The 144,179-nt window shown below is 44.0% G+C and overlaps 3 protein-coding genes across 6 annotated transcripts; 2 read left to right on the forward strand and 1 right to left on the reverse strand.

The window, feature by feature from the left end:
* Positions 1-1,868: 1,868 nt before the first annotated feature.
* kank3 (KN motif and ankyrin repeat domains 3) lies at positions 1,869-88,790 on the forward strand. Of its 3 annotated transcripts, none has more exons than XM_078555810.1 (11): positions 1,875-2,053; positions 59,292-59,395; positions 60,636-62,579; positions 63,164-63,263; positions 68,274-68,528; positions 73,572-73,659; positions 76,024-76,243; positions 76,854-76,996; positions 79,851-80,051; positions 86,364-86,459; positions 88,528-88,790. In XM_078555810.1, the coding sequence occupies exons 2-11, from the start codon at positions 59,359-59,361 to the stop codon at positions 88,537-88,539; spliced, it is 3,096 nt and encodes a 1,031-aa protein (XP_078411936.1). In that variant the 5' UTR covers positions 1,875-2,053; positions 59,292-59,358; the 3' UTR covers positions 88,540-88,790. The 3 variants fall into 3 exon arrangements, with proteins under 3 accessions (XP_078411938.1, XP_078411936.1, XP_078411937.1); XM_078555811.1 differs by lacking the exon at positions 1,875-2,053 and adding an exon at positions 9,183-9,404; XM_078555812.1 differs by lacking the exon at positions 86,364-86,459 and having other exon boundaries at positions 1,869-2,053.
* A 6,356-nt stretch (positions 88,791-95,146) lies between these two features.
* Positions 95,147-103,485, reverse strand: LOC144688832 (small ribosomal subunit protein eS28). 2 transcript variants are annotated; one of them, XM_078555813.1, is made up of 4 exons: positions 103,249-103,485; positions 102,174-102,221; positions 101,189-101,314; positions 95,147-95,252 (listed from the first exon to the last, which is right to left on the reverse strand). In XM_078555813.1, exons 1-3 carry the CDS (start codon positions 103,285-103,287, stop codon positions 101,192-101,194), a joined length of 210 nt encoding a protein of 69 aa, XP_078411939.1. In that variant the 5' UTR covers positions 103,288-103,485; the 3' UTR covers positions 95,147-95,252; positions 101,189-101,191. The 2 variants fall into 2 exon arrangements, with proteins under 2 accessions (XP_078411939.1, XP_078411941.1); XM_078555815.1 differs by lacking the exon at positions 95,147-95,252 and having other exon boundaries at positions 101,186-101,314; positions 103,249-103,354.
* Positions 103,486-103,613: 128 nt separating this feature from the next.
* Positions 103,614-118,685, forward strand: ndufa7 (NADH:ubiquinone oxidoreductase subunit A7). The gene is made up of 4 exons (XM_078555816.1): positions 103,614-103,734; positions 111,793-111,842; positions 114,933-115,082; positions 118,382-118,685. The coding sequence occupies exons 1-4, from the start codon at positions 103,684-103,686 to the stop codon at positions 118,473-118,475; spliced, it is 345 nt and encodes a 114-aa protein (XP_078411942.1). The 5' UTR covers positions 103,614-103,683; the 3' UTR covers positions 118,476-118,685.
* Positions 118,686-144,179: the final 25,494 nt, after the last annotated feature.

Raw genomic sequence — 144,179 nt, forward strand, 5'->3', positions numbered from 1 at the left:
GGGATTCTTCTTTGAATACTGCTAAAGTGAGGCAGGTTACTTGAAGGTTATAGAGATTTTAACTCAAAAGGAGAAGTGTTCCCTTAATCCTTAATCCTCCAACAAAACAAGCAAACAAATTAATATTTTGAGAGCTACTGGGGCAGATCAATCATTGATGATGGCTGACAATACAAAGAGAAAGTATTAATACGGGGTCTTTATGGAGCTTATGAACCTGTTCCCTTATGTAACGTCAATTTATAAAGTGACTTAGTGAACGGAATTGTTATGGTGGGAATTGTTCTTAGTTTATCTATGGAAGGGGTAGATTTTATGCTGGGTGAGGATTTTGCAGGTTTGGAATTTTTTGCACCTCCGAGAGTTTTGGAGAGAGCCAGTTGAGGTGAGGGAAATAGAGATTTGGCAGGAGGAACATCCTGGACTTTTCCCCAGTTGCGGAGCAGCTAGAGCCGAAGTTCGTAAGGCTAGACAGGATGACGTGGAAAAACAACTACCCAGGACCAAGAAAAGTTAGTATCAGAAACGCAAGAATGTCAAAGGCTCCATGAGGAATTAGGCTTTGCTAATGGGAAACTGATCAGTGTAGAGAACCAATTATCACGCATGAAAACTGAGTTTGCTAATGAAAAAATGAGAACTGTTGAGAAATTCTTGGGATCTGTCTTGGTCGCATTTGCCAGTTATTGTGCAGTGTGGTGTGTTCGACCACAGTTTGTCTCTTTTTCACATGTACCTCATGTTAATTCTGAATGTTAGAGTATAAAATAGATATTGTAAATTGTTTTACTTTTCTGACTGTAAAGTTTATTTTGTTTGTTCAGAAGCTGCGGAACCTTGTGGTTTTATTCTCTTAGCAAGCGTCTTGGATGTCTAACTTTGTCTACTTTAAACAAGAAGTTACTGGATTGTACCAAACACTTGAGAGTTTGGTCCAGGGTCATGGCATATCCTAAGACTAAAAGGTGTATTCTAAAACACATGAACCGTGAACTATGTATTCACAACATTTAGAAAATGACATTGTTGTTTCTTGTGCTTATGACAACTCGTGCCATGTGGGAGCTGGTCTGTTTGTGTGACCTCATGTGAGTAGTGTGAATAAGGCTTCTGGCCTGTTCTCTCATAAGGTCTCGGTCATGGCATTGCAGTCAGCGACTTGCATTTTGGGCCAGTCCATGGACTTCCTGGAGGTGGTAATCTCTCAGATAGCAAATCTCACCATCCATCAAAGAACCAATGTCATCTACCATCAACAAGATTCACTGCAGGAACTCACCAAGGCTCCTTAAACAGCACCTTCCAAGCCCATGACCACTACCATCTCGAAGGACAAGGGCAGCAGACACATGGGAACATCACCACCTGGAAGTTCCCCTCCAAGTCACTCACCATTCTGGCTTGGAAATATATCACCGTTCCTTCACTGTCACTGGGTCAAAATCCTGGAACTCCCTCCCTAACAGTACTGTGGGTGTTCTTACACCACATGGACTGGGGTGGTTCAAGAAGGCAGCTCATCACCACCTTCTCAAGGGCAATTAGGTATGGGCAATAAATGCTGACCTAGCCAGCGAAGCCCACATCCATGAATACATTTTTTTAAATCTCACCACTGGCCAACCCATGGTTTACCAGCTCGCCTTTACAAAGATGGTGGTGAGGTCAGCAGCTGACTAGCAGCTCAAGGTGACCAGCAACGAGGCTTATTCTGCTCAAGTGACTTATCCACATCCAGTAGGGATGATGGGGGCATTCTGTCCGCCAGTTGGTCACTTGCAATGAACGGAATAAACGGGGCTTCCATAAAGTATGAAATAACAATTTATATTAACGGCGATGAGTTAAATCAGTACCCGACTGCAGAGCAATAAAGTCTCAGCCACATATTACAGGGATCAACAAACAGACGCATCCGGGCGTTGCAGTTCTCCTTGAGTTAAGAAAGGGACTCCTCCCTCTCTGGACATCTGCACTGAAGCTGCCACTTTTCCTCCGTCAGTCACACCAGCAGCTGCTGGAAGTTCAAGAACATTAAAGTCCGTGGTTTAAGGTAAGCTGAACACTGACTTCATTAGAACCAGTACGAATGGGAACAGGAGCTGTCTGATGTCTCTCTGTATTTCCAAGTTTGAGGGATGAGTGAGAGGGATTTCTAACCTTTACCGGGCATTTACGGGGCTGTCGCTGGGTCACCGGGACCTGGCTTCTCAGATATGACTGTATAAATCAAAGACCAATCAGCAGATCGGGTTGGGTGGCGAAGGATAGTGGAAAACTGTCCGAAACCCAGATCAGGAGGTGTCCGGGTTTTAAACCTACACTGAGTCCCAGAGAGGGAGAGGAGTGAAAAGGTCGAATGCTGAAACGGTGCACAGAGTCACAGTAATGGGCAAAGTTTCTCTTTAAACTGATACCATGGCTAGATATATAAAACTCCGGAAATGAAAAATGTGCAAAATCCCAGAAAAAAATGCAAAATAAATGAGATATAAATACAAGCGGTTGATGCGTGTTCAAGATAAAATTGTAAACTGCAGCCCTGGTGTGTGTGTCTGGTGAAGATAGTGTAAACTGCAGCCCTGGTGTGTGTGTCTGGTGAAGATAGTGTAAACTGCAGCCCTGGTGTGTGCGTCTGGTGAAGATATTGTAAACTGCAGCCCTGGTGTGTGTGTCTGGTGAAGATAGTGTAAACTGCAGCCCTGGTGTGTGTGTCTGGTGAAGATAGTGTAAACTGCAGCCCTGGTGTGTGCGTCTGGTGAAGATATTGTAAACTGCAGCCCTGGTGTGTGTGTCTGGTGAAGATAGTGTAAACTGCAGCCCTGGTGTGTGTGTCTGGTGAAGGTACTGTAAACTGCAGCCCTGGTGTGTGTGTGTGTCTGGTAAAGATAATGTAAACTGCAGCCCAGGTTTGTGAGCGCGCGTCCGGCGAAGGTAGTGTAAACTGCAGCCCTGGTGTGTGTGTCTAGTGAAGGTAGTGTAAACTGCAGCCCTGGTGTGTGTGTCTAGTGAAGGTAGTGTAAACTGCAGCCCTGGTGTGTGTGTCTAGTGAAGGTAGTGTAAACTGCAGCCCTGGTGTGTGTGTCTGGTGAAGGTACTGTAAACTGCAGCCCTGGTGTGTGTGTCTAGTGAAGGTAGTGTAAACTGCAGCCCTGGTGTGTGTGTCTGGTGAAGATAGTGTAAACTGCAGCCTTGGTGTGTACCTACCTGGATGTACATGACACACTACAAAAAAATAACTGGTTGCAGCTCTCCATGTTATGCAATTGGTGAATAAGCTTCCATTGTCACATTGGAACTGTTAATGTAGGGAAACTATTGGAAGCAATTCTGAGGGACAGAATTAATCTACACTTGGAGGCAGGGATTAATCAAGGACAGTCAGCATGGTTTTGTTAAGGGGAGGTCATGTCTGACCAATTTGAATGAATTTTTCGAAGAGGTGACCAGGTGTGTAGATGAAGGCAATGCATTTGATGTAGTCTACTTGGACTTCAGCAAGGCTTTTGATAAGCTCCTGCATGGGAGACTGATAACGAAGGTAAGAGCCCATGGGATCAAAGGCAATTTGACAAATTGGATTCAGAATTGGCTGAGTGGCAGGAAGCAGAGGGTGATGGTCGAAGGGTGTTTTTGTGACTCTATGCCTGTGTCCAGTGGGGTTCCACAGGGGTCGGTGTTGGGTCACTTGCTGTTTGTGGTATATATAAACGATTTAGACTTGAATGTAGGAGGGTTGATCAGTAAATTGGCGGATGACATGAAAATTGGTGGGGTGGTAAATAGTGAGGAGGATAGCCTTAGATTACAGGAGGATATAGATGGTCTGGTCAGATGGGCTGATCAGTGGCAAATGGAATTTAATCCGGATAGGTGTGAGGTGATGCACTTGGGCAGGACAAACAAGGCACGGGAATACACGATGAATGGTAGGACCCTGGGAAGCACCGAGGATCAGAGGGACCTTGGTGTGCATGTCCATTGGCCCCTTAAGGCAGCGGGACAGGTAGATAAGGTGGTTAAGAAGGCATATGGGATACTTGCCTTTATTAGCTGAGGCATAGAATATAAGAGCAGGGAGGTTATCCTGGAACTGTATAAAATGCTGGTTAGGCCACAGCTAAAGTATTGCATGCAGTTCTGGAATCCACATTATAGGAAGGATGTGATTGAGAGTGCAGAGGAGATTAACCAAGATGGTGCCTAGGCTGGAGAGTTTTAGTTATGAGGAGAGATTGGATAGACTGGGGTTATTTTCCTTGGAGCAGAGGAGATTGAGGGGGGACATGATTGAGGTGTATAAAATTATGAGGGGCATAGATAGGGTAGACAGGAAGGAACTTTTCCCCTTGGTGGAGGGATTAATAACTAGGGGGCATAGATTTAAGGTAAAGGGGAGGAGGTTTAGAGGAGATGTGACCAAGAATTTTTTCACCCAGATGGTGGTGGGAATCTGGAACTCACTGCCTGAAAGGGTGGTAGAGACAGAAACCCTCAATATTTAAGAAGTATTTGGATGTGCACTTGCGCTGCCATGGCATACAAGGCTGTGGGCCTAGTGCTGGAAAATGGGATTGGAATAGTTAGGTACTTGTTTGACCGGTACAGACTTGATGGGCCGAAGGGCCTTTTTCTGTGCTATAGACCTCTATGACTCTATGACAAAGTAAAGCCGATGTGCATGCAATAGCATTTACCATTCCACTTGATCTAACCACACCCAACATTTTCCCTGTGATTCCTCACTGCGTTCAAAGAACAATACTATGCAAAATAAGAGCACATGGTGTAGGGGATAACATATTTAGCATGGATGGAGGATTGGTTAGCAACAGGAAGCAGAAAGTAGGATAAATGGGTCTTTTTCAGGTTGGCAAGATGTGACGAGTGGAGTGCCACAGGGATCAGTGCTGGGGCCTCAACTATTTACAATTTATATGAATGACTTGGGTGATGGGACTGAATGTTTGCTAAATTTGCTGATGATACAAAGATAGATAGGAAAGTAAGTTGTGTAGAGGACATAAGGAATCTGCAAAGGGATATAAATAGGCTAAGTGAGTGGGCTAAAAATTGACAAATCAAGTATAATGTAGGAAAATGTGAAATTCACTTTGACAGGAAGAATGGAAAAACAGCATATTATTTAAATGGAGAGAGATTGCAGAATCCTGAGGTATAGAGGAAGCTGGATGTCATGAATCAGGAAAAGTGGTATGTAGGTACAGCAAGTGATTTATTGCAAGGGGAATGGAATATAAAAATAGAGCTGTTTTGCTACAGTTGTATAGGGCGTTGGTGAGACCACATCTGGAGTACTGTGTACAGTTTTGGTCTCCTTATTGAAGAAAGGATATAAATGGATTAGAAGCAATCAGGGAAGGTTCACTTGACTGATACCTGGGATGGGGGTTTATGTTACAAAGAAAGAGTGGACAGGCTGGGCCTGTCTCCATTGGAGTTTAGAAGAATGAGAGATGATTTTATTGAAACAAATGAGATCCTGAAGAGACTTGACAGGGCAGATACTGAAAGGATGTTTCCCCTTATGGGAGAGACTAGAACTGGGGGACACAGTTTAAAAATAAGGGGTCTCCTATTTAAGATGGAGACGAGAAGAAATTTTTTCTCTCAGAGCATTGTGAGACTTTGGAACTCTCTTCCCAGAGAGCAGTGGAGGCAGGGTCAATGAATATTTTTAAGGCAGAGGTAGATAGATTCTTGACTAATAGGGGGTCAAAGGTTATTAGGGGTAGGTGGAATGTGGAGTTGAGGACACAATCAGATGAGCCACGATCTTATTGAATGGCAGAGCAGGCTTGAGAGGCCGAATGGCCTACTCCTGCTCTGAATTCTTATGTTTGTAAGATTCTTAACATAATTTCTTACAAATTCATTCCTTCCCTGGGCCACAACATTGTGAAGTTCCTCCCTCTAACTTTCCCCCTACAATCTACAGGCTTGGAAAACCTATGGGTGCCATTAATTAGTCACTACTTCATCTTGTGTTCCTGTCTTTTTTTGGCCTGGGTATGGTGCTGCAGACTTTGAATGTGGTGGGACAGAGGGCAAAGTGGAGCAAGAAGCAACAGTTAGTGCACTGTAGCCCCTCACTGAAGTTTGTGAATACAAAAAAGCAATAGTGAGGTTTGAGGAGAAGCACAACAGACCTACACATACAGCAAAGGGGGTGACCCCTGGGCCCGATGCACAATGCAACAGCACAAAATGGGCTTGTGTGGAATGAATAGAGCAACTTATTAAAAACAAACATTAAACAGTGAGGGAGAATGTGCAGGGGGAGCCAATCACAGTCTGAATTCGTCCGGTTGTGAAGCTGGAGCTTGTTGAGTGAAACTCCCAAGTGAACAGTTCTTGTTCCTCTGCTGTGTACCCTGAGCCTTTCATTGAGTGGGTCACTGTACGTAGAGGGTCAGAGGTAGCTTCTGGCCTCTACATCTGTTCCATACAAAAGAAAGTAGAGTTGAAGTCAGTGAATGGTTTTAGTTCCCACTTTTTTTAACATTTGACCTCAGTGTCCCATTCAACCCTGAGATGAGCTTCACAGAATGATAGGGGACAGCAGGAAGCCTTTCGGCCCCTCATGCCCATGCTGGATCTTTGGGAAAGAGTTGGCCAGTTAGTCCTACACCCCTGTTTTTGCCCCATAGCCCTGCAATTTTTTCCCCTATCCAATTGCCTTTTGAATATTACTATTGAATCTGCTTCACCTTCCTTTCAAATTGTGCATTCCAGAACATAACAACTCGCTGTGTAAAACGTGGCTGTACCCTCTGGCTCAGTCTGACTCACCTGCCAGTGGAAACAATACCTCATAATTTTGAATACCTCTATTAAATCTCCCCTTAACCTTCATGGCCCTAAGGAGCACAACACCAGCTTCTCTTGTCTCTCTATATCTGAAGTCCCATATCCTTGGTATTAATCTAGTTAAACTAGCTTCACAAAGACTGCTTACCTCCGTCATGACCATTTTACCCACAGCTCTAACATAGTGCCTCCTTCCTCCGCTGAAACTATTATGACCCGATTTCCACAAGTTCCTTGACAGCCTCCTCCTTTTATAAGTGTGATTTTAGTCAGGACTCCATTGCCCAAGTTCCCTCAGTGCTGTCCTTAGTGACATTACATTACATCTCCATCATCCACAGATCCAAACCCTCCATGGCCTTGCCCACCCTATCTCTGTGAACCCCTCCACCGGATGTCCCACCAGTCCTCTGACTCTGCCTTTTGTATATCCCACCCCACACACATTACCTCACCATTGGAGGTGGAGCCTTCAGCTGTTCTCGGGAACTCGCTAAGCTTTCAGTCATCTCCCATCATGTCTGCTTATTTAGACCTGTTTATCCATTTTTCTCTTAGGGATGTTTTCTATGTTAAAGGCACTATATAAATGTATGTAATTATTTAATAGAGAATATTTGAGCTTTCTTGTGAAACTGGTAGGGTGTAACTTAATTTTCAGCTGGAACAAATTAAGTCATTGGTTTGTTAAATACATTTCCACATGGGCAGTACAGCCCCTTTAAACGAGCACATTGTCCCTTTAAGAGCGCGCACTGTCACTTTAAGAATTACAAGACATTGTCTTGTAATGTGACATTGTCTCCCCCAGGCTGAAAGGAGTGAAGAAACATTAGCAAATGTCAGGAGAAAGATAGGGGAGTCTTGCCCGAGGAGATACAGGAGCGGTTAATATGCACTACAGCCTCACTCACAATGAGCTGGTGTCGAAATATCACTTTGACAGTTTCCAGGTAGGGAGGGGTGTAAGATTGAATGTTGGATGAATTGCTGAGAGAGTCTGCTTTATTCCCTTGTTTTTATCTATTTGTTGCCCTCCCAGCCCACTCCTAATGGGCCTGGATTGGGGTAGAGGTGAGTGGGTGCAGGTGGCTCAGTGTGCCTGGCCTGTGCCTGTTCTATAAAGTGGGTTTGCAGGAGGTTGGAAGAGCAAGAGGCGGGGTAACTGTCAGTCTCCATGCCAACATCTGCCCCGACAGCTCCACTCAGTGCTGCAGCCAGCTCGCGGAGTGAGGGGAAGCTGAGGTCCACTGTAGTTGTGACTGAATTTCAGGTCCCAGGCTGTTGCATGGCGCACTGACACAATACACTAGTGGGATACACACAGGTCTCCTATTTTATCAGTGCACAGGGGAAATGGTGGCTCTTTCTGCTCTCCGTTACAGGCATACACAACATGACAGCATTCATGTACATGTTAGAAAGAACAATTTTCCTTCCTGCTTCTATCAGGGGAGAGACTGTCGGACACCACACCCTTTGGCTGCACACTTGCAGCCCTCTTGGCAGGACAATGTGTTCATAACAACTGCTGAGACTCTGCCAGTATTTTACTCCGTTGGTCTTCTTAGCTTTTAGAGTGAAAAATAGTGACTTCCACAACTGGGAGTCTGGGCGAGCTACTGATTTTTAATCAATGCAAATAAAATTCAATCCGTGGGTTGGGCCTGTCCTCCAGACCCCGGCTCAACCCTGTTCTTCAGTCCCTAGCTCAGCCCTAGTCCCTCAGTCTCCATCTCGGCTCTGTCCCCCAGCCTGAGGCCCTGTCCCTCAATCCCTAGCTCAGCCCTGTGCTCAGCCCCAGGGCCTGTCCCTCAGTCCACAGCCCAGCCTTGCCCCTCAGTCCCTGTCCCTCAGTCTCCAGCTCAGCTCTGACCCCAGTCTCAGGTCCTCTCCCTCAAACTCAAGCTCTGTCCCTCAGTCCCCAGCTCAGCTCCACCCTTCAGTCTCCAGCTCAGCTCTGAACCTTAATCCTAGGCCCTGTCCCTGAGGCCATGACTTGGCCCCTGACTGTCGCTCATTCCCAGGCTCTGTCCCTCAGTCCCTAGCTTGGCCCTGCCCCTGTATACTTTTCCGGTCCCTGGTTCCAGCAGGATGTAAAATTTTATTGTGGTCACTGCAGCACAAGCCAGAAAGAAAAATATTTCAGGTACTACACTTGATGAAGCAAGGTTGATACTGGATCAGAGTGTCATTAGCCTCTGACACTGCTTGAGTTTTAACGGGATGCTGATTTATTTGACTGATGGGGGAAAGAGATGTTTGCCGTGCTCTTGTCACATAGAGGCATCTGAATATAACAAGTGTGTCATCAGAAAAACCAAGGAAAGCTTTGCTAACCATTTTTCCTGTGGTCAGTGCTTCATCAAAGGGTGATTTCCAGTAATGCCCTATCCTGTATTCATGCCAAGCCTTGGTTTTACCTAAGCTACCCTGAGAGAGTGGGACTTTGGATAACTGGTGAAAGCAGCATTGGACAAAAGGACAAAACTAGTGCTTCACTTGTTTGGTTAGCTGAGACCTGTTGCTGTGCCTTGCTCACACAGGGAGAGAATGCTGGAAACGCACAGCAGGTCAGTAACAAGAGGTGTTAAAAAGTTGTGAGGGGTCGATGCTGACACTCAAGTCCTGTTTGCGTTGCCTAGTTAGAGCATTCCTTCTGCATGATGGATCCTATGGTGCCTGGCCTTACCTTGTGTTTGAATGCTTCCTTGAGAAATTTGTCCCTAATGTGGTTTTCTGCTGCTTTTTTTGTTGTTGGGAATGTTGTGGGCGATGCACTGCAGCTGTTACAAGATGTAACATTTGGGAATGTGAACTTTAATCTGAGGCTAACAAGGCAGCAACAATGGGGCAATTAGAGAGGATGCCAGATTTTTAACAGTAGAGGTTCCCAGAGTGGCAGAGAATCAATAGTTGCCTTCATCCAGCCCACAGTAGTGACTTGTGAGAGTGACACAAATGGAGAACTTTGTGTAGACGGCCAGGCTGTAGCCAGAGACAGCACAGCAGCTCGAAGAATGGAGCGGTTGTAAACTATTGTGAACTGACTGCTGTATTGCCCGTTGGATGAAATAGCTATCAGTCGCTGGGATCTCTAATTGCCGCACGTTTCAACTTATTTTCCAGCTGTGGCAATTAAATGATCACAATAGTGATTCAAAAATTCTGATGGGGATCAAGCTTTGTACTGGATATGGAAAGATCTCCTCTTTTAAAAGCTGTTACAGATTTACGGGGAAAAGGAAGAAAGTAATTCAGAGTAGGAAGGACTCGGGTATAATTGTTGAGCTGGGTAAGGCTGAGATTGTGTGAGAGTGTGCGTGTGTTTGAAAGTCCCATGTATGGAGTTCACTGCCTATCCACTCGTCAAACTTCTTGTCTCCTTTTTCTGCCGGTGTCCATGCTACAATGCATATACTTGGTAAAGGTTCTGTGGCAGGATCTGTTAGTGGAATATTTCCTAGGGCAGAACTTTATGCCTCATGGGTGGGCACGCGCCCAACCCGATTGGGCGTAAAATAGTGGGCAAGGACCTCATGCGAGCATCCCAAACGTCATCTTGCACACGATCTTCAGGATGGCGCGGGTGTTAGAGCCACGCCCGCTATCAATTAAGAGGCCACCTAAGGCCGTTAAAAGCAATTGAACCGGATTTTACATTGCCTGTGCGATTTGCCGGGCGACGAGTGCGTAAATGGCAGCCCATATTTGGCAAAACCTCGTCCAAGGGCAGGATAAAAAGGGTCAGCAGCATTGCCAGTGTGAGTAGTGAGGAGTTTAGGAGATAGTTTGCTGCTGGTTGCATATTTGAACTTGACAACTTCATCTCAGTTCTGAGCTTCATTCTGAGCATTTCTCGGCTTCATTTCAGGACTCATTGGTGTCTCCAAGGCCCCAGAGGATTCAGACCGTGTGGACCCTTCCAGGTGTCAGACAGCCTTCTGTTACCCTGGTAATGGGGATTGTGGTCTCTGCTGGTGGCACCTCCTCTGAGGAGGAAGAGAGGGGCAGAAGGGAGAGGAGGCCAGGTGTCCAAATGCAGCTTCCGGCAGGCGGGGGGGGGACCTGTGGGAGGAGAGGCGCAGGCACAAGGGGCGCAGGGACAGCAGTTAGTCCAAGGCTGAAGGGGCTGCAGGAGACGCCACTATCCCACTGCCAGGATTTACAGGCAGCGATGCAGCTACCTCAATGTGTCTGAGGTGCAATGCCGAAGGAGGCTCTGCCTCCCCAGGGAGACGGTGATATCCATTTGTCACATGATTGGGCCCGAGGTCACTTCCGACTGTGTTGGTGGAAACCCCATGCCAATGGCTCAGAAGGTCACAGTGGCCCTCAACTTCTATGCCTCCAGCTCTTTCCGGGGGTCAGTGGGAGATCTGTGTGGAGTGTCCCAAACAGCTGTCCACAATTGTGTCAAACTGGTGACAGAAGCTCTGTTGAGGCAGGTGATGACATTTATTTATTTCCATATGGGCAAGGCCAGCCAGGCTGAGCGAGCCAGAGGCTTTGCAGTGATTGCTGGGTTCCCCCACATCCAGAGCGCAATCGACTGCACACATGTGGCCATCAAGGCGCCAGTGGGTCAGCCGGGTGCCTTGGTCAACAGGAAAGGATTCCACTCAATGGGCAACCAGATAATTTGTGATCACAGGATACAAATTCTGCAAGTCTGTGCAAGGAACCCTGGCAGCTCCCATGATGCTTATACCCTCAGACACTCCCAGGTGCCGAGGCTATTCAGTGCTCCAGCCCGGCTGTGTGGATGGCTGCTGGGTGACAAGGGCTATCCTCGGTGAGGAGCTTGGTGAGGAGCTCAGTGAGGAGCTCGGTGAGGAGCATGGTGAGGAGAATGCTGAAGACGTGAAGGTAGACCTCTGTATCCTTCAGGGAGGCAGGGACACCTTGATCCAACGCTCCTTCAGCTAGGCTGTCAAAGATCTGCTTCCACCTCATGCCAGGGCTGCTGCCTCCATTCAGGATGCCTGAAATGACCCATTCATTTGAACCCAAAGTCCACTCAGTGCCTGTGCAATAAAGTTTAGAGACAGTCACGTCCAGCATTACACACTGGCGTACCTGCACCAAATAATTAAAAAGGTGAAGCATACTCAGGCCATTACGACAAAAACAAAATTTCTCATTTTAACAATCCAAAAAAAGTTACATAACGCTCTCTGGCCTTCACCCTCAGACCAGTAAACATAAACAAAACATTACACAGCAGAAGTCCAGCCCCTCTTGTGCTCATGGTGCCTTAAATTTGCATTTGCGAGTGCTATGCCTTGGTGCCCCCCCACCCCCCCTCACCAGGAGTGATGTTGGAGACAGCCTGCTGATTCTGCTGTCTTATTAGCCTTGATGACCTTGGGGGTCATCCTCTGGCCAGTGGGGCCTGTGCTGGCCCCGCCTGGGAGGGAGCGGCCAGTGCCACAGCTGGCACCTCCCTAATCATCACAGCCTCATCAGCTGCCACAGTCACTGGCAGAGGGGTGGAGGAGCTGCTGCCATCATCCAGTGCGCTCTGAGAGGAGCCCACAGAGACAACAAGCAGCACAAGCGCCAACGTGAGTTCGTTGTGGACCTCCCTGTACACCATTGATGGATGGGCACCTAGCTGGGATACTGGGTGCCTCATCCACCTCCCACACTGGCACTGACTACCTGAGGTCATTGCCTGTGTGAGGGCTTGCAGGTCCGAGTGCATCCCCAGGAACCCCTGATTCTGTCCCTGGAGCTGCCTCTCCATGAGAGTCGCCACTCTCTCAATGGAGGAGGCAGTTTGCTCGACCATGAGGGTCACTGCAGTGCTTATGGTCTGCATGGACTCCTCCCCAACAGAGACATGGCACGTGTACCCTCATGGATCTCCGCCAGATCCTCCCACACATCCCACTGGTCATCCAGTATTTGCTACATAGTGGACGATTCCGGAGCTCATCATCTGCCTTCGACTAAGCAACGTCCTGGTCTCCAGCAGTCCTCTGATTGCTGGCACACTCTGTCTCTGCCTGCTCCTCAAGTGAGTATGAAGTGCCCTCACCACTGTGCTCTGACATTCTAGCTGAGGAGCTAATGCCCACCGAGGTGCTGGTATCTGCGATGGTGTCTGCTTCAGAGAGCGAGTGTGACACAAGTGCATGTGAAGCCTGGTGGTCCTCTGGTGTCAGGGGTGGCTCTTCGGGATCCTGCAATTGATTGCGTGTTGGTGAATCTAAGGGAGAACAATGACATGCCATTAGTTTAAGTCATCACACTGTCACTCACTGTGCATGCCAGGCACCCTGGTGAGTCAATGGAGATCTGCAGCATGGTGCCATCATCTTTCAATGATCAATGGGGACTCCAATTTTGAGGCTCCCATCAATGATGAGACTACACAAGAATGTTTGCACCATCTGAAACTCTCACCTCTGTGTACTGCACTCTTACCTTCGTCTGACACCCCAGCCTCTCTATGTTTGGTTGACCGAGGTGTGTGGCGCCTCTCCAGCTCCAAGGCATCCTGCTCGAATCAGGTTAGGATTAGGAGGTTTGGGGGCCTCCGCCTGTCTATGACCTTTCAATGTTTTATGTCATCTTTTCCTGAAAGGACAGAGGAGCATTGATTAGTCCACTCTCTACCTGCATCGCCATTGCAGCCTGGCCGACTCCACCTGAGGAACACCTCGCAGGGCACATCAGAGTCATGGCCCTCGAGTCACATGGCACTCAGTCCAAGCAGCCAGGACTCACCCCCTTGGCCAGCTCCAGTATCATTGACAGTTGGCACTCAGACTCCCCTGAGCTCCATGGGGGGATGGCCAGACCTTAGCACTTCACCACACTGATCCATGCCAGCACGGTACTCACCCTTCCCGAGCACAGTAGGTCATTAAGCCTTTTGCAGCACTGCACCCATGTGCACCGCACAACGTCATGGCTGCTGACCTGCACTGCCACCTCCTCCCAAGCTCTTTTTGTTAGGTGCGGTGGTCTTCTCCTTCCATCTCTGGGGATGGGCGTGTCCCTCCTGGCAGCCACCTCCTCCAGGAGGACCGCGAGGCACTTGTCCGAAAACTGGGGAGGGGGAGCCCCCGAGTGCCCACTTGACCTGCCCTCCCGCCTGGTGTCTCCAGCCGCACTTGAGGCCATAACTTTAGTGTCCAGAATGCTGCAAATATGTTCTTCCCTCACAGCCTTGAAGGAGCTGCCTGTACCGTTTTTAAACTGGCCGCCAAGTTGCCATTGGACCCGACAGTTGACAGGCCCCCGCATCTCGCCTTGCCCTTCCCAACCATTGGAAAGATATGTTTCATGCTGGGCGGACCTTAATTGGCCAGACAGCATGAAATCGCAGTCAGGGCTGATTGCAGGCAGCTGCCATGGGTAAAATTCAGGCCCTAATTCCCTGGGAAAAGAGGACCACTTCTGAAAGAAGGAATAGCAATAGCTGGAACCAGAGGTGCGCAATATTGTAAGGCTGTTTGGTGTCTCACTAAGAGGTCTGGAGGCTTGTATGGTTGAACATAAACAGTTTATTGGTAACCCATAACTATGTACATCTCCAAGGTACAGCCCTGCATGGGTGCTGTCTCCATGCTGACTCCTTCCAGACTTTACTACACAATCCACCATCATGTGACTCTGCATCATACTGTGGGCAGTACTGTTCTCCAGTTCCACATTAACCCTTACTCTACTGAACACCCTAATACTACACCTCCTCCCAAGTGCTTACCCAAATATATTTACAATACAATCTTCTTTATATGCTACCCCTCCTCCTCATCTCAAGTCTCTAACTTTATAAATTCAGATGGTCTGAAGGCTTTATGATACTTCCAGATCTCATTCTGTCATGTTTTGAGGGATGGTAGTCTCAGTTGCATTGGGTTGACTTTGTCAGTTTGGCATTGAAATTGTAGTATTCTCTTTCCAACACTTGGGTGTCTCCGTTGAGTTGTGTTTCTCTTTATTGACAACCTGTCTGCTTTGTTTGGGCACCGTGGGTCTGTCCCATTCCTTCCAAAGAGAATGTTTACCCCGTTCAGTCTTAGAGTGGACTCGGATTTTGTTTTTCCATTGGGTCTGCCATGTTCTTCCTGGAAGTTTATGTCTCAAAAGTGGAACCTTTATTTCTACTTGTTTCACAATTTTAATGAAATATTTGGTTATTCTTTTATTTTCCAATCCCTTTTCAAGCTTATGAATCTTTTCATTCAGGTCAACAACTACTCTGCTGAACAAAAACAGAATTACCTGGAAAAACTCAGCAGGTCTGGCAGCATCGGCGGAGAAGAAAAGAGTTGATGTTTCGAGTCCTCATGGCCCTTCAGCAGAACAGTTCTGCTGAAGGTCATGAGGACTCAAAACGTCAACTCTTTTCTTCTCCGCTGATGCTGCCAGACCTGCTGAGTTTTTCCAGGTAATTCTGTTTTTGTTTTGGATTTCCAGCATCCGCAATAGTTTTTTGTTTTTACTACTCTGCTGAGTTCAGTTGTCTTTGTTTTGGAGTTATCTGCCTTTGAAGTCTGGATTTGCTTTTCCATACTGCACATCTCATCTTTCACATTCTTCTTCAAGTGTTCTACTTCCTGTGAGCAACACTAGTGTTCTCCTCATTTCATATTTTTCATCAGCAAACTCATCTTCCATCCGTGAAAGTTAGTTGGTTCTCTACACTGAACAGTTTTTCCTTAGCAGAGCCTAATTCCTCTGTGCTATCCTTCAAGTTCATGTTCTTTAATTTTACTTCTGCTAGTTGTTCCTGAGATGCATGCTCCCTTGAGAGAAATTCTACATTCCCTTGCAACTATTTAACTTTTTTTTGACATTCTAAGTTCTTGATTTTAATTTCAGCCATGTCATTTTTCATCAGCTCAATGGTCCTCAGCAGGTTTGAGGTATCCAGTGCTTTTCCTTCTAGTTCTTTGAACTTCAGCTTCGGATTTACATTTTCCAATCCTATTTCTTTCTTTTTTTTCTCCATCTGCCGCAGAGCTTTGTCCTTCATTTTGATTTCACTGTTGGCCAGGTCTGTCTCCAGCAAAGTCTTAACTTGTTTCAGTTCTGTAATTGTGCCACTCATGCCTTCATTATCTGCTCGCAGCTTGGAAAGTTTTGTGGCTTTTCCTTTCAATGCTTCCTCTTTTCCATTCAGCTGGTTCTTCAGCTCTTTGGTCTCCTTGTATTTCTTGGCTTCCCCCTGGAATACTGAATATTGCTGAGTCTTCACTGTCAACTGGCTCTTCAGTTTGTTCAGTGTGACATTATATTCATTTTGCTTCTTTTTGTAATTTTCCAGAGTAACAAACTTTGGCCTGAGGGAACCTTGTAGTGTGTGAAGATACTTCAACAAGTTTCCTTTTCTTTGCAAAACTCAGCTGCTTCATCTTGAGTTTTCTTGTAATTCAGAGTCATCTCAAGTTTGTTCTGCTGTTCAAGGCAGTCTTCATTTCTTCATGCTGCTAAAGTGTTGTGTACTCCTTTCGCATTTGATCTTAAGGGACAATTAGCTGTTCATTCAATTGTATTTCCTTGTTGACTTCTTGCAAACGCATGCTGCGCTTCAGTGCATTGCTTTGTCACTACTGATCGTTCCAATGCAGCTTTTTCTGAAGTAGTATTCAACATTTTTTTTAAACTCCTCATGTTTATCCAGGGGAATGTAGTGACTCTTCAAAGAGGCTTTCAGGGCAGTGACTTTTTTGTGTACCTTTTTTACTTGCTGTTGTGCCTGGCTGTACTTCTGGTTGAGTTCTTTCAACTCAACTTTGGTATGAACATTTCCTGTGGAACAGCTTCATTTTCTTTTTGCAGGTTTTGTTTCTTTTGGGTTACCTTAGATAGCTTTCCTTCATTCACAGCCAGCTACTTTCTCTGTACTGCCATCTGTTGCAGTTTGGGTAATGTCAGCATTTTCAAAAAGCTCTATTTTTAAGCCTTTCGACTGCTTCTCAGCCTCTTCTTCTACACCTAACTCTTTGGTTTATGCACTTCATTGCATTGGCATGGTCTGCAACCATGTTGTCACTTGCTTAGGTTTTGTGTCCCTCGCTCTGGGGTCTCCTGTCTCCCCGCATTGGCATCTCCTTGCCTCTTTGTTGCTTGGTGTTCCAGACCTGCTTTAAAGGTCTATGCTTTCCACAACTTGGAGTTTAAAAAATTTGTCAAAGGCTTTTAATATCTCACCAAATGTGTTTGAGGATTCATCTATACTTTATTTTAGGATTACTTCATCGGCAAATACACCAAACAAGTATAAAAATGTATTAACTTGTACTTTTTCTAAATTCTGACTGAAAATGATGTGCTCCTGTAATCTAAAAAATTTCATCTCCAAGACACCCAACTTTGGATCTGGTTTGGCCCTTGCCTTAGTTCACATACAAATTTTACAAATTAGGAGCAGCAGGCCACTCGGCCCCTCGAGCCTGCCCTGCCATTCAATAAGATCATAGGTGATCTGAATGCAACCTCAACCCCACATTCCTGCCTACCCCCAATAACCTTTCGCCCTCTTGTTAATCAAGAATCTATCTAGCTCTGACTTAAAAATATTCAAAGACTCTGCTTCCACCGCTTTTTCAGGAAGATAGTTGCAAAGACTCAACCATCTGAGAGAAAATATTTTTCCTCATCTCTGTCTTAAATGAGCGGCCCCTTATTTTTAAACAGTGACCCCCTAGTTCTAGATTTTCTCACAGGAGGAAACATCCTCTCCACATCCACCCTGTCAAGACCCCTCAGGATCTTAAAAGTTTCAATTAAGTCACCTCTTACTCTTCTAAATTCCAGTGAATACAATCTTAACCTGTCCAGCCTTTCCTCATAGGACAACCTGCCCATTCCTGGTATTAGTCTAGTAAACCTTCTCTGAACTGCTTCTAACGCATTTACATCTTTCCTTAAATAAAGAGACCAGTACTGTACACACTACTCCAGATGTAGTTTCACCAATGCCCTATACAACTGAAGCATAAACCTCCCTACTTTTGTAATCAATTCCCCCCACAAAAAATTATAATATTGTATTAGCTTTGCTAATTACCTGCTGTACCTTTTACAAACCTTTTGTGATTCATGCACTAGGACACCCAGATCCCTCTGAATCTCAGAGCTCTGCAATCTCTCACCATTTAGATAACAAGCTTTTTTATTCTTCCTGCCAAAATGAACGCTTTCACATTTTCCCACATTATACTCCATTTGCCAAATCTTTGCCCACTCATTTAACCTATCTATGTCACTTTGTAGCCTCCTTAAGTTCTCTTCACAATTTACTTTCCTACCTATCTTTGTGTCATGAGTAAACTTAGCAACCATTTCTTCAGTCCCTACATCCAAGTCATTTATATAAATTGTAAAAAGTTGAGGCCCCAGCATTGATCTCTGTGACACACCACTCGCCACATCCTGCCAAGCAAAAAAAGACCCATATTTGCCAATTCTGCTTTCTGTTAGCTAGCCAATCTTCTATCCATGCCAATATGTTATGCCCTACACCATAAGCTTTGATTTTCCGCAATAACCTTTGATGTGGCACTTTGTTAAATGCCTTCTGGAAATCTAAGTACAGTACATCCACTGGTTCCCCTTTATCTACAGCACATGTGACTCCTTCAAAGAACTCCAATAAATTGGTTAAACATGATTTCCCTTTTACAAAACCATGTTGACTCTGCCTGATTGCCTTGAATTTTTCTAAGTGCCCTGCCATAACATCTTTAATAATAGCTTCTAACATTTTCCCCACGACAGATGTTAAGCTAACTGGCCTATAGTTTCCTGCTTTCTGTCTCCCTCCCTTTTTGAATAAAGCAGTTATATTTGCTATTTTCCAATCTAATGGAACCTTCCCCAAATCTAGGGAATTTTGGAAAATTAAAACCAGTGCATCAACTATCTCACTTGCCAGTTCTTTCAGGACCTTAGGGTGAAGTCCATCTAGACCTGGAGATTTGTCAGCCTGCAGCCCCAACAATTTGCTTAATACCACTTCCCTGGTGATTGTAATTTTCCCGAGTTCCTCCCTCCCTCCCATTTCTTGATTTACAGCTATTTCCAGGATGTTACTCGTGTCTTCTATCGAAGCAAAATACCTGTTTAATTCACCCGCCATCTCCCTACTTTCCATTATCAATTCCCTAGACGCACTCTCTATAGGACCAAGGCTCACTTTGTTAACTCTTTTATTTAAATCTCTGTAGAAACTCTTACTATCCATCTTTATGTTACGAGCTAGCTTCCTCTCATCTAATTTACCCCTCCTTATTAATATTTTTGTCATTCTTTGCAGTTCTTTATAGTCTTTCCAATCTTCTGACCTGCCACCCGTCTTTGTGTTATTATATGCTTTTTCTTTGTTTGATACTGTTTTAAGCTTTTTTAGTTCTTTCTCATTGGAATGTATATATTCTTTGTATTCTGAAATATCCCTTTAAATGTCTGTCACTGAACTTCTATTGACATATCCTTTAAATTCATTTGACGGGTCACTTTAGTTAGCTCTGCTTTCATGCCCTCATAATTGCCATTATTTAAGTTTAAAATACTAGTCTTGGTCGCACTCATTTCTCCCTTAAAATGAATGTAAAATTCAATCATATTATGATCGCTGCTACCAAGGGGCACCTTCACTAGGAGGTCATCAACTAACCCTATCTCGTTGGACAATACCAGGTCTAGTATAGCCTGCTCTGTGGCTGGCTCCAGAATGTGCTGTTCCAAGAAACTATCCTGAAAACATTATATGAACTCCTCATGTATGCTACCTTTGTCCATCTGATTTTTCCAGTCTATATGTAGACTAAAATTTCCCACGATTATTGCTGGCACGCTCCCATTATCACTTCTTTTATACACTACCCTGCTGTGTAGGGAGCCTGTACACCACTCCCACAAGTGACTTCTTGCCTTTATCATTCCTCATCTCAACCCAAACCACACCTACATCGAGGTCATCCCCCTCTATTGTGCTAATACCATCATTAATTAACAGAGCCACCCTTCCACCTTTTCCTAACTTCCTGTCCTTCCTAAATGTCACATACCTTTCAATATTCAGGTCTCAATCTATGTCATCCTGTAACCATGTCTCTGTAATGGCTATCAGATCATACTTAGTTATTTCTATTTGTGCTATTAGTTTATCTGTTTTGTTTTGAATGCTATGTGCATTTAGATACAGAGCCTTTAGTTTTGTCCTTTTATTTTTTTTGTAGCATCTAGCCTTATCTGCTGATTTACTCTTAGGTTTGTACTCTATCCCTTCCTGTCACAGTCTTTATCATTTCCCATATTAATACCTGTCTCTCTTGCCTTATCTCTACTCTTTGGTTTACCACTTCTTCCCAGATTTGATTCCTTGTTCCCACTATTCAGTTTAAAACCCTCTCTACTTCCATAGTTATTCAGCTCACGAGGACACCAGCGCCAGCACAGTTCAGTTATACACTGTCCCAACAGTACAGATTGGGATTTGTTCACTTTATCCTTGTCTATGTGACATAAATCATAGGATCTCCATCCAGCCCCAGGAATCTGGGAGCAGTGAAGCGCTCAGCGCACCCCAGCTCCGGGAAGCCGGGAGCAGCAACGCCCCAGAGGGGGAGAGGATTGGAGAAGCTTCTCCAACAAAGGACATTTCAAATCCTGTTCTTTGCATGAACCCCCAGATGTCACCTGAGCAGAACATTGCCAATGGGGATGTTCAGGACAGTTTCCTCAGCCCAGCCAAAGTGAAGCAATTTGTGAACACTATGGGTTTGCAGGAGCAGACCAAAGGTCTGGGACTCTCAGAGGCAACAGGTTTGGTAAGAGACTAAATGCTTTAAAATGGGTGTAAAGATTGTATCCATAAATGTGCGTAGTATTAAATCTACTACGCGATGTGTTGCGACCTTGGACTACCTTGCCAAGGTCAAAGCTGACCTGTTGTTTCTGCAGGAGTGTGCGATACCGCACCTCAGCTCCTACAGGCAATGGTCACGATGGTGGTCCCATGGGCCATCGATCTGGTCGGGAGGAAACGACTCTCGTTCCTCCGGCCTGGGTATTCTGCTGCGGGGAGGCAACTTCACCGTCTCCGAGGTTAAGGAGGTTGTGGGCAGGCACCTCCTTGTAGCAGATGTAATGTACAAGAATGCTCCACTCCGGTTAATTAATGTGTACACCCCGGCACAAAAGGCCGAGCGGCTGGCGGTTTTTCAGCAACTCCCAGTCCAGATCCCTGATGGAAACAGTTAAGGATGCCAAGCTGCACGACATCTTCAGCAACCCCGCAGACGGAGCGCAGCGTAGATACACCTGGTCGCGGCCTGGCGGGTCCATCCGTTCCAGGATAGACTTTCTGTTTGTGTCCCGCGCGTTCGCAGTCAGATCCACCGACATCAAACAGGTGTTCTTCTCTGACCACTGCCTCCTACTGGCTGACTGTCACTTAGAGGAAGACCAGAGGGTGGGCAGGGTGGCATGGAAGCTAAGCGTGCAACTGCTGACCCCAGAGAACATTGAGGAGCTCAAGAGGGATTACAAAGGTTGGAGAACCGTGAAACCCCTCTTTGAGTCCTTGACACACTGGTGGGAAGCGATCAAGGGAAACATCAAGAGGTTTTTCATCCTCAAAGGCGCCCAGAAAGCTAGAAAGGAACGGAAAAATGTCCCGACTCCAGAAAACATGCAGAATCTGCTCCGGCTGCAGTCAATGGGGGTCGATGTCAAGGAGGAACTCCAAGAGGTGAAGAGCCAGCAAGCCCCGCTCTTTGCTTTGGAGGCCTCCAAGATCATCTTCTGGTCCAGAGTCCGCTCCGTGGAGCAGGATGAGACGTGCTCACGTTTCTTCTTCCAAAAGGTACACAGAGAGAGCTCTGTGATCAGCAGCCTGAAAGAAGAAGACGGCTCAGTAAAGTCATCGCAATCCGACATTTTGAGGATCAGCAAATCCTTTTATGCCGGATTGTATGACATGAAGCCCACAGACAGCACGGCCTCCCAGTCCTTCCTGTCCTCTATCATGGAGGTCTTAGACGACAGTACATGGGAGAGCCTAGACAAACCGCTAACTCCTGACGAACTGACTAAGACCCTTGAGTCCTTCAAGAAGAGTAAAACTCCCGGAAGCGACAGCTTGCCGGCGGAGTTGTATTCGGCTCTGTGGGACTGGATGGACCCAGACCTGCTAGAAGTGTACGAGAGTATGCTCCTGGCCGGCAGCATGTCAGAATCCATGAGAAAAGGCATCATCACCCTCATCTACAAGCACAAGGGGGAAAGGGAGGAGATTAGAAATTGGCGACCCATTTCACTGTTGAATGTGGACTATAAGATTCTGTCCAAGGACATCGCCAATCGGGTCAAGTCCGCTCTGGAATTGGTGATTCACCCTGACCAGACCTGCACTGTGCCGAGCAGGAAGATCTCTGACAGCCTCATGCTGCTCAGGGATACGATTGCCTATGTGCAGGACAGGGGTGTGGACACCTGCCTCATCAGCCTGGATCAGGAGAAGGCCTTTGACAGAATATCGCACACCTACATGGTGGATGTGGTCCCGCCCGATTGTTTGTCCCTCTTCCGCGGCTACGTTCGCGGCCGGGTGTCCCTGGAGAGGGAGCACGCGGTGTCTGCTGGCACCATCAAGGCCTTCCATGCCCGGTGGGCACCGCGGGGACTGTGGTGTTTTGTTGACCCCTTTAATCACATTTTGGTTTAATGTTTATAAGTTTCCTTTAAAGTTTTTCCTTGATTTTACAGCTGACCTGACTTAGGGGCTGTGCTTGATTTATCTCTTATTTTGTTAATTTAGTTAATTGTTTTAACTCTATAAGAGTTACATGGTGGATGTGCTCTCTAAAATGGGGTTTGGGGAGGGAATTCACAATTGGATCCAACTGCTCTACACTAACACCAGTAGCGCAGTCTCAATCAATGGGTGGGAATCAGATAGCTTTCCTATTAAATCTGGAGTCAGGCAGGGCTGCCCTCTCTCCCCTGTCCTTTTTGTGTGTTGCATAGAACCCTTTGCTGAGCCCATCAGGAAGGATCCGGGCATAAGAGGAGTGACAATCCCAGGCAGTGGAGGCACTCAGGTCAAAGCCTTCCTGTACATGGATGATGTCACCGTCTTCTGCTCGGATCCGCTGTCGGTGCGCAGACTGATCCACATCTGCAACCAGTTCGAACTGGCCTCGGGAGCCAAGGTAAATCATGGGAAGAGCAAGGCCATGTTCTTTGGGAACTGGGCTGACTGATCCTTTGTCCCCTTCACCGTCAGGGCTGACGGCCTGAGGGTGCTGGGGATATGGTTCGGAGGGACCGGGGCATGTGTTGGAAACTGGAAGGAGCGAGTGTCTATGGTGAAAAGAAAACTGGACATGTGGGAGCAACGCTCCCTCTCCATTGCGGGTAAGAACCTGGTCATCAGGTGTGAGGCACTCTCGCTGTTGCTGTACGTGGCAGAGGTCTGGCCCATTCCAGACTCCTGTGCGATGGCGATCACCCGAGCCATCTTTTGCTTTATCTGGAGGTCGAAAATGGATCGTGTCCGCAGGGACGCGATGTACAAGTCTCTAGATAAAGGGGGGAGAAACGTGCCCAACATCACCCTCATACTGATGGCCACCTTTGTATGCGGCTGCATCAAGCTCTGCAGAGACCCTCGGTACGCAAACACCAAGTGTCACTACGTGCTGAGGTTCTACCTGTTCCTGGTGTTGCGAAGGATGGGTCTGGCCACGCTGCCGTGGAACGCTCCAAGTAGTTGGACCGTGCCGTACCACCTGTCCCTGGTGGAAAAATTTATGCAGAGAAACACTTTTGACCACAAGTCCATCAGGCAGTGGTCGGCATGTAATGTCTTAGAGGCCCTGCGGGAAAAGGAGAGGGTGGATCCTGTGGGATGGTTCCCCGAGCAGACTGTCAAAGTCATTTGGCAGAATGCCTCATCGCCAGAACTTTCCAACAAGCACCAAGACGTAGCTTGGCTGGTGGTGAGAAAGGCCCTCCCTGTCAGATCCTTCCAGCACGCCAGGAGTCTCACCCCCTCTGCACGTTGCCCTCGAGGTGGCTGTGGTGGGGACAAGACTGTTGTTAACCTCCTTGTGGATTGTGCCTTTGCAAAGAAGGTCTGGAGATAGATGCAGTGGTTTCTGTCGAGGTTCATCCCGAGCAGTTCTGTGACACAGGACTCTGTGCTCTACAGGCTGTTCCCAGGGACACACACCGAGACAAACATCAACTGCAGCGGGAGGATCATCAACTCGGTGAAAGACGCTCTTTGGTCTGCCCGAACCTTGTTGGTCTTCCAGCACAAAGAGTTGTCCCCGACTGAGTGTTGCAGACTGTCACATTCCAAGGTCCAGGACTACGTGCTGAGGGACGCACTAAAGCTTGGGGCAGCCGCCGCCAAGGCGCAATGGGGAAAGGTCGCTGTCTAAGACCTTTCTGCCACAGTGCACCGAGGGACTGGGAACTGTTGAGAGCCCCTCGGGCTGTACAGCTCAAAATGAACGTATGCATTGAATACTAATTGTATTATAATTGTATTGAAGCACCTCAGAGTGCAACATGATGTATGTTGATAACTCCAATACCATTGTCTGATTGTCTGCATTGACCATATTGAAATCATTGTAATATTTATTGATTGTATTAATGCACCTTGTGATACTGGGTAAAAGTTGAATCTGATTGTACTTTTGTGATTGTGATTTTGAAATGTTTTGGGATGTTCTCCCAGATATTTTATGAATAAAGTATATTTTTCAAAAGAAAATCATCGGATCTCCATTCAGAATTCATACATTCTGTTCACTCATCTGCTGAGCATGTACTGCACACTCAGTATTGTAAACCTTGCTGCTCGCAATCTGAGATATTGCACTCAGTTGGGAAGCTTTTGATAGTAGGATCAGTCTGGACAATGTATTGACAAACTGTGGCATGTGGCCTATTTAACATCAACCTGCTATTAATAGTTGCTCCCAGTAGCTTGCTTACAATGAGATTCTGCAATTTTACTCTTGTCACCTCCTTTATCCTTGCTGATAATGCCCCCCCACCACCTTATTTTGTAGATGATCTACCTATGACTGTTAGGCATCGAGGGGGCGATATAAAGAAAATCATTAATGGCTCAGAAGAAGTTTGGCATGGTGCCGATCTAATGCAAAGCATTTCATGGTTTATAATAAAGTTTCAGGTACATTAGAATGTTTTTGATTCTCACTGAACCACCAATTGACTAGAACAGTGGATGTAAATCTAGCATGACAACATTATTTAAGTGGAAAAATAATATCATTAGTGCTTTCTGGAAAAGTTATGCCACATTTAAGAATTAAAATGGGCAGCATATATATCCCATTAGTGATGTTAAACTAGATGGTTAAGTTGAATCAGATTTAGAGATATTAATAGACTTCCTACTTCACATGACATGGCCAAAATAATGGAGTACAGTAAGGGGAAATGGTGCTCAAACTATATAACTCTCTGCTCAGACCACACCTTGAGTAATGTCCAAATCACTGAGATAGAGGGTAGATATTTGTGCCTGGAGGCAGTGTTTGGAAGAGTCGACTGATCTATATCGTGGATAGCTAAGTTATGAGGAAAGACTTGAGATAAAAAACATTCCACGCTTGAAAGGAGGTGATGGAGAGGGACTCTCATAGAAGTATAGAAGGTATTAAACAATTTAGAAAAGGTAAATCTGGGACGCTACTTCAGATTAAACCTTGAACAACATGACATGGGGCACAAGCTAATGAAAGTCAAATTTAGGGCAGTTATCAGGAAGTTTGTCGCAGAAGAACTAACCGACGTGTGGAATGGACTCCGGGAGAATATTAGAGGCAAAACCCCTGGCATGAAAGACAAAAAGTCAGCATACAGATACAGCAAGTAATTAGGAAGGCGAGTTGGAATGTTGGCCTTTATTGTGAGGGGGATGGAGTGTGAAGCTAGGGAAGTCTTGTTCCAACTGTACAGGATGTTGGTGAGACCACACCTAGAGAACTGTGTACAGTTTTGGTCGTCTTATTTAAGGATGGATATACTTGCATTAGAAGCAGTTCAGAGAAGGTTCACTAGGTTGATTCAAGGAATGGAGGGGTTGTCTTATGAAGAAAGGTTGAGCAGATTGGGTCTATATCCCTCGGAGTTTAAAAAGTGAGGGGGTGATCTTGTGGAAACATATAAGATTCCGAGTGGCTTGAGAGGGTAGGTGCTGAAGCTGGAACTAGAAGGCACAGTTTCAGAATAAGGGATCAACCATTTAAGATGGAGATGAGAAGGAATTTCTTCTCTCAGACAGTTGTGGATCTCTGGAATTCTCTTCCACATAAAGCTATGGAGACTGAGTCATTGAATACATTCAAGGCTGCCATAGACAAATCTTTGATCTATAGGAGAGTCAAGGGTTTATGGGGAACAAGCAGGGAAGTGGGGTTGAGGCCAAGGTCAGAACAGCCATGATCTTATTGAATGTGGAGCAGGCTCAAAGGGCTGAATGGCCTACTCCAGTTCCTATTTCTTTATGTTCCTATTTTATGTTGTTATGATTAAGATTCGATTGGTTGGTGTTTGGGACCTGTAGGATATTTTGTATGGATGAGTGAAGATGACCTAAATTGTTTTTCTCATCTGTATTTTGATTCTGGAGGTGTCTGCAATCCAGCTGACCCCTTTCTGCCAGTAATTTTTGAATGGCAGTGTCTTCATGGACTGGATTTAAAAGTGCAACCTCCTGCCCATAGCCCACCTCCCCCACCACTAAACAATCAAGCCATTGATTGAGTTCAGGCGGGTCTTCCCCCACTCAGATATAGGGAGTACTGCTTCAGAGAGCTGCTTACCAATCAGAGGCCAGCATCTCTCCTGTTCTGGCAGCGCCACCAAGAGTGGTGGCCACTGTCGGTACTGCAGCAAGGCCGAGAGGAGTCAGTCATGTGGCATTGGATCTAACGCAGCAGGTGAGCCTGGGGTCTCACCAGGGCAGGCTGACAGAACCTGATGAGGCTATGGGGCGAAAGGCCATGGCAGGAGGAGCACTTGTGGGGGTGGTCAGTGGGGGGGGGGGGGGGTGGGACCATTACACCTTGGCGGTGGAGAGCCCTCCCATGGGCCTGTTAAGGAGGGACCTCCCCATGCCTGCCACCAGCCCAAGCAGGGAAACCTGCCCACCTGGCCTCTTGGCGTGGGCCTCTCCCATTGTTGGTTAAATCCTGACGGTGGCAGGATGTGGTCCTTGAGTGGGCATTAATTGTCCGTGGGTGGGGGCAGGTGGATAGTCAGCAGGCACAGCGGCCGCTGTATTTCACGTAGCCACTCTCCTTCGAACCCGTCAGTAGGCGAGTTTTAAATCCAGCCCCATGTGTGAGAGGAAGAGAGAGAGAGAGAGAGATTTAAAGAGAAATTCTCAATTTTAAATAAAATCCATTTGGCATTGGAAAGCTTTGTCCTTCAAAAAAGCAACTGGAAAAATTGAAGGTTAATTTGGCGTATCATTTCCACTGCTTTGTCCGTGGGAGCTTTGCAAAGTGACTGACAGAAGGATGTGTGTGAGCTGCTGCATTGTTTGAAGGATGTGTGTGAGCTGCTGCATTGTTTTAATCCCAGATGTTTCCTTTAGAGGGCGGAACTCGAAACAATTGGAATCCATGACCCCTGTGCTCATGATTGGGAAAAGCTGCAGCTCATTAACAAAGGGACTTAACTGCAGCTGAGAGTGTGGTTTCGGTATGTAGAGGGTGAAGAATGACACTTCTGTTCAGTCACCCTGTGCACATGCAGTATAGTTTTTAGCTGGAGTTTTTAAGTCACAATTTCCACCATTGGTACAATTGGGCAGAGAGTTCAGTAAAGAAAGTTTGTTGTTAAACTAGTTTCAGTGAAATAGTTTATCTACACTGGACATTCAAACTGCGGGAAATGGTAACATATAATTTACATAATCTGATGCAGGATGTTACTGCTGTAGTTTCTATGCCATGTTTCCAATATCCATAGGTGTCTGTGAATTGTAGGCCAGATTTCGTTCCTCCTGAGTCTCTTTCCTTCTTTTGACCATGAAGGTGGTGCTGATTCTGGTCCCTTGCCGCTGTCTTGTCCAAGTGGCTCATTTGAGCCTACTCAATTTTGTACAGAGGGGCAATGGAATAATTAACTATGGGGGGCATCACAGGCAAGCCTGGTCTTGACCCCACCCAAATGTCTGCACTAACATTTCATCCGGTAGGAATGCCTAGAGAGTGATCCGAAGCAGGAACCCTAGCTGTTTGTTTTCCCTCCCCTCTCCCCTCCCCTCCCCTTCCTTCCCTAATCCAAGGGCATTGCTGCCAATTCTAGAATCCTGCTGCCAGCCCAGCTGACTTTGCATGGAATCTGAGACCTTCCTGGACTCTATGACACACACTTTTCCAATGATTTGCTTTCTCAGGGCACAAAGTTGTCTTTCATTCTGAAGTCTCTTCTGTCCTATATGATACACCCTCTAATAACTGACAACAAACCCTCCACCCCTAGCAATATGACTAAGATTGTACATAATTTGTGAATCCTTGCAGTTTGCATAGATTTACCTATGGAATGTTCTTTTAAGGTTCATGTGGATGACATTTTCATCCAGTGAATAGACATGTCAGTCTCCTGTTTGGATCTGGTTCATGTACATCTCTGCAATTCCTGGCAGAGAGCTCTCTCAGCCCTGCTACAAAAGTCAAATCATAACACCAGCATGAGGGAGGCAAACTGTGTTGAAAAAGAAACATAGAAACATGGAAATATTACTGCACAAAAGGAAGCCACTCAGCTATTTATGTTTGTACTGAATGAAAAAGAGCCATCTAGCCTCGCCCCACTTTCCAGCTCTTACTCCATAGCCCTGTAGGCTACCACACTTCAAGTGCATATCCAGGTACTTTTTCAAATGCAGTAAGGGTTTCTGCTTCTCTCCCCCCCCGCCCCCCACCTCTTTAAAACAGTGAGGTCCAGACTCCCTTTGTATGGAAAAAACTTCTTCTCAACTCTCCTTTAATTCTTCTGCCAATTACTTTAAATCTATGCCCCTTAGTTATTGACCTCTCCACTAAGGGAAATAAATAGGTCTTTCCTATTCTAGCTCTACCTACCTTCGTCATTTTGCACACCTCAAATTCAATTGCCCCTCTGCTTCCTCTGTTCCAATCTTTCCTTATAGCTAACATTCTCCATTCCTGGTAACATCCTCATAAATCTCCTTTGTATCCTTTCTATTACGATCACATCCCTCCTGTAATTTGGTGACCAGAATGTATGCAGCACTCTAGCTGGCCTAACTGGCATTTTATATAGTTCCAGCATAACCTCTCTGCTTTTATATTCTATGCCTTGACAAATAAAAGGAAAGTATCTGAATGTCTTCTTAGCCTCTTTATCTACTTATCCTGCAACCTTCAGGGATCTGTGCACATGCATTCCTTTACACATTTCAGAATCCTACCATTTATTGTGTATTCCCTTGCCTGTTTGCCCTTCCCAAAACCATTACCTCACATTTCTGCAGATTGAATTCCATTTGCCTCTTTCTGCTCACCTGACTGGTCCATTGATATTTTCCTGCAGTCTACATCCTCCTTCCTCGCTTTCAGCCAGAAAATCTATTTTTGTATCATCTGCAAACTTCTTAATCATGGCCCCTACATTTAAGTCTAAATTATTGATATATATCATGAAAAGCAGTGGGCTTTGTACTGTACCCTGCAGAACCCCACTTGAAACAGCCTTCCAGACACAAAAAGACTCATTGACCTTTACCCTTTGCTTCCTGCCACTGAGCCAATTTTGGATCTAACTTGCCAGTTGCCCTTGGATCCTATAAACTCTTACTTTTCTGACCAGTCTGCCATGTGGGATCTTGTTAAAATTCATGCTAAAATCCATGTAGATTACATCAAACGTGCTACCCTCATCGACCCACCTTGATTCTCCTCAGGAAATTCAGTCAAATTAGTTTGACACGACCTTGCCTTAACAAATCTATGGTAACTGTCTTTGATGTGCCTTTCTAAATGACGATTTATACTGTCCCTCAGAATTGTTTCCATTTATACCTATCACCAAGGTTAGGCTGACTCTAATTACTCAGTCTATCCCTTCCCCCCTTTTTAAACAATGCTACAATGCTAGCAGTCTTCCTGCACCATGCTTGTAGCCAGAGGATTGCAAAACGGAAAGATTAAATGAGAACTTCCCTTTTTGAAGTTTGATGTTGATTTTATGAAGTTGGAGGAGTGGGAAATAATGTGAGATCCTGTTCATGCATGCACAGACAGTCTTAAAAATGAGGACAGAGTTTATGAACTCTCTCAGTATAATTATTGAATTTCATTTAGTACTTGGCAGTGAAGAGTGGCACATGTGATCAGTAACTAAGTATATGTGAAACATATTGTCCTGTTGTACAGTTCAATGCAATTCCATGCCAACTTAAAGTTATATGAAAAATCACGGGAGAGGGTGGAGGGCACATTATTTCTCACTTCACCAACTTCGTAAAATCAACGTCAAACTTTGAACAAAAAGCATTGTAAGTTGTTGGGCGTGGTTTGGTAGATCTTATTAAGGTATTTGTAGTCTTAGTTGTTCAACAGCAAGTATTTATCAACTATCAGAAACTATATATATATATATATATATATATATGTGTGTATGTACAGTAAAGGTCCAACTAGGAGCGGTCTCCGTGCTTGCTTCTACACAGGCTTTGTCCAACACAACACTAACCCCTAGGTCCAAATTATGTGTTCTCTTACATCACTGTGTGGATGGTACTGTACTCAGTCCCATGTTAACCCTTTATGTGCCAGACCTTGATATTACAGTAAGTTCTCGGTTAACCTTTCCATTTAATTTTGTAATGGTGTTTGAAATAACGTGAGATTTTTAAAGCAAAACTCTGGCCTCACAATGCCAGCTCAATGACTAACAAATCTGGTCAAAGTCATGATTTCTGTAATGCATTTAATGCAACCCATTGCCTGTTGCACATGTAAGAAAACAGAGGCAGTAGTGCCCAACATTGTATTTAACCTGTTTATGTCTTGTAAAATTCAAGTACATGTAGAAAATAAAAACATAGGGCAGTAACTTCCGTGGAGCGGCATTCAGAGTCGGATTGCCCCTCTGCTCCTACTTACCCGGAAATGAAGCTGCTCCTTTCTTGCCTGACCTTCCGGCTCAGGCTGGGCAAGAACAGTGCAGTGGGTTCCCGAGGCCTTGTGTTGAGGGCAGGAGAGTTGGAGGTAAGGAAGGCGGGCTCCACTTTCTATGGCACGAGCTGCCGTAAAGCAGGTAAGTTTAAAGGTCCAGCCTCATTGAGAAACCAGGGAAGAGGTAAGTTTGTAAGGTAATTGGGTAGGTTTGGGGGTGGGGGGTCAGGTGATCAGGGGTGGAGGTCGGGTGGTCAGTTGGGACAGTGGTCAGTTGGTGGGTCAGTGTGGGGTGGTCAGTGGGGTGGGTCAGGTGGTCATTGAGCGGATCAGGTGATCAGCGGGGGGTTGTCAGTGGGGAGAAGCTGGTTGGTCAATGGGGGGTGGTTAGGGGATGGTCAATAGGGGTTGGTGGAGAAGGTAGTCGGGGGAGGGGAGAAGAGCACAGTCAGGGCGTCCCATGGGGGATTGTTAGGGAGGTGTAGTTGGAAGGTCCCGTTGGTGGTTGGGGTGTGGGGTGAGTCCTGTGCGGGGGTCGGGAGGGTAGTCAGGGTGGTCAGGGGTGAGGAGAGGACCATAGGGGTTGCTGGGGGGATGGTCAGGGAATCTCATTGTGGGGGTTGGGTGGGGGAACCAGCACTACAGTTACCCAGAAGCTAAAAGTGTTTTAATTCTTCTTATTTTTTTCTGGGTAACTTACTGTAAGACAGTTGGAACCATCCAAAGTTTGTGATTTATATCATACTTTCAGATGGTTCTCATTCCAGCGCAATTGCCCTACGGAAGTTTAAACATCTCGGGCAATTGGCATGCAATCCTTATCTGGGGGCTTCAGGGAGGTGGGCCCTCCAGCGCTCCTTTGGGATACCACCCAGTTCTGACACCTCGGAGCTTGGAAGTTACGGTCCATAGTCTCGTGGGCATTTTCCCTCTCCTGAGGATCAACTTGTTTCCAATTCAAAAAAGAAAAAATAGTTCAAGTCTTTCAGTCTGAAAAAACACAATTCCCCTGATAAAATGGACACAAGTGCACTTTCTAATCCTGCTAGAATGCTGTTGCAAAGGTATTTGTGTTGCCTTTAATGGGCTTGTTGCAGAATGTTTGAGAAGTTCTTTCACTGCTCCATCCTGTGTTGCAAAATGTCCATGACTGGGCTAATTTAGCTTTAGATGTGGCTGCAGCTCTTGTAGAATGAGGTTTTAACACCGATTCCAGTTTTGATCATGACGTCACATGTCTATCTGGCTATAATGTCACCCTTTTGTGTGGTCATTTGAAACTCTCAAGAGGGTTATTTCTCACTGTTTTGAAGGTGCTCAGTGTGGAGCAAGTATTCTCACAAATCTTCGTAGACATAGATAAACATGGATCTGTTGGGTATGCTCTCAGCACAAGTTCGCAAATAGTTTTCCCTGGTTTGCTTTGCTTCAAAAGATCATTCACTTGAAAAATAAAGGACAAACAAGTTTTTTGCAGATCTAGTAGATGTGTGATCTGCTGTTGCTATGCAGAACCTAAGCAATTAGCATACATGTCTTCATTGACAATTTTTGAAGAGTAAGTGACGAAACAGGGTAAAAGCTCTTGGATAAAAACAAAAAATTACTGCGGATGCTGGAAATCCAAAACAAAAACAGAATTACCTGGGAAAACTCAGCAGGTCTGGCAGCATCGGTGGAGAAGAAAAGAGTCGACGTTTCGAGTCCACATGACCCTTCGACAGAACTGAACAGAACAGAAGTTCTGTTGAAGGGTCATGTGGACTCGAAACATCGACTCTTTTCTTCTCCACCGATGCTGCCAGACCTGCTGAGTTTTTCCAGGTAATTCTGTTTTTGTTTTGTAAAAGCTCTTGGAGGTAGTCTAGCAAGATATTACAGAAAATATGTGAAGTTCAAATGGAAAGAGACACTGGCAGTTAACACTATGAGCATTACCAAATGGCTGAGCTCAGGACCTCGTGTCTTCACAAAGCTGTTGAAACCACCATTTCCAATTATGGGGAGCAAAGGCTATACTGTAGTTGCATATAGAGATATAGGCAAGGTGTCCATGCTTGGACATAGTCTTTTCAATCACACCCTTGTGTTGAAGTCTAAAAATGTCCTCGTCAACAGCTTTAATTTCTTTGCTGTTCAACTTGTATGGTTGAGGGATATGCATTTCAAATTCCAATTCATATCCAGAAACAGTATTCAAAATTGTTTCATCTGGTGGCTTTCCAAGCATCTTTATGGCTGCTCAGTTGACCTCTGATATGCTCAGTTTCAGTTGTGACTTGAAAATAAGGATGTAGATTTTCACTTATTTGACATGCATTAGTATAGGCTAATTCTGGCTCAGCTGGTGACTGTCTGACAGCTGCTGGGTGGCGGGCAATTCCAATGCTTATGCCTTGGGAGTCTTTGTCCCTGTCCATGCCTGTTCTGTGGGTGCTTGAAATAGAGCTTGACCCCTGTAAAAAGCTGAGATACTTTCCCCTTGGATGGCGCCCACCCAGCATCCTGACATTCCTGGTAAGGAGGAAGCCTGTTTGCACTGTCTGCCGTAGGGCTGTGATATAGATTGTAACGGGCTCTAAACTGAGTGCGCCTTCTCATCACACCTCCTGTCCTTTGTTCCACGTCCATTCCTTTCACAGTCTTATGGAGATCATCTCCGAACTGTTTGCATAGATGTGTGTATCTCGAGTTGAGGTCAAACTTTATTAGGTATTTCCTGAGCTGATTCAGCTCAAAGCTGACATTGGCTAGCAGAGCAATAGCACCCTGTTGGGTTTCACTAAGGGTACCGTCGTTTGTAAGATTTCAAGAATGCTGTGATCCCCTTCGCAAGGGGCCTTTGGCACCCCTGAAGCTTTAATTCCAAACGGCGGACTGACTGATTCAAGTTTTTCCAAATCAAGGGATTCACCTTTGGGGCTATCAAATTGCAGTTACCTGGCTTGAGGTACTTCTACATGTTTCCAACATGTACTTCTCGAGGGGATTTGTTAAAAGAAAATTCACACTCCCCGTACTCACTCAGCAGGTCGCCCTCCTCAAAGGAGGACGCACATCTGGATGCAAAATCTAATCGATTGTCTTTCATGCTGTTTTGTAGTTTTTTCACTAACAGCCAATTGGTTTCCTGTGGGTGGTCCAGCTTTGGCCAGTGGAGCACTAGATCCTGGTCTGTCATTATCAGATAGTTCATCGGAGTCTGGATCTAGAACTAATGTTCTAGTTACTGCTTCACTTGAGGGTATGATATGCTCATCATAGACATCATAGCAGATTGAGTCAGAGTATTGCTCATAATCAGCCTGCTTGAGCATGATGATTTCTTCTCATCAGATGTGACCAAGTAGCACCACTTGCACTCCCACTGGTACTGCCACAGCTGCCACTACTGGCACGGTTATTGGCACATAGAGCTTCCAACATAGTTTTCAGCTGCTAGCGCTCCTCTCTTCACTCCGGGAACATTGCTTCCCAACGTTCCATGAGAGAGTCAATAGTCTCTTTCAGCACACGCAGTTCTTGAATCCGGCAGCTTTGACTTTAGTTTTCCCACCTGACTCTGCAAAGCCGGCTGCTGCGGTCTTATCCTTTTGGGGGCTTGTCCCTTGTGCTGCCTGCTGAGTTATCGCCAGGCCCCACGGGGTTAGCTTTGCTCTGACTCTGGGTTGTTCTGTGTTTCTTTGGTTATCTCTCTTCAACAAACAAATCTCAAAAGAATTTACAAAAATGGCAGCGTTTTCCATAAATATTTGGATAAATCCCTCACAGCATTGTGCTTAGCACGGCAAGGCTTTGCAACATGGCGGATGAACTGGCTGGTCGAGCATGCATGAACAGGATCTGACATTATTTTGAACACCGTTACAAAATAAAATGATAGGGGCTCTGCTATTTCCTCCCTATTTGAAGGGGAACATGCTTATTGAAGATCCAGCTTACAGAGAAAATTAGTGATCAGCCTCAGGGGGCTCTTTCTGATGCTGGCACAGCTTTGTGTACTTTCCATAAATATTATAATGCAATGCATCCAGCAGAATGCAAACACCTTGGTCTCTCCCTCAGGAAGTGAAACAGTTGCTTCTGCGAGAAATATAAACCTTACTCCAGTCTGTAGGAGTGAATTACCCCAATCCATAGCAGTGACGCTTACCCTAGTCTGTAGAACTAACCCTTACCCCAGTCTGTAGCACAGACTCTTACCCCAGTTCATAACCTTTTCCTAGTCCGTAGCAATGACCCTTACCCTGGTCCGTAGCAATGACCCTTACCCCAGTCCGTAGCACTTGGCCTTACCCCGGTCCGTAGCACTGACCCTTACCCCAGTTCGTAGCACTGACCCTTACCCCAGTCCATAGCACTTAGCCTTACCCCAGTCTGTAGCACTGACCCTTAACCCTGTCCGTATCACTTACCCTCACTGCATTGTTGAATCAATACAATTTGAGAGCAAACATAGCTGACGTTTATTTGCTTTATTCTAGCTATTGAGCATCTGCCATCATTATTAATGTTATGTTTCTTTGGCCCATAGAGAAAAGTATCCCTGGTGTTATTGGGAAAATGCTATTTGGATTTCTGGTGGGGACTAAGAGAGACGGAGGAGGATGAAGCATTGTTCTAACCTGTACAAACTTCTTTAACGGTTTCTGCAAGGACAGGAATCCTGTCTATAATGAGAGCCTTTGGAACTGGCTTCGGGTGCTGTTATTAGGCAGCTGTTCTTATTCTGGCTCATCACCAAGTCATTGATAATTGATGGACAGGGAGTTTATTAAATGCAGGTGGTCTGTAGCGCTGGTAGCTCCACACAGGTGGTCTCTCCGCAAAGCTGATCTCGTCACAGGTCTTCTAAAACAAGTTTCACTTTTTGTTGAAGTTCAACACCTGAAGCCTGTTCCAAATGTGCTTGTCATACACAGAACTCCAGGTCGAGCCCTGCAACACCCTGATCATGTTCACTGCTGGGTGCAGTGATGGTGCCTTGCACTCAGAGTCTGCACTTTCTCAAGGTGAAAATGGTTAAAAAAGGGGTTGGGGGGAGAAATGAAAACTCTGTAGTAATGTGTGTCAGTTATTCAAAGACTAATAATCCAGTCAATCCATGTGGGATTATGGTGAAAAATCATCAGGAGTGAGTTATTAAACAGCACAGGAGCACCACGCCCTGAGTCACAAATAGACGCTAGAGACTTGAAGAGCAGGGTCCAGCTGGAAAGCAGTGAATGGTGGATAGGATAGGCATGGCATTCCTAGGAAATTTTCTGCCTTGTTGGAAGTGGAGTCTCCATCCTCGGTGAATTAGAGAGTGGAATTTTCCAATCTATGCATGAAGCTGATCAGGGCTGTGTGGATTTTGAGGCCTTGTTTGAAGTTGAAGAGTTAATTAATTTGCAGTGAGCAATTCCTCTTCATGTCTTTCAACACCCAGATTGTATTACAGCCAGTGACAGCAAGCATCAGGTATGAAGTATCGCAGGTAATTTTGCTGGTATAGGGTTGCAGACCAGCTCCCTGTCCCTCTACACACTTCCTGGCTATCCAGCACTGGAAACATTGCATTTGTTTCCACTAAGCACAGGGGTGGTCAGACTGACTAGTTGTTTTAAGCTGAAGAAATAACGTTTAAGGACATGTACAGGATATGGAGCGTGGAGGCACAGGAAAGGAGTAAGGCTTGTGGAGACAGCAGTCTCACTCAGTATCCCTCTTTCCTGTACTATTTTTAGTTTTTAATTTTAGACCGACTCTTGAATGTGTTATTCGCGCTCCAATTGAGTTATGGGCTTCACTGACTTGGCAGTAGCCAGCTAATGGGCAGGCTTCTACTGTTCAAGCCATTGGAATCTTAACACCTTAGAAGGTTATGGATTCTGGCGATCATACACGGGTCCCAACCCCAATTTGTGTTCAAGTCCCAAGTGCCTGTGTAATCTTCCTGGAGGGGGGGCCAATTAATTGGCTGCTTCCGGGAGCCCCATCCAGTTGGGGATGGCGAGCGGGCTTGGCAGGTGGGAGGGTCAATCAGATTTCCTGAGGCTGTGGGTAGCCAGCAGCTCCACCAGGAAAGGTGGGCAACCCTGATGTAGGAAGGAGATGGCTAGGGCACCTTAAAATGGAGACACCCTCTGAAGAATTAAAAAATATTGGCTGCATAAAAGTGTAGGGATAGTTGCCCAGCCATCATTGGGAGGGGGGGGTCTGCAGCTCTGGGAGAAGGTGGGAATTAAAGCAGGCTGCAGCTGGGAGGCTGCCTTCAGGCAACTTCCAGGCATCAGGCCTCAGCGAGGAGTCCATCTGTTACTGCGACGATCCTGGCAGTGTGACTATCCTTCCCCCAATTGGATGCTTAGGTGCCAGTAATTAGCTGCCTGTCCCTGCTGGGTGGGTAGCTGTTGCCATTCTGAACCTGCCTCTGGCAAGACAGCACGGAAGCAGAAACATGTGGGGTGGGCGACCAACTTTCACAAATTCCTCCACGCAGCCGATAAGACTCTGCCCCATTCTTCCCTATTCTGAATATTTGTGTGTAGCTCTGAAAAGAAAGATCAGAGATATCTGCAACTTCAGTCATTAAAGATCTTCAGCAATGAGTAATTTTATCAACTCTTTGCTTATACCTGCACTGTATGAATGAGGCAGAGAGACAGACTTTATGATCTGGTGCTTTGTTTGAGGTCCGTGAAAGCATTGGACAGAGTAAATTCAAACACAGTTTATTAAATACACTGCACTCTATATACATAATAACCTGGAATAAAATGATCCAAATCAGCAATTGCACAAACCCCCAACTTAACCACTATGGCCTTGTCTAAGGAGGACAAAGTCAACTAGAGTTTCTGTTCCTGATCATTATCCATTGACTCCTGCCGGAATGTATGTGGATGTTGGATGAGGACAGGATCGGGCTTAGCTGTTATACCCCCTTTATGTTCGAAAAGCAAGCTAATGCATGAAGAATGACCACTTGGACAAGTTCCTAGGGATGATATCCAGGCAATGACTCCAAGACCCCATCTGGCGAGGCCCCCTTGGAAACCCACTCCATTGAGGCCCCTGGATCATATGCCAGAAAAAAACAGAACCTGAGGTAAGAGGAATGGAGAATGTTGGTGGAAAAATAAGGAAAAGTCCAACTGACAGATTGCCAACAAACTTCAACCTTTTGTTCTCTCTGCTCAGGCTTTTTAATCAATGGTGACTTGACTCTGGCTTTACCTCAAACCACAACGCAGCGAATTCAATGAAACATCACAAAGAGTGCTGGGAATTCCACAGTCCAGCTAGGAGAAGAAATACTCAGCTGGGATTCAGTGAGTCTCTGTATTAGAGCTGATTATTCTGGCTGAAAAACATTAATAGGCTCACATCTCTGGGAGGGGATCAATGAGTTAAGCAGAATGTCTAGTGTCTAACTGGGCCTCCTTCAATGGTCTTGTTTTTGAAGTTAGCCAAAGGGTGAGTAGAACTAGACTGCCATAGGGTTACCACTCAGCAGTTTTCCAGCTAGGAATGATTTTTAACATTTTCTCTGCCAAGTGAAATGGATTGTCTGGTAACCCTGTGGGCATTCTATCTCCTCTCACCCTTTGGCTAACTAAGCGAACAAGAACATACCAGGAGGCCCCAGTCCATCAGACGCTCTGGAATCTGTTTAACTTTCTTATCCCTCCCACAGGCGTGGGCCCATTATTACATGGATGTCAGGAGAGAACTCAATCAGGCTGTGCTGTGATGGCTCCACAGCTGAATGGCCAATCTGCACTCAATGTTTAGGCTCACTTTTGGAAAGATGGCTTAGGTGACAGTACCCCAGGAACCAAGCAATGCATTTCAGGAGAGCAAATGCAGAAAAATGCTCCTTTGAATGAACATTATTTGGTGCTATACTCCAGTGACACGTTGTCACTTGCTTGAATAGCAACAGTGCTGAGATTGGAATTTCTGATTGTGTCAGTTACATGCTAGTAGCCACCAGCCCACTGTAGCTGCATTCCAGGGAGTGGGTCTGCTGCTCTGTATTGTTTGTAATCGCAGTTTATTGTTCAGCGAGAGATTAGCCCTGTTAAACTGCACTTGTCTGCGCAAGTTGCCTTGTCCTGAAAGTGTTTACAGAGGGTTGATCTGAATTTTGTGGACGAGAGTTTTTTTGATTGTTTGTCACCGTTTTACATTTTCTAGGAGATTGAACTGCTCTGGGAGTCAGTTGCCTGAGTTGAACTTTACTACAATTGCGTTATACGTTTTCTGGGGTATTGGTGCCTGAAGGTTTGGGGAGGGTGGGGTGGTGTCTAGGGTGGGTTCACAGTGGGTATGTCTACCCACAAATGTGTGTACCATCTATGGTACACAGATCAAGGAGAGAAACTCTATAAACCCACTATGAAACAAGTGGTGTTCAATCACTGCATATAGCCCTTGTTATACAATACCAGTTTTAAGCAGAGTAAAGCTTCCTCTACACTAACCCATTTAACACTTCAGATCATATACTGTATGGGTTAAATGCAGCGTTAAGGTCCCTCTATACTACCATGTCTATCAGCCAGCTCAATTTTACTGGATGTGGTTCACTTACTCAGTCTGAACTCACTGTTCAATTGCATTAGATCTGAATTGAAATAGTTTGACTGGAGTTGTGTTCAACATTTTCACCCTGTGGTTTGGAAGTGCAGTGTGCTGGAAGTGAAATGAGAAGCTCGTTTGTCTTTAGAACATGTGGAAAATCATCCTCAAAAGGAACCACCTACCCATTGCAGTCTCATACTAATACCTAGTTCCAGTCTCTGTGCAAGGTCTCTGAAGGCAGCTCAGAGGCAAGCCTGTACATTGCATCACAATCCAATTGTAGAGAAGGTAAAGAAAGGACTGGCAGTTATATATACTCTCGACATCCTAAAGTATTTTACAGTCAATTATTCCTTTTGAAGTGCAGTCACTGTTGTTATGAGAGCAATGGCAGCCATTTTTTACATTCTTTCACGGGATGTGGGCGTCACTGGCTAGGCCAGCATTTATTGCCCATCCCTAATTGCCCTTGAGAAGGTGATGGTGAGCTGCCTTCTTGAACTGCTGCAATCTATCTGTTGTAGGTGCACCCACATTGCTTTTAAGAAGGGAGTTCCAGGATTTTGAGCCAGTGACAGTGAAAGAACAGCGATATAGTTCCAAGTCAGGTGTGTGGCTTGGAGGGGAACTTGCAGGTGGTGGAGTTCCCATGCGTCTGCTATCTTTGTCCTTCTAGATGGTAGAGGTCATGGGTTTGGAAGGTACTGAGCTCATCCAAGCTCCACAAACAATAATGGATAAATAAATGATCTATGTTGGTTGTGGGATAAATGTTGGCTAGGACAATGGGAGAACACTTCCCTTTTTTGATTAGTCTTAATTTGGTACCTAGCTTCCCATACTGACAATGCAGAACCTCCTTCCTTCTCCTGCCTATGTCATTGGTACCTACATGGAACACCACAACTGGATCCACCCCCCTCCAGCCCTGAGCAGATGCCCTGAACCCTGGCATGTAACACAGCCTTCTGGACTCTTGCCATTTGCTGCAGAGAACAGTGTTAATCCCCCTTACTATACTATCCCCTACTACCAGTATATTCCTGTTTTCCCCCTGCCTGAATGGCTTCCTGTACCATGGTGCCATGGCCAGCCTGGTCATCCACCTTGCAGACCTTGCTTTTATCCACAGAGGTTGTGAGCACCTCAAATCTGTTTGATAATTGCAAAGTCTGAGGCTCCTCCACTACTGTCTGCTCGGTCCCATTACCTGCCTCATTCACAGTCGCATCCTCCTGTCCCTCACTGCTGACCAAAACAGACGACCCTATTCTAAGAGGCGTGACTGTCTTCTGGAACAGAGTGTCCAGGTATTTCTCCCCCTCCCTTATGTTGCACAGTGTCTACAGTTTGGCTTCCAGATCAATAATCCTGATCCAGAATTCCTCTAGCTGCTTACACTTTCTGCAGATGTATTTGTCATGACACCTTGACGTCCAAAATCATACATTCCACAGCTGCAACATAACACCTGTCCTGCCATTGTTACTTATGTTATTTAGTTAGCTTAATTTAATTACTCACTTAATTAACTTAGAATAATTCCTATATATACTACACCTCTTTCCCCTGTGAATCTAATTCACTACTCATTCGGTCTCCATCTCACTGTGGTGTAGTCGCCTGTCTCCTTGCGTACTCCTTACTGATTGTACAGTTTGAATAGCCTGTCTCTTTTATAGACCCCTGATGAGTCACTGGCTAGTTTAGCTTCCTGCTACAGTAATTAACACCACTTGAACCAACTGCTTTCAGGTGATTGACAGATAACTGCCTCTCCAGGCAGCTCTCTGTTTAACAAGCTAGCCTAACTTACTTTAAGGTTAGTATTATGTCAGGTCTTGGTTCTTAATCTATAGTTAAAACCTGAAAAGGACTTACCAGAACTTACCATATGAACCTAAATCGCTACACACTCAGGCGACTATGCCAGAGTGAGATGGAGACTGTCTCCTTGCGCCCCTGTTACTGATTCAGGCGTATCCTTCCCTTCAAACACAAACATGTATTGATCTTCTTTGGCTATGGGGATCTGCAAAACTCATTGGCTATGACGATGGTCGAGAAAACAGAGGCAGTAGGGGGAATTGTAGATAGGAGAGACGGTGCCTCACCTACAGTAGAGGCCTGCTTGGGGGCGGCCTTATCCAAAGCTCAACGTTCAATGGTTAACTGCACATGAGCTTTCAGGCTTCTTGACTGGCCATATAGGGGAATTGGTAGTGAAAGACCCCTTACGGAGAACTCCTTGGTCCATCAGCAAGGCAATGACAGTTTTCAGACACGGAATGCTTTCTCATGGAATCATGTACTGCTTACTAGTCTTATGGTAAAACCCATAAATCTGAATCTCCATTCTCATATGTCCACAGTCATGTTTAGACCTCATAAAGACCTCCAATATTGGCATATGAATACCTCTGCCTTGGAGGGATTTTCAGATAGAATTTAAGCCTTTTTAATGGTAACAACAGAGTGCGCATCTGACACCTGCTTCAGTTTCTGTTACGCACCCCCATCCAAAGATAATTGTTGTTATAATCGACGGCCACACCTGCCAGATCTAAGATATCATTGCCCAATATACCTTTTCCATCTTTCATTGTCATATATAGGGATTGTCCTACCCAGAATCAGCAGTTCCCTAATTTAAGGTGCACATCTTGCCCCCTGGGTATGCAACTGCCTCTGCTCCTGTGACTCCCTTGATAACTTGTGAGGTATGTCCTGCTCCCAAATATTGTTCGGGATGTGGGGTGTGTATGATGGTGATGGAAGAACCAGTGTTGATTAGCATAGTTTGTTGTCGGCCCTCAGGCAGCAAGGCTGTAAATTACTGGTCTGCCAGATGATCTCGCTCCAGACAAACTAGAAGGGGCCGAACCCCGTCAGCAATCATACTGGACATCTTGTCCCCCCCGCAGTGAGTGGCATCACCTGATCTTCCTGAGTTATTGGGCATAGGGGGGTACAGGCCCACCTGCCAACGTCGGTCCCTGGGTCAAGACCAAGGTTGAAACATGGCTATGAGCTTCCCTGTATCTTGATTCAAAGTGTCCAGCTGTCTTTGTGCTGTATTGGGAGGTGTAGGGGTGTATTGGGAGGTGTAGGGGTGTATTGGGAGGTGTATGGGTGTATTAGGAGGTGTAGGGGTGTATTGGGAGGTGTAGGGGTGTATTGGGAGGTGTAGGGGTGTATTGGGAGGTGTAGGGGTGTATTGGGAGGTGTAGGGGTGTATTAGGAGGTGTAGGGGTGTATTGGGAGGTGTAGGGGTGTATTGGGAGGTGTAGGGGTGTATTGGGAGGTGTAGGGGTGTATTGGGAGGTGTAGGGGTGTATTGGGAGGTGTAGGGGTGTATTGGGCGGTGTAGGGGTGTATTGGGCGGTGTAGGGGTGTATTAGGCGGTGTAGGGGTGTATTGGGAGGTGTAGGGGTGTATTGGGAGGTGTAGGGGTGTATTAGGAGGTGTAGGGGTGTATTGGGAGGTGTAGGGGTGTATTGGGAGGTGTAGGGGTGTATTGGGAGGGGTAGGGGTGTATTGGGCGGTGTAGGGGTGTATTGGGCGGTGTAGGGGTGTATTGGGAGGTGTAGGGGTGTATTGGGAGGTGTAGGGGTGTATTGGGAGGTGTAGGGGTGTATTGGGCGGTGTAGGGGTGTATTGGGAGGTGTAGGGGTGTATTGGGCAGTGTAGGGGTGTATTGGGCAGTGTAGGGGTGTATTGGGCGGTGTAGGGGTGTATTGGGAGGTGTAGGGGTGTATTGGGAGGTGTAGGGGTGTACTGGGAGGTGTAGGGGTGTACTGGGAGGTGTAGGGGTGTATTGGGAAAGTCCCTCCATAGGCGGGGTAGGGGTGGGGGGTGCTGCTGTACGAGCAGGACGAGGTCTGGTGGACCATTCCTCATTCCCCCTTCTTGCCCTTGTGGGGCCTGACACTCTCTAGCCATGTGCCTAAGGTTTTCACGATTGTAGAATTGTAGGGGAGGTGCCGAAGGTGAAAACCTCGGTCCTTCCACTGCCCTATGCTCAGGGCTAGCCTGGAATTTTCCCTGACTCCTGGTGTATTCCAAGCATTCCTAGCCTCCTCCCTCATTGTCGTCCAAGGCACCCTGTGGTTAACAGCGTTACCTACGGCATTCCCAAGATCTGGGTGTAGTCTTTGTGAAACAAATTTTTAAAGGGCTCTGAGATCGTACCGGTTATTCCTTCACTAGGTTCAGCCTGCATCATGTTAAGTACTGTATATATCTGTTCTGCAAAGACTGTCGGACTCTCGTGTGCAGCTCGTCTAGCGTTGTTTAACACCTACGTGAGGTCTATGCAGTCCAGTCCCAAGGCAATTTGAATTCCCTGTTTGAAATCTCACCAAAGAGCCCCATTTAGCAGGGTGTCTTGGGGAAGGTTATCTTGTGAATCCTTGGCAAATGCCAACATCACAATCCGTTTCATATACTCATCCCCTAACTGTGAGTTACGCTGTCGAAAGGACTTGAGCCTCTGGTGGGGAGGTGGTGGCATAGTGGTATTGTCGCTGGACTAGTATTCTAGAGACCCAGAATAATGCACCAGGGATCTGAGCTCAGAATCCCACCAAAGCAGCTGGTGAAATTTGAATCCTGTAAAAATCTGGAATTAAAAGTCTGATAATGACCATGAAACCATTTCCGATTGTTGTAAAAATCCAACTGGTTCACTAATGTCCTTTAGGAAAGGAGATCTGCAGTCCTTACCTGGTCTGGTCTACATGTGACTCCAGACCCACAGAAATGTGGCTGACTCTTAAATGCCCTCTGCACAAGGTCAGTTAGGGATGGGCAATAAATGCTTGCCTAGCCAGTGATGCCCACATCCCACAAACAAGTTTTTAAAAATACATGAGGCAAACTCTGCTGGAGCTTTGAGTTCTGTTTCTGTCAAAGTTTCGATCCTGGGTCCCTTTGTCCTCTTTTTCCTCATCCCCAGCAGTTCTTTTCAAGCCTTGCTCTGCTTAAGAGTTTTCGCTCTGGTGGTGGGACACATTCCTCGCTGTCCTCACAATGATACTCAGTCTGTATGATCACTTCACTAGAGTCATGATCTGTCATGGTTACCGTGGCTACCGCATTCCCAATTGAAGCCTCAACTGCTGGATCGTTCTTTTACACGGTGTATGATCAGTTTCTCAAATGGGTTGCTCGAAAGCTTTTCTCAATGCTGCACCACCCACCCCTCCAGGCATCTTCTGACTTTTGCTTCAGCTGCTCGTTGTCCTGAATCACGACCGCAATTTCTTTCTCGATCATCTGCAGCTTATGCTGAGCCGAGCCTGCCGATACAGCATTCAAGGCTTGCTGCTGCATTGTGACCCCAGAAGAGGCCAATTGATTTTTGCGCTTTATGTAGCTATGCCTCCTGCTGTTGGCATTGTTCAGTGAGAACATCAACCAGCTCCTCACTCTTTACAGCGCAATACATCCATGACGTAGGTGACCAGCTTCATTGCTTTGTTCATTTTCCATCATTTCACTGCTACCTGGTCCACTATAAACCTCACTACGTCCTCCAAGGTGACCCAGCTGCTCTTCTGGAGGCACTCATCAGGACCCGAACCATCTTGGTGCTGCACTTGGCAGCCACCTGAGCCTCGCATTCTTGTCACAGGCTCTCCTTTAGATCTGTCCTTTTGAGTATTGTGGACTTTTAAAAGACACTACCGGAGCAGTAAAAACTGGCACTCCCTTCCACCGTCAATGAGAGCTTTTTCCCCACACGAATCACCAGTGGCCAAACGGGCCTCCCTGCGCTTACCCTGCTTATTACAGCCGCCTCGTTTTGTGCTAGTCAATTCCTGAGATTTGGCACCAATAGTAAGTTTGAGACAACGTTTGGGACCTGTTGTTCCGACTAGTCACTGACCACTCCAGGTACGAGGCATTTGGTACAAGCAGTAGTAAGTTTATTAAGTAGAAGCACAAGTAGTGTAACAAAATGGTTCTTAACAAGGCGGTAGCCACAATCCGTTCTTACAAACACCAGCTCCAAACTCTCCAGTTGATTGGGGCGTTGTCTGCTGATCTGTTCTTGTTGCTGCTGCATTCTTGTTGACCATAATCTGCCTCCTCTTCTCTTGGTTGTGTGTCGAGGGTCACAAGACTCTGCTTCTTATACCCTTTTTGAGTCTAGCCTTGTGCCGTATTAGGTGACTGATTAGTTTACCCTTGAGTAGGCTGAAACCTCATCCTAGCCAACCTGATTAGTTTACTATGACCAGGATTTTGCCCTTGTCGGGTGGGCTCGGCGGGGGTGAGCGGGAGCAGTTGGGAAGCCGACCGCCACCTGCGATCGGGCCACGACCGCGATTTCACGCTGAGCGGGCCAATTAATGCCCGCCAAGCATGAAATGTGCGCTGCAGCACTGCCTGTGTCGGGGGGCAGGGGAGGAGGAGGGCGAGCGGGAACTTCATGCAAGTGCACACAGGAAAAGTTCCCCGAGGCACAGAGCAGCTCAGGGATATGAAGATTTTTGAAAATTAAAAATAAAGAATTTAAAAATGTTAAAAAATAACATGTTCCCTCATGTGACCCGACCCTGTCACATGAGCAGGGATATGTTATTAATGAAGTGTTACAATTTTAATTTCATTTTTATTTGCTGTTGGAAGCCTCATCCCGCCCGTGGATGAGGTTTCCTGAAAAATCCAAAGGTCGCTTGGCCTTTTCGGCTGCCCGCCAATTATTAGATTGAAACATTTCTTTTAATTATGACTTTAATGGCCTTAATAGGCCTTTCAATTGTCGGTGGGCCGTGCTCCCACGTGTGCCCCGCCGACCGAAATATCGCGTGAGTGCGTGATGACATCAGGACGCTCGCCCAATGGCATCACGTGTAATTTTATGCTCGTTTGGGTTGGGCGTGTGCCCGCTCAACAAGCGCAATATCTGGCCTATTATTTTATTATCATTATTTCATTGTAAACTTACATGTCCGTCCATGCGTGACGTTTTTGTTTATTTAGTAGGAGACCCTTTAGCTGACGTAGTTAACATAACACAGTTCTTTATCTTTGCTAATGCCTCATTATAGAGTTCAGCAAACGAAAATGTTTCGCCAAGCTTCCAATCAGCCAGGGGTCAGAATACTCCCTGACCTAAGCTTTTACAACAGTTTGACATTTCTTTCCACCGTCTCCCACAGATTGGAATCTTACATTGATTAAATTATTAAAAATGATGCCTCGCCCTACGGCATTTTCTGAGTTCATACCTCCATGCTAATCTACAGCAGGCCACGTCAACCGAGAGAAAGGAAGTTTCCCTGCAACCCTCATGGGCTTGTTTACAGTTGCGGGGCCCACTCGCCAGCATTTAATACAAAAAAAAACGTTAGAGCCCCTTTAAAGGGAAGGTGATGCTGTACATTTGTCCAGGCGTTTACGCCCTGGCGGTGTGACACCTGTCCAGTGAAGCTTGTTTGCCTCAGGGTTGCCAAACAGGCCCTTTTAAGTTGAGGCATTGGCACCGCAAGGACGAGGAGTGCAAAGCTGCCTGGACACAATAGCTTCTCCAAAACTGGGATTATCCTGGAGCTGGAGATTTTGGCGTCAGGAAATTTACTTTGGAGCTGACTTGATGTTTACTTACAGTAATTCATGCCTGCAGAAAAAATCAACACTTCTGTTGGCAAGGCTAAAGGAAGCACCTCCCTGATCTGTATCTGACCGTGCAGCTGGTTATAGTTAAGATTCAGCTCACTTTTAACCATGTGATAAACTGGTAGCAAATTCTGGACAGAAGAGGAGGTCACAGGGGTGGTTTCTAGAAAATCAGTTGAAAGGAAAAGGTCCAGTGAGAAGTGGAAAAGTGGAAATTTACCTTCCTGCCCTGTGTCGCCACAGCTCCCTGGCTTTTATCTCCCTCGTCCGTTGTCTAGACAGGCAGCACAATAAAATTGGAGGGCTTTTGATGTATTTTGGAACAGAGATAGGTTTTTGTGCTCACCAGGGTGCCTGCTTCCCCGATGCTTTGTAAATAGTTGATTTATCTTCAACCCTTTTGGAGTTGTTCCATAACACCACTGCAGTGTTAGGCTGTACCTTAAGCCTTGTACTGCTCGGTTCAGCAGTACGGCTCACAGCTGGTCCTGCTCATTGTGAGACCAACAATGTGGAATGTCGTTTTCCAGCTGTGGGATGGCATTTCCTTCATGAAATAGACACTGGAGAAAACTGTATGAATTACACACATTCTATGAAACAGTGTGGGCGAGGGATGCATGCCTTCCCAGGGCTGGCAGCCATTACCAGTATAGTTTACTGGTCATGGTAGCATAGTGGTCATGCAACTGGACGAGCAATCCAAAGGCGTGGGCTAATAGCCCAGAGACATGCCTTCAAATCACAGCAGTTTGTCACTTTGAATTCAATTAATTAAATAAATCAGTATCAGTAATGGAGCACAAAGCTATTGGATTGTTGTGATAATCCAACTTCTTTACTAGTACCCTTTAGGGAAGGAAATCTGCCATCCTTACCTGACCTGGCCTATCAATCGCTTTGGACCTAAAAGCAATGTGGTTGACACCACTAGCAAGCCACTCAGTTGTATCTAACGGCTATAAAAAAAAATCTAATAAAAACAAAACCGGACAGATCACCCAACATTGGCCTATGCACCAGATTTGGGCATGACAAGGGCAAACTCAGCACAGTCAAAATTTAAAATCTCCCTCACTAATATCTGGGGATCTGTGCAAAAATTGGGTGAGTTGTCCCACAGAATAGTCAAGCAATGGGGTAATATAATCATACTGATTCATACCCATCAGCCAACACCTCAGATTCCCCCGTCACCATTGCCACGTATGTATTTTTCCACAGGCAGGACTGAGGCGGTGGCACTGTGGTACATGGTCATGAGGAGTCCTCGGTATTGACATCGCATTCTGTGAAATATTTTCTTGCCTGGGTCAAATATGGGCAAGGACACATTCTGCTGACTGCTACCCTGCATTAGCAGATGACTCCATACCTCTCCATGTTGAATCCCACTTGGAAGAAGAACTGAGAGTGCACAAGGGCACACAATGTACTCTGGCTGGATGATTTCAATGTCCATCACTAAGAGTGGCTCAGTAGTACCACTGAGCTGGCCAAGTCCTGAAGGCTGCTTTTGCAACCATCTTCAGCCAGAAGTGCTGAGTGGATGGTGCATCCAGGCCATCTCTTGAGGTCCCCACCATCACAGATGCCAGTCTTCAGCTCACTTCATCTCCTCAAATGATATCAAGGCTGATTGTGTTAGATACAATAAAGGCTATGGGCACTGACAATATCCCTAATGTTGTACTGGGTCTTGTGCTCCAAGACCTGGACAACATCCAGGTTCAGGCTGATAAGTGGAAAGTGACATTCACGCTATACAAGTGCCAGGCAATGACCATCCCCAACAAGGGAGAACCTAACCATCTCCTCTTGACATTCGGTGGCATTATCAGCACTGAATCCACACCATCATCAATATCCTGGGGTTACCATTAACCAGAACTGGACCAGCCACATGAACACTGAGGCTACAAGAGTAGGTTAGAAGATGGATACTCTATGTTGAGTGACTCACTCCACAAGATCTAGGAGCAGAAGCAGGCCATTCGGCCCATCGAGTCTGCTCCGCTACTCAATGAGATCACGGCTGATCTGATGATCCTCAACTCCACTTTCCTGCCTTTTCCCCATAACCCTGGATTCCCTTAGATTAAAAATCTCTCTATCTCAGCCTTGAATACTTGAGTACTTGGATACTTAACGACCCAATCTCTATAGCCCTCTGCGGTAAAGAATTCCACTGATTCACTACCCTCACAATCTACAAGGCACAAATCAGGAGTGTGATGGAACACTCTCCACTTGCCTGGATGAACACAGTTCCAAGAACACTCAGAACCTCAACACCATCCAGAACAATTTAATTGGCACTCCATCCGCCAGCTTAAATATTCACTTCCTCCACCACCAATGCACATTGGCAGCAGTGTATATCATCTACAAGATGCACTGCAGCATCTTGCTAAAGATACTTTGACAATAGCTTCCAAACCTGCAATCTCTACCACCTAGAAGGACAAAGGCAGCAGTCGCATGAGAACACCACCACTCCTAAATTCCTCTCCAAGTCACACACCATCCTCACTTGGAAATATATCAGTGTTGCTACATCGTCATTGGTTTGGAGTTCTGGAGTTCTCCCTAACAGCACTGTGAATGTCCCTAAACCACCTGGAATGCAAAGGCTCAAGAAAGCAGCTCATCACTCATTGCCTTCTCAAGGGCATTTAGAGATGGGCAAAAATACTGGTCTTGCCCGAGATACTATCATTCCTTGAATGGATAAATACAAAATAAACTGAGCTATGTTTCAAGAATTCTGGGAGGCACTTTGAACATGTGAGAACTCAATTATTCACTGCAATTTACTGCCCCCAAGCAGAAGTTGAACAGCTGCAGCCTCCTCTGTGAGAGATGTCAGCATTGTAATATGTGTGGGCTGGTGCGAGGAATCCTGGTGACAGTAACAGATAGATTATAAAGTGCGGAATCCTGGTGGCAGTAACAGTTGGATTATAGTGTGGGGAATCCTGGTGACTGTAACAGTTGGATTATAGTGCGGGGAATCCTGGTGACAGGAACGGTTGGATTATCGTGTGGGGAATCCTGGTAACAGTAACAGTTGGATTATAGTGCGGGGAATCCTGGTGACAGTAACAGTTGGATTATCATGTGGGGAATCCTGGTGACTGTAACAGTTGGATTATAATGTGGGGAATCCTGGTGACTGTAACAGTTGGATTATAGTGTGGGGAATCCTGGTGACAGTAACAGTTGGATTATAGAGTGGGGAATCCTGGTGACAGTAACAGTTGGATTATCGTGTGGGGAATCCTGGTGACAGTAACAGTTGGATTATAGTGTGGGGAATCCTGGTGACAGTAACAGTTGGATTATAGTGCGGGGAATCCTGGTGACAGGAACGGTTGGATTATAGTGCGGGGAATCCTGGTGACAGTAACAGTTGGATTATAGAGTGGGAAATCCTGGTGACTGTAATAGATGGATTATTGTGTGGGGAATCCTGGTGACAGTAACAGTTGGATTATCATGTAGGGAATCCTGGTGACAGTAACGAATAGATTATAAAGTGCGGAATCCTGGTGACAGTAACAGTTGGATTATAGTGCGGGGAATCCTGGTGACAGTAACAGTTGGATTATGGTGTGGGGAATCCTGGTGACAGTAACAGTTGGATTATAGAGTGGGGAATCCAGGTGACAGTAACAGTTGGATTATCGTGTGGGGAATCCTGGTGACAGTAACAGTTGGATTATAGAGTGGGGAATCCTGGTGACAGTAACAGTTGGATTATAGTGTGGGGAATCCTGGTGACAGTAATAGTTGGATTATAGAGTGGGGAATCCTGGTGACAGTAACAGTTGGATTATCGTGTGGGGAATCCTGGTGACAGTAACAGTTGGATTATCGTGTGGGGAATCCTGGTGACAGTAACAGTTGGATTATCGTGTGGGGAATCCTGGTGACTGTAACAGTTGGATTATAGAGTGGGGAATCCTGGTGGCATTAACAGTTGGATTATGGTGCGGGGAATCCTGGTGACTGTAACAGTTGGATTATAGTGCGAGGAATCCTGGTGACAGTAACAGTTGGATTATAGTGGGGGGAATCCTGGTGACAGTAACAGTTGGATTATAGAGTGGGGAATCCTGGTGACTGTAATAGATGCATTATTGTGTGGGTAATCCTGGTGACAGTAACAGTTGGATTATAGTGCGGGGAATCCTGGTGGCATTAACAGTTGGATTATAGTGCAGGGAATCCTGGTGACTGTAAGAGATAGATTATAGTGTGGGGAATCCTGGTGACAGTAACAGTTGGATTATAGTGCGAGGAATCATGGTGACTGTAATAGATGGATTATAGTGTGGAGAATCCTGGTGACAGTAACAGTTGGATTATCGTGTGGGGAATCCTGGTGACAGTAACAGTTGGATTATAGTGTGGAGAATCCTGGTGACAGTAACAGTTGGATTATAGTGGGGGGAATCCTGGTGACAGTAACAGTTGGATTATAGAGTGGGGAATCCTGGTGACTGTAATAGATGCATTATTGTGTGGGTAATCCTGGTGACAGTAACAGTTGGATTATAGTGCGAGGAATCCTGGTGGCATTAACAGTTGGATTATAGTGCAGGGAATCCTGGTGACTGTAAGAGATAGATTATAGTGTGGGGAATCCTGGTGACAGTAACAGTTGGATTATAGTGCGAGGAATCATGGTGACTGTAACAGTTGGATTATTGTGTGGGGAATCCTGGTGACAGTAACAGTTGGATTATCGTGCGGGGAATCCTGGTGACTGTAACAGTTGGATTATTGTGTGGGGAATCCTGGTGACAGTAACAGTTGGATTATAGAGTGGGGAATCCTGGTGACAGTAACAGTTGGATTATAGAGTGGGGTATCCTGGTGACAGTAACAGTTGGATTATAGAGTGGGGAATCCTGGTGACAGTAACAGTTGGATTATCGTGTGGGGAATCCTGGTGACAGTAACAGTTGGATTATCGTGTGGGGAATCCTGGTGACTGTAACAGTTGGATTATAGAGTGGGGAATCCTGGTGGCATTAACAGTTGGATTATGGTGCGGGGAATCCTGGTGACTGTAACAGTTGGATTATTGTGTGGGGAATCCTGGTGACAGTAACATTTGGATTATAGAGTGGGGAATCCTGGTGACTGTAATAGATGCATTATTGTGTGGGTAATCCTGGTGACAGTAACAGTTGGATTATAGTGCGGGGAATCCTGGTGGCATTAACAGTTGGATTATAGTGCAGGGAATCCTGGTGACTGTAAGAGATAGATTATAGTGTGGGGAATCCTGGTGACAGTAACAGTTGGATTATAGTGCGAGGAATCATGGTGACTGTAATAGATGGATTATAGTGTGGGGAATCCTGGTGACAGTAACAGTTGGATTATTGTGTGGGGAATCCTGGTGACAGTAACAGTTGGATTATCGTGTGGGGAATCCTGGTGACAGTAACAGTTGGATTATAGTGTGGAGAATCCTGGTGACAGTAACAGTTGGATTATCGTGTGGGGAATCCTGGTGACAGTAACAGTTGGATTATAGTGCGGGGAATCCTGGTGACTGTAACAGTTGGATTATAGAGTGGGGTATCCTGGTGACAGTAACAGTTGGATTATAGAGTGGGGTATCCTGGTGACAGTAACAGTTGGATTATAGAGTGGGGAATCCTGGTGACAGTAACAGTTGGATTATCATGCGGGGAATCCTGGTGACAGCAGTTGGATTATCGTGCGGGGAATCCTGGTGGCTGTAATAGATGCAGCCTTATATGTATGCAGCCTGGTGTGTGACAAATGCCAATTAATAATGTCTTTGTTGTTACAAACATGTCAGCTTGTGCGTGGAGAGAATGCAAGTTGTGTGGCTGGGATGCATATATTATCTAATGGAATTCCAGCACATTGTAATTCTTAATGAATGCAGAATTGAAGTGTGTTTAAATTATCTTCAGATAACTTGATTTAAGAGACCCTAATGAATATGCCTCCTATTTATGTGGAGCTTGTTCAAAAACACTGGAGCGCTGCACATTATAAATTATAATTATAATGCAGACAAATAGGGCAGATAATGGAAAGATGTCAGAGGAAAATATGATGCCTGTTTTTGGGCTACAGGTTGTGTTACTGCCTCCTAGCGGTGTATTTATTGTTCAATAATTTCATAGAGTTTAGTTTTGATGCTCTTTCTTACTGACCAACTTGTGTCTAGAGAGTGAGTAAAGGCTAATTGCCACTGAGGTTTCTGTTGAAGGTTGTGACCAACCCAGGTTCTGTCCAATTCCAGATCTTAAGAAGTTCGCTAATTTACCAAGTGTACGATAAAAACTGGTGGAAAAGGTCAGTTCACCCAGTAAGCCAGTCTGCACTGATGATAGGAGCATCACAACTACACACTTGCTACACCCTGCACCCCACAACCAAAATCTTCTGAGGAAGGCAACAAGAGAATAAAATTAGTCAGGAAAATTCTTCTCTGACTCACTGAGGAGATTTTTTTTACATGAGATGTTGGTTAGAGCAATATAGGGAAATTGGTTTCTGTTAATAGATTCTGCCTGTGTGTATGTACACAGGACTCCAGTAGGGCCTAGGTAGCTGAAAGCACAGTCAGCAGTTGTGAGGCAAAGGGAGAGGGATCCGCAAGAGAATGGGGATCAGGCGGGATGGAAGAGGTGGCAGTTTGAAGCCTTGGGTTGGGTGTGACAGTAACAGTGGATGGGAGGATTTAAACACAAGGATAAAATTTTAAATTTGAGGTATTTAGGTAGCAGGATACTGAGACAGTGATTGGGGGGAGATGAGGGCATTGTGGTGATGTCACTCAACTAGTAATCCAAAGGCCCAGGCTAATAGTCTGGGAACATGGGTTCAAATCCCACCATGGCAGCTGGTAGACTTTAAATTCAATTAATTAATAAATTCAGTTAATTAAAACAAATCCGGAATTGAAAGCTAATTTCAGTAATGGTGACCGTGAAACTACCAGTGATTGTTGTAAAAACCCGTCTGGTTCACTAATGTCCTTTTAGGGAAGGAAATCTGCCATCCTTACCTGGTCTGGCCTACATGTGACTGCAGACCCACAGCAATGTTGTTGACTCTTAGCTGCCATCAAGGGCAACTAGAGATTGGCAACAAATGATGGCCTTGCCAGCAAAGCCCAGTTCCCATGAATGCATTAAAAAAATGGCCTGTGAGGAGGAGTGCGCAGTGTGACTTGGGATGGAACAGGATATGGGTAGCAGAGTTTTGGATGTTCTGAAATTTACGGAGAGTGGTGAGTAGAGACAAACCAGGAGAACATTACTGTAATGGAGACTGGGATGGGCAATAAATGTTCCCTTATTGGTGTCTCCCACATCCTAGACACAAAGTAAAACAAATTAAAAAGACCTGGATAAAAATGAGCATTTGAAGGTAAACGACAGACTGTAAATTGACAGCAAATCCATGTATAGAAATTTCCTATTAGCACTATTTATTTCCCAGCCGTTTGAAATGAATGCAGCTTAATTACATGTAGTCATTGCTAACATTTCTGGAGATTAATCAGAGTATCAAATTTTCCCCACTATGCTCAGTGAGGCAATTTTTTTTTTAATACAAGCCAGAAATTTGTCATAAAAATCCATAGGGTATGAGAACTAATATGTTTCAAATTAAATGAATGGGGTGTGAAGTGAATGAAGCAGGCACCTGTTAGTATGACCACAGCCAACTGGAGAATGGCAAAAGAATAGAGTAACCAAAGAATTACAGAGTTACAACTTTACACCAAAATCAAATTCCTAATTATATTATTAAAAGGTTCACAAATCCCATTTATTCATTTCTCTCTCTCTCTCTCTGACTGAACTTGATCCTCCTTGTACCTCTCTCTCTCTGACTGATGTTTGCTCTGGTACTGCGATGATGTCTAGGTTCTGCGATGTATTCATTTTCTCCAGAATTCTCTCCCAATCTCTATTCTTGCACACACAGCACAAGGCAACATAAGCACCTGTGTCATCCAAAACTCTGCCACCCATATCCTGTTCCACCCCAAGTCACACTGCGCACTCCTCCTCACAGGCCATTTTTTAAATGCATTCATGGGAACTGGGCTTCGCTGCAAGGCCATCATTTGTTGCCAATCTCTAGTTGCCCTTGAGAGCAGTTAAGAGTCAACCACATTGCTATGGGGTCTGCAGTCACATGTAGGCCAGAGCAGGTAAGGATGGCAGATTTCCTTCCCTAAAGGACATTAGTGAACCAGACGGGTTTTTACAACAATCACTGGTAGTTTCACGGTCACCATTACTGAAATTAGCTTTCAATTCCGGATTTGTTTTAATTAACTGAATTATTAATTAACTGAATGACTGGTCAGTGCAAAGAGCAACCCTCAAGTTGAGAACTGCTTTCAGTACTGATTGGGTCACATGGAGCACCCAAGGCACAAACTGGATGGGCTAAAGGGACATTTTTGTCCTGGACCTTTTCTTATGCCAATGATTGGGGAACTGTGGTACAATTAGAGGGATTGGGCTGTGTAATATCCCACTGATCTCATTGAGAAGTAGATGGTGGGGAAACTATTGGAAGCAATTCTGAGGGTCAGAATTAGTCTACACTTGGAGAGGCAGGGATTAATCAAGGACAGTCAGCATGGTTTTGTTAAGGGGAGGTCATGTCTGACCAACTTGATTGAATTTTTTGAAGAGGTAACCAAGTGTGTAGATGAGGGCAATGCAGTTGATGTAGTCTACTTGGACTTCAGCAAGGCTTTTGATAAGGTCCCGCATGGGAGACTGATAACGAAGGTAGGAGCCCATGGGATCCAAGGCAATTTGGCAAATTGGATCCAGATTTGGCTGAGTGGCAGGAAGCAGAGGGTGATGATCGAGGGGTATTTTTGTGACTGGATGCCTGTGTCCAGCGGGGTTCCACAGGGATCGGTGTTGGGTCACTTGCTGTTTGTGGTATATATAAACGATTTAGACTTGAATGTAGGAGGGTTGATCAGTAAATTGACGGATGACATGAAAATTGATGGGGTGGTAAATAGTGAGGAAGATAGCCTTAGATTACAGGAGCATATAGACGGGCTGGTCAAATGGGCGTTTCAGTGGCAAATGGAATTTAATCTGGATAAGTGTGAGGTGATGCACTTGGGCAGGACAAACTAGGCACGGGAATACACGATGAATGGTAGGACCCTGGGAAGTACCGAGGATCAGAGGGACCTTGGTGTGCATGTCCACTGGTCCCTTAAGGTAGCGGGACAGGTAGATAAGGTGGTTAAGAAGACACATGGGATGCTTGCCTTTATTAGCCAAGGCATAGAATATAAGAACAGGGAAGTTATGCTGGAACTGTATAAAATGCTGGTTGGGCGACAGCTAGAGTATTGTGTGCAGTTCTGGAATCCACATTATGTGATTGCAATAGGGAGAGTGCAGAGGAGATTTACCAGGATGTTGCCTGAGCTGGAGAGTTTTAGTTATGAGGAGAGATTGGATAGACTGGGGTTATTTTCCCTGGAGCAGAGGAGATTGAGGGGGGACATGATTGAGGTGTATAAAATTATGAGGGGCATAGATAGGGTAGACAGGAAGGAACTTTTCCCCTTGGTGGAGGGATCAATAACCAGGGGACATAGATTTAAGGTAAGGGGCAGAAGGTTTAGAGGGGCTGTGACGAAGAATTTTTTCACCTAGCTGGTGGTGGGAATCTGGAACTCACTGCCTGAAAGGGTGGTAGAGGCAGAAACCCTCATAGCATTTAAGAAGTATTTGGGTGTGCACTTGCGATGATATGGCACACAAGGCTATGGGCCTAGCGCTGGAAAATGGGATTAGAATAGTTGGTACTTGTTTGACCTGCGCAGACTCGATGGGCCGAAGGGCCTTTTTGGTGCTGTAGACCTCTATGACTCTATGAACTGCCGGTTACGTGGTTAGAGCAAACCATCATAGTCGATGATGAAACAGCAAGAAATGGCCCTTGAGTGTCAGCATCTCCAGATGTGGAAAGCCAATTAAAAGTGAACAGAGTATTGTGTGGAGTTGTTAGGAATTTAAACAAACACTCATGTTATGACATAATGGGATGGTTTGATCACTGTAAGTAGTGTTTGAGTTATTCAGTGAATTGTCAGCCTATGAGAAGCTACTAGCCAGTGAGATTACAGTATTTTCAGAATAATATTCCTGAGGAACTTTCCAACTGTATTTTACAGAATGTTGTAGGTCATTGGACCCCAAGGACATCACATGAGACCTTTTCTCTCCACCCTCCAATTGCTTTATTGTTTGCTATCATTCCAGGAATGTATTACATGACAGAATTCTAGAGAATTGTCATTCTTAATTGCACAATTTTGGGTCTGAATTTGTTTCCTACACAGTTAACATTCATAATGCCTGTCCTTCCCCACCTCCCTCCCCACCAGCCCCCCAACATACATCTTCCTGCACCCTCTAAGAATGTGCTTCTGGTCTCTGCCAGAGCAGATTCTACAATCAGCACAATGATGGGTCCCCATCACTCAACACTGGCTCTGAATTGATTCCTGCTCCTTTCTGTTCACCTGCCTTCTATCTCCATTCCCTGACACCTGCACTTTCCTGTCTCTGAACATCTTAGGCAGGGGTGCAGGAAGCGGATTTACTGGGAGAGGAGGAAGCTGGAACCCTTCTAGGACTGGATTCAAAGTCTATCTTAGGAATCCTTTCAACATGATCCCATTATTCTTTATATACACCTAAGGCCACTGATTTTCAGTTTACATGAATAAGTGAGCAGTCCCACAGGATGTGATTCCCCTCTAAAAAATGTTTTTAAAAAATGCCGAAATTCAATGTAATGAAACAGAATTTATCTATTCACCCATTGTGGCTAATTTTAACCCCACGTGCCAGGCAGGAAACTCACAGGATTGGGTGAACTGCCAGTTTTAAACTCTTTCTAATATTACTACTCTGAAGAAGAGTCATAAAGGGCAGAATCTTTATCTCAGCCTGGCCCACCTGGCCCGTTTGAGTGTAAAATGATGCGCGTTGACCCCGGGCGAAAGTCCCGACATCAACGGGCAGTCGCGCGATATTTCGTTTGGCAGGCACGCGCCAACAATTAAAAGGCCATCGAAAAGATAATTGAACTAAACTTTTCGCTGCCCGTCCAACCTTAGATTGCCGAGCAGGCAAGAAGGCCAAGCGGCCTTTGCACTTTTCAGGAAACCTCATCTGGCCTGTGGATGAGGTTTCCAACAGCAAATAAAAATAAAATTAAAATTTCACAATTTAATTAATAACATGTGACAGAGTCTCGTGAGGGGACATGTTTGATAACATTTTATAAACCTTTATTGTTTTTTTTTTGGAAAACTGTTCATCTCCCTGAGGCAGCTCTGTGCCTCAGGGAGATTTTCAAGCGTGCACTCGCGCGTATGCACTAGGTTTTCCAATTGCCCCGCTCGCCCTCCCCCCCCCGCCCGCACAAGCAGCACTGAGCGCTGACACTTGCGTTTCATGCTGGGTGGGCCTTAATTGGCCTGCCAGCATGAAATCGTGGTCCGGCCCTGATCGCAGGCAGCGGCCGGCTTCCCGACTGCCTCCGCCCACCCACCCCCGCCGAGCCCACCCGACATTGATCAAATTCTGCCCATGGACTCAAAATGTTCACTCTGTTTCTCTCTCCATAGACACTGCCAGACCTGCTGGGTTTTTCTGGCATTTTCTGTTTTTATTCCAGTATTACTGCGTTCACTTCAGTGTTGAGTCAAACCGGGCGGACTGTAAAACCAGCATTAGCCCCAGTCCTGCCAGTTTCCCGGAGGGAAGGTTGGGTTAAAGTCTCCTGTAAACCAATGCGGTCCTGCTCATCCTGTGGTTGGTCTGCTCTCAAACCCTGTAGCTAGCCGGCAGGCAGAACTCTACCCTCCAATTGGATAGCCTTCACGTTACAGCTGTCAGGTCAGGAAATGAGCGGTGTGGGAGACTAAAACCAGCATTCATCTCCACTAAACTCTGAGCAGCAGTGCATCCAACTGTGTCTAGATACAAGGCAGTGGGTTGATGTTTCCATTGTGTTTTATTCCAGGCTGCCTGATTGGCTGGAAGAACAATTACCTGTTGATTTCATGGGCGATCTGAACATTTGAGGAGAGATGGCACGACCGGCACAAATGAATCTAAGTATCCCAGGTAAGCACCCACTCATCTGCTGCTGTAGCCACCAACAGGCTCCTCCCCATCAGCATTGCAGGCATTTTTGTAGCCTGAGCTGGGAGCTGAAATGTTGACACTTCCATCATTCCTTTACAGGAATAATTCTATTCTACGAGCCCCCATGAATCCAACCAACCTGTAGCTCTTTTAATTAGCTGCAGCATCTCTAATGTGAGCTTCCAAATCCCTGACATACCCATTATTCTGAGCTTCCGTTTATTCAAATCACTGAATGCAGCACACAACTCAATTTACTGAAGAGTGTAGATGTACCAGGTCATTATATAGATTCTTCACTAGCTGCATTAGAGTTTAAGTCAGTGGATGTGTACCACCATAAATCATGTGGATAACTGGAATTCCTCATTTAAAGAACTCTGGGCAGAAGTGTTCCGGGCTGTATTTCTGATTCACTAGTTTTTTCCCATGATGGCATCACCACGAAATGATTACAGATGAAACTCTTTCCAGTTACCAACAGTCACAGATTGCAACTTCTTTCGAGTACAATCACAGTTCTTGGTTTTTCCAGGAGTGGGACATGAACCCACAACCCTCTGATTCAAAGGCGAGGGTGCTATGAACTGAGCCACAGCTGACACCTCATGATTACAGATGAATAAGAAGGCTATTTGGCTCATCTTAATTGATCCAACAAGAGAGGTCCTACCATAGCATCCAATTGTTTCTTAAATTAATCCAGTGGCTTTGCCTCCAACAGTCCACATGTCATAAGATCATAAGAAATAGGAGCAGGAGTAGGCCATTCAGCCCATCGAGCTGGAAGATCATGGCCGACCTGATTATGTCCTTAACTCCTCTTGTAGATCAAAAATCTGTCTAAGTCAGCGTGAATATATTCAATGGTCCAGCCTTCACTGCTCTCTGGGGAATAGAATTCCAAAGACTAACAACCCTCAATTGCTCTTTGTGTGAAGAAGAATTTCCTTATAACTATTCTAAAATTACCTCTTGCTCATTTGACTTTGTGTCCCAGAGACAGTCCTTCAACAGCTTTACTTAAAGCAATAAACTGGATTAAATTCTTCTATGCTTTTAGCTGACTAAATAACCCAGATATATCAAGACAAACATCAGATTAAAAGCAAAAAAAAGTACTGTTTGAGTGCAAAATAATCAACATTTATTTCAGTGTGAAAGTCTGCAGCATTATTGTTAACTGCAAACCTACTAACAATGTTCTATCTTTCCCTAGACCTGGGAAGTCATGCTCTGTATAATGAGTTGGATGACAGCGAGAAGAGCCCATACGCTGTGGAAACACCATATGGTTTCCAGTTAGACCTGGATTTCCTCAAATTTGTTGATGACATTCAGAGTGGAAACACTCTGAAGAAAGTGACCATTCATCGTAAACCAAAAATAAAACCAACAACAAACACTAGTGGATGGACCTCCACAGAGTCACTGTCCTCCTCAACCAGTGAAGACATTAAAACATTGCCCACAACACCAAAGTTTAGAACTTACACAGTTGCTTATGACATAAAGGATCCTGTTTGTAGTCAGTACTTAAATGCAATGTCGCCACCACCAGTCAACAGTCTTCTTCCACCACCTTCCCCAAGATCTTCCCTGAGGAACCTTCATGTGGAAAAGACATTGCTGGAGACAAGCCGGAGGCTGCAGCAGGAACAGTTGACTGCTGAAGACATACCAAAATCTAGGTTGTTGAACATTGGGCCCAAATCGGGCATAAATTCATGCAGTCAAAGCCAAACGCCCCCATCTACTCAACAAAACACTTCCATAGCAAATGGTGACATTAACCCAGCCCCCAACCCGTCATTCACTGGCTTTTTCAGCTTTAGTCCTATGAACTCGGGAAGAAGTTCACCGGTCACAAATATCACACCGGCTCACCTTCAACACATCCGTGAGCAAATGGCAGCTGGCCTGAGGAGGCTGAAGGAGCTTGAAGAACAAGTGAAAATGATTCCATATCTGGAGAGGAAACTCTCTGCAGTCGATGAGGAGAAGAGGCAGCTCATAGCTGAGCTGAAAAAAAGAAAAGTTAGTAGCCCATCCGAAGCCTCCCGCCTCAGGCAGCGGTCGTACAGCACGGGGAATGTGGCACAGTACCAACCAGAAGCCAGGAAGGTGGTGGAGTTTCATATTGATTTAGTTGGTGACAATGAGGAGAAGCGGTCCAGTAAAATTAAAGAGCTTAGACGACTAACTGAGAAGTTGACAGTTGCTGAAAGGAGCAGAGCCTACTCTAAAGGCCCATCTCTGGGATGTTCTCCAACTTCTCCAAGCAGAAATGTGCTGCTAAAGTCAGTGGGTGTAGGAGAGAAGAAGGACATGAATGAGGTTGTTTTTTACTACAAGTCAGAGAGACCCACCCAAGAGGTAGCGGTTGGACCAGAAATGGAAATGAAGCATGTCAGTGTTGGAGTTGTTGAGTCAATGTTGGGACTCACCACTGAGGCACAGGAGGAAATTGAATTTCTACAAGAAATTATTGATGGTCAAAAAGCAAATATCTCCATGATTACGGCTGAACTTGAAGATGCAAATAACGAACTGAACAACTTAAAGCTGAGTGTGCCACTTGTCACTTGTAGGACGATGGTCGATGCCAGTGTGATGGCCCAGCCACTTATGGTCCATGCAAGTGAGGAAGCCAGAGTTCCAGTCATGAGTCGAGCAGTAGGTGATCACTTGGACATTACAGATGTGTCTGTGGATTGCACACCACAGATGTCCAGTGTAGGAGTTAACTGCAGCTTACAAGTACAGGAGGTCGCTGTTGGTCCAGATACTCCAATTACACAAGAGGTCACTGATGATGCACATTTGGATATTTACAGTCAGAGTAGGAGTGGACTTAGACAAGAGAGAGCCAGAGGAATACTGAAGGTGGATTCGAAGATGGAAACTATTGAAGATGTTACCTTTGATAGTGATCAAGTGTTAGAGGGCAGTCGGAGTGTAGAAATAAAAGATTGTGACATTAAGCATAAGGTTAAGGACGAGGTGACTAGGGTGAGTTTATCAAAGGACACGGTCCAAGAGGATCGTGTTGCAATCAAGCTCTGTAGCACATCTTTGCAGGTTGTGCGTGAGAGAAATGCAGTTACTGAGGGAAATGTGCAAAGGCCCATGGAACAGCAACACACGGTCAGTCCTACCAAAGGTGAGTCTGCTTTTATAATTTAATGAAATATAGCATCCTTTGGGTAGAAATCTAATCAGAAATAATTGATTGATTTTGCATCTTGAAGATTGAAACTAGAAGAATACTTTTCCAAACCTACTTTCAATCCAATGTCAATTCAGGTGTTTATGGGCCACACAGTAAATAGTCTCAGTGAAGTACACAGACAGATTATCCCACAAGATGGAGGAAGGGGACTTACAACAAATGTTATAGCATCAACCGCCACAGTTTTAATTTCAGAGGTCGTAGCTCAAACTTCCAAACCTCAACCAGCTATTTTGCATGTCCAGGTTACATGTTGATTAACTAAGGATTGTTAACAGGAGTGGAGTCATGGAGCTAATGGGAACCTGCATTCGGCAGTGCTGCTGAACTCGGGTCAGATCTATGTGGGGTGTTTTGGTAGTAAAACTCATTCATCTTCTGCTGTTTTAAAGCCAAATAGCCATTACAGAGATGTTTCAGATAGTGCTTTTCTATACTACTGTTGTCTGGCTGCTTTGCATTAGATATGCTGAACAATTGTAACCACCGTCATTATACCAGTCTGTTTCTAACAGGAGTGCTGAAGTCAATCATGAAAAAGAAGGATGGGTCAAACAAAACAGAATCAAATGTCGGCAAAAAAAACCTACAATTTGTTGGTCTTTTGAATGGAGAGTAAGTAATTACAACTATTAGTCCAAAGTATTATTGCTATATTGATGTGAATGACTTACACATTTAACAGTGATTTAAATATTAGGAACACCCCGCCACAGATGCCATTCCCTAGCCACTGGCTCCATCCCTCTCCTTGGCAACTCTGTGAGGCAATCTAGGTGTCACATTTGACCCAAGATGAGCTTCTGACCACACATCTGCACCATCACTAAGACTGACTATTTCCACCTCCATAACATTGCCTGACTCTGCCCCATCCCAGCTTATCTGCTGCTGAAACCCTCATTTTTACCTTTGTTACCTGTAGAGTCAACTATTCCAACACACTCCCAGATAGCCTCCCACATTCTACCCTCTGTAAACTTGAGATCATCTAAAATTCTGCTGCCTGTGTTCTAACTTGCACCAAGTCCTTTTCACCCATTACCCCTGTACACTCAGACCAACATTGGATACCGATTAAGCATTGGATGCCTTGATTTTAACATTCTCATCCTTGTTTTCAACCTTGCACCCCTCCCTACCTCTGTAATCTCCTCCAGCCCCACAACCTCCAAGTTGTCTGCGCTCCTCTAATTCTGACCTCTTGAACATATGAACAAGGAGCAGGAGTAGGCCATTCAGCCCCTCAAGCCTGCTCCGCCATTTAATAAGATCATATGATAGGAACCTCAAATCTGCATCCTGCCTACCCCTGATAATCTATCACACCTTTGATTACTAAGAATCTATCCACCTCTGCCTTCAAAAATTCAAAGATTCTGCTTCCACTACCTTTTCAGGAAGAGAGTTCCAAAGACTCACTACCCTCTGAGAGAAAAAAATTTGCCTCATCTCCATTTTAAATGGGCGACCCCTTATTTTTAAACAGTGACCCCCTGGTTCTAGATTCTCCCACAAGAGGAAACATCCTCTCTACATCCAGCCTGTCAAGACCCCTCAGGATCTTATATGTCTCAATCAAGTCACCTCTTACTCTTCTAAGAGGTGACTTGATTGAAACATAAAATCAAGGATCCTTCATGTTTATAATTAGACCATAAGACCATAGGGCGTAGGAGCAGAAGTAGGCCATTCAGCCCATTGAGTCTGCTCCGCCATTCAGTGAGATCATGGTGATCTGATATTCCTCAATTCCACTTTCTTGCCTTTTCCCCATAACCCCTGATTCCTTTACTGATTAAAAATCTGTCTATCTCAGCCTTGAATATACTTAATGATACTTAATGATGCAGCCTATACAGCCCTCTGCGGTAAAGAATTCCACAGATTCACTACCATCTGAGAGGAGAAATTCCCCCTTACCTCTGTCTTAAATGAGTGACCCCTTACCCTGAGATTATGCCCTCTGGTCCTAGACTCCCCCAGAAGGGGTAACAGCCTCTCAGCATCTACCCTGTCAAGCCCTCCTAAGAATCTTATATGTTTCAATAAGGTCGCCTCTCATTCTTCTAAACTCCAATGAGTACATGCCAAACCTACTCACCACTCCTCATAAAAAAATCCCTCCACACCCGGGATCAACCTAGTGAACCTTTTCTGGACTGCCTCCAATGCCAGTATATCTTTCCTTAGAGAAGGGGACCAAAACTGTTCACAGTATTCTAGGTGTAGTCTAACTAGTGCCTTGTATAGTTTTAGAAAGACTTCCCTATTTTTATACTCCATTCCCTTAGAAATAAAGACCAACATTCCATTTGCCTTCCCCATTACCTGCTGAACTTGTATGCTAGCTTTTTGGGATTCATGCACAAGGACCCTTAAATCCCTCTATACTGCAGCTTTCTGCAGTCTTTCTCCATTTAAGTAATATTCAGCTCCTCTATTCTTCCTGTTGAAGTGCATAACCTCACATTTTCCTACATTATATTCCATCTGCCAATTGCACAATCATGTCTTCAGTTGCCTATGTCCCAAACTCTGGAATACCCTTCCAACACCTCTCCATTTCTCAAGCTCACTTTCCTCCTTTAAAACACTCCTTAAAAACAAGTCTTTGACCAAATTTTCGGTCATCTGATCTAATATCTCCTTATGTGGGTCAGTGTCCAATTTTGTTCTCTGATGTTGCTATAAAGCACTTTGGAATGTTTTCTTACATGAAAAGTGCTGTATAAATACCTGTAGACTAATGGATTATAAAATGTGATTAACTAAATTACACCAATCAAGGATTTAGTGAGATAGGTATACAGGTTTCTGTTCTAGATGGTTGAACTTAAATAGGCTGAAATGAGTAAAATTCCATTTGATTATAGTCATCACCTGAATCCCAAGGCTTGATGACTGTCTGAAAATTGCTTTCCTACATTTACTATTCACAGTCTGTCCTGGATGTTTTCACACCATCAAGTTTTCTAATTGCACTGATTTGGTCTGTGATCCTGGGTTGTATGAGATAGGACTGTATCAACATATTTCATGGCAATAGTAATCTTGGGTGGAATTTAATGCCCTCCCCCATGTCAAGTTAGGTGGCGGGGGGCGGGGGTGGTGCATTTAATCAGATGGGAGATTGACAGGTAGAGATCCCACCTCTGCCCAGATTAAGTCCATGGAGAGAAGGCTCGTTGTACAGCCTTCCTGTCCCGCCACTAATTGAGGCCCCTAACTGGGCAATTAATGCCCACTTAAAGGTCTCATCCCATCACCATTAGTATTCATCTGCTGGCAAGTGAGGAATTTGCCATGCGGGAAGCCCTGAAAAACAAACCCTAGGGTTGATTGTGAGTTTCCGGGGTGGCCCCTCATTCAAAGGCACTCAGTGCCTGATTGAGGGACCTGGGGCATCGGGGTGGGGTGGGGCCCTCTGAGAGCCACACCCTGCCCTTGCTGCCGGCCCCACCCCGTGCTCCCCCCACACCATCACTCACCTGAGGTCTGGGTTCATCAGCAATCCTCAGCCTTGGGCAGGTGTATTACCAGCAGGAGGCATTGCAGCCCCAGTGACACTCCATTAAATACCACTCCTTTTGTTGAATATATTTTGATCTGGTTAGTGGTTACAACAATGGGTAATCACAATAATACATGAAGAGATAAAATTACCTGTGTTTTAATAGGTAATAGGCCACAGGGAATATACTTTTTATTATTCATTCAAGGGATATGGGCTTCGCTGGTTAGGCCAGCATTTATTGCCCATCCCTAGTTGCCCTTGAGAAGGTGGTGGTGAGCTGCCTTCTTGAGCTGTTGCAGTCCCTGTGGTGTAGGTACACCCACAGTGCTGTTAGGGAGGAAGTTCCAGGATTTTGACCCAGCAACAGTAAAGGAATGGTGATATATTTCCAAGTCAGGATGGTGAGTGACTTGGAGGGGAATTTCCAGGTGGTGGTGTTCCCATGAATCTGCTGCCCTTGTCCTTCTATATGATAGCGGTCATGGGTTTGGAAGGTGCTGGCTAAGGAGCCTTGGTGAGTTCCTGCAGTGCATCTTGTAGATGGTACATACTGTTGCTACTGTGCATCGGTGGTGGAGGGAGTGAATGTTTGTCGATGTGGTGCCAATCAAGTGGGCTGCTTTGTCCTGAATGATGTCAAGCTTCTTGAGCATTGCTGGAGCTGTACTCATCCAGGCAAGTGGGAAATATTCCATCACACTCCCCGACTTATGCCTTGTAAATAGTGGACAGGCTTTGGGAGGTGAGTTACTTGCTGCAGGATTCCTAGCCTCTGGCCTGCTTTTGTAGCCACAGTATTTATATGGCTGGCCCAGTTCAGTTTCTGGTCAATGGTAACCCCCAGGATGTTGATAGTGGGGGATTCAGTGATGGTAATGCCATTGAATGTCAAGGGGCGATGATTAGATTCTCTCTTGTTGGAAATGGTCATTGTCTGGCACTTGTGTGGCTTGAATGTTACTGCCTGGACATTGCCCAGATCTTGCTGCATTTGGACAGTGAAGAGTCGCAAATGGTGCTGAACATTGTGCAATCATCAGTGAACATTTCCATTTCTGACCTTATGGTGGAAGGAAGGTTATTGATGAAGTAGCTGAAGATGGTTGGGCCTAGATTGTCCAATGTGCATTATAAATAGGACACCATGGAGGTGTCAGCTGTGGCTCAGTTCATAGCACCCTCGCCTTTGAATCAGAGGGTTGTGGGTTCATGTCCCACTCCCGGAAAAACCAAGAACTGTGATTGTACTCAAAGAGTTGCAATCTGTGACTGTTGATAACTCGAAAGAGTATTAATAGGACACCATGGGGGATAATAGTTCTCTGGTGCATTCTCCATGGCAACGCCTTGACCAGTCAGAGTTGACTTGCCAACTAATCAGCACCTTTTGCTCATGCAGTATAAATTATTGCTCCCTTTGAAATTTTGCACTCTTGCATCTGTCCTGGTTGAGTATAAGATGAAAAGCTTTGACAGAATGTCTCTCCTTTCACAAATATTCAGGTTTTGTACTACCAAGTAGCTAAATGTCTAAATGTACATTGACAGTTCAATGGACATGAAGGATCATTCTGCAATGTTGCTGGGCACAGTGAACAGATTGAATTATCCAAAGGGCCTTTTCTCTTTATGATCCTATTAGTGATTATTTGACTGCAGATGATTCCTGAGACTGCACACATTACAACAGAATGTGACATTCCAGGGGATTGTGATATCTAAAAGCATTTTTATATTAAGTCTCAGGATGTAGGCATTTGTTGCCATTCCTAATTGTCCTTGAGAAGGTGGGTGAATCACCTGCTTGACAACTGAGTGGCTTCCTGGGCCATTTCAGAAGGCAATTAAGGGTCACATATAGGCTACACTAAAGTGAACCAGATGGGTTTTCACAACAATCCAATAGTTTCATGGTCACCATTACTGATAATAACCTTTCATTTCATATTCACTTAACTAATTGAATTTAAAGGTCTCAAGTGGGATTTGAACCCAAACTTCTAGGTTATCAGCCCAGGCATCTGGAGTATTAGTCCAGCAACATAACCATTATGCCACCATTTCTGGCAATAGTCACAATGAAAATCTTGTTGCATTTAAAATTACAGATATGAGTCAACTTCAAGCGAGGAATCGAGTGGCGAGGAGAACTCGGACAAGGTGGCCGGAGACAGTTCGGAGAGTGAGTTGGGAAATTGCTGTGACAGTTCAGATGAAGATGGCATTGCAAACCTGGATGGCAGTGACAGTGACAACTGTGAATCTACTGAACAATGCAGGGATAAAGAGAAAGAGAGAATGCCTGAGCAGAGCAGACAGGAGAGAGAAGAGAAGAGATGCGAAGAAGAGGAGGTCAAGGAAAAGTGAGAATAAGTTTATTAATTTGTTCTAATACCTAAATCATTAAAACAATTTGAACTTTTGACCAATGCAACAAAAAAGCAAAGAATCGCTTGGTAGTACAGACCTTGAGTATTGCTGAAAAAAGGAACAAGCTGTCGGAGCTTTTCATCTTGCCCTCATCAGGATAGCTCACAAGAATTTTCCAACTGTAACGGGGGAACAACAATTTATACTGCATGAGAAGAGCACGCTGATCACTTGCCAACCAATCAGCACTCTCTTCTCATGCAGTATAAATTGTTCCCCTGTTACAGTTGGAAAATTCTTGTGAGCTATCCTGATGAGGGCAAGATGAAAAGCTCCAACAGCTTGTTCCTTTGTTCAGCAAAATAAACAAAGCTGGAATTTAATATTATACTCTCCCTTTTATGGCTTGGGGAAAGGGAAATGTTATTTATATCCCCGCTTACATGATAAACTCATGAATATATTTAGAATTACAGTTTAAAAGTGCATGTAGGACCTGGAACCTGTTTCTCAATGCTTAGGTGTTTAAAACAGTGGTAACCATTTGGATCTCAAAGGTCCAAGTTTCAATTTGAATTCAGCTAATCTGGCTGATCTCAATCAGGGTATACAGCTGAAACTGTTGAATGAGGCGACTAGAGGAGAAATGAGTGAACATAACCCATTTCCAGTCAGTTCAAAGCCTGCCAATAGCGATTCTGGTGGTAATTACAGCAAAAGAAGAAAAATTAAGCTATGTTAGATCTTCGGATGGTAAAGATTGTTATAATCTGCCCCATTCTGTCAGATTGTTTCACCTGACTGCCGATATTTGTTGGTGAAGAGATCTCAAGGTCGCTTCTGCTTTGTATTTTGGATGTTTGCCGTGTTGGATGCAGGACAATCATCTCCAACCATCCTGCCTGCAGAAAGAATCATTTATGCTGTGACTTAGAATAATACCTGGGCTCTGCAGATGTGACTGTGAGCAGAGCCTCTGACTCCAACGTAGAAGGAATAAAAAGAAATTGATAAGATTAGATTAACATGAGACTGGAATCAGGAATGTGCAGCAAAACAGGAATGTGCATCATCATAACAAATCAAATAGAAGAGCAACAAAAGCAACTGCTGCCAGAGAACAGAAAGAAAGGCAGGAAATGCTGGAAATACACAGCAGATCTGTTAATACAGTCCACAGAGCAGTTTGAAACAGTGTAAGCAGGTTAACTAGAACCATGTCAAGGAGGTAGCTGATCCTCATGGTCGTGGGGCAGCTAGAAACTGGAAAGCAAACCACAAGAGCAGCTGGTAATTGGCCTCATGCCAACAGGGCAGCTGGAAGCCATGACCAGTTCAACAACTGGAAACTGCAGGGCAAGGTGTAGTTAGAAAATGTGCCAGGGAAGGAGCTGGAAACTAATAGTCGCTGTGGGTGACAAGCAATTTACAATGAAGGAAAAACACCATGATGTCACAATAGACATGGAGATAGATAGAGTGAGAATTCAGGGTGATAGGAGTCAGCTGTGTGGTGGCTCAGTTGGTAGCACTCTTGCCTCTGAGTCACAAGGTTTTGGGTTCAAATCCCAGTCCAGGGCTGATACTCCAGTGCAGTATGGAGGTGCTATTCTCTGGATGAGATGTTAAGCTGTGGCCCCATCTGTAAAAGATCCTAAGGTGCTGTTTCGAAGAAGAGCCCTGGTCAATATTTATCCCCCAATCAACATCACAAAAGCAGATTGTTGCTGTTTATGGGGGCTTTCTGTGTGCAAATTAGTTGCTATTTTGCCTCGGGCAGAATTTTGCCCTCGTCGGGTGGCGCGGTGGGTGGGCCTGGGAGCTGCTGCGAAAGAGATCGGGGCCTGACCGCGATTTCACACTGGTGGGCCAATTAAAGTCCACCCAGCATCAAACACGTGCTGCAGCGCTCAGCGCTGCCTGTGTGGGGTGGGTGTGGGGGGAGGAAGGCAAGCACGGAAGGTCATGGACGCGCGCAGGGAAAGCTCCCTGAGGCACAGAGCTGTCTCGGGGATGAAGGTTTTTGAAAATAAAAAAAAAGATTTTTAAAACGCTAATAACATTTCCCCTCATAGTCACATGAGCAGGGACATGTTAGAAATTAGTTTAAAAACGAATTAAAAATTTTTCAATGACTAATCGAAACCTCATCCCGCCCGTGGATGAGGTTTCACAAAAATCCAAAGGCCGCTTGGCCTTTTCAACCTGCCCGAATTTCATTCAATTGGATCTTTAATGGCCTTAATAGGCCTGTTAATTGTCAGCGGGTGAGCTGCCAACTCCTGCGCGTGCCTGCCAATTGAAATATCGCGTAATATCCTGCCCCTCATTATTGCAGTGACTACACCTCAAAAAGTACTCCATTGGTTCTAAAGTGCTTTGAGATGACCGTGATTGTAAAAATAACACTATAAAAATGCAAATTTCTCTCTTCTTCCTTTGAGCAATGCCCAATAAGTACCCGCACTTTAGTACCAACCAATCAACACCCGCATATTAACACCAACCAATCAGCACTTGCAAATTAACATCAACCAATCAGCACCCGCACCTTAACATAAACCAATCAGCACCCGCACATTAACATCAACCAATCAACAGCCACACTTGCATCAACCAGTCAGTACACACACACTAATTCACCCAACAAACACATTCCATAACCCTGATCAGGTAGAAGGAAATTGTATCAGGGCACCTAAGGTGATGTAAATTATTAAATACAGGAGTTCTCGTACAACACATTTGTCACTTTAGAGCAACCCAGCTCCAATTAATCATTGAGGTTAAGGGTCTGAAGTTAGGACCATGCCATACAGAATGCTGCCACGTGGTTGGATCATGTGAACACTGTACTGAATCAGTGGGTACAATTCAACCCTAATTTTATAATGTTTGGGGAAAATGACCCTTCAGCAGAACTGAGTAAAGTTAGGAGTGGGGTGAAATAACCAGCTTATATTTCACCCCTCTCCTAACTTTACTCAGTTCTGCTGAAGGGTCATGAGGACTCGAAATGTCAACTCTTTTCTTCTCCGCCGATGCTGCCAGACCTGTTGAGTTTTTCCAGGTAATTCTGTTTTTGTCATAAACTGAGCATATCTGGCGCTAACTATGCTGCTTTGTTTTTGGATTCTTGCCGTTCCAGATCCTTGAAATTTATAAAAGTCTACTTTTTGAATTTAAACTTTGCGTTGTTTTCTCACGTGTTGTTTTAATATAACTGGCTGCTAAGAACATTCCTGCAGGCGTTGTGTCCAGTTATGTTGGTGATTCATTCATTGACACGTGCCTTCTTTGTGGGGTTGAACTCTCCTTATCTCCCCACTCTCCTGTTTCCTGGTTTGGAAAATTTGTTTCTTTAGCTTGACTCTGACACACCATTTCCTTCCTGAGATCAGTGACTTGCTGCTTCTGTTGGCTGGTGTGAATCTTCCACGTCCACAGTTAGACTCAACCTTAGCAAACCAGAGCCCCTGATCTCGCTGAAATCCACTCCTGTGGTTTGGAGCTCTGTCCAGACTGTTCCCAATGGTCTGAACCCAGGCGTCCTTCATTCTGTTCGGGTTGGGATTGGCTGCACTTAAACTGCAAACCCCATCCCGCCCCAAGCTTTGAGGGCTCAAAGTGCCAAGCAGGCCTTGTGCGATTATGCAAATTTTCTGCCTTTTTATTTTTATTTTAAGGTTACATTATAGATTTCTAAATATCCAAGTTTGACCACGATATTAAGCATTTGTAAGTATTTTCCTGATTTTAAGCCCGTAGCTCAATATTGGACGAGCTTAGCTGGCTTCCTCAGACAAAATTAACGCCCCATTTGCAGCAATTCAGCTAGGGCCTACAGAACTACATTACTCATACCACAAACCTACCATTGCCGTGACAACTGATTCGGTGAGCTGGGTGCCTGATGCATGTGGCACCCATGGATGTGTTTAAGTCTACAAACCAAGCTAGGCTCCTTCACGCACAAGGGTTTTTTTTGCCTAACATATAGTGCACAATCCCTCCCTGTATGGACAGACCTGATCCAAACCACCTTTCTCGCTATCACCCCCTCATCACTCCGGACACCCCTCCCCCTATCCTGCCATCTCTCTCCCTACCAGCCCCTCATCCCCCCATCCACCTCGCTCCCTATTGCCCATCTCCCCCTCACCACCCCAAGCCCCATCCTCCCCCTCTAGCCACCAATCTTCAAGAACCTCAATATCTACTGGCCCTCTGGTCAGCTTCACTCTTTTACCCGCTATCTGTCCAATGCCCCTGGTAGTGCCTGTAAAGGATTATAAAATGTATAAAAACAATCCAATGACCCAGCACAAAAGGAGACCATTCGGTCCATTGTGCCTGTGCTATTTCTTTGAAAGAGCTATCAAATTAGCCCCACTCCCCTGCTCTTCCCCCCACCTAGCCCTGCATATATTCCCCCCTTCAAGTGTTTATCCAGTTCCCTTTTGAAAGTTATTATTGCATCTGCTTCCACCATCCTTTCAGGCATCATTGCAGATTGTAACATCTTGCTGCTTAAGGAAATGTTTCCTCCTGTCGCCTCTAATTCTTTCACCAATCCCCTGGTTGCTGACCCAGCTGCCATTGGAAACAGAGTAAATAAGGGGAAACTCTCAGTACTCTCCATGATTTTGAATACCTCTATCAAACCTCCTCTTGGAGAAGGGTCCCAGTTTCTCTAGTCTTTCATGTAACTAAGATCTTTCATCCCTGGTACAATTGGAGTTTTTTCTCCTCTGCATCCTCTCCAAGGCCTTGACATCCTTCCTAAAGAATGGTGCCCGGAATTGGCCACAATACTCCAGCTGGGGTTGAATCAGTGCTGTGTGTATTTTTAGCATAAGCCCCTTTTTGTAGCCTGTGCCTCTAGTTACACAGCCAAGGATTTTGAGGAGTATTCGGTCGATGCTTGTAGGCTGCAGTATGTCCTGTGTTCCGTTAAATACTTCTCCCCTGAGCATGTTGGATGTTTAGAGGGTTTGTTTGCTGTCCTGATTCTTCAGTGGGTTCTTTTCCTGCAGGTTTGAGCTGAGTCTGAAGATGCGAGAAGTGTGCCTGATCCTGAAAAATCATTTCAATGACCCGAACCCAGTGAAGAGTAAGGAAGTGGTGAGCATCCTCGTGTGCCATGGCTGTGGTGTCGATAGTGATGCCATGGTGAGGTGGGGTTAGAGGCTTGTGTTGGGATTGTTGTGTCAGCCCTGGCTCAGTGGGTAGTACTCTTGCCTCTGAGTCGCAAGGCTGTGGCTTCAAGTCCTAACCCAGAGACTTGAGGATAAAATCTAGGCTGATAACTCCAGTGGAGTACTGAAGGAATGCAGCACTCTCAGTGGCACTGTCTTTCTGATACGACATTAAACCTCAGGTGGTTGGAAAAGATTGCATGGTGCTGTTTCAAAGACCTGGGGAGTTCTCCCCGGTATCCTGTCCTATATTTATCTCTCAACCTACATGACTGAAACAGATTATCTGATTATTATCTCATTGGACCTTTTGTGGGATCTTGCTGTATGCAAGTCAGCTGTCATGTTCCTGGCTTTGGGCTGGATTTTCATGGAGTCGGGGAGGCTCCATGGAGAGTTGAAAATGGCAGCCAGGACCCGATTCCAGGATTTTTGGCCCCGTTCTTGGGGTTTTGGATTTTGTGGAATGCCTTTTTAGGGTGCAGGCTGGTTTGGGTCCTGAGCCCACACCCCGCACCCCCAACCTGGCCAGCTCCATTGCAAGGACAGGCATGTCCTTGTCCACTACAATTACCATGGAGTCAGGCCAACTTTTCAAAGTCGTGGTTCACAGCCCCTCCTGAACCATAGCCTGTATGAGGGAACCTTTTGAAAGGTAAGTTCAAAATTTCCTCCTCATGCCAATGCCAATATGTCCCCGTCACCCCCCCTCCCCCAACCAACCACCTATGGCCCTTCATGCCACCCCCCCCCCACCCCCCATGCCAAGCTTCATTATGTGTCCTTAGCTAAGAGCCCAGATATCCATTAGAGTGCTGAAACAGCTGTGCCCCAAGGAAAGCATTGCTTGATTGACAGGTTGGGCTCTCTGGTCTTTTCTGTCAATTGCACAATGTTTATTTACACAAGATAAAGAGTCTCGAGTACTTGCAGTTTAAGCTATTGATACTTTAAAGGGCCTGGATGATTGACACTTTTATTGGGCTATAGTAAAAAGGAGGTTTTTTTTTAATGGAAAGTTATTAATGAGTGACTTTTTAAAACATTTTTATATATCCTGTTGTCACTATAGGATTCATTGCTTCTATATAGTGTATAATGGGTAAGTGGGTATGGAAGTGCCATAGCTTGGCCTGGGGGGATGAGGGCACTTAGTGGCCCTCATCCTTCTCTCTCTCTGCTCCTCGCTTTCCTTCTCTCTCTCCTGCTCCCTCTCACTCTCACTGCTCCCTCTCTCTCATTGCTCCCCTCTCTCTCTCTCGCCTGCTCTCCCCCTCTCTCTCGCCTGCTCTCCCCCTCTCTCTCGCCTGTTCTCCCCCTCTCTCTCGCCTGCTCTCCCCCTCTCTCTCTCTCCTGCTCCCCTCCTTTCTCTGCTCCCCTCCTTTCTCTGCTCCCCCCTCACTCTCCCTTTGCTCCCTCTCCACCTCTCTCTACTCTTTCCTCTCTCTCTCTCACTGCTCCCTGTCTCTCTCTCTCTCTCCCTGCTTCCTCTCACTCCTTCTGCTGCTGATCTTCTGTCTGTGGATCAGCTGCAGTTTTCTCCACAGTGGGCTGTGGCTGTTGCAGATGTGATGGTCATCTTGCTCCTCATCCTCAGTACAATCTAAGGCAGCCGTGGCATCAGCTATCCTGATCTCGAGTCTCAAAATCTCCAAAATGCTCAATATGGCTGAATGCAAGTACTCTTAACAAATGGCCCCTTTCCCAGTTGGAGGCAAGAGAGTAGTTGAGAGTAATGAGTAACGATGTCTGAATGACTGAATTTGCCTGAGACCCATGAATTGCCATACACTCTCCTTGCCGTCTGTGTTCAAGTCCCAGTTAAAATCTCAATGGATTTGTCTCATTTAAATATGATAAGCAATATTCTGCCTCATATGAGGGGGTTGCACACACACATCGAGACCTCCTGCATTAAACCTAGAAGAGGCCTTCCAGATAGGCTGACACTTGTGCTGATTTTAATGACTCCCAAAGCTGATCCTGTCCACTGTTTGCGTTTTAAAATTCCCCTTTCTGTTTTCGAGCTGCTAAAATGTCAAGTGAAGATTAATCCAAGATGTTTTTGTTCCAGTTATTTGCTGCTATGGGCTGACACAGACTGCATCTGTTACCGGCCGATACTCAGGGTGGGTTCATTTGGAGAAGGTACAGGAACGTGTGTCCAGCTGGCTCCAGCTCCCAGCCTGGGTGATTAGATTTTGGGTGGAAGCAGTTGAGAGTACATGGGCTGAAAGTCAAAAGCAACGGTCCTGGACGCTCCCTGAGTGCTCTTGTTGTGTGTTTGCAGATGTCCAGCTTGAACGCGATCCAGCAGGAGTGGTTTAGAGCCTCCAGCCAGAAGTCCGCCTGTCCTCAGGCGGTGGCCGATTATCTAATGGCCTTCGCAGAGATGTCACCAGCTATCCTGAAATACGTGGTCAACCTGTCTGATGGAAATGGCAATACAGCCCTGCACTACTGTGTCTCTCACTCCAACTTCCAGATCGTGAAACTCCTGCTGGACACTGGTGAGTTCAGAATCTGCTGTTTACTAATTCAGTAAAAACCTGGGTTAGAGGCATGGGGGCACAGTGTGGGCGGGGGCTTGGGCAGGTGAGTGGGAAGGGTGTAAGGTTGGGTGGCAGCATAGGGCCAATGGCATGTGGAGGGTGATGGGGTTGCAGGATGGGGGTGGTGACAAAATTCCCAGCTGGCATTTGAAATATTTCCCCATGTGGCCCTCTCCTGAATGTTATCATGTTGTTGATGTATCAATAAGTTATGAATAGAACTAAAAAGGTTTGTTTTAGCAGCACCCACCAAGAGATCAACACGTGACTTAAAAACTGATGAGTGAGCATCAAGCTTATTTTAACTTAACATCTCCCCCTTCTTCTCTAATGGGAAAATGCCTGCCATGTACCAATCGCACTGCTTCAGATTTATTTAAGGGTGCAATTGCTGTAAATTGATTGATATTTGGCTATAGTGGGCGACTATGATGTGCCAGTGCATGGTTCCAGGGGTGGTCGCGTAGTGCCAGTGGGTAGAGACTACAATGCCACTCGGTGGTTGTGCAGTATCTGTAGCCTTCCCCTTTTAAGACAATCTTTCGGATCTCTTATTTTTATTTTTCAGCTGTCTGTAATGTGGACTGGCAGAACAAGGCGGGTTACACTGCTATCATGCTCGCTGCACTGGCTGCCATGGAAACTGATGCGGAGATGAACGTTGTGAGGCAGTTATTCAGTTTGGGAAATGTCAATGCCAAAGCCAGTCAGGTGAATACCAATGGTGGAAATTAACATTGTGCCAAGTGAATATGCATGAAACTGATAAAACTTATAACAGGAGCTGCTTCCTTAAAAGAAACCGAAACTCAGTGACGAAGCTATGCAGGACATTCTCACTTTACTCAATTGTTTAATAAATTATGTTCTAACTTTCTCACGTTTTTGTGCCCAGAACATTTTGTGCTCGGTTTAAACCACTTGGGCTGGGTAAATGATAAATGAGAGTTTTGAATCTTTATAAACCTTTGCCTCTCATTCTAACAAATTGCACACACAATCCTACATATCAAATGTTACATAAACATCCACAAACCAGCCTACCTGGGCAAACCTATACATGTGTGTAGAATTCATGCATACATGCCAACTTACATATACGCTCGTATATACAAACCTGGATGTGTACATGTTAAAGTGTATGCTATCCAACACACAAATATACCAGTCACACACACAGTACAGTGACCTCCCTCATGTTTAGTAGGAGGGTACCCGTGATGTTTGAGCACAGTCCCCACTCTCCCAGGGACACACACGGCCCCCGGTCTCCTGTACCATGTAATTCCTAATCGTGAGAGTAAGTGCCCCCAAATTGTATGGAGACGACATTCTTCAGGGTTTAAATGTGAAATGTAATTCCTGAGGAAATGCTTACCAAGCAGGAGCTGATTGCATGGTTTTATCAGCACAGGTTTGAACACTGAGCCTCATCATAGGTTTCTGTCGGTGTAGTCACTGTAAAATTGAACCATTGAAGAGCTAGGTCCTTCCTCCTGTTTCTCTGACTCCATCAAAGCAAGTGCATTTTGTCATACTCCCATCAATTAAAATCGGGTTCTCTCAGGGGTTATTGATCATGGGAAACTATTTGAATAGAAGATTACTGATATCATTAGTGATTCCTCTGGAGCTGCACAGGGGGAGGTTGGGAGGCCCGAGTAATCCATTCTCAGACGGTCCAAATCCTCCTTTATCTCCATTTCCAATTGAATGATCATTCCTCCATGTGTTGTTCAGGACCTGCCTGTGCAACTGGGTTGTAACCTTGTTGGTGACTCTCCAGCCAAGGTCAGGGCGTCTGGATGCACGGAGAATTCTGTTCACTCCTTTCCCTCAGCTGTTCATTCAGAGCCCACGGGACTGAGTGTAGTGACACTCCCAGGGAAAGTTTTTGTTGTGACATTCCGGAGGTGTGACACAATGATGCCATTCCTTCGTCGTCAATGATTCAAATCCTGGAACTCCCTCCTCACAGCACTGAGGCAGCACCTACCGTCTCCTCCTTGGACAGTCCCTCAGGATCGAGGATGACTTGCGTCCACTCCAGTTCCATGGATCCTGCGATGGCAGATAAGCCCAACATGCAATCCGCAGACTCTGCCACATGCTGGAAGTACCTATACCACACAGCCTGCTGTGGTTCAAGAAGATGGTTCACCAGCAACTTCTCAAGAGATGGACAATAAATGGCAGCCTTGTCAGCAATGGCCACATCCTGAGAACAATTAAAAAATATCAACATGATGCCCTGGGATTTAGTATCTGCAGATTGTTTACCATCCATCTTGATCATGGTGCACACAGGTGCCTTATAAACTGAGAACCCATTCAATCACAGTTCGACTCATAGGAAATTCTATTTATTGTTGATATCTGGTCACTTTGATTTTTATTTACTGCGAACTTGTTTTTCGCCGGATGACAGAGAATATACTTTACAGTTTGCTATACTGTCACAAACACCATTTGGTTTTGGATGAATAGAAAACGCTAACCAGAGACTTTGTCCTGGGCCCTCTGAAATTACAATGAGTGCTGGATGGCATCAGCCAATCGCTAGTTGCTTCACGTCTGAAGGAATTTCAGGATGTTATTGTGTTCCATTGATAAACTTGCTCCCAAAGAAAGAAACTCTGTTTTTGTGCATCACCTGTTTTATCTTCAAAGGGTGCAATACCCCCCCCTCCCCGGTCAACAAACATCCCACATATTATAGAATCGTGTGGTTGCTGACAGCCAGTTGCAGTTGCCAGAGATTCCATTGATTTCCATTGTTGCTGGCTGAACTTCAAAGGCATGGAAGTATATCTCCAAGTTTATCAGTTCCTCTGAGGCCATCTAGATAGGAGCTGGAGACTACAACACAATTTCATGTAACCAAGAGCCTTACAGGCCTAAGTTCAGCATTAGTGAATGAATAACATTAGTCGGAGTTGAAATTCAAGTTCAGCAAAGGCTTAAAACAGGAAGTAGTTGATCTCTTGCCTGTTCCTTATACACTGTCAATAGAGATATAAATTAATTGTTTTTGGATTGAGGGGTTGTAAGTAAACTCTAAATTACTACTTATCATCTGTGCTGTGGTTCACAGACTGAGCTACAGTCCGACTGTTTTTACTACCACCTTCCTAAAGTATAAGAGACCACGGATGGTCTGTGCCCTATCCAGTTGGCTAAATAATTCAGAAAACTGGAATAAAAACAGAAAATGCTGGAAATACTCAACAAGTCAGGCAGCACCTGTGGAGAGAGAAATAGGGTTAGCGTTTCAGGATGATGACCTTTCATTCGAGTTCAGGCCATCAACCTGAAACGTTAACTCTGTTTCCCTCTCCACAGATGCTGTCTGTCCTGCCGTAACTAAATACAGTCACTGGTTTATGTTTGGTTCCTGGGCATCGCTACATTGCCAGATATTTTGCAGGTAAGCTCACACTTGGGTTTGTAGGGAGGGAATTCTCACTTATGAGGCTGATGCTCAAAGCCTGGTTCAAGGGAAGAGATGGAGGTGAAACCCAAACATGTAGAACAAAACTGAAAAATGTCTTTTGTTCTCCCCTAGGCGGGTCAGACAGCCTTGATGCTGGCTGTCAGCCACGGACGTATTGAGATGGTGAAAGCCTTGCTGGACTGTGGAGCTGATGTTAACAGTCAGGACAACGAGGGCTCCACTGCGCTGATGTGTGCCTGTGAGCATGGACGTGTGGAGATTGTGAAAGTCCTCCTGGCACAGCCAGACTGCAACATCTCCTTGAGCGATAATGTAGGTTTTAGCTGCGGCCATCGGACAGATTTGTCACTGCACCTTATTGTTCCTGAAGCAGAAACAAACCAAAAATAACGCGATTGGCTGAAAAGTCCTTTCCGTGTAAAAATGTCCCTTCGCCACCGACGCACAATAGTATCAGTGTGTACCATCTACAAGATGCACCAAGACTCCTTAGACAGCACCTTCCAAACTCACGACCCACTACCACCTAGAAAGACAAGGGCAGCAGCAACATGGGAATACCACCACCTGGAGGTTCCCCTCCAAGTCACTGAACATCCTGACTTGGAAATATATCACCGTTCCTTCACTGTCGCTGGGTCAAAATCCTGGAACTCCCTCCCTAACAGCACTGTGGGTGTACCTACACCACATGGACTGCAGCGGTTCAGGAAGGCAGCTCACCACCACCTTCTCAGGGGCAACTAGGGCTGGACAATAAATGCTGGCCCAGCTAGGGAAGCCCACGTTCCCTGAATGAATAAAAACTGACTCTCATCGATTGGCAGCGATGGGTGTGTCTCATTTGCATAATTTCAGCGAGTTTAATGATTGTTGACAGGCAATGGGATGGAAAATCTAGCAGGGTGAAGGGATTCAGTGATAGCTTAGACCAGTTTACCATTCTTAATAAAACTACATCCACTTACCACTCTTAAATACATCAAGAAACGCATTTTAATGGAAAAAGAACAATTCTGCTGGTTCATGTGTGTGATTATACAAAGGAATTTAGCTGAAACCTAACCAGGAACTCTACCCATTGACTGGCTGATGTCTCTGTTCAGTGATGGATTATGCTGGGAGAGTGGGGACACCTGCAGGCTTTTGGCAGTACAGCAGCTGCTGGTAATTTTAATTCAGAGTTGCTTTTCATGCCATCAGTAAGTGCTGGCAAAGCAAAGAAATTGCATTGCTAGTAACTGGACAGACAGACATAATCCTGCAGATAGAATAACACAACTCAGACAGAGTGTCATGTATTAACTCTTTAATTAATAAAACAATCTGCTAACATTGAATGAATGAAATGAAAGTTGCCATAGTCCCAGAGGGCCATAGGCTGCTCTCTCACCAGAGAGACGACTGGTGGTGAGTTTAACCTGAGGGTCACCACACTTCAGGCAAGGGGCAAGGTTGAGAAGGTGGGGCCTTCATGGATGACCTCAGCCAGTACAGGAATTGAACCTGCACTGTTGGTGTCACTCTGCATCTCAAACCAGCTATTCAGCCAACTAAGCTAACTGACCCAATTAGTGACTGTGTTTTTAGGACTCCAACACTTTTCCTTTAGCTGATACGAGCATACCTCTAGTAACCCATCTGTGCTCGCAATCTCATCTGAATGTTGGTGTCTTTAACTTCAATGGTAAATAAATAAGTGAACTAGAAGTATATTCTTCATAAATAAATGATTCACATATTTCATAATAAATAGGAGCAGGAGCAGGACAGTCTGCCCTTCGAGTCTGCTCTGCTATCCATTAAGATTATGGCTGATCTTTTACTCCAACTCCACCTTCCTGCACGTTCCCCAAATTCTTAGTATCCAAAAACCTATCGGCCTCTGTTTTTAATTTACTAAGTGACTGAGTATCCACAGCCCTCTGGGATAGACAATTCCACGGATTCACAATCCTTTCGAGAAATTTCTCCTCTTGCCAGTCCTAAATGATCGACCACTTATTCCGAAACTGTGCCCTCAACCCAAGGGAGATATCTTAACCAACATCTCACCTGTCACACCCCTTAAGAATGAGATCACCTGTCATTCTTCTAAACTCTTGGGAATATAGGCCCGAATGCCCAATCTTTCCTCATAGAACAATCCCCTTAGTCCAGTGAACCTGTTGCACTCTCTCCAAGGCAAGTATATCCATCTTTAGCTAAGGAGATGAAAACTGTAAACAGTGTTCCTGGTGTGGTCTCACCAAGGCTCTATAAGACTTAACTCTTAAACTCCCATCCCTTTGTAATAAAAGCTACATACCATTTTCTTTCCAAATTGCTTGATGTACCTACATGAGAACTTTCTGTAATTCATGTACAAGGACAATCAGATCCCTTGGAATACCAACATTTCCCAGTCTCTCACCATTTAAATAATACTCTGCTTTTCCAACAAAACTGGATAACTTCACACTTTTTCGTGTTATATTCCATCTGCCATGTTCTTGACCACTCATTTAACGTATCTATATCCATTTGCAGCCTCTTTGTGTCCACCTCACAGCTTACTTAGCCATCTAACTTTGTATTATCAGCAAACTTAGATACATTACACTTGGTCACCTCATCTAAGTCATGAAGAAAGATTGTAAATAGCTGAGTCTCTGCACGAATTCTTGTGGTAGCCCACTAGTTATAATTCACCAATTTGAAAATGTCCCGTTTATTCCTACTCTTTGTTTTCTATCCATTTATTAATCCTCAATCCAAGCCAATATGACATATGGCATATATTTCCCTCAATCACCTGAGCCTTAATCTTGTGTAACAGTCTCTTGTGTGGCACCTCATTGAATACTTTGTGAAAATTCAAATACACTTCATCCATTGGTTCCCCTTAGCTACTCTGCAGGTACAACTTCAAAACACTCAAAAAATAGATTTTTCAGACAGATTCATCTGCAGAAATCTATGTTGACTCTGCTCAATCACGTTATGTTTTCTAAGTGCTCTGTTATCAAATCCCTATGTATAGATTCTAGCATTTTGCTTACTACTATGTCAGGCTAGCTGATCTTTAAATTGTCTGTTTTCTGTCTTCCTTCTTTCTTAAATATCAAGGTCCTATTTGTTAACTTCCAATCCACAGATAGGGTGTTAGAGGAACCCTCGAAGATCAAAACCAATGCATCTATTATCTCTGTAGCCACCTCTTTTAAAACCCTAGGATGAGGGGGGTTGTTGGCTTTTAGTCCCATTAATTTCTCCAATACTATTTCTTTATTAATATTAATTTCTTTAAATTCTCAGTCTCACTGGACCCTTGGTTCCCCATTCTTTCAAGAATGTATTTTGTTTATTCTACCAGAAAGACACATACAAAGTATTTGTTCAGCATCTCTGCCATTTCCTTAATCTCCATTATAATTTCACCCATCACTATTTCTAAGGAAGCCATATTTACTTTTGCTAATCTCTTCCATTTTACTTCCCTGTAGATGTTTTTAAAATCTGTTTTACTGCTCTTGCAAGTTTATTCTCATATTACATTATCTCTTTCTTTATCAATTTGTTTTTCATCCTTTTGCTGAATCCTAAAACCCGCCCAGGCCTCAGGCTAACTACTCTTTTTGGCAACATTATAATCCTTTCTTCTAATTCTATCTTTAACCTCTCGTTAGCCATGATTGGATCACATTTCGTATGGGATATTTATTCCCTAAGGGAATGTATATTCATTGTGAACTAAGAATTCATTCTTTAAAAGCTTGCCGTTGCTTATCTATCACCATATCTTTTAATCTAGTTTCCCAATCTAACTTAACCAACTCGTCAGTCATACCAACATAATTTGCTTTGTTCATAATTAGCATCCTAGTTTTAGACTTAACTAAAGCACACTCAGGAGGTGTCGTGGCACAGCGATAGTGCCCCTACCTCTGAGCCAAAAGCTCTGGGTTCAAGTCCTACTTCAGGACTTGATGCCTATGAAAGGTGTGTGCATAGTGTGACCAAACAGGTTGATTATCAGCCTGTAAATCCTTCCAATATGCCTGATAGCAGGCAGTAAAGAGTGGGAGAATTTCCTGATCAGCCAAATTGCAGCAGGCAATGGTAAGCTGTTGAATTACTTTGCCAAGCATGATCATGGACCAATCCAATCTTAGGGCATGGTACCTGGAGGAGGAAGAAAGCACACTCAAACTCAGTAACAGATTATATCATATTATGATCACTCTTCCCAAGAGGCTCCTTTATTACAGGATTATTAATTAACCCTATCTCATTGCACAGTACTAGATCTAAAATAGCCTGTTCCCTGATTAGTTCCTTGACAAACTGATCTAGAAAACTGAATGCCACTAACTTCTCCTCCACACCTTTTGCTGTGTTACTTCTTACTTGGATTTGCTACTTCATTCAAAACTTCTGAGATAGTAAATATTGACAGCATGGATGCTGGCTGCCCCTCAAACACGCACCTACATTTTTCCTGCTTGGGGAATCACTGAACTGATTTCACAGGTCGCGAATGAAGCGTTAAATTAAAATGTAACAGGGGAAGGTGACACATTCAGTCCAGGCACATGCATTGTCATAGATTCATCCCAACACTGGGAGATAAATAATCAGTGGTAAAACATCCAAAAATAGAAAGCTCTGAAAAGTTTCTGCAACCTCAACTAACTGGTGCCTCAGACCAATTTGGTTTGGTGCTCATTTACATGGTAATCATCAACCCCCAGGGAAAAAATGGAGGTTATGGTGGCTGGGGAGATTTGAAAGTGCACATGGTCCCTGTATGGTGCAGGAAGATGCTGCATAACTCAAATGTGAATCAACAGATCACACTCACCTCGCACTCTAATGTGCTATTAGACCCTGCAGAGAAATCTCATCCTCCCTCAGCTTTCATTCTCATTGCAGCTGACCCATAGATGGATGTAGCTACATTATTAATGTATTATATCATTATGCCATAATTGGAACTGTTGGGTATATAATATAAACAATATACATTGTGCAGTCCTGAAGCATATCACAGAAAATTTCAACACAGAGGGAAGTGATATGTCCCATTGTATCTGTGCTAGCTATCTATTAGAACAGTTCAATATGAGTCCCATTGCTTTACTCTCTCCCTTTAGTTCTGGATCTTTCTCTACCTCAAATATTTGTTCTATTTTCCCTTAATAGAGGCAACGATCCTTGCATCAACCACTCTTGGGAGGCAAAGCATTCCAGACTCCAGCAATGCTCAATGTCTCCTCACTCTGAGTAACAATTTTAAATTGATTGCCTACGGTTACTGACATCTATAACTGCATATAGTATTCTTAGAGTTGCTTAACCAACCAGAATTAGTTAGTAGTCCTTCCCTATTATCAAAACCCTTCATAACTTTCCTCTTGTGAATATCTCTTCAACCTTCCTTTAAATTAGTCTAATAATCTCAAAATCTCAAGACTCCTCTAATAACCAAATGTTCTCATCCCTTGTGAACTACACAGTACACTCTATGATGGGAGCCCAAACCCTTCACACTTGATTCTTAACTCTTAATATATCCTAGCCAATATTTTGCACACATTTATTGCTCTTTACGCATACTCCACCTCCCTGTTAATAAAACCCAAAATGTTGCTGGTCTTTTTGTGGCTTTTATCAACCTGCACTGTGCCACTTTCAGGAAGTGATGTATTTGAAACCAGGCCCCACTCTGGTGCAGGGAGTTCAATTCATGTTTATGTAATTTTTTTATACTTAAGATTATTATTGTCTCCCCAGCCCTCCTGGACTTTGCAGCTATTTTAATTTACTGGGTTTGGCAGAAATATGGAAAGGAACTAAAACAAAAATACACCAGGTTCATACACATCTGGAAAGGAAACGGGCACATTAGAAACATAGAAACTAGGAGCAGGAGTAGGCCATTCGGCCCTTCGAACCTGCTCCACCATTCATTATGATCATGGCTGATCATCCAACTCAATAACCTGCTCCCGCTTTCTCCCCATACCCTTTGATCCCTTTCACCCCAAGAGCTATATCTAACTCCTTCTTGAAAACATACAATGTTTTGGTCTCAGCTACTTTCTGTGGTAACGAATTCCACAGGCTCACAATTCTCTGGGTGAAGAAATTTCTCCTCATCTCAGTCCTAAATGGTCTACCCCATATCCTCAGACTGTGACCCCTGGTTCTGGACTCCCCCACCATCGGGAACATCCTTCCTGCATCTACCCTGTCTAGTACTGTGAGAATTTTATAGGTTTCTATGAGATCCCCCCTCATTCTTCTGAACTCCAGCAAATATAATCCTAATCAACTCAATCTCTCCTCATATGTCAGTCGCCAAACCCAGGAATCAGTCAGGTAAACCTTCGCTGCACTCCTGCATTAATAGCTTCTTAATTAGTAAGTTGGGTCAGGAATGCTGATGCTTATCACTGAGTTAATGGGGTTAGTAGTTTGTGGACATGATTTTTAAAAGCATGCCTGGCTTTCACCTCCTGCCCTTTCACTTATCTTCAGTTGCCCAGTTCTCTGGAGCTGATACATTAAGCTGTCTTGTAGATGCCGACAGAACTGTGGGCAAAGTGGTAACTATAGCTGTTGTTCTCTGTATCTCCACAGGATGGCAGTAATGCACTGTCTGTAGCCCTGGAAACCAGTAACAAAGACATCGCAGTCTTACTCTATGCGCACATGAACTTCAAGCCACCATCATTGGTCTGTACAAATATTGTTACTCATCATTTTAACAGTATTGGGAGTGGGGGTGCTATTGTTCTAATTTTGTATATTACTTTCCCTCATGTAACCCTGCGGAGAAGGTCTGCTTTGCCTGACTGAACCCTGCTCCCTGATTTCAGTGAAAACTGTCCTGGAGCAGGTAACAAACAGCTTACCTGGAGTAATTTGTGCTCGAGACCTGGAAATCACTGAGCGAACCTCAGTCATGTGCTGCTTAAGACAACATTGGGTACCTAACATGTCAAAACATCACTAGTGTAAAAGCAAAATACTGTGGATGCTGGAAATATTAAAAATAGAGAAACAACCTTTGAAAGATTATTGACCTGAAACATTAACTCTGTTTCTAACTCCACCAATACTGCCAGATGTATTATTTCCAACATTTTCTGTGTTTTTATGTTAAATCATCTGTTTCCACCTCTGACATACTGCAGCATGAATGTATTAAATACTTTTGATCCGATTTTTAAATATTTGCCTTCCTCCTATTGGCTCCTTGTCTAATCCTTGTACCCATCTCCCACTGAATAATTTGTTCCGTGCTCTGTTACGCCTGTATAGCCCCAGCGTAGCCATAGCTTCCCTGTGGCAGACACTGGTCAGTGAGACACTGTCTCAGATACCAGTAATGAGTTTTGTACCGCAGTGTTTGGAGCATACATGAAACAAGACTGTTCCCTCATTCATACCAGGCTCCCAACTACCATTGACAACCTTGTCACAGGGCAACTAGGTGGTAGCCATGGTTCAGTTGGTCGCACTCTCCCCACTGAGTCAGAAGGTTGTGGGTTCAAGTCCCATTCCAGAGATTATCAGGCACTGCCAGGCAATGACCATCTCCAACAAGAGAGAATCTAAGCATCACCCCTTGACATTCAATGGCATTATCATCACTGGATCTCCCACTATCACCATCCTGGGGGTCACCATTGACCAGAAACTGAACTGGACTAGCCATGTAAATACTGTGACTACAAGAGCAGGTCAGAGGCTAGGAATCCTGTGGTGAGTAACTCACCTCCTGACTCCCCAAAGCCTGTCCACCATGTATAAGGCACAAGTCAGGAATGTGATAAAATACTCTCCACTTGCCTGGATGAGTGCAGCCCCCACAACACCAAAGAAGCTTGACACTGTCCAGGACAAAGCAACCTGCTTGATTGGCACCCCATCCACAAATATTCACTCATTCCACCACCAATGCACAGTGGCAGCAGTGTGTACCATCTACAAGATGCACTGCAGAAACTCACCAAGTCTCCTTAGGTAGCACCTTCCAAACTCACAACCACTACCATCTAGAAGGACAAGGGCAACAGACACATGGGAACACCACCACCTGGAAGTTCCCCTCCAAGCCACTCACCATCCTGACTTGGAAATATATCGCTGTTCCTTCACTGTCACTGGGACAAGGTCCTGGAACTCCCTCCCTAACAGCACTGTCGGTGTACTTACACCATGTCGACTGCAGCGGTTCAAGAAGGCAGCTCCCTACCACCTTCTCAAGGGCAATTAGGGATGGGCAATAAATGCTGGCCTTGCCAGTGATACCCACATCCTAGAAATGAATTTTAAAATATCCAGGCTGACAGTGCAGTAGTCCATCAGTACTGCACTGGAGTGTCAGGGGCGCTCTCTTTCAGGTGAGATGTCTGTCCTCTCAATGCAGTAAAAGAGCAGTAAAAGTCACTGATTGAAAAAGGGCATGGGGGTTTTCCCTTGTGCCAGGGCCAATACTAATCACTCAATATCCAGATGATCTGGTCATTTATTTACTTGCTGTTTTTGGGACCTTGCTGTGCGCAGATGGGCTGCTACATTTCCTACAAAACTGCAAAAGTCTGGAAAGAACTTTGGGGGCATCCTGAGGTTTTGAAAGGCACAATATAAATGTAATAATTGTTCTTTGTGGGAGCATTTTCCATCAGTTTCATTGTGACTGTTTAATCCATAGTTACACAGGGGCTACAATGGGAAGCTGCTGCAATGCCTGACTTGGGGTGAACTGTGTTTTAATCAAGATATTTTCTATTTTCAGGACACTCCATAGTCTGGTGACCACTGCAACCCAGGACATAGAGCTCAAAGCCAGGATCTTCATTCCTGTCCTGCAGTATTCTTCCTGTACAAATTATTTTTTTAACAGATGTTCTTTTCAGTACATGCAGTGGTAGTTGATTATACACAATGTATTGCTGAGCTGTTCTCTGCCATTCTATTGCCAGTCTCCTGCTTTTTTTTTTAAATCTATTGTATGGGAAGCAAAAAATTGTATTTTACATAAAACATTTTTAAACCTTTCCTGCAATTGTTGCAAAATCAGAATTCTCTGCAATTCTTACCTATTGTTTTGTTTTACTTTAAATCTCTGTGTGACAGAGTCCCTGCAGATATTGCTAGCCTGAGGTTGTACATCACCATGTACAAAAGGGATAATCCAGCCAATCTATTCCTTACTGAGTGATCCGAAGCAGTTTAGTGAGGTCTCTCCTCAATCACTGAGGGACAGGACAAATTGAAAAGTAGCCAGCTGAGGAAGAGATTTCAGATGGCAGCATCTTACCCAGGCCCCTGCTTGGGGACAAATACAAAGTATTTCAAAATATCCAGCGGATGGGTTAAAAAAAAGATAATTGTAACATTTGCACTGATTTTATTCCACTTTTTTTTTTGTTCTTTCAGGGGATGTGGGCAAAGCCAGCGTTTGTTGCCCATCCCTAATTGCCCTTGAATTGAGTGGCTTGCTAGACCATTTCAGAGGGCAGTTAAGAGTCAACCGCATTGCTTTGGGTCTGGAGTCACACATAGGCCAGACTGGGTAAGGATGGCAGATTTTCCTTCCCTGAAGGACATTATTGAACCAGATGGGTTTTGACAACAATCAATGATAGTTTAATTGTCACCATCACTAAATTCCAGATTAATTAATTAACTGAATTCAAATTCCACCAGCTGCCATGGTGGGATTTGAACCCATGTCACCACAGCATTTGCCTAGGCCTCTGGATCACTAGTCTAGTGACATTGCCACGACATCACTGTCTCCCCTTGAATTTAATTTGGTTAGAGTGCACAGGTAAAATTTCAGAACAAGGCACGATATTCCCATCAGGAAATATCAACAATCCTTATGGAATTGGTGTATTCCCGAGCCATGGACAGGGTAGCTCCTAGGTGTAATTTGTGTAGCCTACGCTGGGGAGCATTCCTACAGAGGAGACCTACCTTCCCTGGGGTCGTGACCTTGCTTGCAGTGAAGCATCTTGTAAACATTGCTGGCACAAACCAGCTCCAGCTCTCACTCCTTTTAAAAAGCATGGAAAGGAGATCCGCCCTTTAAGATATTTGGTGATGTCACAGAATTCGGTGCGGGGGGCTATTTGGCTTGTATTGTCTGCAATACCGTGTGATGACGCTTTATTTACATTTTACTAATAACACAGAAATCTGAACAATCTGTCCATTGTTCAAATTACCTATACAATATTACAAGTCAAGTGTACATTGAGCTTCACCAGTACACATTAACATACAAACTAGGAGCAGGAGGAGGCCACTCGGCCCTTCAAGCCTGCTCTGCCATTCATGGCTCATCTGATTGTAGCCTCCCACCTACCCTCGATAGCCGTTCACCCCCTTGTTAATCAAGGATCGATCTAGCTCTGCCTTAAAAATATTCAAAGACTCTTCTTTCACTGCCTTTTGAGGAAGAGAGTTCCAAAGACTCACAACCCTCAGAGAGAAAAATTCTCATTTCTGTCTTAAATGAGAGACCCCTTATTTTTAAACAGTGACCCCCTAGTTCTAGATTCTCTCACAAGAGGAAACATCCTCTCCACATTCACCTTGTCAAGACCCCTCAGGATCTTAAAGGTTTCAATCTTACTCTTCTAAACTCCAGTGGATATAAGCCTAACTGGTCCAACTTTTCCCCATAAGACAACCCACCCATTCCTGGTATTAGTCTAGTAAGCCTTCTCTGAACTGCATCTTACGCATTTACATCTTTCCTTAAATAATGGGACCAATACTGTACACAGTACTCCAGATGTGGTCTCACCAGTGCCCCTGTACAACTGAAGCATAACCCCCCTACTTTTGTATTCAATTCTCCTCACAATAAACAATAATATTCTATTAGCCTTACTTCCTGTGTCACACTTTTATAATGGAAATCCCTAAAAAAAATCACCATGAAATCTCTTTGTGCAATGGAAAATTCATTTCATTAGGCAATGAATGAAGCAAATCACAAAATATATCTGAAAATTTCCATAAAACATTTCATTCAGTACTGAAATTTCTCATGCTTATAAAGGCTTTAAAACAAAATATAAATTAGAATTTACCAGGGGCAGGAGTAGGCCTTACAGCCCTTCGAACCTGCTCGACCATTCTTTCTCAACTCCACTTTCTGCTCCCCATATCCTTCGGTTTCCCGAGATATCAAAAATCTGTCTGTTTCGGTCTTAAATCAGCGATGGAGCATCCACTGCATTCTGAGGTAGAGAATTTCAAAGATTCACAACCCTCTGAGTGATGACATTTCTCCTCATCTCAGCCCTAAATGATTGGCCTCCTTACTCTGAGGCTGTGCTTCCATGTTCTAGATCCCCCAGCCAGGGGAAACAACCTCTCGGTCTACCATCAAGAATCTAATGTTTCTGTGTGATTGCCTCTCACCTTCTAAACTCCAAAGTGTACAGGCCCCATTTATTTAGCCACTCATCATAGGACAACCCTCTCATGGCATTCAATTATCCCTTGTGCCCAATTTAATAGTTTTACTTCAAAGGTCTCAAATTGCGTCAAACGTTTAGCATAATACTTCTGTCCTTATAAAACTGTGATTCACCGTGGGCAACATCACAGGACATCAGCAAATATATTTTCTAAAAAGGTTCCGATGCTTCACATTTCAAAGCCTCACACAGCAAACAATCTTTACGAAAAGAGAAGGAAACCTCATCATTTTTCTTTAGGCCTTAGGAAGAGCCAAGGATTTACAATCATCTGCGTTCTTCCAGAGAAATACCCTCTAACTTCTGCCTGTGCCTAATGAGCAGTTGTCTGTAACATGAACTTTGTTGTGTGCCTACTTCCCATAATTAGACCTGTGGCCTGAAAGTGATGGCCTAATTACACCTCAGCAGCAGAGGAATGCATTGGGTATTGCACGGTATTGTTTTTGTCTTTCTATATGCACATAAGAGAATCTCCTACAACATCATCTGTGTACCATCTACAAGATGCGCTGCAATAACTCACCAAGACTCCTTACTCAGCACCTTCCAAACCCACGACCACTACCATCTAAAAGGACAAGGGCAGCAGACACATGGGAAAACCACCACCTGGAAGTTCCCCCCCAAGACACTCACCATCCTGACTTGGAAATTTATCGCCGTTCCTTCACTGTCGCTTGGTAAAAATCCTGTAATTCCCTAACAGCACCGTGGGTGTGCGTACACCACATGGACTGCAGCGGTTTAAAGTGGCAGCTCACCACCACCTTCTCAAGAGCAATTAGGGATGGGCAATAAATGGTCTAGCCAGCAATACCCACATCCCATGAATGAATAAAAAAAATCATTGCCCAAGAGGTATCAAAGTAGCATTTAAACAACCAAGGAGCCCTAACAAAATTGGAAGTCAATTGGAATCAGGAGGAAAACTTTCCACTGCTCATTACTAGCACAAAAGATGATGGTTGTGGCTGTTGGTGGCCAATCATCGCTGCAGGAATTTCTCATGATAGTGTCCTAGCCTCAGCCATATTCAGCTGCATCATCAGTAACCTTCCAGCTAACATAAGGTCAGAAGTTGGGATGGTGGTTGATGATTGCACTGTTCGGTACCATTCAAGACTCCAGGTACTGAAGCAGTCATATCCATATGCAGAAAGACAACATTCAGGTTTGAGCTGATAAGTGGCAAGTAACATTCACACAGTGCAAGTGCCAGGCAATGATAATCTCCAACAAGAGAGAACCTAACCATCTCCCTTGAGATGTCATTACTATTACTGAATATCCCACCATCAATATCCTGGGGGTTATTAATGACCACAAACATAACTGGACCAGCCATATAAACACTGGCTACAAGAGCAGGGAGGCTGAGTTCTCTGGTGAGTAACTCATCTCCTGTTGCCCCAAAGCCTGTCCACCAACTACGAGGTGCAAGTCAGGAGTGTGATGAAATACTCTCCACTTGCCTGGATGAGTGTGACTCCAACACTCAAGTAGCTGGACACCATTCAGGACAAAGCAGACCGCTTGATCAGCACTTCATACCACACCTCTCTGCCACCAATGCAGTTTAAGCAGCGTACACAATCTACAAGATGCACTGGAGCAACTAACCAAGGCTCCTTCGACAGCACCTTCCAAATCCACAATCGCTACCACTTAGAAGCAGGGCAGCAGATGCATGGGGACATCATCACCTGCAAGTTCCCCCTCAAGCACACCATCTGGGCTTGGAACTATATCACCGTTCCTTCTGTCACTGGGTCAAAATCCCAGAACTCCCTTACAGCAGTGTGGGTGTACCAATACCACATGGACTGCAGCAGTTCAAGGAGGCAGTTCACCACCACCAACTTAAAGAGTAATTAGGGACGGTCAATAAATGTTGGCCTTGTGAGCCAACACTAACATCAGCACCAGGTAAGGGATGGAAGGGTAGAAGCCACATCTTTATGGAAGATGAGATTCGCCAAAGCAGAAAATCTTTTTCTTTTGACACATCCTCTGCACTTCTGAATGTTATCAATTTATTAGATGACAGTGGTCATTACACTAAAAGTGGGGCAGGCTATCTGCATGAGTGGAAAGAATTTCTGACAAAGTGGAGATTTCCTTCAGATGTTAAATACTGGAATAATTTGTCAGTTTTTAATATTGGAGAATGACAAGTTCAGAGCAGGGAAATTGGGATACTGCATCTCTACCAAAGCTCAATACTGGAAGCATTGCTACCTAAGAGTCATTGTGCTGTATTTTGTCAGCTGTAGCCTCTCAATCAGAAAGTTGAAGGTTGCAATCCTACTCCAGGGTTACGCATAAAATTCTAGGTGATGACAGTGAGGGAGTGTTGCTCTGTTGGGGGACGTTGTCTTTTAGATGTTAAATTTAGGTTGCATGTGCCCTCTCATGGCACGCCATCGCTTATTTTGCAAGGGAGTTATACCCAGGATCCTGGCTATTTATCCTCAATCAACATCACCAAGATTATTTGGTCATTTCTCTCTCACTGCTGTTTGTGGGAGCTTGCTATATATAACCTGGCTGCAGTGTTTTCTACATTACAACCAATGAAATGTAGCTGCTGTTGTAAAGTGTTTTGGTGAGGTTATGAAAAGCATTCTAAATGCAAGTCTTCTTACTAATCGAGTCAATTAGGATTATATTCGCTGGAGTTCAGAATGAGGGGGCATCTCAGAAACCTATAAAATTCTAACAGGACTAGACAGGGTGGATGCAGGAGGGATGTTCCCGATGGTGGGGGAGTCCAGAACCAGGAGTCACAGTCTGAGGATACGGGGTAGACCATTTAGGACTGAGATGAGGAGAAATTTCTTCACCCAGAAAGTGATGAGCCTGTGAAATTTGCTTCCACAGAAAGTAGTTGAGGCCAAAACATTGTATGTTTTCAAGGAGTTAGATATAGCTCTTGGGGCGAAAGGGATCAAAGGATATGGGGAGAAATTGGGAGCAGGCTATTGAGCTGGATGATCAGCCATTATAATGAATGGCACAGCAGGCTCAAAGGACTGAATGGCCTACTCCTGCTCCTATTTTCTATGTTTCAGTATTGGGGCCAGAGTCTAGTAGTTTTGTTGTGAAGGGTACCCCAGGAGAATGGGACCTCTTCACCACATTTCCACCTGTCAAGCTCCTCTCCAACCTTTTTGCACCCACCTCATTTTGTGCCAGGAGGAATCCATTGCCCCATCAATTCCCCTACTAACTCTCATGGAAACCATCTCTTGATCACCTCACAGGGGCAACATGAAACAAAACCCCTGCTTGATCTTTAGGAGCTTCTAAGTGTAAAGGAGAAAAGCCAAAGAGATAAAGAAATTAATAAAAGTAATTCATTTGACAAATTCTGGTCACAGTTCACTGCTAACAGGCTTAGGGCATAGGCCACAGAATTGGATCCCTTCTGCCTCAGCTCTACTGGACACAATATTGCTGCCTACACAACTGCTGTGTTCTAGGCTGGAGTTTGTCCAGGGCAGATGGGGTAGATCCTAAGCTGAGAAATTTGGCCAGTTGACATGATCTTGCATATAGATATTCCCAGGTCCAATTTTAATAATTCGAGCATTCAGGCTACTAATTTGGCATATGCTATCTATGCTGGCCTAGTAAGTGACCCAGGGCAGGAAACACCTCTTGGTTCCAGAGTAACTCGGCAGTGCTCAAACCCCATAGTGATTTCATTAAGTGCCCAAGTTTTCAAATCAGCCCATTCCAAACAGGAGGGTTTCCTCTTTCCCATGTGATATCCAGGGCTTCTGTAGGTTGTGCATTTTGCCTTTTTTAAAGAAAACCAAGCCATGCTCAAGCATATCTTCATGAACATTTTCCTTCAACAAGCAAAAACTTCAATGAGTAAAAGGAAAAAAATCAGGCTCAGACTCCACATTAAAGATTACTTATAATTTTTATTGTCGCATTTTGTCCAAAAAACAGAAATCGTCCATAACCAAGTACTTCAAAGGTGGCTTCAGCTGGCATCAGTTTTGGCTATCTGCAAAAAAGTTAAAACAAAGTTAAAGATGGAGGATAATGTCATAAAACACAAAGCACCAGTTAATTTCCAGAGGGTTAGGAATAGAATCGAAATGTAGAAAGGTATGTTAAATTTGTATAGAACTTTAATTAGGCCACACTTGGCAATACAACAAAGAGTTTGGTCTTCATATTACAAAAAAAAGTTATAGAGGCACTGGTGAAGTGTAAAAGATTTACTAGAAAATACCAGAACAGAGAGCTTAAAGCTTTCAGGAAAGACAGAACATAGCTTAGGGCCCCTCTCTCTATAAGAGAAGAATGAGGGGTGACCAAAGGGTTTGATAGAGATTAAAGATGCTAGCACAGGGTGGGGGAAAGAGGTCAGAACTAGAGGTCATAAATCTTAGTAGTCATTAGTAAATCCAATAGTAAATTCAGGTGAAGGGTCTTTAACCAGAGGCCAGTTAGAATGTGGAACTCAGCACCACAATGAGCAGCTGAGATGACTTTCATGGATACATTTAAAGGGAAGTTGCATAAATACAAGAGGGTGAAAGGAATTGAGGGATACCTAGATAGGGGTGAAATGAAGGGTGGGAGGCTCATATGGAGCAGAAACACTGAAATCTGCCAAGCCAAATTGGTTTGTGCCATAAATACTATAATATTTATCCACTCAAACATCTCATGCATGTAACTGAATGGGTAAAGAATCTTCATTTATTCATTTCCATAATTGTTAAAAATGATAGTTCCTATATGCCTGGATGGCAAATTGGCTGCTTGTAGCTCCCACCTGAAATCAAAGCTGTTTTCCAAGCATAACTTAGTTTTGTTCATAAACTAGCTTTCAATCAGATGCAGCACTGAGGGGGTACTACATTATCAAATATACAGTAGGGAAGAATTTAAAACTTGAGATTGCAAATCAAAGTCCTTTTGTTTTAAGTTTAGCATCTTTGAGTATTTTTCTGTTTCTGGCACTGTCAAATGTAAGTTGTCACATCAACGTCTGCAACCATCTTCTGACTTTAGTAAGGACAGATCAAAAACAAAAGGCAGAGTTTGCATGTTGTCATATCTGAAACATGTAAAACAACCACACACATCCTCATGCTAGAAAGTTCTTGAACATTGTATGCAGTATTTAAAAACCAAGGTGTCATAACAACTAGGAATTCGCAAATCTAAAATACAAGTCAACAGAACCCAGTTGGATGTTTTACTTTTAAGATTGCCGACTGCAAGTTAACACAATTCGTTGGGAGTTTATCACAAGAGTTTAATAACATGTCCTGAAGCTGGGGATGTGAAAATCAAGCAAAGGAATCAAAGTTTATAACGAATTAGTGATTAAGGGGGCACGCAAAAGTAACTATTCAAGAAACTTCAAATCTCAGGAATTGTTAACTTTATCTCTCAGCAGTGAATAAGGAGATGAACAGTAGAATACAAGTCAGCATAACACTGCAGTTCTAGAATCTGGATTCAAATCTAAGACAGAAAACGCTGTCATCTTTAAAATGGCACACAGGTAGAATGCATATGGATTGCATATGCTCTTGGCATCCTGTGTCAGTAGCTTTCACAAATCGTGTACGATTTAAACAGTACCTCATAGCAGGATTTTCTTTTGCCCCAAGTTCATTTGGGAGCAGATCTGATAATAAAGGCTTTATATTTTTCAGATGCGTCTATAAAATTTACATTGGATTTCTTCTTTAAGGGAGACGTTGGTGCAGTAAGCAATTCAGGAAACATACAACCTGACATTTTCATTGCTGTGCTTGAGTTAAGTTCTTAATTTAGGCTGATTGTGATTTGATTAATAAGGTTTAAATAAGCAATGTAAATTAAGTGCTGCTGCAACACATTTTCCAGAAGTTTAATTAGCTCCAAGAATTTCTGTAGACTGAGATAAAATATCAAAATATTTGACTCATGCTACTTCAAGTGTGCTGATACACATGCTATTGTTGTCAGCTCCCAATGCATAGGAATATACCCCTCCAAACTATTCTGCCATTCAATGGCCTGATCTCTGATCTAATTCCATACACCCATTTTTGCACCATATCCCTTCATACCATTTAGCACCAAATGCCATTTGCAGAAGAGAATTCCAAACTTCTATCACTGTGCAGAGGTGTTCCTTAATTCAAGGTCAGGCTTTTATTTCATTTGACTATGCCCCCTAATCTGAGAATTCCCAACTAAAAATCCTCTCTCCCAATCCAACCCATCTATTCCCCTCAATACCCTGATAACTTTTATCCAAACACCCCATAACCTTCTGAATTCCAGGGAATATAATCCTAATGTGTTTAATTTCTCCTTATAGTTTAACCTCTGGTGTCCAGGTATCATTCTGGTCAATCTACACTGACTCCTCCTGAGGCCAAAAAATCCTCCCCAAAGTGTGGTGCCCATAACTACAATCAGTATTCTAGGTGTGATCTAACCAAAGCTTTGTATACCTGAAGCTGATTGCTAACCCCTTGTATTGCATTCCTCTAGATACCAAGGGCAGCATGCCATTAGCTTTGATTTTCCCTGCCTGTTTATGAAATTTTAATGATCTGTGTACATGGAGCCCCAAGCCTCTTTAGGCCTCCAATGTTTTTAGCTTTTCACCATTTAGAAAGCATCTTGTCCTAGCCTTTTTAAGTTCAAAATAGGTGAACTTACATTTGTCTCCATTGAAATCCCATTTTGTTCTGAAGTTATATTCAACTTGAAACATTAACTGTTTCTCTCTCCTCAAATGCTGCCAGACCTGATGAGTATTTCCAGCACTTTGTTTTTATTTCAGATTTTAAGCATCCGCAGTATTTTGCTGTCACTAAAATCCATGCGCCAGTTTTGCCCATTTACTTTAGCCTATCAATATCTTTGATTTTACACTTCCATTTATGCTTCCTATGAGAGATCAGAAAATTTGGACATGTGGCTTTCTATCCTATTATCTAAGTTATTAATATATGGGATAGTCAAGGCCCCAACACCAATGTTTGCAGGACACCACTAGTCACATCCTGCCAACTGAGTGTATTTGCCCATTATCCCTACAGTTTCCTGTAACAGAGCCAGTCTTCATTTCCATGAGCTTCAGTTTTATTTAATAGTCTCTTTTGAGGGACTTCATCAAATGCCTCTGGAAGTCTCTAACATTTGCAGACAATCCCTGTCCATTACTTCAGTTACTTCTTCAAAAAAATTCAATTAGGTTCAGATTTTCACTCTACAAATCGATGCTGCTTCTTTCTGATCAGCTGAAAATTTTCAGGATGTTCAGTCACCCTATCTTTATAGGTTCTAGCCATTTCACCACACTAGACATTAGGCTAACTGGTCTACAATGCCCTGCTTTCCCTGTCACCTTTCTGAAGATCTAACGCACAAAGCCTCAAGCAAACAGCTCCTGAGATAAACAAAGAGCTCGCATTTATTTTGCACCTTTACATCCTCGGGATATTCCAAAGCATTTTACAGCAACGAAAATGTCGTCAATATTTTGCAGTCAATTTGTGCACAGCAGTGTCTCAAACGGAGATAACTAACCAGTTAATCTGGACCAGGACACAAGAACTCCAAATTGCTTATCCAAACAGGCACCACGTTATCTGATGGACAAACAGCACTCTCCAAGCATGGCACCCAAAATTAGGTGCTAAAGTAGTATTAAGGCTTGAACCCACAATATTCTAGGGTCAGAGATGTGCCACCACTGAACTAAGTTGACACTTGGTTAGACTGGTTTTGAAAAAGATAAATCCTGCCTTTCTGACCATAACAAAACCGAGTTAGTTAACTCAAGTTGCAGATAGCTACACAAGACCCAGTCATCAGCAGCCAGCACCATTTAACGATGAACACTGCTTGAAAAACAGCTTCAAATTTCAAGAACAAAGCCAGCTACAGCTGATACAAGAGCACAACTGTGTATCACTCCATTATCAACATTTGCTTTTAAATTGTGCAAGTGTCACACTAATGCTGCCATTTTCCAAAGTGCAGCTCTCACTTGGTTGCTGTAAGCAGGCTAAGTCTCAGTTTAAAAAGTCTTCCGACCATCCAATCTCAGCAAATCCCAGCATTTGAAGATCTGGACTTCAGGAACCAGGAGCATTAATACAGTATAAAAGCATAATATTGCGGATGCTGAAAATCTGACAAAAACAGAATACACTGGAAAAACTCAGCAGGTCTGGCAGCATCTGTGGAGAAGGCAACAGATTTAGTGTTTCAACTCCATAACTTTTCTTCAGAGCTGAAGGACACGTGATGGGTTTTACGCTGCTGAAAAGGGGCAGGGGAGCAAAATAGGTCAGGGATAGGTTGGAGGTCAGGAGAGAGAAAATGGCAAAGACGTCATGGAGACAAGACAAAAGGAGTGGTAACAATAGCGTTAAACATTAAAGCAGGTGTTACTAGCAGCATAACGGTCAGATAGCAGAACAAGGATCAGTGCTTTTTGAAAGCAAAACATGAGAACAAGACACAGCCTTGATCTTTGGTTGGGGGTGGAAGAAAGAAAAAAAAAGTTAAACTACAGGACACAGTTCATGGTCTGAAGCTATTGAATTCAGTGTTAAGCCCAGAAGGCTATAAAGTGTCTAATCGGAAGATGAGGTGTTGTTCCTGCAGATGTGTTGGGCTTTACCGAAACATTGTAACAGACCAAAAGAAATGTGAGCATGAGAGCAAGATGGCGAATTGAAATGGTGAGTGACAGGAAAGTCGGGGTCACACTTGCAGACTGAACAAAGGTGCTCCGCAAAGCTCCCAGTCTGCGTTTAATCTCCCCAGTGTAGAGATGACCGCATTGTGAGCGACGAATACAGTAGACTAAATTGAAAGAAGTGCAAGTGAATCGCTGCCTCACCTGGAAGGAGCGTTTGTGGCCTTGGACAGCGAGGAGGTAAAGGGCAGTTGTTACACCTCCTGCAATTGCATGGGAAGATGCAGTGGAAAGGTGTTGGGGGTTGAGAGGAGCAGGCTAGGGTGTCACAGAGGAAACGGTCCCATCAGAACAGATGCGATGAAGATAGAGAAATTGGGAGAATGGGATAGTATTTAACAGGAAGCAGTACATGAGGAGTTGTAGTCAACGTAGCTGTGGAAGTTGCTGGACTTGTAATGAAAATTGGTAGATGGTCTATCACTAGAAATGAAGACAGAGAAGTCAAGGAAGGGAAGTGTCAGAGATGGACCGTGTGAAGGTGAAAAAGGTGGAAATTGAAAGCAAAAGTGATGAACTTTTCCAGGTGCAGACGAGAGCATGAAGCAGTACTGATAGTCATCAATGTACTGAAAGAGTTGTGGGAAAGGGCCTGAGGACTGGAACAAGGAATGTTCCACAAAAAGACAGGCATAACTGGGGCTCATGCAGGCACCCACAGCCACACATATTTGGAGGAAGCGAGTCAAGTTAAAGGAGAAATTGTTCAGTGAGAACAAGTTCAGCCAGGCCGAGGGTGGTGGAGTATGGGGATTTCTAGAACCCCCATTCAAGCAGCGAACCCTCAGACCGCGCTGAAGGATGGAGGTGTAGAGGGATTGGACATCCATAGTAAAGAGAATATGGTGAGGGCTATAAAACTGGAAATTGTTGAAATGACATAGAACACCAGAGGAATCATGAATGTAGGCAGGAAGAGACTGGACAAGGGAAAGAAAATAATAGTCAAGAGAGGAAGAAATGAGCTCAGTGGGGCAGGAACAGGCTGAAACAATGTACTAATGATGAAGATTAATACAGTGTCACATAATATAGTAGTTAAAGATTCTCTCCACAGCATCCCTTCAAGAGAAGAGCATCTGGTCTCCATGCACAGAGGTGGTTGGGAATTTACTGTAGGTACTGTATTAGAATTTAATCTTCATTTCACTACTATGAAAGAATCCAGAGACTGCTACAATGAACACCTTAATTAAATTCCAAGGAATTACCCGTTATCGTAATCTTCTTGCTTCACGCTCAGATTCCAAAAGTGTGAGCACATCTCCCTCACGGACCGGTCCTTTCACATTTCGAATGATGGATCGGTTGCTGTCATCCATAAATTCCACACGGACCTACAGACAGATCGAACTGATTACAACTGAGGGGTTGACAATTTTTACTCGTGGTTCATTTTTCAACAAATTTTGGGGTTCAGCACGTACTGAGCAAGGTCTCAGCCTCTGCTGACGGCAAAGATCCTAAAATAGGATTGGTCAGTTCAGCCCCAATCTGGAAAGCACTTTTGAAAGACCAGAACTCTAGTGAGAAACAGGACATACACATTGGTACAAACATGAGGTTTGAGCAGAGATAACAACCCTTGTTCTTTATATCAGCCTCATGCTATAAGTCCAAGAAAGTTTTAAAGCAGCTGTGCATTTTAACATGACAGCGGCACCAAAGAAGTCTTTGTTTGTGCCCAAATGGCAGATTAACTGGGGATCTGGAAAATAGAGAAACAAATGTACATTTATCTGGGGTCGGAACAGAATCTGATTAGACCCCAGTGAGAGCTTCAGCCCACAGAATTCTGAGGGGAAACTCGGGGTACAGAGCAATCGCAAAACTCGAGCAAAAAGTTTAGCCACCCAACAAAACCCAATAGCCCAATTAAGAAAATTAAAAGTGCCCCTCCCTTTAGGAACAAGAACCACAGCAGACATGTCCACTACAACACACTAGTCAGATTTTTCAGGCCACTGCTCATGAATCTTATGTAGTCTAATTTGGTGTCGGACTAATAGATTAACCTGTGCTTTATGCAAGACAAGGTGTAGGTATTTTTGAGGAGTGAATGCTTGCAGTCTTGTGTTAAACAGATCATTGACCTGATGCATTACAAGCCTTTCTTTTTTTTACACACACACTGCTTTCACATTCCAGTTTTACAAGATACAACAGTAACCATAAACAATAATACAAACTCCTTACCTGAGTACACTGTCCCTGGGATCCTGTCCTTCCAAGAACTTTAGTAACCTATAAACCAAAAAAATAATTTAACAGAGAGCACTTTGTAGCCAACTGTGCACATCAAATGATGTGGACAATCAAGTTTCACTACAAGATATGCAACACTCTACTAAGCATTTTCAAGCATTAAATGGAAAAATTCTCATTGCAGCTTATAAATTCTTTCAACAGCACAGCCTCAACTTCAATACTCCCCATCAATAGCAGAGGCTCAAACTAACATCATTGTAAAATCACTCAAACCTGCCTTCAAATGGCTCCTCAAAATCCCCATTTCAACTCTGGCCACAAGTCAGCTGCCCATTTCCCATTCACAGACATTTTATACAAAATACAGCAGTAATGATTATTGTAAAGGCAGCAAAGGAGGATATAACTTCAGCCCATTCATGGATAAAGTCGATCCCAATACCAAGATCGTAGCATTTGCAGCTTTAAGTATATACTTCATAATGTCAGTTTAAAATTTATATGCAACAACTTCCATAATATATGCCTAAATTTTAAAGATGCTGGAACGTCTGTGTTTTTTATGAAATCAAAGATTATTTAAATAGAACAAATTCATTGCTTCCCCCCTGAACCAAGCGCTTTCTGCTCAGTTGTTCAGAGGCTGCAACTGCCCCGGAGCCAAACCTGGGCCTGTTACCCTCAAAAATTGCCTGTTGAAGCGGAGCACAAACCAGGCCAAAGCCCTTCAGCGAGGCCCAGCATCAGGCAAAAGCAGTAACTCAATCCCGGGACAACAGCCAAGTGCAGTGATAAGCGGGACCGATTGACCGGGGGCGGAGGCCCGCAGAGGAGGCGGCTGGGGAGTCGGTAACCCAGCGGCCCTTCTCACATGAGGCCGATCCGACAGCGGGGCCTCCTCCTCCTCCTCCCCGCTCCCCCCCCTCCCCAGCCCCGCGGCCTCTGGCTCCCCCTGAAGCCGGTTTGACGGGCGGCACAGATGCTCCGTGTTGAGGGGGAGGCTATTCCCCAGCTCCCTGCGGTTACAACGAGCAGACAGCGCGGTCTGAAGCCCCGGCTTTACCCGGGCCAGTTTGACGGTCTGAGTCCGTGGACCCTCCATGATGGCGGCGGCGTAGGAAAAGGAGCACGTGGGCTGCGCGGCCTCTATTTATAGACAAACCTAAACCGCCCATTTAACCCCCCCCCCCACCCCCCGGGGAAAAATTCCCCCTGTAAATATTTTATATTTTAACAATCCGCGCGGACACGCCGTCAAATTCAGTTTAAATTTAAAATAAACTTTAAAAAAAAACTGGCCGTTTTTCCCAGAATTCCGTGTCCATCTCTGATCAATGAGCCCCCGTGAGAACTGAATTTCATTTTTTAAAAAAAATTATTATAAGTTTACCGGACGTTTTAAAAAAAGTAAATAAAGTCCTTGAATCTCTAAACTAATAAAATTAAATAGCTTTATTTCTGCCCATCATGCTTCGCGCTTTCGCCCTTCACAACAAAGATGGCGTCGGCGACGAAGATCATTCAGCGGCTGCGGAATTGGTTAGCGGGGGTGAGTCTGTCCAAATGTATGTCAGTAATGTTTATAAAACACTGGCTACTGGGGTGGGGGAGAGATGGTCACACCATATATGTGAAGCGCCCAGTCTGGGGCGGGAAAGAGATAATATAATGAATATAAATTAACATTAAAGAGCAGCTGTTGGGGTAAATATGTCTACAATGTATGTTAATATGAAACACGGGCTGTAGGGGGTAAATATATCTGCAATATAAAGTAATCGCTGCTGGGGGAAAACACTGTCTACAGTGTATGTTAACATAAAACGTTGGCTGCTGAGGCAAATATGCTTATAATACACATTAATATGAAACGTCGGCAGTGGAGGTAAATATATATACTATTTGTCAATATAAAAACCAGCTACTGGGATATATATATATATATATCTGCAATATAAAAAGTACAGGCTGCTGTGGTAAATATAGATACTGTTTTTTCATTGTCACCATAGCCTTAGCTGGTGTCATCTTGCTTCTCCTCTGGCTTACTTCGTGCCTCCCTCATTCCATGTCTATGAACACAAGTTAGAGTAGACCATTCAGCCCCTCAAGCCTGCTCTGCCATTCAAATAGATCATGGTGGATCATCTACCTCAGTACCATTTTCCTGCAGTATCCCATAACCTTTGATGTCATTAGTATCTAGAAATCTATTGATCTGTCTTGAACATACTCAATGAGTGAGGTGAGAGTGATTGCCCTTCACCTCAAGGGGGGTGGGGTGGGATGTTCGCTAATGATTGCACAATGTTCAGCACCATTTGCGACGACTCAGGTATCGAAGCAGTCTTTGTCCAAATGTAGCAAGACCTGGAGAATATCCAGGCTTGGGCTTACAAGTGGCAAGTAACATTTGTGCCACACAAGTGCCAGGCAATGACCATCTCCAACAAGAGAAAATCTAGCTATCGCCCATGTCATTCAGTGGCATTACCATTGCTGAATTCCCCCACTATCAACATCCTGGTGGGGTATCATTGACTAGAAACTGAACTGGACTAGCCATATAAATAATGTGACTACAAGAACAGGTCAGAGGCTAGGAACCCTGCGGCGAGTAACTCACTACCTGACTCCCCAAAGCCTGTCTACAAGGTACAGGTAAGGAGTGTGATGCAATACTCTCCCCTTGCCTGGATGAGTGCAGCTCTAACAACGCTTAAGAAGCTTGACACCATCCAGGACAAAGCAGCCTGCTTGATTGGCACCCCACTCACAAACATTCACTCCCTCTGCCATTGATGCACAGTGGCAGCAGTGTGTGCCATCTACGAGATACACCGCAGGAACTCACCAAGGCTCCATTAGGCAGCACCTTTCAAATTCACGACCACTACCCTGGAAGGATATGGGCAGCTGACACATGGGAACACCATTACCTGGAAGCTCCCCTCCATGCCACTCACCATCCTGACTTGGTAATATATCACTGTTCCTTCACTGTCACTGGGTTAAAATCCTGAAACTCCCTCCTTAACTGCGCTCTGGATGTGCCTACACCATGTGGACTGCAGCAGTTCAGAAGGCAGCTCACCATCACCTTCTCAAGGGCAATTAGTGATGGGCAATAAATGCTGGCTTAGTCAGCGAAGCCCACATCCCATGAATGAATAAAAAAAAGTCTGAGCTTCCAAAGCCCTCTGGGTAGAGAATTCCAAAGATTCAACACCCTCTGAAATTGTACTTCATCTCAGTCCTAAATGGTTTTCCCCTTATTCTGAGACTGTGTCCCCTGATTCTAGACCAACCCCACCACCCACCCTACCCCCTGCCAGAGGAAACATCCTTTCTATATCTACCCTATCTAGCCCCTTAAGAATTTTGTAAGTTTCAATGAGATCACCTCTTTTTCTACTAAACTCTAGAGAATACAGACCCAGCCTCCTCAATCTATGCTCATGGGACAGTCCTGCCATCCCAGGAATTAGTCTGGTGAGGCTGTACTGCCTCTATAGCAAGTAAATCCTTCCTTAGATAAGGGGCCTCAATGTTACCTATAAATGTAGGTATAAGCATAGAAATATAAAACACCTGTTACTGGCTAAATGTATCTATTGTATAACAATCTGTAATAATAATACTTAGTTTTTGTCTGTCCAAACTGTTTTGATTGGTCAGATTAAGGGACATGTTTGTTGGTGGGTGTAGCTGGTGCTTGACACACATAGGGCACATCATACACTTGCAGTTGCCAATGGTTGGTGACAGTGGGCTGGGATGTTGGTAGGTGGAGAACAAAAAGAGTGGAAGGTAAGGAGCACCCAACAACAAAGTTCCCTGGCTAGAGAGATTGTTTCTTTGAGGGATGGGATTGATGGGTGGGATTGGGATGTCATGGCTGAGATGGAAGGATGGGAATGGCATTGGAAGGGTGGATGAGAAGATGGATTTGGGTAAATGTTGCAAAATCGTGGAGGGAGTTACTTGATGCAATCCCTTATTGGATTGCTAATCTTTATGGTAAAATGAATATTCACTAGATATGAATGAAGTTCTAGAAAACTGTCAGTTGGGTTAAAAGAATACAGCAGCATTGATTCTATAGATGAAACTGATAGTCTATGCCCTCCAGAATTTCAACACAGTCTCACTCCAGTGGGCATGCCACTGTGCAAAACTTGGCCTCGAGGAATGTGTAGTTATAATGTTGCTGCAAAACTTGAATCCTAAACAAGGACTTTGTCATGGAACAAGATTGGTGGTTAAAGAGCTGTTTTCTTTGATGGCAGATGCTGTATTTATAACACAAATTTCAAGGAAATAGTGTTTATTCCTTGAGTAATATTGAGTGCTGCTGGTGTAAATATATATCTACTGTATATAGTGACTGTATAATACAACACTAATATGGATATACCTTATCTGTTATATTTGTATTACACCTTTGTGATCATTTTCCTTTTCTGAATGTAAACACATGAATTAATAACAGGAGATGTCTGTAAATTTGATCCACTAACTGAAACCTCCTGCCAGTATTGATGATGTTGTGCCTCCCTACTATATCGTAACCCTGTATTGCAGTGCAGTTCCTTTGCTCTAAACAGCTCTCGGGTTCTTCCTGCACAATTGCCTTTTCCCTATCTGCTCCATAGCAAATAGTGCAAAATCAAAGACATAAAAATAAGGATGCCTTGTATGATTGAATATGCATCTACATCCCCTAGTTCTATTATCCCCTGCTAGCTAATGCAGTTTCATGTGAAGATTACACTTGGTCTATACTCCCTATGTATAATAATACAGTGGAAGATTGACTATTGGATGTATTTGTGTTTGTGAGTTTGTAGGCTGCTGGATTAAATATATTCCTGCAAGGTTACTTTGCAATTGATCTGCACCATTCCTTTGAGTGTTGTATGGTAACCTGCCTTAGATATCATCTCTCACTTTTAACCACAAGGATAAGGCATCTCTTGCAGACAGTAGTGGGTGAGGGAAAATGATGCACTGTTTCTCCCCACTGTTTTCCCCTACCCTGCAATTCTGCTCCCGCATCAATACAACTGATCTTCAGGTAGGAAGGGATTGTAGGAGGTTAGAATAAGGATAGACAAGCAGGTGCTGGCAAGAGCAGAGAACTTCTTCCCCATGCCATTGACCTTTCTCCTACACCTCTTTCCTATTGTCTGCTAAAACAGATTTTTGTTAGGTAAGAATATTAAGGGGTATGATCAAAGACAGGGAAATGGAATTACAATAAATATCAACTACGGGTCTGCAATCCCCTAGAAATCTGCAATATGATCTCAAGGGGTCTGCCAAAATTAACCATAGAGTGGTTTTAAAAAAAAAACACAACTTGTACCCATTAATTAACTGTTTACCACTCAGGCAAATGTAGGTATGTTTTCTGAGTAACTTTGCCTACATGAATTGGATCACTCCATTCTGAAGGTAATTCACTCTGTGAAGCATTTTGTAATGTTTATACTACAGGGAAAGCTGTTTAATATTGTTAAAGATGTTTATGTCTCAACATGAGTTTAGCTGGGTGGAGACTGTTCCAATCAGCCAAGGTGGAGGGAGGTGAAGATATGAACAACGAGGGCGTCAATCATCTGACATAGTTTCTTAGAGCCACCTTTGCCTCATGGTGACTTTAAAAAGTTTGTTCAGTGTTTAGTATTTGTGCAATTGGAGACTTTTTTAAAACCGTGCTTTAATTTGAAGAGGGAAGCCATGTGATCTTTGGTTTGAAAGTTGGCACTAAAATTGAGAATTGTTGCTCAGCATCAGCAACAAGTTTAACAAGTGAAACAAAAATAATAAAAATATATTGGAACAAGGGACTTAGGAGCAGGAGTAGGCCATTCAGCCCTTTGAGCCTGCTCTGTCATTCAAAAAGATCTGGTTGTGGTCTCGACTCCATTTTACCATCTGCCCCCTCTATAACCTTTAACTCCCTTGTCTATCAAAATCCTTAGACGCCTTATTCTTAAACTGTGTTCTCTGGTTCTAGTCTCTCTCAAGTAGAAACATCCTCCTGGTATCCACCTTATTAAACCCCCTCAGGATCTTGTATGTTTCAATAAGATCACTTCTCATTCTTCTAAACTCCAGTGGGGGTAGGCCCAACTTCTTCAACCTCTCTTTGTAAGATAAGGCTCTCATCCCAGAAATGAGTCAAGTGAACCTTCTCTGAACTGATTCTAATGCAATTATATCTTTTTTCAAATGGGGAGACCAAAACTACATACAGTCTAGATGTGGATTCACCCATGCCCTGTACAGCTGCAGTAAAACTTATACCTACTATTATGTTCCATTCCCCTTGTGATAAGCAGCAACATTCCGTTTGCCTTCCTAATCACTTGCTGTACGTAAATACTAACTATTTGTGTTTCATGTAGCAAATGTAACCCCATTATTCAAAAAGGGAGGGAGACAGAAAGCGGGAAACTACAGGCCAGTTAGCTTAACATCTGTCATAGGGATAATGTTAGAAGTTATTATTAAAGAAGTTATAGCAGGGCAGTTGGATAAGCTCAAAGTCATCAGGCAGGGTCAACATGGTTTTGCGAAAGGGAAATTGCATTTAACCAACTCATTGGAGTTCTTTGAGGAAGCAACAAGTGCTGTGGATAAAGGGGAACCAGTGGATGTACTTACATTTCCAGAAGGCATTTGATAAAGTGCAACATCAAAGGTTATTGCAGAAAATAAAAGCTCCATGGCATGGATAGAAGATTAGCTGTATAACAGGAAACAGAGAGTAAGCATAAATGGGTCTTTTTCAGGTTGGCAAGATGTAATGAGTGGTGGGCCACAGGGATCAGTGCTGGGACCTCAACTGTTTACAATTTATATAAAGGACTTGGATGAAGGGATTGAAGGGGTGGTTGCCAAATTTGCTGAGACACAAAGATAGGTAGGAAAGTAAGTTGTGAAGAGGACGTAAGGGGGTTACAAACACATATAAACAGGTTAAGTGAGTGGGCAAAGATCTGGCAGATGGAACATAATGTGCGAAAATGTGAAATTGTCCATTTTGGCAGGAAGAATAAGAGAGAAGAGTATTATCTAAATGGTGAGAGATTGCAGAGCTCTGAGGTGCAGAGGGATCTGGGTATCCTAGTGCATGAATCACAAAGGCTAGTATGCAAGTACAGCAAGGAATTAAGAAAGCTAATAAAATGTTATCATTTATTGTGAGTGGAATTGAATAGAATAGTAGGGAGGTTATGCTTCAGTTGTACAGGGCACTAGTGAAACCACATTTGGAGTACTGTGTACAGTATTGGTCACCTTATTTAAGGAAGGATGTAAATGCATTGGAAGCAGTTCAGAGAAGGTTTATCAGGCTAATACCTGGAATGGGTGGGTTGTCTTATGAGGAAAGGTTGGACAGACTAGGCTTGTATCCGCTGGAGCTTAGAAGAGTAAGAAGCGGCTTGATTGAAACATATAAGATCCAGAGGGGTCTTGACACGGTGGATGTGGAGAGAATGTTTTCTCTTGTGGTAGAATCTAGAACAAGGGAATCACTGTTTAAAAATGAGGGATCACCCATTTAAAACAGAGATGAGGTGAATTTTTTTCACTCAAAGGGTTGCGAGTCTTTGGAGCTGTTCCTGAAAAGGCAGTAGAAGCAGAGTCTGAATATTTTTAAAGCAGAGGTGGATAGATTCTTGATAAGCATGGGGATGATAGGTTATTGGAGGTAGGTGGGATGCAGATTTCAGGTTGCTATCAGATCAGCCATGATCTTATTAAACGGCACAGCAGGTTCGAGGGGCTGAATGGCCTACTCCTGTTCCTTGTTTGTATGTACCAGGACACCCAGGTCCCTCTATCTCTGAGTTCTGGAAACATTCCCCATTTAAATTAAGAATGCTTGTCCATTCTTCCTGCCAAAATGAACAAGTTCACATTTTCTCACATTATACTCCATTTGCCAAATGTTTGTCCACTCACTTAAACCCGTCTATATCCCTTTGCAGACTCTCGACCTCCTTTTAGCTTTCCCACCTTTCCTGGTGTCATCGGCAAATTTAGCTACCATACATTAGGTCCCTTCATCCAAGTCATTGATATAGATTATAAATAGTTATGGCCCTAGCACTTGTATTTAAGTGTATGTATAACTAACTTTTATATAGAAGGATTACTTGTGTTATAGGACAGGAAGGTGGCCTCAAACAGGTTGGCAGCCATTGGTCTAGTTCAATAACTCAAGAAGCTGAGGTTTTGTGATCCAATAATATTCTCTAAATTTACACATAAGGAATGGTCAGCTGAGGTCCTTTAGCATTGTGGTCTTTGCCCTGCACAGCATAAGCTGCGAATTTTAGATGAGAGGAGACAATTGAGGGAGAAGATACATTGATCATTATGCGTTAGGTTATCAAGACCACATTCAGCTGAATATTAAGTTATCAGGCTTTTTGTATTTACATGTCAGGATTGATGCTATGTTAAAAGCAAAAAACTGCGGATGCTGGAAATCCAAAACAAAAATAAAAATACCTGGAAAAACTCAGCAGGTCTGGCAGCATCTGCGGAGAGGAACACAGTTAACGTTTCGAGTCTGTACGACTCTTCAACAGAACTAAGTAAAAATGGAAAAGAGGTGAAATATAAGCTGGTTTAAGGGGGGGTTGGTGGGAAGGTAGAGCTGGATAGAGGGCCAGTGATAGGTGGAGATAGCCAAAAGATGTCATAGACAAAAGGACAAAGAGGTGTTGAAGGTGGTGATATTATCTAAGGAATGTGCTAATTAAGGGTAGAAAGTAGGACAAGCAAGCTACAGGTAGCCCTAGTGGGGGTGGGGTGAAGGGAAGGGATCGAAATAGGCTAAAAGGTAGAGATAAAACAATGGATGGAAATACATTAAAAAATAATGGAAATAGGTGGGAAAAGAAAAATCTTTATAAATTATTGCAAAAAAGGGTGGGGGGTGGTCGGAAAGGGGGTGGGGATGGATGAGAGAGTTCATGATCTAAAATTGTTGAACTCAATATTCAGTCCAGAAGGCTGTAAAGTGCCTAGTTGGAAGATGATGTGCTGTTCTTCCGGTTTGTGCTGAGCTTCACTGGAACAATGCAGCAGGCCCAGGACAGACGTGGGCATGAGAGCAGAGTGGACTGTTGAAATGGCAAGCGACAGGGAGGTCTGGGTCATGCTTGCGGACGGACCGAAGGTGTTCTGCAAAGCGGTCACCCAGTCTGCGTTTGGTGTCTCCAATGTGGAGGAAACCGCATTGGGAGCAACGAATGCAGTAGACTAAATTGAGGGAAGTGCAAGTGAAATGCTGCTTCACTTGAAAGGAGTGTTTGGGCCCTTGGACGGTGAGGAGAGGGGAAGTAAAGGGGCAGGTATTGCACCTTCTGCGGTTGCATGGGAAGATGCCATGGGAGGGGGTTGAGGTGTAGGGGGTGATTGAGGAGTGGACCAGGATGCTATGTTACCAGCTGCTGTTCCTTGGTCCCTGCTTGGGCTTTCTGTATCTGAGTCCATAGCCACCTGGAGCTTTGTATATGTTGAACAATCCAGCCTTACTACAAAATGGCCCCGCAACTGACTCTCATCCTTTTCTTTCCTGCAGAGAAATCTCCAAGCTAACTTGCAGCTTCGATACACTGAAATTTCTCCCAGGTAATGGACAAAATAAACTAAACTGTAATCATCAGAATTTAACTTTCTGGTAAATGTAATTGCTTGTACCTGACTTGCGCATGCAAAGTGGGAGCTTTACTTCGTATTTTTCTTGTGCTTTATCTGATATCGAACTATTTGATCTGACGGTTTTGAGAGATCCTCACTCTTTATTTAACTTTGTACATTGCCCCATCAATCATTCTCAGGATAATCAATCTGTCTCTAACCTTGGCCATACCTGACTTAGAAATGGGCATCTGTTAGTATTTCACAGTAACCCTTATCAATATTCCCATTTAGGGGAGGCGGTAGCGTAGTGGTAATGTCACTGTACTAGTAATGCAGAGACCCGGGCTAATGTTCTGGGGGCATGAGTTCATATCCCACCATGACAGTTGGTGGAACTTAAATTCAATTAATAAACCTGGAATCAAAAGCTAGTCTCAGTACTGGTGACCATGAAACCATTGTTGTAATCCGGCTCACTAATGTCCTTTAGGGAAGGAAATCTACCATCCTTATCTGGTCTGGCCTACATATGGCTCCAGACCCACAGTAATGTGGTTGACTCTTAAATGCCCTCTGAAATGACCTGACAAGCCGCTCAGTTGTATCAAACTGATTAAAAAGTCTTTTTTTTTAAAAAAAATGGAATGAAACTGGACAGACCACCCGGCATTAACGTAGGCATCGGAAATTACAAGAGCAAACTCATCCCTGTTGACCCTGCAAAGTCATCTTTGAAAACATCTAGGGGCTTGTGCCAAAATTGGGAGAGCTGTCCCACAGACTAGTCAGGCAACAGTCTGACATAATCATATTCACGGAATCGAACCTTACAATGTCCCAGCCCACTATCACCATCCCAGTCCCACTGGTAGGACAGACCCACCAGAGGTGGCAGTCTAGTGGTTTACAGTCAGGAGGAAGCTGTCCTGGGAATCCTCAACATTGACCCTGGACCCTATGACGTCTCGTGGCATCAAGTCAAACATGGACAAGGTAACCTCCTGCTAATTACAACCTACAGCCCCCCCCCCCCTTCAGCTTATGAATCAATGTTGAACACCAGTTGGAAGAAGCACTGATGTTGGCAAGAGCACAGAATGTATCTTGGGTGGCAGTCTTCAATGCCCAACACCAAGAGTAGCTTGGTAGCAGTACTACTGACCAAGCTGGCTGAGTCCTAAAGGACATAGCTGCTAGACTAGGACCGAAGTAGGTGGTGAGGGAACCAACAAGTGGGAAAAATCCTACTTGACCTCGTTCTCACCAATCTGTCACAGTTGCATCTATCCGTGACAGTAATAGTAGGAGTGACCATCACAGTTCTTGTGGCGAAGCCCTGCTTTCACAACGACGATGCCCTCTTGTGTTGTGTGACATCACTACCGTGCTAAATGGGATTTCAAACAGATCTAGCAACTCAAAACTGGGCATCCATGAGGTGCTGTCGGCCATCAGCAGCAGCAGAATTGTACTCATCCACGATCTGTAATCTCATGTCCAGCATATCCCCCACTCTACCATTGCCATCAAGTCAGGAGATCAGCCCTGGTTAAATGAAGTGTGCAGGAGGACATGCTAGGAGCAGCACCAGGCTTCCTAAAAATGAGGTGTCAACCTGGTGAAGATACAACACAGGACTACTAGTGTGCCAAACAGCATAAGCAGCAAGTGATAGACAGAACTAAGTAATCCCACAACCAATGGATCAGATCTAAGCTCTACAGTCCTGCCACATCCAGTTGTGAATGGTGGTGGGCAATTAAACGACTAACAAGATAGAGGCTCCACAAATATCCTCATCCTCAATGACGGGGGAGCCCAGCACATTAGTGCAAAATGCATGGGTGATCCATCTCTGCCTCCGTCCAAGGTCCCCAGCATCACAGATGCCAGTCTTCAGCCAATTTGACTCACTGCACATGATATCAAGAAATAGCTGAAGGCACTGAATACTGCAAAGGATATGGGCTCTGACAACATTCCAGCAATAGTACTGAAGGCTTGTGTTCCAGAACTAACTGTGCCCCTATACAAGCTACAACACTGGCATGTACCATACAATGTGGAAAATTGCCCATGAATAGCTGGACAAATCCAACCCAGCCAATTACCACTCCATCAATCTACTCTCAATCATCAGCAAAGTGATGACAGTGCTGTCAAGTGACACTTACTCAGCAATTACCTGCTCACTGATACTCAGTTTGGGTTCTGCCAGGACTGCTCAGCTCCTGACCTCATTATAGCCTTGATCCAAACATCCAAGCCAAAGATGGTTATGATTGGTAGAGGTCAATCACCTCAGTCCTGGAACATCACTGCAGATGCTCTTCAGGATGGTGTTCTAGGCCCAACCAGCTTCAGCTGCTCCACCAATGACCTTCCTCCCAGCATAAGGTCAGAAGTGGGAAAGTTTGTGGATGATTGCAAAATGTTCAGCACCATTCACGATGATATTCAAAGGCATTATGAATCCCACTATCAACACCCTGGGGGATAACCATTGACCAGAAACTGAACATGGACTGCAGCTGTTCAAGAAGGCAGCTCACCATCACCTTCTCAGGGAATTGGGGATTGGCAATAATTGCTGGTCTAGCCAGCAACGTGAAAGAATTAAAAACAAAAGGATCAACAAATCTATGCTGTACCCCTTTGGGTGTCAGTTTATATTCCCTGAGTTTCAGTGATCAAACGAATTATTTATTAGATTAGTTTTGAATTATTTTAAGAACATATTAAATAGTATTTACAAGCATTTATCCATAGTTATTTTTTTCCTGCTTGCTATGGAGCAGGAATTAGATAATAAACCAATCCTCAGTAATAGGAGGGGCAGAGGAAAGGAGATCAATTCCACATTTGTTTGTTTTCAAGAAACCATTCCTCATTTTCCAAGACAGCAGGTAATGTGCTGCTGTGTAACCACTACAGGGCCAAGTATGACTGATTTTGTTTGAATTCCCTCTTCCTGTGAATGGATATTGAGTATTCATGGTGCGACCTTAAATGAGATATTGTGTTCATTTTTAAGTACCTCCTTCTGTAAAGACAGAATTTTGGAATGCTCTGTTTCAGAACCCAACCTCCGCCAAAGCTCCCAGTTGGTCCCAGCCATAAATTTTCAGATAACTACTACTGTCTACGAGATGGTCGTCGAGAGTCATTTCCGCCTACTGTCATTTGGTCACCACAGAAAGCGCTAACAGCAGGAGCACAGGCAGTCAGGTTAGTAGCAGAAAACATATCATTTGCTGAGCTCTTGGAATATAACACAGGATTAGGAGCAAATTAGAAATGACAGGATTGCTAGAACATTGGAACAGGAATAGACCATTTGGATGCTAAGGCCTGTTCTGCCATTCAATTAATTAATGGATAATCTGCCCCTAACATCATACCTGCATTTGCTCATTTTCCCTTCATACCTTTCCTATTAAAAATCTATTCATTTCAATCTGAAGTCTGTCAAGCCAGCATCCATATATTTTGGAGTGAGTACCAGATCCCCACTAGCCTTTGTATGGAATAAGTGTTTCCTTGTTTCATCCCTAAATACCCTAGCTCCAATTTTAAGATTATCACCCAGTGGAAGCGTTTTTTCTGTATCTTATCCCTTATCGTTTACAAGACTTTGATTTAATCACAGTGAACTTCTAAACTCAGAATATAGAACTAGTTTATGCAACCTGTCTTCACAATTTAATCCTTTAAACTTGGTATTCTGGAAAATCTGCACTTTGCCCACTTCAAGGCTGATTTATCCTTCTGGGGTTCAGTGCTCCAAGCTGAACACAATGCTCTACGTGGATTCTGACCAATGTTCTGCACAACTGAAAGATCATTTCTTCACTTTTGTATTCCAGCCCCTTCAGATAAAGACCAACATTAGCCTACCTGATTACTTTTTGTGCATCAGTTTTTAGTAATCTGTGCACGTGGACACACAAATATTTGCTCCCCCTCAGTTCCTAGTCTCTCCCATTTAGAAAATATTCCAATTTGCCTTTCCCAGATTCAAAGTAGATACTCTCACTTCCCCACAATGAACTTCATCTGCCAAAGTTTTAACCACTCGTGTAGTCTGTCTGTGTCCCTTTGCAACTTCCTGCTCCCATCCAGAAAACTTGCTGTGCCTCCTCACTTAGTATCATTTGCAAACTTGTGCTGTTATGGCCTGGATCTTCTGGTGGCAACAGTGGCAAATGTTGAGATTTTCACTTCTGCATGCTGGAACTTTGAGGATGTCCCAACCCTCGCACATGTGGGATACTTAGCTAGGAAGTTTAAACTTAGGATGGGCAGAATTAAGCTGTTCAGGCCCAACTAAGAATGTCATCGACACAGTCCTTGGTGCTGAAGGCTGGAGCTTGATGCCCTATTCTTACCGGGAGATTTCCATCGGGATTCTCCTGCTGTTAATCACAGGCTTAGGACCTGAGTTGACAGTGATTAACAGCGGAAACTTTATTGGGAAGCCCTAAAACTTTATTTAAAACCAAATCTGAACAATCAACAACCAGCCACTCGCCCTCAACCCCCACTATATTCCATTAGCCCACTTCATAAGCATTTTGCCCTCCAGTCCTATTATAAAAGATGCAATAAATACAAGAACCCATTTCCCTCTGTAAACAAGCAATGCAATTCAAAAGATAGTTGAGCAAACATTGGTGCTTTATTAAATAGCTCTGCAATAAATACAAGAGCCTTTTAAAACTCAAAACGTATAAAGACAATTAAGCGCTTAAAAAAATTAAATTTGTTACATATCGCAACTCATAACTGCAATTAAATGTGTTTCAGAGATTAGAAATAGTTTTTTCTAAAATAAAAAAAAACCCTTAAATTTTAAAAAATCTCCACTGCATGTTGGACCTTGAGGGGAGTTACTTGAGCTGGTGACATCAAAATGGGGTGTGACCCTGACACTCCACCTTGTGAATCCTTGTTCCGAGATGGGAAGCCCTGGCTTCATTGGTAAAAATGGTAAGGCTGCACTTTTAATCAAATTCAGCAACAACTGCTGCAGCATTGCCATTGACTGTTGCCATTGATCTGCACCATTATGTTAAACCTTGCATACAACATCCGAACATGTTCCCCCTTATCACAATATTTCTGAAGACCCGTATCTTTGAGGAAAATTTGGCTATTTCAAATATTTTGTCACAGCCTGGCTCTAATTTTTGAACTATGCTCCTAGACCTAGATTCCGCAACCAGCAGAAATAGTGTCTTTCTCTATATCTCTATCTTTTTCCCTTAATATCTTGAAAACTTTGATCAAATTATCCCTTGAGCTTCTAAATTCCAGGGAATAAACTTCTGCACCCCACACCACCACCACTACCCTCCCTCACAACATTGTTAAGTACAAATACCCTGTAAACTCTCAAATTGGAACTCTGAAATCCAGAAACACAATTGTCAATAAATTTTTATTGGGGGCATGTGCAATTCCAGGACTGACAGGGCTGCAACAGAGTCAGCGTCATGTCCCTGATGGTTGTTGATGGTGAATCTCCAGTGTTTTTCCAAGCACTGCTTTATTGGCCTATGTCAAGTACAGGTGCCTCTAATATATCCAAGCAGGAGGAGGAATGGAGATAGCAGAGGATGTAGTCAGAGCTAGTTTCAAGGAGGTTTTTGATGACGGGCAGAGATATCTTACACACACACTAATCACAGTAATCAGCCCTCTGTCCCCACCCTCACAAGCCATGCACACACGCACTAGTTAGCCCACCTGTGCGTATAAACACTTGTACATACACACAGAGCAATTAACCTCTCTCTCTCTCTCTCTCTCTCTCTCTCTCCTCACTTTTTGGTCTCGTTGCCAGTGCCTGCAATCCAGAGTCACTAACCTGTGGTAAAGATCCTATACAACAGGCAGACAGGAACAGAAACACAGCAAAGTTTGAAGCTGCTGCTCATCTTACCAGCACAGCCACATGATCTCTCGGTTTTTCCTACACTCAGTCATTCAGAGTTACACTACACAGAGTTCAGCCAAGTTGGTGCATAAATATCTCGTGTTTGCTCAGCACTCACTGATAAATGTGTTTTCTAATGTTAAGAGTGTAATACATTGGAAACATGGCAAGTACAAAATTTGGGTAAATAAAACCACTTTTATTACTGCTTTATAATGTTTTGTCACTGTTTTGTGTCTCGAGCACACAGTAATATTGGTGTTCTCACTTGTGGCTAGGCATTCTAAGATTATTCCGAAATCCAAAAATGCCTTGGTCCCGAGTGTTCTGGATTAGAGAGGTTACAGTGTATACTAAAGTGCATATATGTAAAAAGCTTGTTTTTTGCTCCTGTCCACATAGCACAGACAGACAAGTTTGTCTGATTTAGAAATCAGTCTTGAATTTATGCAAAGTGACACTGATGGGAATTAAGCTTGCAGTTTATTGTCTGTGTTATCAGTACACCTCTGGAACTGAATTTGTTTCCTTCAACTGAATTGCTACAGGATCCACTAGTCAGCTGAACTCACTTTCTTTGTTCCAACAGCCAAGACGCTGAAGTTACCACGCATGTTAAAAAGCCAGTTCTGCCTGGACAGCCAATCCAGTTGAAGCTTTCTACGGATCAGCCATTCCTGTGATTTGGAGGACGATTGGATGGGATTATTGTGAATTCTGACCCTTTATGGGTAGTGTTATCTATGGAAAGGAGTTTGTGTTACTGAGTAAATAGCTCCTGGAGTTACAGCGTTGGATAATCAGATGGGAACATGGATTTCTGTCGCTTTGTGGGATTTAAAGCTCCTCTTCTCATGTAAATCAACTCAGTAAACATCCATGTTAATAAACAACATGATGTTTTGTGCACTCTTTTTTAAAGATATAATCTTCATCAGCATCTAGGAGCCAAAAGCGCACAAATTCTAATTGCTGGACTTTTTATAACCCTTAAAGGTAGCAGGATAAAATATTTTACATTTTGTCAGCTTTATAAATGAAATGCTAATCTGCTTTTCTTTTGTACAACAGATCCATTGGCATCTGTAATTTACAACATTTTCAATTTTCTTTTCAGTTTTTTAAAGTAATTTGACATTATTGCCAGCTATTACACTTTGGAATTCACTGGCTACTCGTACCCACATTAAGTACCCACTTGTACTCTCATTAAGTTTTGAAGTCTGTCAGGAACAACTCCTGAACCCACAAAACAAACAGGACTTTTCACAATCAAAAGGAAAAATTCCCTGCTCATCAGCTGGCCGTTCCTTTACAATCCAATACAGCTCAGGGCTGGAGAGAATTTGCAGTAGGAGGGGAAGAATCCAGTTGTCGTGGTCAACGTAGGTAACAATGACATGAGTAGGACTAGGATAGAGCCTCTACTGAGGGAGTATGAGCAGCTAGGGCCTAAATGAAAAAGGGTAAATAAGATTAGAGACTTAAATACGTGGCTGAAAGGTTGGTGTGGAAGAAATGGATTTCGATTCATGGGGCACTGGCACCAGTACTGGGGAAAGTGGGAGTTGTACCATTGGGACAGTCTTCCCCTGAACCCTGGTGGGACAAGTGTTCTGGTGAGTCACATAACTGGGGCGGTAGAGAGGGCTTTAAACTAAATAGTGGGGTTGAAGAAAGATATGATAAAGAAAGAGGACAAGGCAAGAGAACAGGTTTGCAATAAGGGAAATGATAATCAGAGCGTGGCAGGAAGAGATAGTGTACAAACCTAAGAGTACACCAGCAGATAAGATTAGAGATTACAAAAATAGTAAAAAGACAGAACTAAATCCTGTATCTGCATGAAGCATTCACAACAAAATCAATGAATTTACAGGTCAAATAAAATAAATATATATGATCTGATAGCCATACAGAGACATGGCTGCAAGCTGACAGGCTGAGACCAAATACATGACATTTCGGAAGGACAGGAAGTCAGGAAAAGTTAGTTGGGTAGTTCAGTTAATTAAAGATTGCATTGGTACAATAGAGAGAGATGACCTTGGTTCTAAAGATAAAGATGTACAATCAGTTTGGGTAGAGATAAGAAACAGTAAAAGGAGGAAGTTACTTGTGGGAATAGTTTATAGGCTCTCTAACAGTAACCACACTGTAGGATGGGGTATACAGGAAGAAATAATGGGGGCTTGAGAAAGGTATGGTGATAATCATGAGTAATTTTAAGGTGTATAGTTTGGACAAATCAGATTGGCAAAGGTAGTGTGGAAGATGAGTTAATAACATTTTTGAGACAGTTTCTTAGCATCTTCTAGAGCCAATCAGTGCAGGCTATTCTATATCTGGTAATATGCAATGAGGCAGGATTAATTAATGACCTCATAGTAAAGGTGCCTGTAGGTAGCAGTGAGCATAACATGATTGAATTTTGCATTCAGTTTGAGGGAGAGAAGAGTGGGTCTAAGACAAATGTTTTAAACTTAAATAAGGTCAATCATGAAGGTATGTAGACACAACTAGCTAAAGTGAACTGTGAAATGAAGGAATGGGTCAGTAGAGATGCAGTGGCAGATATTTAAGATGTTTCATAACACTCAGCAAAGATATATTCCAGTGAGAAAGAAAACTCTAGGGATAGGACACACCATCCATGGCTAACTAAGGAAGTTAAAGGTAGTATCAAATTGAAAGAATAAGTGTACAATTCCGTGATGATTAGTGGCAGGTCAGGTGATTGGACAGGATATGAAAAAACAAGCAAAGAATGACTAAAAGAACAATAAGGAGGGAGAAATTAGAGTATGTGAGAAAGCTAGCTAGAAATATGAAAACATAGTATGTTTTTAAAAGTATTTAAAAAGGAAAAGAGTAAGTACAGTGAGCGTTGGTCCTCTAGAGACTGAGTCTGGGGAATTAATGGGAAATAAGGAAATGGCAGACGAATTGAACAGGTGTTTTGCATCTTTGGATTTGGATAAAAATCACATCCCCAAAATAATTGTGAATCAGGAGGTGAAAGGGAGGGATGAACTTGAAACAATTACAATCACCAGGAAAAGGGTACTGAAGATTATTAGAACCAAAAGCTGACGAGGTCCCAGGTCTTGATGGACCTCATTCTAGGATCTTAAAAAGTGGCTGTTAAGATAGTAGATGCATTGATTGTAATTTTCCAAAATTCCCTGGATTCTGGAAAGGTCCCAACAAATTGCAAAATAGCAAATGTCAAAGGGCAAATGCTGGAATCAATTATTAAGGTGGTTATAGGGCATTTAGAAAATTTCAATGCAATCAGGCAGAGTTGATGTGTTTTTGTGAAAGGGAAATTGTATTTGACTAATTTATTAGAGTTCTTTAAGGAAGTAACAAGAAACATGGATAAAGGGGAACCTGTGAATGTGGTGTACTTAGATTTCCAGAAGGCATTTGACCAGGTGCAACATCAAAGGTTACTACCCAAAATAAGAGCTCATGGTGTAAAGGGTAACATATTAGCATGAATAGAGGATTGGTTAGCTAACAGGAAGCAGAGAGTAGGCACAAATGGGCCATTTTTTTGGTTGGCAAAATGTAATGAGTGCCACAGGGGTCAGTGCTGGGGTCTGAACTACTTAAAATTTATATCAATGACGGGTGACAGGACCGAATGTTGGGGTCTGAACTATTTAAAATTTAGGCTTGAATGACAGGACCAAATGTATGCTTGCTAAGTTTGCTGTTGACACAAAGGTAGGTAGGAAAGTAACTTGTGAAATGACATGAGACTGAAAGGGATGTAGATAGATCAAGTGAATAGGCAAAAATTTGGCAGATGTGGGAAAATGCCCACTTTGCCAGGAAGACTAGAAAAACAGCATACCATTTAAATAGAGAGAGATTGCAGAACTAGGTACAGAGGGATATGGGTGTCCTGACGCATGCAGGTACAGCAAGTGATTAAGAATGTAAATGGAATGTTATTGCTTATTGCATAGGGATGGAATGTAAAAGTAGGTATATTTTCCTACAGGTGTACAGGGCATTGGTGAGACCACATTAAGAGTACTGTGTATTGTTTTGGTCTCATTTAAGAAAGGACATAATTGCATTAGAAGCAGCTCAGAGAAGATTCCTTTGACTGAATCCTGGGATGGGGGGTGTGGGTGGTGGTAATGGTGTGGTTATCTTATAAGGAAAGGTTGGACAGACTGGGTCTGTATCCATCGGCGTTTAGAAGATTGAGAGGTGATCTTATTGAAACACAAAATCCTGAGGGGAATTGATAGGCTGAATGCTGAAAGGATGTTTCCCCTTGTGTGAGAAACTAGAACTAGGGGTCACAGCTTAAAGATAAAGGGTCGGCCATTTTAAGATGGAGATGAGAAATTTTTTGAGATTTTTGAGCCTGGGGAATGCTTCCCCAGAGAGCAGTGGAGCCAGGGTAATAGAATATTTTAAAGGCAGAGATAGATTCTTGACTGACGAGGGAGTCAAAGGGGTATTGAGGGTAGACAGGAAAGCGGAGTTGAGGCCACAATCAGATTAGCCATGATCTTACCAAATGGCAGAGCAGGTTCAAGGGACCGAATGGCCTACTCCTGCTCCTAACTCGTACGCTCTTATGAAATTCCGTTGTCTGTTTTTGTAAAGGAGTCTTCAAACCATTTAAAATAAACATGTTAACATTCTCATACAGTAGAGGAAAGACCAATGTTGAATAGTTACCTTGAACATCCGCTAATATTGCAAACATTAATTTTAGGGTAAATATGAGCTCCGGTGAGAAATGAAAATGGTGCAGTACCATACTTCTACCAACAGATGCTGCTGCAACATCAATCATTCAGCTACTCAATATGATTAGAATCAAAAAGATCACCAACGACTGTCAGAAATACATTCACCCTGGTGGGGTGGGGTCAGTAACACAATGTCTGGGTAGGAAGTAGGGACACCTACGCTGAGTAATACTGTGCTGTAATATTCAATGATTCTATGAAATTTTAGCTGCCTGAGAATCCATGAAAAGGTAAAGATTTGTTGTGTGCTATGATCTCCACCCCTTATCCTCAATGGTGTGGGGAAGACCCTCATACAGAATACTTCACTGGGGCTCCAGGGGAGGGCAAAATGATGCGTCTGAATGTGCCTGGACAGATATCAGCAAGGAATTGAAAAGTGTGCAACTGCAAAGAGCCAAATTGCATGGAGATAGCTCATGGTGCAGCAGAGGTTCCTTGACAGAGATTTTGGGGCCTTATACCAATGAGCAATTCTGCCTGATGGGGGCTAAGATCAGGCAGAATCATTCTAGTTGCTGGTATCTCCTCCCTACACCTGCTAGAGCCAGGGCTGAGTAAACTTTGCTGATTGAAGGTGGTGTGAAAGTGCAGGGGTTGAGAGCAGCCTCTGGTATCAAGAAAAGCCTACTGCACTTGTTAGGCCTATGCAACAAGTAATAACCAGGCTGTGCTCTTGCTAGATTGGACACTTTTAGAGTAGCACAGCAGTATGCATACATCATCTGTGACCCTTGTTTATGAGGGCATAAGCATCTATATATTCCCCAGACCATGGGCCCCCTATTACTGTTGTGTTTGAACATTTCACACACCCCAGGCAACTACTTGCTCTACAGTGTCATGGTTTTGCTTTTGAGTGTCCTCCGAGTTATGCAGCACTGAATATTCACTACTTCTCAGTTAAATGCTCTCAGGAGATGCCGTACTGCTTCCTCTACTGTTCCGACATGTTTGGTTGCCAGATCTTGCTTGAGCTTAGAAGTCTCAGTTCTGAAACCTCGAGCAGTTAGAGACATTTCCTGCACATGTGCATCTAAGATCCCACACAATGCACAGGTACCACACATGGTGGAGTTCAGCTATTCTCTCCCTCCACTATATGAAAGTTTTTCTTTAAAATTTAATAAAATTAAGTACAGCAACTTAGTAATTTAACATTCACTTAAAAGTTTAGGTCAACTGTACCTCCAGGCTAAACTTCTTTTAAAAACCGACGACCTCTCCCCCAAACTAATGTTAAATGCCACATTCTCTTTGCTTTTAGCACTCCATTATTCTCTCTACATAAGAGTAAGATTTTTTTTAAGTATAGTTTTCACAAAAACTCAGCTCTGAGCCAATCCATGAACTGGCAGAAGCCAGTGTAGTAGTGATGCTGTATACAGAGATACACGAGTTACCAGTTGAAGCTATTCACTTCAATCCATTTTCTCTTCCCTAACCAAGTTGCCATGCCTAGCCCTCATTATATTTTGCTTTTAGAGATGAAGGGGAGGAGAAGGCTCAACCTACCAAGCAGCCAGCTTGATTGGCACCCCATCCACAATCATTTACTCCCTCCACCACCGATGCACATTGGCAGCAATGTGCAGCAGCTCACCAAGGCTCCTTAGACAGCACCTTCCAAACCCACGGCCGCTACCATCTAGAAGGACAAGAACAGCAGGGGAATGTCACGGCCTGGACCTTCCCCACCAAGCCACACGCCATCCTGACTTGGAAATATATTGCCTTTCCTTCACTGTTGCTTTGTCAAAATCCTGGCACTATTTGCATATTCGGATTTGTAATATATGAGAGACAAATATAACACACTGGGTACATGCAGAATGCAAAATTCCACCAGTCAGGAAAACATTATGCATCTGTACTCAATTCTATGTTCTAACTTTCATTATTGAATATTTTCTGTTTCATATCAAGCATTTTCAAATGAGTCACAGAGCTGCGAACTATCAAGCTGGGCACATAGAGCAATATCCCAACTTGAGATTACGTATGGGCAGCTTATCCTCTTTCAACAGTACCATACTGGTTTAAAACCAGATCAGACAACAAGCATTAAGTTCTTCATTTGATTTGCACAAATGACTCCAAGATAAATAAAAACAATGTGTCTGTGTTTCAAATAAGTGTTCTCCAGGATGCCGTGTGAAATGTGTAAAATAGTTGAAGCAGAATTAGGATGGTTCCTATCTCCAGGGTGTACATTAAACAAAAGCACAGAGTGTGTCCCCACAAAGAGATCAATCCAGAGCTACTTTGCATGAGCTCTTCCTACTTCTTCATTCCAAGGCTGCTGGTTCTCTCAGTTCATCCCCTGGCCCCTTATACTATGTCATCATCTATCATTCTATCATCATCCCTTGCCTTGTTTGGGCTCATTCTCCCCTTTTTCTTGTGGCAAGACCCCATAATCAGTAGCTATTAGACACCCTCTGCCCCCTACCTCTAGAATACTTCCATGTAGTTAACCCAGGAATAAAACTATTGGCTCTTAATAATTTGTGGTGTTCCTTCTTCCAGTTCTCTGCTATTTGTAAAGTTGTTAAAAGGTTTCAATGAATGGGCTTGAAACAATCAGTGTATTCCTATAGATAAAAGCAAAAAACTGCAGATGCTGGAAATCTAGAACAAAAACAAAAATACCTGGAAAAACTCAGCAGGTCTGACAGCATCTGAAGAGAGGAACACAGTTAACGTTTCAAGTCCATATGACTCTTCAATAGAACTAAGGAAAAATAGAAAAGAGGTGAAATATAAGCTGGTTTAAGGGGAGATGGGACAAGTAGAGCTGGATAGAGGGCCAGTGATAGGTGGAGATAACCAAAAGATGTCATAGACAAAAGGACAAAGAGGTGTTGAAGCTGGTGATAGTATCTAAGGAATGTGATACTAAAGGTACAGATAGCCCTAGTGGGGGATGGGGTGGGGGGAAAGGATCGAAATAGGCTAAAAGGCAAAGAAAACAATGGAAATACATCTAAAAATAATGGAAATAGGTGGGAAAAGAAAAATCTTTAAAAATTATTGGAAAGGGGGTGGAGATGGATGAGAGAGTTCATGATCTAAAATTGTTGAACTCAATATTCAGTCCGGAAGGCTGTAAAGTGCCTAGTCGGAAGATGAGGTGCTGTTCCTCCAGTTTGCGTTGAGCTTCACTGGAACAATGCAGCAGGCCAAGGTCGGACATGTGGGCATGAGAGCAGGATGGAGTGTTGAAATGGCAAGCGACATGCCCACATGTCCGTCCTTGGCCTGCTGCATTGTTCCAGTGAAGCTCAACGCAAACTGGAGGAACAGCACCTCATCTTCCGACTAGGCACTTTACAGCCTTCCGGACTGAATATTGAGTTCAACAATTTTAGATCATGAATTCTCTCCTCCAACCCCACCCCCTTTCCAATCCCCCTTTTTCCAATAATTTATATAGATTTTTCTTTTCCCACCTATTTCCATTATTTTTAAACGTATTTCCATCCATTGTTTTATCTTTGCCTTTTAGCCTATTTCGATCCCTTCCCCCCACCCCACCCCCCACTAGGGCTATCTGTACCTTTAGCATCACATTCCTTAGATAATATCACCACCTTCAACACCTCTTTGTCCTTTTGTCCATGACATCTTTTGGCTATCTCCACCTATCACTGGTCCTCTATCCAGCTCTACTTGTCCCACCCCCCTTAAACCAGCTTATATTTCACCTCTTTTCTATTTTTCCTTAGTTCTGTTGAAGAGTCATACGGACTTGAAATGTTAACTGTTCCTCTCTGCAGATGCTGTCGGACCTGCTGAGTTTTTCCAGGTATTTTTATTTTTGTAGTGTATTCCTATATTTAAAGTGTGCACTGTCCCACGCATTTTGCACATCCTTGAATAACCTAGCCAATTTTTAATGAATAAGTGGAAGTGCATAGTTTCATATCAAGTATTTTCAAATGAGTCACAGAGCTGTGAACTGTCAAGTTGGGCACATAGAGCAACACCCCAACATGAGATCACATATGAGCAGCTTATCCTCTTTCAACAGTACCATACTGGTTTAAAATCAGATCAGACAACAAGCATGAAGGTCGTCTTCATTTGGTTTGCACAAACGACTCCAAGATAAATAAAAACAGAATGTGGCTGCATTTCAAATAAATACTCTGTGTCCATATGCAGCCAGACCTGGACAACATTCGGGCTGACTAGTGGCTGAATAGTCAGGTGTCGGTTAGCTAAGATGGCTAGAATGTGATGCAGAATGATGCCAACAGTGTGGGTTCAATCCCCATACCAGCTGTGGTAATTCATGGAGGCCCTGCCTCCTCACTTTGCTGCACATTTGTGGAGTGGTGCCCCCTCAAGCTGCAAGCAGCCAAAATGTCTCTCTGATGGAGAGAGATGCCTATGGTCCTTTGGGGCTATGGCTAGATGCAAGCATGATATACCCAGGGACACTGTTACAAGGGCCAGTTCCAAACAATTTTCTCTCCCCTTTAGTTGCCAGGAGAGCAGGAAAACTTGGGGAAGTTATGCTATGTGAGACAGTAGGGAAGTTAAACACTCCCCAGTCTGATGCATGTTTCAGCAACTCTGGACCAAAAATTCTCCTTCTGTGTTCCTGGCACACACGGAGAAGTTATTGTGAAGTTACACAAAAGGTCCATAGATTAAAACGAATGTCAAATCTACATGCTAGTGGACATATAGCAAAAGGATTTTTTTACCCACATGCAGAGACACTGTCTATGACAACCTCAATGATAGAATGAAACTGCACTATAACTGGATTGATACTAAATGCAAAAATATTTCTTCTTATTCTTCATTGGAATGTGGACCTTGCATGGCAAGGCCAGCAATTGTTGTCCATCCCTAATTACCCTTGAGAAGGTGATGGTGAGCTGCCTTCTTGAACTGCTGCAGTCCATCTGATGTAGGTACACCCACAGTGCTGTTAGGGATGGTGTTCCAGGATTTTGACTTGGACAGTGAAGGAATGGTGATATAGTTCCAAGTCAGGGTGGTGTGTGGCTTGGAAGGAAACTTGCAGGTTGTGGTGTTCCCATGTGTCTGTTGCCCTTGTCCTTCTAGGTGGCAGAGGTCGCGGGTTTGGAAGGTGCTCTCGAAAGAACGCTGGTGGATTGCTGCGGTGGATTGCTGCAGTGCATCTCACTGCTGCCACTATGCATCGGTGGTGGAGGAAGTGAACATTCAAGATGGTGCTTGGGGTACTGATCAAGTGGGCTGTTTTATTGTGGATAGTATTGAGCTTCTTGAGTGTTGTTGGAGTTTCACTCATCCATGCAAGTGGGGAGTATTCCATCACACTCCTGACTTGTGCCTTGTAGATGGTGGACAGGCTTTGGGGAGTCAGGAGGTGAATTACTCTCCGCAGAATTCCCAGCCTGTAATCTGCTGTTGTAGCCACAGTGTCTATATGGCTAGTCCAGTTCAGTTTCTGGTCAATGGTAACCACCAGGATGTTAATGATGGGGAATTCAGTGATGATAATGGCATTGAATGTCAAGGGGCAATAGTTAGATTCTTTCTTGTTGGAGATGGTTATTGCCTGGTACTTGTGTGGCATGAATGTTACTTGCCACTAGTCAGCCCGAATGTTGTCCAGGTCTGGCTGCATATGGACATGGACTGGTTCAGTATCTGAGAGGTTGTGAATGGTGCCGAACATTGTGCAATCATCAGCGAACACCCCCACTTTTGATCTTATGATGGAGGGAAGGTCATTGATGAAGCAGCTGAAGATGGTTGGGTCGAGGACACAACCCTGAGGAACTCCTGCAGCCATATCCTGGCACTTAGATGATTGACCTCCAACAGCCACAACCATCTTCCTTTGTGACAGGTATGATTCCAACCAGTGGAGAGTTTTCCCCCTGATTCCCATTGATTTCAATCTTGACATGGCTCCTTGATGTCACACTCAGTCAAATGCTGCCTTGATGTCAAGAGCAGCCACCCTCACCTCACAAAGAGTTCAGTCTCTTTGCCATGTTTGGACCAAGGCTGTCATGAGGTAAGGACCTGAGTGATCCTGGTAGAACCTCAAGCGGTATCAGTGCGTAGGTTATTGTTGAGTAATATAGCACAGTCGAGATCTTCCATCACTTTGCTGACGATAGAGAGTAGACTGATGGAAGTATAATTGGTCAGATTGTATTTTTGCTACTTTTTGGATAGGACATATCTGGGCAGTTCTCCACATTGTCAGATAGGTGCCAGTGTAGTAGCTGTACTTGTATAGCTTGATTATTGGTGTGGCTGGTTCTAGAGCACAAGTCTTCAGTACAATTGCCTGAATGTTGTCAGAGCCCATAGCCTTTGCAACAGTCTCTTGATATCACATGGAGTGAATCGAATTGGCTGAAGACTGGCATCTTTGACGCTGGGGACCTCAGGAGGAGGCCAAGATGGATCATCCACTTGGCAATTCGGGCTGTAGATTGTTGCAATTGCTTCAGCCTTGTCTTTTGCACTGATGTGCTGGACTCCACCATCATTGAGGATGGGGATTATAAGACCATAAGATGTAGGAGCAGAAGTAGGCCATTCGGCCCATCAAATCTGCACCGCCATTCAATGAGATCATGGTTGATCTGACAATCCTCAACTCCACTTTCCCGCCTTTTCCCCATAACCCTTGATTCCCTCACTGATTAAAAACCTGTCTATCTCAGACTTGAATATACTTAACGACCCAGACTCTACAGCCCTCTGCAGTAAAGAATTCCACAAATTCACTACCCTCTGAGAGAAGAAATTCCTCCTCATCTCTGTTTTATATGGGCGACCCCTTACTCTGAGATTATGCCTTCTGGTCCTAGGTTCTCCCACAAGGGGAAACAACCTCTCAGCATCTACCCTGTCAAGCCCCCTAAGAATCTTATATGTTTCAATAAGGTCGTCTCTCATTCTACTAAACTCCAATGAGTACAGGCCCAACCTACTCAACCTCTCCTCATAAGAAAATCCCTCCATACCCCGGGATCAACCTAGTGAACCTTCTCTGGACTGCCTCCAATGCCATTATATCTTTCCTTAGATAAGGGGACCAAATTGTTGACAGTATTCTAGGTGTGGTGTAACTAGTGCCTTGTATATTTTTAGCAAGACTTCCCTATTTTTATATTCCATTCCCTTTGAAATAAAGGCCAACATTCTATTTGACTTCCCCATTACCTGTTGAACTTGCATGTTAGCTTTTTGGGATTCATGCACGAGGACTCCCAAATCCCTCTATGCTACAGCCTTCTGCAGTCTTTCTTGATTTAAATAATATTCAGCTCCTCTATTCTTCTTGCCAAAGTGCATAACCTCACATTTTCCCACATTATATTCCATCTGCCAAGTTTTTGCCCATCCACTTAACCTGTCTATATCCCTCTGTAGACTCCTTGTGTCATCCTCACCACTTGCCTTCCCACCTATTTTTGTGTCATCCACAAACTTGGTGATAGTACATTCACTTCCTTCATCCAAGTCATTAATATATATTGTAAATAATTTTGGCCCCAGCATTGATCCCTGTGGCACTCCACTAGTTACAGTTTGCCATCCCGAAAATGTCCCCCTTATCCCAACTCTGTCTTCTATTAGTTAGCCAATCTTCCATCCATGCTAGTATACTATCCTCGACACAATGAGCTCCTATCTTACTAAGCAGCCTTGTGTGTGTCTTTTGGAAATCCAAATATATTACATCCACTGGTTCCCCTTTATCTATCCTGCTTGTTACCTCCTCAAATAATTCTAATAAATTTGTTAGGCATGATTTCCCCTTCATGAAGTCATGCTGACTTTGCTTGATTACTTTTTCTCTAGTGATAGTTATCATATTTATTTCCTCCCCATCCTTTTGCCCCTTGATTATTTAGTATTTTTGGAATGCTTTTAGTATCTTCTATCATGAAGACTGAAGCAAAGTATTTATTCAATTCCTCTGCCATCTCCTGGTTCCCCATTATTATTTCCCATCCTCATTCTCTAAGGGGTCTATGTTCACTTTAGCCTCTCTCTTCCTTTTTATATATTTAAAGAAGTTCTTACTGTCTTACTGTTTATATTACTCGCTAGTTCACCCTCAAAGCTTATTTTCTCCCTCTTTATTATTATTTTTTGGTCATCATTTGTTGGTTTCTAAAATTTTCCCAATCCTCTGGCTTACCATTAATCTTTGCCACATTGTAGGTTTTTTCTTTCAATTTGATTCTGTCCTTAACTTCCTTGGTTAACCATGGTTGGTTTATCTCCTTCCTAGTACCCTTCTTCCTCACTGGGATATATCTTTGTTGAGAGTCATGAACTATTTTCTTAACGGTCTGCCATTGTTCATCAACCGTCTTTTCTGCTAAACTCCTTTCCCAGTCCGCTCCAGCCAACTCGGCCCTCATTCCATTGTAATTACCCTTATTTAAGTTTAGCATAGTTGTTTCCGACCCAAGTTTCTCACTGTCAAACTGAATGCTAAATTCTACCATATTATGGTCACTGTTTCCTAGGGGACCCTTTACTCTGAGATCATCTATTAAACCTGCCTCATTACACATTACCAGATCCAAAATAGCCTGATCCCTGGTTGGATTCACAACATATTGTTCTAAGAAACTGTCCCGAATACACTCTATGAATTCTTCCTCGTGTCTAGCTCTGCCAATTTGATTTTCCCAATCTACATGAAGATTAAAGCCACCCATGATTAATGTACTACCTTTTTTACCTGCTCTCATTATCTTCTGATTTATTCTCTGTCCTACAGTATAGCTACTGTCAGGGGGCCTATAGACTACTCCCACCAGTGTCTTCTTCCCCTTGTTGTTTCTTATCTCCAGCCACATGGATTCTACATCTTCCAATCTAAGATCATTTCTTGTTATCATACTTATTCCATCTTGCACTAACAAAGCTACCCCACCACCCTTTCCTTCCTGGCTGTCTTTTTGAAAAGTCACATACCCCTGAATATTTAGTTCCCAGCTTTGATCTCCTTGTAACCACATCTCCATAATGACCATAATATCATACCTATTAACCTCTATTTGTGCCATGAATTCATTTAGTTTGTTCCGAACACCATGTGCTTTTAAGTAAAGGGCCATTAATTTTGCTTTTTACCTTTTTTCCCCCTTTTGACCCTATTTGCTGCTATCTTTTTATGTTTGTACATTCTGTCCCTTCCTGTCACACTCTGGGTATCATTACCTAAATAGCTGCCCTGCAAGGCTGCCATGTCCTTTTGCTTTGTAAGCCTACATATCCCCTTTCCAGAACCCTCCCCCGCCTCTAATAAGTTGAAAGCTCTCTCTACAGCCCTAGTTATTCGATTCACCAGGACACTGGTCCCAGCATGGTTCAAGTGAAGCCCGTCCCACCGGAATATCTCCCTTCTACCCCAGTTCTGGTGCCAGTGCCCCATGAACTGAAACCCATTCCTCCCACACCAATCTCTGAGCCACGCATTTAGCTCCTTGGCTTTATTTACCCTATGCCAGTTTGCCCATGGCTCAGGTAGCAATCCCAAGATTATTATCTTGGAGGTTCTGCATTTTAATTTAGTTCCTAACTGTTAAAATTGTTTCAGCAGAACCTCCTTTCTAGTCCTATCAATGTCGTTGGAACCAATATGGACCAACATCCCCCTAATTATACCGTCATCTACCACTATTACGTTCCCATTTCCCCCCCCCGCCCCACTTGAATGCCTCCCTGTACCATGGTGCCGTGGTCAGTTCACTCATCTTCCCTGCAGTCCCCGCTCTCATCCACACGGCTTGCAAGAACCTTGTAAATATTGGACAGTTGCAGGGGCTGAGGATCCTCGAACGCTACCCCCTGGATCCCCAAACCCGCTTCACCTGCAATCACACCCTCCTGCCCTTGATCACAGACCAAATTTGAATGACCTAATCTGAGGGGTGTGACCACCTCCTGGAACAGTGTCTAGGTAACTTTCCCCCTCCCTGATGTGGTGCAATGTCTGCAGCTCAGACTCCAGCTCCTTAACTCGGATCCAAAGTTCCTCGAGCTGCAAACACTTGGTACACGTGTTTGCTCTGGATCACCTTGATGTCCAGAAGCTCCCACATGCTGCAGCAGCAACACATCACTCATCCTGCCATCGCTATCGAATTTTATTCAATTTATTAATTAATTACTCTAGTATCCCCACTCTTTACACTTTAGTATAATTTTTTTTTATACACTCCAGTATCTTATGCTTAACAAGCTATCTTTAAGAAAAAGAGAAAAAAGAAACTAGAAATCCAAAATGAGAGAGGGGCTGGCCAGAATGACTGGGAGATGAGCCTAGCAGGAAAGACAGTGGAACAGCAATGGCAGGAGTTTCTGGGAGTAATTTGGGAGACACAGCAAAAATTCATCCCTAGGAAGAAGAAGCATACTAAAGGGAGGACGAGGCAACCATGGCTGACAAGGGAAGTCAGGGACAGCATAAAAGCTAAAGAGAAAGCATACAATGCGGTGAAGAGCAGTGGGAAGCCAGGGGATTGGGAAGCCTACAAAGACCAAAGAGGACAACTAAAAAAGAAATAAGGAGGGAGAAGATTAAATATGAGGGTAAACTAGCCAGTAATATAAAAGAAGATTGCAAGAGTTTTTTTTAGATATATAAAGGGTAAGAGAGAGGCAAAAGTGGACATTGGGCTGCTGAAAAATGACGCTGGAGAAGTAGTAGTAGGGAACAAAGAAATGGCGGAGGAACTGAATAGGTACTTTGCGTCAGTCTTCACGGTAGAAGACACGAGTAACATCCCCAAAGTTCAAGAGAGTTGGGGGGCAGAGGTGAGTATGGTGGCCATTACCAAGGAGAAGGTGCTAGGAAAACTGAAAGGTCTGAAGGTGGATAAATCACCTGGACCAGATGGATTACACCCCAGAGTTCTGAAGGAGATAGCTGAAGAGATAGTGGAGGCGTTAGTGGTGATCTTTCAGGAATCACTCGAGTCAGGGAAGGTCCCAGAGGACTGGAAAATCGCTAATGTAACCCCCCTGTTTAAGAAGGGAGTGAGGCAAAAGACGAGAAATTACAGGCTGATTAGCCTGACCTCGGTCATTGGTAAGATTTGAGAGTCCATTATTAAGGATGAGATTTCAGAATACTTGGAAGTATATGGTAAAATAGGGCAAAGTCAGCATGGTTTCATCAAGGGGAGGTCATGCCTGACAAGTCTGTTAGAATTCTTTAAGGAGGCAACAAGTAGGTTAGAAAAAGGAGAGCCAATGGATGTTATCTACTTGGACTTCCAGAAGGCCTTTGACAAGGTACTGCACAGGAGGCTGCTCAGTAAGATAAGAGCCCATGGTGTTAGAGGCAAGGTACTAGCATGGATAGAAGATTGGCTGTCTGGCGGAGGCAGAGAGTGTGGATAAGGGGGTCCTTCTCAGGATGGCGGCCAGTGACTAGTGGAGTTCCACAGGGGTCAGTGTTGGGACCACAACTTTTTACTTTGTACATTAATGATCTAGATTAAGGAACTGAGGGCATCCTGGCTAAGTTTGCAGATGATACAAAGATAGGTGGAGGGACAGGTAGTATTGAGGAGGTGGGGAGGCTGCAGAAGGATTTGGACAGGTTAGGAGAATGGGCAAAGAAGTGGCAGATGAAATACAATGTGGGTAAGTGTGAGGTCATGCACTTTGGTAGGAAGAATAGAGGCATAGACTATCTTCTGAATGGGGAGAGAATTCAGAACTCTGGAGTGCAAAGGGACTTGGGAGTCCTAGTCCAGGATTCTCTTAAGGTTAACTTGCAGGTTGAGTCAGTAGTTAGGAAGGCAAATGCAATGTTGGCATTTATTTCGGGAGGACTAGAATATAAAATCAGAGATGTGCTGCTGAGGCTTTATAAGGCTCTGGTCAGACCACATTTAGAATATTGTGAGCAATTTTGGGCCCCGTATCTCAGGAAGGATGTTCAGGCCCTGGAGAGGGTCCAGAGGATGTTCACGAGAACGTTCCCAGGAATGAAAGTCTTAACATATGAGGAACGTTTGAGGACTCTGGGTCTATACTCGATGGAGTTTAGAAGGATGAGGGGGGATCTGATTGAAACTTACAGAATACTGAAAGGCCTGGATAGAGTGGACGTGGGGAAGATGTTTCCATCAGTAGGAGAGACTAGGACCCGAGGGCACAGCCTCAGAGTAAAGGGAAGCCCTTTTAGAACAGAGATGAGGAGAAACTTCTTTAGCCAAAGAGTGGTGAATCTATGGAATTCATTGTCACAGAAGGCTGTGGAGGCCAGGTCATTGAGTGTATTTAAGACCGAGATAGATAGGTTCTTGATTGGTAAGGGGATCAAAGGTTACGGGGAGAAGGCGGGAGAATGGGGTTGAGAAACTTATCATCCATGATTGAATGGCGGAGCAGACTCGATGGGCCGAATGGCCTAATTTCTGCTCCTATGTCTTATGGTCTTATGGTCTAAACACAAACTAAAGACCTTACTTTTACTTGAAAGACTAGAAATACTCAGCAATTCTACTCACCAATCTGCTGCTCTCCATGCTCTTTTCCCTCTTGCGCTCTTTTATGGTCACACACCCTTCTCTCACTCTCTCACTGTTAAAGGCCCCGCTCCTCTCGCACTCGCTCCCTATAAATGACCACACTGTTTCTCTCTCACTCTCTCACTGTAAATGACCATGCTGTTTCTCTCTCACTCTCTCACTGTAAATGACCACACTGTTTCTCTCTCACTCTCTCACTGTAAATGACCATGCTGTTTCTCTCTCACTCTCTCACTGTAAATGACCATGCTGTTTCTCTCACACTCTCTCACTGTAATGACCACGCTGTTTCTCTCTCACTCTCTCACTGTAAATGACCACGCTGTTTCTCTCACACTCTCTCACTGTAAATGACCACGCTGTTTCTCTCACACTCTCTCACTGTAATGACCACGCTGTTTCTCTCACACTCTCTCACTGTAATGACCACGCTGTTTCTCTCACACTCTCTCACTGTAAATGACCACACTGTTTCTCTCACACTCTCTCACTGTAAATGACCACACTGTTTCTCTCATGCTCTCTCACTGTAAGTAACAATGCTGTTTCTCTCACACTCTCTCACTGTAATGACCACGCTGTTTCTCTCACACTCTCTCACTGTAAATGACCACACTGTTTCTCTCACACTCTCTCACTGTAAATGACCACACTGTTTCTCTCATGCTCTCTCACTGTAAGTAACAATGCTGTTTCTCTCACACTCTCTCACTGTAATGACCACGCTGTTTCTCTCACACTCTCTCACTGTAATGACCACGCTGTTTCTCTCACACTCTCTCACTGTAAATGACCACACTGTTTCTCTCACACTCTCTCACTGTAAATGACCACACTGTTTCTCTCATGCTCTCTCACTGTAAGTAACAATGCTGTTTCTCTCACACTCTCTCACTGTAATGACCACGCTGTTTCTCTCACACTCTCTCACTGTAATGACCACGCTGTTTCTCTCACACTCTCTCACTGTAATGACCACGCTGTTTCTCTCGCACTCTCTCACTGTAAATGACCACACTGTTTCTCTCACACTCTCTCACTGTAAATGACAATGCTGTTTCTCTCGCACTCGCTCCCTATAAATGACCACACTGTTTCTCTCTCACTCTCTCACTGTAAATGACCACACTGTTTCTCTCACACTCTCTCACTGTAAATGACCACGCTGTTTCTCTCATGCTCTCTCACTGTAAGTAACAATGCTGTTTCTCTCTCACTCTCTCACTGTAAATGACCACACTGTTTCTCTCACACTCTCTCACTGTAAATGACCACACTGTTTCTCTCATGCTCTCTCACTGTAAGTAACAATGCTGTTTCTCTCACACTCTCTCACTGTAAATGACCACACTGTTTCTCTCTCACTCTCTCACTGTAATGACCACGCTGTTTCTCTCACACTCTCTCACTGTAAATGACCACGCTGTTTCTCTCACACTCTCTCGCTGTAATGACCACGCTGTTTCTCTCACACTCTCTCACTGTAATGACCACGCTGTTTCTATCTCACTCTCTCACTGTAAATGACCGCGCTGTTTCTCTCACACTCTCTCACTGTAATGACCATGCTGTTTCTCTCACACTCTCTCGCTGTAATGACCACGCTGTTTCTATCTCACTCTCTCACTGTAAATGACCACACTGTTTCTCTCTCACTCTCTCACTGTAATGACCACGCTGTTTCTCTCACACTCTCTCACTGTAATGACCACGCTGTTTCTATCTCACTCTCTCACTGTAATGACCACGCTGTTTCTATCTCACTCTCTCACTGTAAATGACCGCGCTGTTTCTCTCACACTCTCTTACTGTAAATGACCACGCTGTTTCTCTCATGCTCTCTCACTGTAAGTAACAATGCTGTTTCTCTCTCACTCTCTCACTGTAATGACCACGCTGTTTCTCTCACACTCTCTCACTGTAATGACCACGCTGTTTCTCTCACACTCTCTCACTGTAATGACCACGCTGTTTCTATCTCACTCTCTCACTGTAAATGACCACACTGTTTCTCTCTCACTCTCTCACTGTAATGACCACGCTGTTTCTCTCACACTCTCTCACTGTAAATGACCACGCTGTTTCTCTCTCACTCTCTCACTGTAATGACCATGCTGTTTCTCTCACACTCTCTCGCTGTAATGACCACGCTGTTTCTATCTCACTCTCTCACTGTAAATGACCATGCTGTTTCTCTCACACTCTCTCACTGTAATGACCACGCTGTTTCTCTCACACTCTCTCACTGTAAATGACAATGCTGTTTCTCTCACATTCTCTCACTGTAAATGACAATGCTGTTTCTCTCGCAATCTCTCACTTGTGGATGTTTGTGGATCCCTTCATCCAATTAGCTGTTTAACTGCCCACCACCATTCACGACTGGATGTGGCAGGACTGCAGGGCTTGGACCTGATCCGTTGGTTGTGGGATTGCTTAGCTCTGTCTATCACATGCTGCTTCCATTATTTACTTGTCATGCAAGTAGTCCTGTGTTGTAGCTTCACCAGGTTGACATCTCATTTTTAGGTATGCCTTCTGCTGCTCCTGTCATGCCCTCCTGCATTCTCCCTTGAACCATTAGTTTGATGGTAATGGTAGAGTGAGAAATGTAACAGGCCATGAGGTTACAGATTATGACTGAATACAATTCAGATGTTGCTGATGGCCCACATTGCCTCATTGATGCCCAGTTTTGAGCTTCTGGATCTGTTTTGAATCTGTCCCATTTAACACAGTGTCAGTGCCACACAACATAATGGATGATATGCTCAGTATGAAGATGCGACTGCATCTTCACAAGGACTGTGCGGTGGTCATTCCTATCTATACTATCATGAACAGATGCATCTGCGACAGGTAGATTGCTAAGAACAAGATATATTAGGCTTTTCCCTCTTGTTGGTTCCCTCACCACCTGCTGCAGGCCCAGTCTGGTAGATATGTCATTCAGGACTCAGCCAGCTACTGAGCCACTCTTGGTGATAGACATTGAAGTCCCCCACCCAGTGTATATTCTTTGCTCTTGAATCTTCAGCGCTTCCTCCAAATTGTATTCAACATGGAGCAGTACTGATTTATCAGCTGAGGGAGGGAAATAGGTAGTAATCACCTAGAGGTTTCCTTGCCCATATTTGACCTGATGCCATGAGACTTCATGGGGTCAAAGTTGAGGGCTGCTGGAGCAACTCCTTCCAATTGTAAACCACTGTGCCATCGCCTCTGGTTGATCAGACAGCACATACCCAGGGATGGTGATGGTGGTGTCTGGGACATTGGCTGTAAGGTACGATTTGGTGAGTATGACTATATCAGGCTGTTGTATGACTAGTCATGGGACAGCTCTCCCAATTTTGGCACAAGCCCCCAGATGTTAGTAAGGAGGACTTTGCAGAGCTGGGTGTGCTGTTGTCATTTCTGGTGTCTAAGTCGATGCCAGGTGGTCTTCTGGTTTTACTCCTTTTTGATTTTTCTGTCGCAGTTTGGTACAACTGAGTGGATTGCTAGGCCATTTCAGAGGGCAGTTAAGAGTCAACCACATTGCTGTTGGTCTGACGTCACATGTAGGCCAAAGTAAGGACGGCAGATTTCCTTTTCTAAATGACCTTAGTGAACCAAATGGGTTTTTATGACAATTATTGATAGTTTCAGGGCACCATTACTGAGACTAGCTTTTAATTCCAAACATTTTAAGGCAAAGGTTGTCACTTTATGGGGGTTTGTGATGAATTATGAAAGTGGGCTATAAATTCAGGTGAATGGCTGTACTGTGTTTGAGAAAGAAAGCAATAAAATGCAGTACAGTTTTATAGTAAAGCATGGTTTGAAAGAACTGTCAAATATGAAGAATGATATTGGAAGTGGAAGATGAGCATGGCAATATACAGGTATCAAGCTGAATTCTTAAATTGTACTGAGTCATATGGAGCAGTATGGACCTGCACTAGAACAACATAATATACGAGTGTGACCAGCTTTAAATTGATGAGGTACTATCAGAATGTGACGATTTGTTACGAGTATGGGGAATGTGGAACTTAGTCAAAGTAAGCTTAAAGCTTGTCAAAGCTTGTTTAAGTGAAGGAGTGTTGATAAGGATTTTAAATGATTCTGTTTAGCATTTATTTAGTGAATTGGCATAAAAGATTTAAAGTTAATTCACTCTAAGTGATTTGTAATAGAATCCTATTCTTTTTCCATCCAATACAAGAAATGCTATCTCCTTCCTAACCAACGCAAGATTGCTAGCAAGATTCAAAACCTCTTTCTGTAATACATTAAAAAGAGACATTCCTATTAAAGAGTCACTAGAACAGCGAGGTGCAACCAAAAGTTTCCTGCATTTTGGCAAAATCCGAGATTCGCTTAATCACTATTCATTCCTCTAGAATTGGAAGCATTTAAGGCAGTAAAAGTGCTGCGAAAATGATATTTCTGTTCTACTGCCAGCTGAGAAAATACTGATTTGGATCTTTTTTGACATTCTAGAGCCTGCTAAAGTTCCAACCCAAAAATAATTTCTCCTGGATGGTTTGCAGCTAATTAAAATGTTTATCAATGTCCTCTGGCATTGAACACAGAGTGGAGACCATTTGTAGTATTTATGTTAAGATGGGCAGGGAAATAATCGGTCTCAGACAGCAGAGATGGTAGTTGAGAGAGAGAGAGGAGTTAGAAGGAGAATGAGTTACAGGAGGTGAAGGAAAGGAGATGATACCTGGGTAAGCAAAGACACTGAGGAGAGAGGGGTAAGTGGAGGCTAAACGAAAGTGGAGGCTGAGGAAGTACAGAAAGTGGGAGGAGCGGGGGGGAGAGGAGCAGAGGCTGAGTAATAAAGAGAGAGAAGAGGCTAGGCCAGGGAGAAAGAATAGCTGGGGGCAGAGGGAGGGAAGAGATAGAGGAGGCTGGGAGGGAAGAGAAAGGAGGTGAGAGAGGAGTCTAGGTGAAGGCAAGAGAAAGAGGTTTGAGGAGAGAGAAAGGAGAGGTGGGGCAATAAACTTGACTACTTGATTAAAACAAAACACTTGCATTTATATAACATCTTTTATGACATCAGGACATCCCAAAGTACTTTGCAGTTAATAAAGTACTTTTGAAGTTCACTAGATTGGTCCCTATGATGAGAGGCTGAGTAAACTAGGCTTATATTCTCTGGAGTTTAGAAGAATGAGAGGTGATCTGATTAAAATATACAAAATGCTGAAGTGGCTTGATAAGTAAATGCTGAAAGGTTGTTTCTGCTGGTCAGGGAGTCTAAAACACAGGAAGAACGGTCTCAGGATAAGGGGCTGATCATTTAGGACTGAGATGAGGAGAAATTTCTTCTCACAAGGGGTTGTGAATCTTTGGAAATCTCAACTCCAGAAGGTTATGGATGCTCCATCATTGAATACGTTTGAGGCTGGGATAGACAGATTTTTGGTTTCTCAGGGAATTAAGATATGGGGAGCAGGTGAGAAAATGGAGTTGAAGCCCAAGATCAGCCTTGATTGTAGTGAATGGCGGAGCAGGCTTGGTGGGCCATGTGGGCTATTCCTGCTCCTATTGCTTGTGTTCCTGTGGAGTGTAGTTGCAGTTACAATGTTAGCTGGAGGAGTCCCAGTAACTCACCTTTCGCAATGTCAGGAGGGTGACAGTGAGCTCTGTAGCTTACCATCAGAAAATTATTTTATAAGAGAGGGGATTTCTTCCTGTCCTTCAGCACAGACACCCCTAAAATAAAACCTTCAAACTAAAAGCACCTCCCCCTCCACCCCCCCGCCCCCACTGCAAACCAACCCCCCCACCCCACCACCCCCAGCAACATCATGACGGTTCAAAATTCAGGTTTTCCTAAAGTGCAAGGAAACTCATTTTCATTTGTCAAGAAATAATAGATCTGCCTTTCCAAAACCCACACCATTTTCTTCAATAGGTGGAGGATTTATTTACTGGTTTGGCATTGATCACATCGGCAGACAGTCAAAGGCTCAAGGGAATGTGTGGCCTATTCCTGTTGGAGGAGTGTAGGCTCTGTTGGCCCTGATTCTTGTTGTTGGCTTGGAGGTTGGACTGACATTTAGGTAAGCTTTCATTCTTTTTGGCCCTATTGAGTAAAGAAGTGTGTTTACTTGGTCTTCTTCTGACTTTTTACTTAAACCGGAAGTGATGCTGTATCTTAAAAATCCTCTGAAGACCCCAGTTTTGTGACTGGTCTAGATCTTGGGTGAATCCAAGTGAAGTTGGAAGTGTGGAATTGTGATCCATGTTAAAGATGTTTAATGTGTGAGTACAGATTAAAGAGCTTATAGGTTTTATAGATTTTGAAGATGGCATCGCAGTTCACTGCAGTGCAAAGGATTTCCCGTGCTTTCTAGTTTCGGCAAGCTCTACAAAATGGTGGCGATGCGCTTTTGGAAGAAAATTTTTAACAATGGCTGCACGGGTTGGCTGTCTGCTGATTAAATTTGTTCAGCGATTTACTGTTGCAAGTAGCGAGGCGTTCAAAATCAACGCAGGCTTGCTGTTTTTCAAATCAGATGGGCGCAATGTTCCTGAGAGGACGAGTAATTTAATTAATAATATTTTCCCTTTTTCGAGCTCGGAGGCCACGTGTTGAGGCTCGGAGTCAGGGATCGGACTTAGAGACAGGTTTTGTTCAAACAGGACTATCGACTCTGGATTAGTAAAAAGGGTTCTCAGCTGCAGCCTGGAACTTAAAAAGATTTAGCTCACTTCTGCAGGCTCTGGACTCTGTGTGCTGAAACTGGACTTCCAAGGGAGATTCAATGGAGTCTTCTGTTGCAGTAAAATTTCTGCCTTCAGCCTCTAGGCTCTTTTCTCTGGAGCTTTTTCTGGCAAATTTTCTGAGCATCTTCAGCTTCAGTTGGGAGCTTCTTCCAGGTCAGAATTTCCACTGAAGCTTTTTTTTCTCTTAGCATTTCAACATTTTTGTGAGGTTGAGGGTTTTTGATCCCGGGATGACATCATGTTGGAATGGTATCGGTTACAGAATACGCCTGTTAAAGAAGTCTTTGTAGTCTTCTGTATATTTACAGCTAGTCTTTACTAACTACTTGTAACTATATGTATATATACAGTAAAGGGTATAGGTATGGAGTTATCTCCATGTCTAGGTCTTAACATGTTCCTGTTCAACACCAGGTCATTGTCATGTGCCTTCTAACTCAGTGTGTGGGCATTATTGTACTCAGTCCCACATTAACCCTGCATGCGCCAGGCCTTAAAATACAACGATAACTTGCCAACTGAAATGTTGACACTTAATTGCCCACTTTAGTGTCTGATGCTGAAGAAATTCACCAAGGGGAATGATTGCTTTTGTTTTCCATGAATACTTGGAGGAAGTGGTCATTCAGAATGGTTTCTGTTTTATGCTCATCCTTAATTTCGTGTCTATTTGCATCTTTGATGGTTCTTAATTTTTCTCTGACTACCCACTTGCTGATGTGATTTAAGAAATAAATTTTTACTGTTCTGCCTGTCCTCTGCTGCTTTGCTTTTTCTTGAGATTTCCTTTTCCCAGATTTCAGCCTAAGTCTGCCTCTGCCCTGCCCTGTGTTTGCCTGTCTCTTTGTTTGCCCGGTTCGGTGTTTGCCCAGTTCTGTGTTTGCTGGTTCTGTGTTTGCCCGGTTCTGTTGACCAGTTCTGTGTTTGTGGTTCTGTGTTTGCCTGGCTCTGTGTTTGCCTGGTTCTGTGTCTGCCTGGTTCTGTGTTTGCCGGTTTTGTGTGTATCCAGTTCTGTTGAGCAGTTCTCTGTTTGCCGGTTCTGTGTTTGCCCAGTTTTGTGTTTGCCCGGTTCTGTTGACCAGTTCTGTGTTTGCCCGGTTCTGTGTTTGCCCGGTTCTGTGTTTGCTGGTTCTGTGTTTGCCCGGTTCTGTGTTTGCCCGGTTCTGTGCTTGCCTGGTTCTGTGTTTGCTGGTTCTGTGTTTGCCGGTTCTGTGTTTCCCCGGTTCTGTGCTTGCCCGGTTCTGTTGACCGGTTCTGTGTTTGCCCGGTTCTGTGTTTGCTGGTTCTGTGTTTGCCCGGTTCTGTGTTTGCCCTGTTCTGTGCTTGCCCGGTTCTGTGTTTGCTGGTTCTGTGTTTGCCGGTTCTGTGTTTGCCCGGTTCTGTGTTTCCCCGGTTCTGTGCTTGCCCGGTTCTGTTGACCGGTTCTGTGTTTGCCCCGTTCTGTGTTTGTCCCATTCTGTGTTTGCCCCGTTCTGTGTTTGCCCTGTTCTGTGTTTGCCCCGTTCTGTGCTTGCCCGGTTCTGTGTTTGTCCAGTTCTGTGTTTGCCCCGTTCTGTGTTTGCCCAGTTCTGTGTTTGCCCAGTTCTGTGTTTGCCCAGTTCTGTGTTTGCCTCGTTCTGTGTTCGCCCTGTTCTGTGTTTGTCCAGTTCTGTGTTTGCCCCGTTCTGTGTTTGCCCAGTTCTGTGCTTGCCCGGTTCTGTGTTTGTCCCGTTCTGTGTTTGCCAAGCTCTGCGTTTGCCCCTATAGGCAATCTTTTAAAATGTTTCTGAATTTTATTTTCATCCCAGTTCTCCTTTCTTTCTGCAGAATTTAGATGGGGCATTTTCTTTAATTCCCATTTTGTTTGTTATTCCATTTACAGCCACGTTTTCTAAGTTCAGAGTTTGTTGCTTTTTGGACCTGAAGGAATGTGGGCAATACTTTCAATCTTCACTTGTCATAATAGGGTTGCCAATACTCCAGGATTGGCCTGGAGTCTCCAAGAATTGAAGATTAATCTCCAGGACACTGCTATGTGCAACGCTGGCAAAAAATCATAAAGATATTAAAAAATTTTGTTGTTATTTTCTTTGAACGTTTCTATTTATCAGATATAAAAATGTTGAAAATGGGACAAAAAAGGCTGTTTGGTAGACAGTTAAGCATCATCCAATTGTGTAATGAGTCTTTTTGCTTTCCAATTGGCATAGGAAAGCAGTGCGTTATAAGGATGGATGTGTTGACTGACTAATGGCTAAAGCATGGGGGCAAGTAATTTGATGAAACTGCCAGGAATACGTTTAATCACAGTTGGCGACTCTACTTGTCAACCTGGAAAGTTTGTTTTAGCTTTCCTTCCAATCCT

This window comes from Cetorhinus maximus, chromosome 13 (assembly GCF_964194155.1).
Source record: "Cetorhinus maximus chromosome 13, sCetMax3.hap1.1, whole genome shotgun sequence".
Lineage (NCBI taxonomy): Eukaryota > Metazoa > Chordata > Chondrichthyes > Lamniformes > Cetorhinidae > Cetorhinus > Cetorhinus maximus.

Coding starts and splice junctions, on each gene's coding strand:
- kank3 (XM_078555810.1), top strand. CDS start 59,359: ATGGCACGACCGGCACAAATGAATCTAAGTATCCCAG. Junction 59,396..60,635: donor AATGAATCTAAGTATCCCAG/GTAAGCACCCAC, acceptor ATCTTTCCCTAG/ACCTGGGAAGTCATGCTCTG. Junction 73,660..76,023: donor CAGTGAAGAGTAAGGAAGTG/GTGAGCATCCTC, acceptor GTGTGTTTGCAG/ATGTCCAGCTTGAACGCGAT.
- LOC144688832 (XM_078555813.1), bottom strand. CDS start 103,287: ATGGAGGGTCCACGGACTCAGACCGTCAAACTGGCCCGG. Junction 102,222..103,248: donor AGACCGTCAAACTGGCCCGG/GTAAAGCCGGGG, acceptor TTTGGTTTATAG/GTTACTAAAGTTCTTGGAAG. Junction 101,315..102,173: donor CCCAGGGACAGTGTACTCAG/GTAAGGAGTTTG, acceptor ATCTGTCTGTAG/GTCCGTGTGGAATTTATGGA.
- ndufa7 (XM_078555816.1), top strand. CDS start 103,684: ATGGCGTCGGCGACGAAGATCATTCAGCGGCTGCGGAATTGGTTAGCG. Junction 103,735..111,792: donor TGCGGAATTGGTTAGCGGGG/GTGAGTCTGTCC, acceptor TCTTTCCTGCAG/AGAAATCTCCAAGCTAACTT. Junction 115,083..118,381: donor GCAGGAGCACAGGCAGTCAG/GTTAGTAGCAGA, acceptor TTGTTCCAACAG/CCAAGACGCTGAAGTTACCA.